At 34.4% G+C, this 106,617-nt stretch overlaps 12 protein-coding genes and 2 pseudogenes across 13 annotated transcripts; 7 read left to right on the top strand and 7 right to left on the bottom strand.

Moving 5' to 3' along the window:
• Positions 1 to 13,966: 13,966 nt before the first annotated feature.
• LOC147944045 (uncharacterized) lies at positions 13,967 to 14,362 on the bottom strand (annotated as a pseudogene).
• Positions 14,363 to 15,754: 1,392 nt separating this feature from the next.
• On the bottom strand, positions 15,755 to 17,266 carry LOC104786987 (senescence-specific cysteine protease SAG12). The gene is made up of 2 exons (XM_010512475.3): positions 16,579 to 17,266; positions 15,755 to 16,439 (listed from the first exon to the last, which is right to left on the bottom strand). Exons 1-2 carry the CDS (start codon positions 17,030 to 17,032, stop codon positions 15,841 to 15,843), a joined length of 1,053 nt encoding a protein of 350 aa, XP_010510777.2. The 5' UTR covers positions 17,033 to 17,266; the 3' UTR covers positions 15,755 to 15,840.
• Positions 17,267 to 24,059: 6,793 nt separating this feature from the next.
• On the bottom strand, positions 24,060 to 29,307 carry LOC104786986 (U-box domain-containing protein 45-like). Its single transcript, XM_010512474.3, has 2 exons — positions 28,733 to 29,307; positions 24,060 to 25,080 (listed from the first exon to the last, which is right to left on the bottom strand). Exons 1-2 carry the CDS (start codon positions 29,200 to 29,202, stop codon positions 24,219 to 24,221), a joined length of 1,332 nt encoding a protein of 443 aa, XP_010510776.1. The 5' UTR covers positions 29,203 to 29,307; the 3' UTR covers positions 24,060 to 24,218.
• Positions 29,308 to 31,557: 2,250 nt separating this feature from the next.
• On the top strand, positions 31,558 to 33,462 carry LOC104786985 (rho GTPase-activating protein 5-like). The gene is made up of 3 exons (XM_010512473.2): positions 31,558 to 31,977; positions 32,377 to 32,848; positions 32,990 to 33,462. Exons 1-3 carry the CDS (start codon positions 31,841 to 31,843, stop codon positions 33,317 to 33,319), a joined length of 939 nt encoding a protein of 312 aa, XP_010510775.2. The 5' UTR covers positions 31,558 to 31,840; the 3' UTR covers positions 33,320 to 33,462.
• LOC104786984 (N-carbamoylputrescine amidase) lies at positions 33,457 to 35,773 on the bottom strand. The gene is made up of 9 exons (XM_010512472.3): positions 35,431 to 35,773; positions 35,207 to 35,255; positions 35,013 to 35,104; positions 34,759 to 34,910; positions 34,635 to 34,681; positions 34,501 to 34,534; positions 34,245 to 34,411; positions 33,962 to 34,058; positions 33,457 to 33,847 (listed from the first exon to the last, which is right to left on the bottom strand). Exons 1-9 carry the CDS (start codon positions 35,523 to 35,525, stop codon positions 33,681 to 33,683), a joined length of 900 nt encoding a protein of 299 aa, XP_010510774.1. The 5' UTR covers positions 35,526 to 35,773; the 3' UTR covers positions 33,457 to 33,680.
• An 11,880-nt stretch (positions 35,774 to 47,653) lies between these two features.
• Positions 47,654 to 49,037, top strand: LOC104786983 (geranylgeranyl pyrophosphate synthase 11, chloroplastic-like). Its single transcript, XM_010512471.2, has 2 exons — positions 47,654 to 48,165; positions 48,232 to 49,037. Exons 1-2 carry the CDS (start codon positions 47,674 to 47,676, stop codon positions 48,823 to 48,825), a joined length of 1,086 nt encoding a protein of 361 aa, XP_010510773.1. The 5' UTR covers positions 47,654 to 47,673; the 3' UTR covers positions 48,826 to 49,037.
• A 3,436-nt stretch (positions 49,038 to 52,473) lies between these two features.
• LOC104789277 (terpenoid synthase 25-like) lies at positions 52,474 to 55,668 on the top strand (annotated as a pseudogene). Its single transcript, XR_015557205.1, has 9 exons — positions 52,474 to 52,610; positions 52,689 to 52,774; positions 53,047 to 53,326; positions 53,411 to 53,684; positions 53,794 to 54,180; positions 54,287 to 54,505; positions 54,599 to 54,731; positions 54,819 to 55,067; positions 55,158 to 55,668. The product of XR_015557205.1 is annotated as a terpenoid synthase 25-like (transcript).
• Positions 55,669 to 57,549: 1,881 nt separating this feature from the next.
• On the top strand, positions 57,550 to 62,513 carry LOC104786981 (protein transport protein SEC23 D). Its single transcript, XM_087450444.1, has 14 exons — positions 57,550 to 58,175; positions 58,265 to 58,330; positions 59,026 to 59,079; positions 59,177 to 59,349; positions 59,475 to 59,661; positions 59,750 to 59,895; positions 59,974 to 60,128; positions 60,253 to 60,334; positions 60,425 to 60,540; positions 60,864 to 60,962; positions 61,233 to 61,356; positions 61,456 to 61,736; positions 61,840 to 62,054; positions 62,139 to 62,513. The coding sequence occupies exons 1-14, from the start codon at positions 57,848 to 57,850 to the stop codon at positions 62,348 to 62,350; spliced, it is 2,238 nt and encodes a 745-aa protein (XP_087306570.1). The 5' UTR covers positions 57,550 to 57,847; the 3' UTR covers positions 62,351 to 62,513.
• Positions 62,503 to 63,842, bottom strand: LOC104786982 (uncharacterized). The gene is made up of 3 exons (XM_010512469.3): positions 63,591 to 63,842; positions 63,324 to 63,442; positions 62,503 to 63,190 (listed from the first exon to the last, which is right to left on the bottom strand). The coding sequence occupies exons 1-3, from the start codon at positions 63,758 to 63,760 to the stop codon at positions 62,691 to 62,693; spliced, it is 789 nt and encodes a 262-aa protein (XP_010510771.2). The 5' UTR covers positions 63,761 to 63,842; the 3' UTR covers positions 62,503 to 62,690.
• Positions 63,843 to 64,105: 263 nt separating this feature from the next.
• LOC104786980 (putative calcium-binding protein CML48) lies at positions 64,106 to 65,688 on the top strand. The gene is made up of 5 exons (XM_010512467.3): positions 64,106 to 64,503; positions 64,807 to 64,853; positions 64,969 to 65,144; positions 65,258 to 65,276; positions 65,370 to 65,688. The coding sequence occupies exons 1-5, from the start codon at positions 64,179 to 64,181 to the stop codon at positions 65,478 to 65,480; spliced, it is 678 nt and encodes a 225-aa protein (XP_010510769.1). The 5' UTR covers positions 64,106 to 64,178; the 3' UTR covers positions 65,481 to 65,688.
• On the bottom strand, positions 65,600 to 68,504 carry LOC104786978 (dephospho-CoA kinase). The gene is made up of 4 exons (XM_010512466.3): positions 67,995 to 68,504; positions 66,505 to 66,668; positions 66,239 to 66,384; positions 65,600 to 66,150 (listed from the first exon to the last, which is right to left on the bottom strand). The coding sequence occupies exons 2-4, from the start codon at positions 66,610 to 66,612 to the stop codon at positions 65,775 to 65,777; spliced, it is 630 nt and encodes a 209-aa protein (XP_010510768.2). The 5' UTR covers positions 66,613 to 66,668; positions 67,995 to 68,504; the 3' UTR covers positions 65,600 to 65,774.
• A 7,099-nt stretch (positions 68,505 to 75,603) lies between these two features.
• Positions 75,604 to 78,165, bottom strand: LOC104786977 (glucan endo-1,3-beta-glucosidase 14). The gene is made up of 3 exons (XM_087450443.1): positions 77,773 to 78,165; positions 76,612 to 77,642; positions 75,604 to 75,849 (listed from the first exon to the last, which is right to left on the bottom strand). Exons 1-3 carry the CDS (start codon positions 77,837 to 77,839, stop codon positions 75,769 to 75,771), a joined length of 1,179 nt encoding a protein of 392 aa, XP_087306569.1. The 5' UTR covers positions 77,840 to 78,165; the 3' UTR covers positions 75,604 to 75,768.
• A 12,292-nt stretch (positions 78,166 to 90,457) lies between these two features.
• On the top strand, positions 90,458 to 93,575 carry LOC147944044 (uncharacterized). Its single transcript, XM_087512562.1, has 3 exons — positions 90,458 to 92,602; positions 92,682 to 93,009; positions 93,088 to 93,575. The coding sequence occupies exons 1-3, from the start codon at positions 90,459 to 90,461 to the stop codon at positions 93,409 to 93,411; spliced, it is 2,796 nt and encodes a 931-aa protein (XP_087368688.1). The 5' UTR covers position 90,458; the 3' UTR covers positions 93,412 to 93,575.
• Positions 93,576 to 93,661: 86 nt separating this feature from the next.
• Positions 93,662 to 96,605, top strand: LOC147944043 (uncharacterized). The gene is made up of 4 exons (XM_087512431.1): positions 93,662 to 93,707; positions 94,749 to 94,984; positions 95,957 to 96,117; positions 96,236 to 96,605. Exons 1-4 carry the CDS (start codon positions 93,662 to 93,664, stop codon positions 96,603 to 96,605), a joined length of 813 nt encoding a protein of 270 aa, XP_087368557.1.
• The last annotated feature ends 10,012 nt before the right edge of the window (positions 96,606 to 106,617 follow it).

Here is a 106,617-nt window from a genome sequence, read left to right as displayed (position 1 = left end):
TTGAGATTAAACAAAATATAAGATTTGGCAAAAAAAATCACCTCAAACAAGCTTCAATGGTGGAGGCATGGGTTGTACGAATGGTTTATTGGAGAAGGGAGAGATGAATTGTGATAGGTTTATTTTTATTTTTTTTTGGGGGGGGGGGGGGGGGGGGCGGGGGGGCGGGGGAAGGGGGTTATTGGTTCATTTTATTTGGTTCATTTTATTGGTTCATTTTATTTGGTAAATTTGAAATTGAGTATTATTATAAAGGTACAAGGGTATGTTGAAATAAATGGGGATAGTGTAGAAATGATTTAGGTGCACAGTAGAATAACATCCATAAATTTAATCATTTTTATTCTTAAACTACTTAAGCTACCCTTAAAAAAACTAAGGACCATCTCCAACTATGGGAGACTCATTTTAGTTTCTTAAGATTACTATATTTAATGTTTTATTAATAAAAGAAAATGGACCAATAAGAAAGAGACAAAAGAGGAAGAGAGTTTCTTAGAGAATTTCCAAACTATCTAAACAAGATACGTTTTTTTTTCTTTTTCTTTCTTCAGTTCAACTTTTCTATTATTTTTTTAATTTTTTATATTTAGAAAATCCTCCAACATACTAGCATTGGAGGTGCTCTTATATACCGGAAGCTAACATATACTATATGAAAATCATGAGAAAATAAAACATTTGTAATAGAGAGAAAGCAAAAGGCAATAATTTCGAGTTGAAGTGTTATGACAATTATTTTAATCTACAAAAACGACACATAAAACTTGATAACTCGAGTTTTGAATTCGAATATGTATCTACATATGAAACCTCACATCTCACACCGTCCATACCTTACCGGACCGTACGTACCACACCATCCGTACAACATGTGAATGGGCCGTCCGTACAGTCTCATGTATAACCAGGCCCAGCTCGTGTATGAAGCCTCTCCAATTGTCACAAGTTCTCTAGAACCTTTCCAAGTAGCCGTTGGAAATGAGAAAGCAAGTGGGAGCCTAAGTCAAAGTCACATGTTGTGTTAAGAGAAGACATGTCGCTTTCATAGTCTTAATTGTCTATATAATCTTGTATAGGGTATTCTTTTTGTCACATGTGTCTATATTTAGTGTGTAACTAGGAACCAAATCAAGTAAGAAGTTGAATTCTTCTTCTACATTTTTCTTATTCTCTCTACACTCTCAAACACTCATACACTCGCTTACACTCTCTCTCTCTCTTGTTACACACACTCGACCTTCTTCTTGTTCTAAAACTTACATGGTATCAGAGCCTTGTTGTTCCATAGTCTAAATCTAATTTCCACCAAACACTTCCGCTCTATCTTCTTCTCTCATTTATGTTTCGATCTCAAAAGTCTTTTCTCTTTAACTGTTGGATAATAATATTACCCGGTGGACAATTAATAACAATTCACCATGGAAGGCACCAAGACCTTGATTGTTCTAGTTACTCTCAAGGGAGAGAATTACTTGCTATGGGCAAGAACAACAAAAACGGCACTATGTGGCCGAGGGCTTTGGGCTCACATCACTTCGAGTGAAGGGCCAAAGGAGGAGGCGGCTCAAGAAGGAAAATAAGCTGCTAAGAGGGGTGAAGACAAGTGGTTCCAAGAAGACCAAAGGGTTCTAGCCATCATTCAGAACTCTCTTGATGCTCCAATACTCGAGGCCTACTCTTAGCGAAACGGCCAAAGATCTATGGGACACATTACAAAATGTGTTCGACAACACCACCAACTTAAACCGAGTATTTGAGATCAAGAGTGCCATCAACAACCTCAGTCAAGAAGATATGGAGTTCACCAAACATTTTGGGAAATTTATGTCCCTGTGGGCAGAGCTTGAGATGCTTTGACCGGCCAGCCTCGACCCGGCCATCTTGAATGAGTGGCGAGAACAAGATAAGGTGTTCGGTATACTCTTGACTTTGAACCCCTCCTACAATGACCTCATAAAACACATCTTGAGGTCAGACAAGCTTCCAAGCCTAGATGATGTGTGTAGCCAGATCCAAAAGGAACATGGCTCTATTGGGTTGTTTGGAAGCAAAGGAGAGCTTGTAACCGCTAACAAGGTGGAGGTAGCGGCTGCGAACAAGGGGTACTATCGACATGAAGACAAGAACCCTCTGGTTTGTGACCATTGTAAGAAGCCTGGTCACTTCAAGAGCCGGTGTTGGATACTCCATCCACACCTTCAAGTTTACCGACCTATGACCACACTTCAAGAGCGCATCAAGCGACCGTGGAACCATCAACCGTTGAACCAAACCAGCGAACCTTCAAAGGAAATGGAACTGCACTAGCTGCCAATTCAGACCTGGTGAGGAAGTCTGACCTTGATACACTCATCAAAGCCCTCAAGGAAGCCTCCGGTAACTCTTATCTTGCTTTAAATCAAATTAAACCGCTTATAGTTGATTCCGGTGCATCACACTATATGATTAGTGACTCTAAGCTAATTAGTGAAATTAAAATGGCCATTGGAAACGTAATTATAGCTAATGGTGAGAAGGTGCCAGTTGAGGGAATCGGTAACTTAAAACTATTTGATAAGACAACTAAAGCGTTTTACATGCCTAGTTTTACCTCAAATTTATTATCGGTTAAGAAAGCTACTACCGACTTGAATTTTTATGCTATATTCGGTCCTAACAATGTGCATTTTCAGGATATTGAGACCAGTCAAGTACTTGGACAAGGCGTCTGTAGAGATGACTTATATGTACTTGAAGACTTAAATTTATCTTCTTCTAATGCCTCTTGTTTTAGTTCAATCTCTATTAAATCAAACAATGCTATTTGGCATGCTTGATTAGGACATCCTCATTATCGTGCTTTAGAACTTATATTTCCAAGTATTTCTTTTAACAACAATGAACGTGAGGCTTGTATTCTTGGTAAACATTGCAAAACAGTTTTTTCTAAGTCCTTAACTATTTATGAAAATTCTTTTGACTTGGTTCATTCGGATGTTTGGACATCCCCATGTTTGTCTAGAGAAAACCAAAAGTATTTTGTCACATTTATTGATGAAAAATCTAAATATACTTGGTTAACTCTTTTACCTACTAAGGATAGGGCCCTTGAAGCATTCATTAGTTTTCAAAATTATGTGACTAACCATTATAATGCTAAGATTAAAATCTTAAGGTTGGATAATGGTGGCGAGTACACGAGTCATGCCTTCAAACAACACTTGACCGATCACGGCATCATTCACCAAACCAGCTGTCCGTATACCCCACAACAAAATGGTGTGGCTGAACGAAAGAATAGACATCTCATGGAAGTAGCACGGTCCATGATGTTTCATACCAACGTTCCAAGGCGTTTTTGGGGAGATGCGGTCCTTGTAGCATGCTATCTCATTAATCGCATCCCTACCAAGATTTTACACGATGTCTCTCCATTTGAGGTACTAAACAAAGAAAAACCGACCTTTGATCACTTAGGTGTGTTCGTTGTACTTGTTTTGTCTTGAGACCAGGTGAACTACGAGACAAACTTGAGGCTAAAAGCACCAAAGAAATGTTCATTGGGTACTCTACCACACAAAAAGGCTACAAGTGTTATGATCATGAGGCCAGACGGGTCCTAATCTCTCGTGATGTGAAGTTTGTTGAATCTCAAGGGTACTACAGCAAGAAAAATTGGGAAGACCTTCGCGACCTATCTACCTCCTCTTTCGATCGTACAAAGAACCTCCGTATCATCCTTGAGCGGCTAGTGGTAGAAAACGATCGGGACAAAGACAATCCAGCCGGGCCAAACTCACCAGGAGACTCTGTTCCACTTGTTGACCTCGACCCCAATGGTTCAACGGCAGTCCCGACTCAGTCAATCTCCGGTGACCCGTCCGAGTCCTATGAAGAGCAACCCCAAGCTCTCGAGGAGGCGAGTCAACCTGATGAGCCACTTACACACGACGATGATGATAATGAAGCACATGATCCTAGGGAGGTTATCCCCTTACGACGAAGTCAGCGACTACAACATGTTCCCCGTGTGTACTACAACAATGTTGCAGTTGCCCATCCGATTCAAGCTGTATGTACTCTTGCTCATTTTCTTCTGGACCACCAAACCTTTCTCGGTGAAATAGACAAACATTGGATTCCACAAACCTATGATGAAGCCAAAGAACATAAAGTGTGGCGTGATGCAGTCAGCAATGAAAAGACGGCCATGGAACGCAACCACACATGGAATGAGGCAGATTTACCAAAGGGCAAGAAGGCAGTCACATCACGATGGATCTTCACTATCAAATACAAAAGTAATGGGGAGATTGAGCATTATAAGGCTAGACTTGTGGCTTGAGGATTTACACAAACATATGGGGAGGACTATCGAGATACGTTTGCTCCGGTGGCCAAACTACACACGGTTCGAGTTGTTCTCTCGTTGGCCACTAACTTGGACTGGGAACTATGGCAAATGGACGTGAAGAATGCGTTCTTACAAGGCGAGCTTGAAGATGAAGTCTACATGAGGCCTCCACCCGGTTTAGAAGACACCATCGGGCCGAGAAAAGTGTTTAAGCTTAACAAGGCCATCTATGGTTTAAAACAGTCACAAAGGGCATGGTATCACAAACTAAGCACTACCTTGCTTGGGAGAGGCTTTCGTAAATCAGAAGCTGATCATACTCTTTTCACACTACCAAGCGACAACTGTATTGTAGTCATTCTAGTATATGTTGATGACATCATCATATCTGGAAATGACAAGGTAGGCATTCAAGATACTAAAGACTTCCTTAAATCAGTTTTTGACATTAAGGATCTTGGAGAGCTTGAGTATTTTCTTGGGATAGAGGTATATTGGTCTAATGAAGGGTTATTCTTATCACAAAGAAAATATGCTCTTGATCTCTTAAGTGAAGAAGGAAAACTTGGATCAAAGGCTGTGACAACTCCACTTGAGTAGAACTATAAGGCAGGAGGAAAGGGAGAGCTTGAGGCAGCTCCATTCGAAGATGTCACACGATAAAGGCGGCTAGTGGGTAAGCTTATATATCTTACCATTACTCGACCTGACATTTGTTTTGCTGTGAACCAGGCTAGCCAACACATGCAAAACCCTACTATACATCATTGGAATATGGTGAACCGGATCCTAAAGTACATCAAGGGTGCACCGGGGCAAGATATTTGGATGGGACGCAACAAAAACACGAAACTAGTGGGATATTGTGATGCTGACTATGTCGGCGACCGTGAAGACCGTCGATCCACCACCGGATACTGCACGTTCTTAGGAGGCAACCTGGTCACATGGAAAAGCAAGAAACAAAAGGTCGTCTCACTATCAAGCACAGATGCCGAGTATAGGGCCATGAGGAAGCTGACTACCGAACTGATGTGGCTTAAAGCTTTATTAAAGGATCTTAGAGTTGAGTCACCAAAACCCATCACAATGCACTGTGACAATGAGGCGGCCATTAACATAGATACTAACTCCGTGTTTCACGAAAGAACAAAACACATCGAGGTTGATTGCCACAAAGTCCGAGAACAAATTCAACTTGGTGTAACTCTCCCATGTCACACCAACAGGTCCGAACAGCTCGCTGACATTCTCACCAAGGTGGCCAGTCCACAAGTATGTGAGTATATTCATCCTAAACTTGGCCTTAAAGACCTTACTAGGCCATGAGTCTCCTTTCATGGCACCTACACTATTTTTCCCTTAAAGACCTTAAAGCTTTATTAAAGGATCTTGGAGTTGAGTCACCAAAACCCATCACAATGCACTGTGACAATGAGGCGGCCATTCACATAGCCACTAACTCCGTGTTTCACAAAAGAACAAAACACATCGAGGTTGATTGCCACAAAGTCCGAGAACAAATTCAACTTGGTGTAAATCTCCCATGTCACACTAACAGCTCCGAACAGCTCGCTGACATTCTCACCAAGGAGGCCAGTCCACAAGTATGTGAGTATATTCATCCTAAACTTGGCCTTAAAGACCTTACTCGGCCATGAGTCTCCTTTCATGGCACCTACACTCTTATTCCCTTAAGTATAGTTTTCCCAAGTGGTTTTCTGTACTAAGGTTTTTAATGAGGTAGGTGCTTGTGAAAATCCAAGCTTGATTGATTGAGTGTCAATTAAGCTTGAGGGGGAGTATGAAACCTCACATCGCACACCGTCCGTACAACATGTGAATGGGCCGTCCGTACAGTCTCATGTATAACCAGGCCCAGCTCGTGTACGAAGCCTCTCCAACGGTCACAAGTTCTCTAGAACTTTCCCAAGTAGCCATTGGAAATGAGAAAGCAAGTGGGAGGCTAAGTCAAAGTCACATGTTGTGTTAAGAGAAGACAAGTCACTTTCATAGTCTTAATTTTCTATAGAATCTTGTATAGGATATTCCTTGTGTCACATGTGTCTATATTTAGTTTGTAACTAGGAACCAAATCAAGTAAGAAGTTGAATTCTTCTTCTACACTTTTCTTATTCTCTCTACACTCTCAAACACTCATACACTCGCTTACACACTCTCTCTCTCTCATTACACACAATCGACCTTCTTCTTGTTCTAAAACTTACACTACATGTATGTGATTTTGATGTATTTGTGGTATTGTTGGTTTAAATCTATTGTACCCAAAAGATTACAACGCTAGACTTCAGTGATCCAAACAGTAACGCCCCAACCGCTACCTCTTAATAGTCTCCATGTCCACTCTTACCCATATCCGACGGCCAGTTTGCTACATCCGGAAGGCATTAAAGACTTGTTATCGTCCCTACATATCACCAAATGGTTTTTCTTTGTGTTTTGTCTTCACTCACACAGTTCTGACAATCACTTCCTGGAAGGTCACCCATCTTGAAACTACTCCAGCTCAACCACGCTTAACTCTAGAATTCTCTCAGGACCCTTGACCAAAAAAATAAGTGCACTTTGGTGACATAGGTAGTCAAATCAATTCTTTTAAAATTCGAAGCATGTTCCTGAAACTGGAGTGTCACAAGAAAGAGAAGTTCTTTTGATTCTTGTGAGTTCCTGGAGGTTCACTTGTTACCGTCAATACAAATTACCATATGATCTCTCTCTGTGTTTTGTCTTCACTTCATTAATTTCATATTACTGGTTGTGTTAGAGATGTGATGGGAGTGCCAAGGCATAATATCCTCTTTTTTTATAAAAACAATTTCCTTTAGAGAAAAGGATCTAAAATAATTAAAATCTTTGTAGAAAATAATCTAAATTTTGAATTTATGTCTAAAACTTGAATTTTTTTTTAAAACAAATGGGCACAAGGTCCTGATATTAAGCGTGTAGTTACTTCAAATATAGTGTAGTTACTAAAAATTTAGTTTCCACACAAATGTTGGTTTGTATTTTGGGAGATTTACTCAGATACCATACATTTTAGGTGATATTACTAGAACCAAAAAAAAAAAAATGCGTGCTCTTGTTTTATGTTACAAGAAAAAACGTAATTACAAAAATGTCATTGCCACGTCAGAAATCGCTGAAGTGTATTAAATAACTCAGCCGTATCGCGTTACAGAGGTAATGACGGCTGAGTTACAGTATGTTGCGGCTGATTTATGGAAAAATATTTGAGTTAGAGCGGGCGGTTGACTTAGAGCATAACTCAGCCAATCGTTACGGCTAAATTAATGAAATCTGGCTGAGCTATGCTATAACACAGCCGTCCTTACGGCTGAGTTTTCACCCGATGGTTGAGTTGTCGAAATTTTGGCTGAGTTATCACTATGACACGGCTAAATTAATTTTTTCCGGCTCGCTGAATTATGAACAACGGCTGACTTATGAGATGTCGTTACGGCTGAGTTATGGTTAATCACTATAACTCAGCCGTTATAAGCTGACTTAACAGACAACTCAGCCATTTTACGGCTGACTTAGTAACAAAAGATTAATTACTAGAATATCATTCAGTTACGGCTGACTTATTAAACGATACGGCTGAGTTACAAATTTTCAGTTGAGTTATGACATTAAGCAGCTGAATTTGGCAGCCATTTTTTTGCTTTTTAATTACTGTAATAGTATTCATGTTGCGGCTGAGTTATAATCTTGTTTTATGGCTGATTTAATTAGGCTGATTTACATGTTCGTTTGGTGGCTGACTTGCCACTTTAGATGCATCATCCATGTCATCATCTTCTCTGGAAATACGAAACCTCGTTTTTTCGACTTCCATCTTCTTCACCTGGTTCAAAAGTGAAGTTCTTTACCATCTTCTTCACCTTGTTCTTTACCTTGTTCTTCACTTCTTAATTTTCCTCATTCTTATTAATTTTTCTCATTCTTCTTCACTTTCTTTCATGGATCCAGTTCCGGTAATTGTTGTTTTTGGTAATTGGGTAAAGAAACACAACTATGTATTTAACACCGATGATAGAGGGTGTAGAGTTGTGCAAATAGATGCAGAAACAACGCAGGACAAGCTTGTGAAGGTTGTTCTCGATGATTACGTATTGAACGCAAGGAAGGATGAAACGGCTAATAAGTCAGCCACGAAACATTATGACTCAGCTGTCATATGAATCTAAGAGACATTTCGTTTTCCCTTAAGTATTAGAACTCAGCCGTCAAGTAATAAAATTCAGCTGTTTACTTTTATTTTTTGTTATAAGTCAGCCACAAAACATTTTAACTCAGCCGTCATATGAATCTATGAGACCTTTCGGTTTCCTTTAAGTATTATAACTCAATCATGAATTAATATAAATCGGACGTTCACTTTCAGCTTATTTATTGTTATAGGTCAGCCACCAAACATTATAACTCAGTCGTCATATGAATCTACGAGACCTTTCATTTTTCCTTAAGTATTATAACTCAGCCGTGAAATAATATAAATCAGACGTTCACTGTCAATTATAACGTGGAATCATTTGCTGATGTGTATTTTTTAATATTTTCGAAATTAACTCAGGGTGTTAATTGTAATTACACCCAGTACACTAAATATCTGAGCAATTTTTAGAAAATGTATACCTATAAAAAATAAATTAACTTTTGGATAATATCTGAGTAATTATTTTTGTACTTTTAGTGTAAATATGTTTGGTAAGATTTTTAGTTTTATCTTTATTGTTTTAATGCATCGACCAATAAACAATTGTACAATATACTGATAAGAGATAAAACTAAAACTATAATTATTTTTTTAATTAGTGTGTTAAATCTTTAAATTGTATTTAATATGAAACCAGAGGGAATATAAGTATGGACTGATCCACATTTCATACTGGTAAAACGACATTGCCACACAGTTTTTAATAGTCACATGCTCTTAGCCTCTTACCTGAGTAAAACGCCATTGCCACACAGTTTTAAGTTTTAACTGTCACATGCTCTTACCTACAGGTAGGTCTGGGCATTCGGGTATCCGTTCGGGTTTGGGTTCGGATCTTTGGATGTTCGGATGTTTGGATGTATACATATAAAATCTGATCGAGTATTTTATAGAATCGGGTCAGATTCGGGTATTTTCAGATTTACCCGAAATCCGAACTTGGCGTTGGATATCCGAAATGGTTCGGGTATTTTCATCCGAAGTTGGTAAAAATACCCGAAATTAACTGAAATTAATCGAAATTAAGTAAAAACCCCGAAATCAAAAGTCTTATATGAATTGAAATACTGAACTGAGAGTTAAAGTTTTAAAGAGATAAAAAAGTAAAACCTAAAGTAAGTTTAAAGTCTTAAAGAGATGAGTAAGTAGAGAAGTAAAAAAACAATCATATCATCTCATCTTCTTCATCCAGACATCCATCCCAAGTGCTGACTTACTTCTTCTTCATCCAAACATTCGAACCCCTCTTCTTCTTTAACCACTTAAAGAGTTAGAGTTTCAAACTCTGAAAAGAAAATGACAAACAAAAAAAGTATTAGAGATTGTATCTTAGTAATCAAGATCAAACAGATAGACAAAAAAAAAAAACAATACCTCTTTCAAGCTCATCTTCAAACTCAACTTCTGCAAGAATCTGTGCATTTGTAAGAACCTTTTCTTCAAAATGAATATCTTGTTTTAACCACTGTTCAGTACACATCAAAACCTCCACCATGTAATGTGTAAGACAGCTTCTATATGGTTCTATTATCCTTCCACTAGTGCTAAAAGCACTTTCAGAAGCAACAGAAGACACCTGCATAGCAAATAAATCTCTAGCCATCTTAGATAAAATGGGATACCTTGCACTGTTGACTTTCCACCAAGAGAGAATATCATACTCAATGCCCATAATCAATTCAGGATTCTCAACTTCTTCTCTCAAATAAGTTTCCAATTCATTAGTATCTCTAACTCCTATCTTTCTAAGCAATGTATCATACTTCTGCTGCATTGGGTTATAACCATCGAATTCATCTTCCATTGAGTCAAATAACCCATCTGTTTCCCTCACTTCAGTAGCATGAGATGATGATTGAGACTGACTGGATGCTTGAGATGTTGAATCAGCATATCTTTCACTATACTCTGCATACATCGCACGCATGACAATCAAAGTCGAATCAGTCAACCCCTTAGCAGTTGTACTATTTTCTCCATACAGCTCCGCAAAACACAAATTTGCAAACTCCATCTTCTTTCTCGGATCAAAAACACTAGCAATTACCAACATACTGTTTATGTTCTTGATGCCATCCCAGTATTTGTCAAATTTCTTATACATCTTCTCGGCATTAACCTTCACGTCAGCATCGCTATTAAGACAGAGTAACTGAAGCTTCATTGCAATGTTTACTATCTAACCATAGCACTTATGTGAATTCAAAGTAGTGGAGGCAGAAACTACCAATGTAGCCTGATAGAAAACATTAAGAAACTTCACAAACCTTTCTATTTTACGCCAATCATTCGTCAAAGGAGGTCCTATCCTTTTTTCTCCATTATCATACTCTAAGAAATAATCATTGTAGAGCTTATCTTCGAACTCCATCCTATCAAACGCTCCTCTGAACTTAATTGCTCTTGTCAACATCAAATATATCGAATTTCATCTAGTGGTTACATCTAGAGGCAAACTACCCTTCGTGAATCTACTAGTTTTCACTCACAGCTCAAATGCCTTTCTCCTATTTGGTCCTGATCTGACATAAGATATGGCATTGCGGACTGAACTAACACTAGCATCCTTAACTATCAAGTTTATAATATGCCCAGCACATCTCATATGCATGTAATCTCCATTCAACACTAGAGAATCTGTCCTAATTTGAGAGAAGGCAGACTGAAACTCATCCAGAGCATTGCTATTAGCAGTTGCATTATCCACAGTCACAGTAAACACCTTCTCTATCCCCCAGTCAGCAAGACATTGTAGAAGAGTGCTAGCAATTATCTTACCTTTGTGATCTGACACATACTTGAATCCAATTATTAACTTCTTCAATCGCCAATGTTTATCAATGTAGTGTGCTGTTATAACCATATAACTTGAACCTGTTGATAGAAAAAAAAAAGAAAAAAGAATGAGCTCATATTAGAGAAGAGAACATGATCGAGAATAAGAATGATCATAATATACTTGAAAAAAATATACCTGTTACCAAGGATACCCAAATATCAGTTGTGAGTGACACTCTTTGCTTACTCTCAATAAACCATTGTCTAAGTGTGGCCTTCCTCTCATGATACATTTTCACTATGTCTCTTGTTGATGTCCTTCTTGAGTGAGGCTTATACAAGTTTACCTAAACAGATTATACAAGATAAATTTTGATTAGTAAAAACATATATAATAAAGAAGTTGCTAAGAGAATGTTAATCATGTTACGAGAAGACTAACCTTGTTGCAAAAGAATCTTAATGCCATGGATTCTACAAACGACAATGGTAGCTCTGCTATCACCACCATTTGGTTAAGTGCTTCTCTGAAAACATGCTCAGGCACTCTTGCACTTTGTATGTTTCCTTCTTGATTAATAACTTGCTGTCCTTGTGTAGCATCTTGAGCTTCTTCCCACGCCTTGAATGCCTTACATATATTGTTATGATTCCACAAGTTTTTTGTCCCTGACTTTGTAGCACATCCTAACTCCTTCCCACAATAGTTGCAGGTACATCTGTCTCGGCTTTCAGGTACTCTTGTGAAGTGGCACCATACACCGGATCTTGGCGTAAGTATCCTTGGAGTCTTATTTTGCTCAGCAGCAGTTCCTCCACCACCTGATTGACCATGAGTTTGTTTTCTTTTACCCCTTAAATTAGATTCTGGTGTCAGATACTCTTCTTCCTCTTCATGTTCATATCTCTCTCTGTCTCTGTTATCATGAGTTGGAGATGATGAATCCATCTGTAAATAAAAAAATACTATAAGTTGGAGATGATGAATCCTATAAACTGAATCAATGATAAGTCGAAAAGTTAATAAGGAACAGAGATATCAAAACCAATGAACATCATCAACGATCAACGAACATCATCAACAATCATCAATGAACAGAGATATCAGACAAGCAAGAACATCATCAACGAATATCATCAACAATCATCATCAAAACTCAGCAAAAACAGAGATATCGAAACCAATGAACAGAGATATCAGACAAGAACATCATCAAAACTCAGCAAAAATAGAGATATCGAAAATAAAACCAACATACAAACATAAAAACACTCAAACATCTGCAATTGATTTCGTCTCACTCATGCTCTGTCTAATACTCTTAAGTGTGTATCCGTTCAGGTCGAAGTTTCAAGAGGACAACTAAAAAGAGAATAAGATGTACATGTGATGGCCTCCGTGAAGTCGCAGAGGGAGGAGCCAAGCAGGTCGAAGTTTCTAGATTTTCCAGGTTGAACAATTGAGGATTTTACACCTTTATCTCGATTTTGTCTTGATTTTGAAAACAAGAAGCCGAACAGGCTATCATAGGTTAGTTCAATAATAAAATTAGGGATTGTATATTGTATAGATAGATGTATATTGTATAGATAGGTTAGATTGGTTCAGGTATCCGAGCCTTGTGAGAACTAAACCCGATCGGGTATTAAACACCATCCGTATCCGAACCAAACTGCCTACTTCGGGTCGGATTCAAGTTTGGGTTTTGGATCCGGTTAATTTGCCCAGCCTACTTGCAGGTGCTCTAAAACCGTATATGCATGGCTCCAACCAAAAAGTTACAAAAAAATATATAGATGAAAAAGTATATTACTTTATTTACAAAATTCCGAATTGTCTGTTTTATTTATTTAGCACGTTATTTACAGACAGAATTTTTCGAATCTTAATAACCAAAGAGCTATTAAGAAGTACATGCATGCCGTACATGAGAAACATTACGATACTTATTATCGAATGTGTTACTTTATCACATGTGTTTGAAACCAGATTCTGTTTGACGTAGAATAATAGATCGTAAATTTAAAATAGGAAAATAGGAAACCTCATGGTCATGTTGTCAACTGTCATCCTATATAAAACGAGTTAATTATAACATTATCATAATCTATTGTGTAATTTACGCGAAAATTTACTGGTCAAACGAGTTGACAAAGTCTATTGTCACAATATCACCTTAAGCTCTATATGAAAACGTTCTTTTTAAAAGCGACGATTTAAGTCTAAAACGACAAAACAGAAATAGAATCTTCTGTGAAAAGAACAAAACCAAATTATAGACGCAAGAGAAAAAGTCAAGTTTTATCCTAATTAGTAAAAGTTCAATCAGAGCAAGGAAGCTTAAACTTTTGAAAGTCGCTTGCGAAATATTCAACGAGCGGGTCAAGTTATAAACGATTTACTACACACAGACGCGGTTACTCAAAATCGTATAAATAGAGGCGTAGCATAACGTTTGAAGTGTAAGATTTTTTAAATACAAAATGGAAGTCCAAAGGCGTAACATAATGTTTCTTCTATTCCTCCTATCCCTCCTCATTCATACGCAAATCCAAACCGTTGGTTCAACTGATCAAGCCTCTCTCGCATCTATTGATCTAAAACGTCATGATCACTTTACTGTAGAAACGATGTCGTTTCCTACTGATTTTGTGCGAAGACAGCTAGCCGGTGGAGGTGGTAGCAGCGGCGGTGGTGGTGGCACTCGAGGTGGTTCTTCAGGTGGAGGCAGTAGTGGTGGAGGAAGTCGCGGAAGTGGAAGCAGTGGAGCAAGTGGAGGAGGAAGCTCAAACCGTGGTGGCGGTGGTGGATCCGGAGGAAATAAGGGTGGCAAAGGTGGAGGGGGTGGCGGAGGCCGTGGCGGTCGCGGTAATGGTGATGTAGAGGATGGTGATAGTGGAGGCGGTAGCGGAAATAGTAGAGGTGGAGGACAACAAGTTCCCGTAGTTCCAGGTGGCACATTTCCAAGCGATGGTGTCCGACTTCAATATTCTTTAGTATTGTTCATCTTCACGGCGTGTTTAATTAGTTATCATTTATTAGACTCAAAATTTTACATTTTTTTCTTTAGTTGAAATCTCTTGTTTAATATAATAATTGTGTTAGGTTACGTACTTGTACAATGTACATCTGTTGATCGGTTTTTTTTTTGTTAAAGCATTGTTGATCGGTTTTTGTTAAGCTAAGTACTTTAGTAAACTGATAATAATGAAATGTTCATGCATACAGCTAGGGTCCTCAAAAGTTTAAGATCTAACAAATGTATAGCCCCTCACAAAGGTTGAGGTAAGTACAGAATGAAACTTTATCTAAATTATTTGAACTTCTAGTACAATTTTGATTAACATGGTTTTTTACTTTTTAGCGCATAATTAAATTTTAATGTCTTTCACGGACAATACTAATCTTTCATTGAAATTTTAGTGGCTGGTCATATTAAACTTTGGCTGGTCATATTAAATTTTAGTGGCTGGTCATATTAGCTTATCTTAAACTTTCTTTACGGTAAATATAACAAACTCATTATATTTGGATCCTCATCCCCCCAAAAAAAAAGACATCGTGTAATGTATGTCGTATATTCTCCACGCTACTTTTACATAACCGCATCAATCTATATTGTCTAGCGATCTCTTTGCACAACGTCCAACTGCGCGCGATATAACATCCTTCCGCCACCAAATTTGGTATTCCATATTTGTGGTATGCATAACTCGCTCATAAACCCGTACCACATCTCATTTTTTTCGTCGGTCATCATTTCATCCGAGAAACCCAACGAGCCTGCCAACCCATGTCTGCAACAATGACCCACAGCGCGGACCTTCTCACACAAAATCGCGGCTGAAAAAAAAAACCATTTTATTCTTAACAAAATCGGTTCGTCTTGGTTTACTGTAAAAACATTTCATGATTTTTGTGAGAGCTTTTTGTATGTTTGAAGTTTGGATTCCATTATCATATTTAAGCACTTTGAAATGAAAATTTTCACTTCTCCTATCAATTAAAGAAGATTTTTTCTATCATCCTCATTCCTAATTCCTTTGTTTTAGTCTATGTCCTTTGTTATCTTTTGTTTATGTCTTTATACATTCTGTGTGAGTAGTATTATTGGAATATATATAGGTATAATAGATTAGTGATGTATTGAAGATTATCAGCGTTATATCTTGTTGTATCCTTTTCGTGATCTAAATTATTGGATTTTCGATGCCCACAAGTGTTTGAATATATTCCGAACCATTTTCTTTTATGATTGTTTTTTATTCATTGTAGTTGTTTGTTAAAGTTTTTTTGTGAACTGGTTTGCATTGCTAGTTAGAACTCTTGAGTGTTTTCTTCGGCGCTTACGTAAGTTCAAAAAAAAAGGTCAATCCATTTGCATATGAAAACATGGGGATTGGGGACCATAATGTTTTATAAGAATTTATATTTTAATCTGAGTTTTTGCAATTATTTCAAGCACACAAACCAATCTACATGTATTCAAGCAAGAGGATAGAAAGCAAGCATCGCCAAACCACACATTCCTTGGGGTGCATCAACGTCTCTCTTGATCCTCATGAAACCATCTTCTCCCCAAGTTTCTCCCCATGAATTCTTCAGCACCCAATACTTAATCCCTTCTTCACTCATTCCATAACCAACAATAGTGACCGCATGATGCAAATCCGTCCCACACTCTCCATCGAATACCCCACCCGAATAGTGCCTAAACGCGGCCCCCGACCCTTCTATCCCCACGGAAACAGGCTGTTGAGACACCGCTTGTAACAACGCCTCTTCATTATTCATTGGAACTGTCTCGTATCCGCTGATTGCAGCGGCACGGAAAGACGATGACTGGGTAGTTGCTGAGCTGCAAGTTTGTTCTGATTCTTGATATGGATAGTTATCCTCGGTGGTGATGCCTTGGTTTTTGATTATATACTCGAATGCCTTCGACATTATCCCTCCACGACATCCTTGATTGTAGTCTCTATCGCAGTCTAAGAGTTGTTGCTCGGATAGCGATACGAGCTGCCCTTTAGTAATCTTTGTAATACCTTCCACTGCCGCCACCGCTGAAAACGCCCAGCATCCTCCTGTTCCGTTTTCAACAAATTTATGCGTTACTAAAAAATTACATTTTCGTAAAATAACTAAAGTAATGATGTCAAGAACTAATAATACATGTAGCTAAAAAACAAATTAAAAAAAAAAAAAAAACACTTAAACAATTACCACATCGGCCTTGATACTTAACGGGTGTAACAGCCCCCGCTTGTCTCCAGTCCATGCTCTCGCCGGTATCACTAACATTACCATATCTAAACGGCACCCTTTTCTCGGAATTTGATGCTGAAATTTCGGTAATGCTCTTTGGTACAACTAGTCCTGTGTGTGTTGCCCTGAATTCGTCGTCCGTAAGATCAGAAAACTCGTTGACATCCAACTTGTACGTGATGTTCTTGTTCATGTTGAAGCTCTGAACAAAATCCAAATTCTTCTTGAAAATAGCAAACCTATTTCTTTTTTCGGACTCATCGGTGTAAACACGATGGAATCGAGCCATCCATTGCTCATGTTTCTCCACGGCAGAAGCTTCAAAAAGGCCACCACGAGATGTCGCTACCGAAGTATTGTAACTGAAAAAAATAGTTAGAATGAAGATGAATATAGTTGACGCCATATCCATGAATGAAGGTAATATGTATGGAATGTATGGGCGCAAATTTTAAAGATAGTATCAATAAAATACTCTTTTTATTACAAATGTTGTGGTTATGTTACTTGGTTTGCCAAGAAGCGTGAATGACAAAATGGTCTTATATAAGAAATTGTGAAGAGTGTGGTGGAAGATGTTGAGTGTGTGGTTTGAATGTTCTAACGAAGTGGGACCAAATGACATGGGACAACAAATTGCGATCCCTCTTTATAATTTCTGTTAGATTCTGTTTTTATATGCAGACTGACGACTCAAAGTAAACGGTCAACGACTCAGTAAAAAAAGTTGGTCTATAACCCCATTCTTATGGAACAAAACAATTAACAGAAAGATTAAAAATTTTAAAACCAAAATTTTATTTTGTTGAAAGATATATATATATATATATATATATATATATATATGTGTGTATTTTTATATCAATATATAGAAATATAAATATGCATATTGCTACCGCATATATCTTATATATATATATATATATATATATATATCTTATATAAGAGAATGTTTTTCTCAACTTTTGCTAAGAAGATGACACTTGGCCTATTATTTATCTGACACCTGTACATTTTTGTTGTTTGGACCTAATTAACTAAATTCATTTATACTTTGGACCTAATTCACTAAAGACCCATAAAACAAAACAAAACTCTTAACATTTCCTTCTCCCTTTCTTCAGTTAGGCCCCTTCCAATTAATCTAAACCCACCATTTATCAGTTTGTGGTTTCATCATAGGAACAATCTGATTATAGGTTATTTTGAAATTATAAAAATATGCTTCAATCTTATGTATGATTCACGGGCAAGAACATATTCTAAATTATGTTAAAAAATTATTTATGGGTTTCAATCTTATAAATGATTCATAAGCAAGAAAGGAATCTAAATTATGTTAGATTGTAGATGTTTATGTGTTCTCAAAATTCTCTTATAAATTCATAAATTTTTGACTCAAATTTTAATTTCTAGGTTTCTATTACTAGGTTTAGTTTCTGGCCTTTAATCTTATATAATCTAATGGTGGGATGTTTTATGTATGTAATTTGATAATTGCTTACTCATTTATTTCCCATTAGATATTACCAATTCGTTTTCCATAATATTAGAATTCAATTCGTTTTCCATAAAATTAAATTTCAGTCCCTAATTACTCTCATTTTAAGAGAATTTTTTCAGTCATGATTATTTAATTTCAGTCATTAGGTTCCTATGAAGAATTATATTATTTTTATATATCTTTCCATATTTCAATAGGTATTCTTGAATAATTTTAAATATTTTTTTTGCAGGTTATCATGTTTGTTGTTTGCATTAAAACTACATCAGAAAAATATAATGTGAGAATGTTTGACAAATTTACTTATTCATTAGAGTGTTTATATATGTATTTCCTAATTTCCATGGAATGGTCCGGCAATTTTGGATGACCTATGCCAATTTGTTTTTAAAAACCCATTTTCATTATCGTAAATAAAATTATAAGAACAGTAATATAAAAAATTATTTTCATAAGATAGTTTCTAAGTCCATAAATCGAAATATGTTCGTTTTGCTTGCTCACATTTTTTTGTCTTTTCAAATTTTTCATATTCATTTAAATATTTATACAAAAATAAAAATTATATTGCCTAATAACTTATTATTGTTTTAAAACTCTTCAAATATAGAAACTTTTTTTATTAGAGTTTCAAATTTTTTTTCCTAAATTAAATTTTACTTTAAAATTCATCAGCAACAAGTTTAATTAACATTAATCTAATGTTCATTCAACAACAATTCAAAAGACGAAATAGTTTTTACATAAACCTAACAAAACTTCATCCGTAAATTGGATATATCTACATGAAAAATATATGTTTCTCTTATATAAAACTTGAACTTATAAAAAAAATATAATAATAACTGAACTTATAATTTTGTTTTTTTCTATACAAAAAAAAAAAAAACTTTTGGTCTAAAGTATGCTCCAAAAAATGTGATGCCCTAATGCTTGGCTTCATTTGCTTACCCTATGGGTTGGGCCTCAGTCCGGACCTTGAACCATATTTTATATTTACTCTAGGGTTGTCGTGTTTGTTGGTTATGGTAATACTACTACATAATGAAAAAATGAACTATCATGATTTAATATGTTCAACATTACTACAAGAAATATGCGTATTTTTAGCACACGAAAAATGCTATCATTTCGTTTTGATAGCGATTTTGTAAACGCTGTCTTTGCCGGTGCCATCTTAGAGGGGACACATACAATAGAGTTTTTTCCTTTGCTATTATTTGTCTCGCTATAATAGTGCATTTATATTAAGATTATTGGTAGCATTATAAATTTGCTATATTATAATTAACAGTGTGTAAAGTAGACTAAAACTTTTTCTTATTAGACGATGCATATGAGTCTCTCCATTATAAATTTAGTTTATGATGTTATTATCATATGCTTAAAAAATCATGTTGTTAAGATTGTGATGTTTTTTATATCATAGCATGATATGAGTTGCATTATTCTATACTAATTAATTTGACTTCTATAGTTTTGAGTAATATATGCTAATTGTATATTGGTATCATATATATTTAGGAATCTTAGTATCAAATAGCATTAGAATTAACCATCTTAAAAAGAAAAGATCAACAAAAATTCTCATAACATTTTCCACTTTCACATATAATATTTTACTTCCTAAGAAACTTTTTTATTATGACATTTGATATTATAATATTCTGCGGTTTTTCTTCTAAGTAGCTACGACAAAAGAAATATTTGTTTTATTCAATTGCATTTATGATAAAGCTAAATAGACATATCTAAAAATTCATTTCGGTGATGGAACAAAACTATTGCATTTTTATACTCAACCAAAACTTAGAGTAATTTTTTTATAACTTTATTTACTTGGATTCATTTTCATTATTAAAATTTCGTAAAAACAATTTTAATTTTTATTAGAATGTATAAAGAATAAATTATATTGAGGGATGTGATTGCATTTTTTACCTCACCAAAAATTAGCTGGTACAATATATTTATTAAGTTCATTGTTGTTTACCTAAATTTCATATTTAGATTGTATTCATGTAAGTTATATTCCAAAATTTCATGTTTTTGTAGATGTCAGTGGTAATATAATTTGTGCAAACGCAAGAGAGAAAATAAAAAGATGGAGAATGCTTAATATGTCTTGAAAGTCTAAAGGGAGAAAAAACCATAAACACACTACTATGTAATCAAAAATTTCTCCACATATTGAAATACTCTATTACTATATATAAAAGGAAAATTCAAGTAACACCAAACAAAAGAACCCAAAAAAAAATTGAAATGATCAGTATATTTTAAAAACCATTAAAAGAACAATTACTGAGTAAACAAATAAAAGAACTATAATATCCAAATTACTTTTTTTTTTTTTTTGTTCAAATAATATCCAAATTACTAAAATTCAAAAACAATGTAAACTAAATCCGTGCGTAGCACGGGATGACTTCTAGTATGATTATATCGTACAAATTTTTAAAAATATTTCTTCATACAATTAAGAATAAGAAACTTTTAAAACTAAAACGAAAAAATTACTAATATTTATCAAAACATCAAATATATTAGATGTCTAAATAGTTTGAAACTAAATATGGACTAAAAAAATAAAATTCTTCATAAGACCACTATATATTTGTTTCATATTCCATAAATACATTAAAACTTTTGGTTTTTCAAAAATATCACAAACATAAAAATTAATTTACAAAAGTTTATAGATTTAATTTTTTGACTTTGGATTAACTATTTTAGATTTAAAGTACAACTTTTAGTGTTTAAGATTTATGATTTAGTTATGAAGATTAAATAGTTAATTTCAGTTTTGTGGTAGTTTTGAAAAACCAAATCTTAAATGATATTTTTGGAGCCTTATGGTATTATGTGGAATAAATACAATAAAACTTAATGTTTCTCTCGTGGTGTGACATTTCAACTTTTTTGTTTAATCAGGAGCGGACACATCACTAAGAAAAATAAACCAGTTAGAACATTTCAATTAATACACATCAGAACTACAGTTTGCCACATGATATCTTGTAATTTTACGTGATTTTAAAGCTTAATTCTTCATTGTTTTATGCATATTCATAAGCATTTAGGTTGTTTAGGTTGCATTTTGCATCATTGTCTATTATCCTCAGGTATTGGAGTGTAAATGTGCAAAGTAGGATGATTTGGAGCTGAGTGGATCAAGAATTGGCAAAAAGATGCAAGAGGAAGGAAGAAGAGCAAACGAACCGGTCGATCGTGTGGTCAGTCAAGGCACGATCAGATCCATCGATCGGCTACAGGGCAAAACGACCGACCATTTGGTCAATCATATGGTCGACCAAAACAAACTGGACTTCACCAAAACTCGGACTTCAGCGATCAACCAAGGAATCGACCAACTGATCGATCGACTCAAGGCCAAACTTAACAAAGATTTCAAATAATGACACATAGATTTCTAATATTTTCAAAGAAAAAAATCAAGTGATATATATAGAGATATATATATATATATATATATAATGAACATATTTTTCTAGATTTTATTCACAGTCTCATCGCTTTTCTGTTTTAGAATTCTAGAGTTGAGACCATTACTAATTTGAATTTTCTTATTATTTCACTTTTATTCTATTGTTGATTTCAAAAACTAAAATAGAAAAGAAAAGGCGAAAGTGAAATCGATGATAATAAAGATTATAATTCAGTCTCCACCATATGATTATTAATGTTTTCAATCTCGGATTTATAAAATTATTTATTTTGAAAGTTAAGAAATTATAGAAAACCAAGAGTTGGAATCATGATTGATAAATTTTGTGTGTTTGTGGTGATATGATATGATGTATAAAAATATTTGTAGCATGGTTTAAGAATTTACCAAAAACCGGAATATAGTAAATTTCTACTATTCAAAATTGTTTAATCTTATTTTCAATATCATAATCGAGAAATTTGTGTGTGTTATGATTTTAAATTACTAGAACATCGAGCCCTTATTTTTTCGTTTCTTCAATATTCATGAAAAATATTTTTTTAAGATCTTTATTTTTAGTGCATTGAAAAAAAAAGCATGCAAAAAAAATAAATCGCAGATGAACAGACTACGAAAGTTTTAAGTTTGATTTTTAAGAACATTTTATATCCTTCAGTGACCAAAAAAAAAAATTAGATGTAGTAAATGAATCACTTAGATTTTCACAAATTTTTTGCCTAAACTCGACATCATTTGGACACCTAAGTGCAATCATATCAAATTTAACAAATTTATATTCAAGTAGATTGAAAGATATAAAATATTTTTAAAAAATCAAATTTGGTCGTATGATTGCTTAATATATGCAAAAGTTTAGTTTAGATATTAAATTGGTTAGCTAGACACTATCAGTTTCAAAACAATTTTGAATTTAAATTTTATTAACGTAAAAGAGATATCAATATTAGAAAAAATAAAGAAATATTCCGCAGCTTAACGCGGGTGTTATTCTAATAAAGCTTAAAAATGTGAACCATTTTTAAAAAAAAATTCCCTTTACAAAATTAACATCCAAAAAAATTACAAGATATTCCGTTCGTGTTCGCTCCTTGTTAATGGTAAAAGAATGGAAGAAGGTAAGGATTCGTGTTTCATTGTTTCATAATTTTCATATTTTTGAATAATCTAAATATGCCGGTCTCACAAATCTTATCTCCCTAAACTTTTAGATATGATGTATGAGTGTCCAAGAAAATTCATATTATTGGGTCTTCGGATAGAACCAAAACAGCCGACAATAATACAGATATTGGAATCAAAAACTTTGTTTCTTCGACCAAATTTTTTTGCCAATGAATGGAAGGAAAGCCCTCTTACCGTTTCAACGTAGCATCATGACCCAAATATCTTTAGCCAATGAATGAAAGAGAACTTTTTTGTTTATTCTTTCTTTCCTTTCTTTTTCTTTTGAGGGGGTCAACGAGGCTTTCTCTTTTGGTCTTGCTTGACAATGAGAACAAGTAAACATCAACATTTCGTAATTGCGTCCAATGTAAAATGTGAAAATTGAGTGTTTTTGATAACCGAAATTTCATAGTAATATATCTAAAATCCTTTTTTTTCTTTTTGGTTATTCAAGTCGCATCATGTAACTCCATAATGCAATAACTGATGTTATCAAGTGGCTCTACTCTCTTATAATTTACAAGTTGCAATGTTATTGTTATGTAGATAATGTTAGTGGTGTAATTGGTTGAAGTAACTCCCTAAGGCAAGTGGCCTTACTCTCGCAAGAGTTTTATTTTGCTAATTCTTTCTCTCGAGTCTTGATATTAAAATAAGGTTGTATTTTCTTTTGATTGATTTTTAATTCCCGCTTTGTTAATTTGCATACCTTTAGGAATTATGAGTTCTCTGTTTTTGTTGTTATAAGTAGAAATTATAAAGACTTGTGGTTTTCTCACGTTTGATTCAAGAAAACCAAGGCATACCGTCTTGAATTCCATTGCAAACTCTACTACAAAGGCACAATCATGCACTATATTTTTTTTAAACAAATGTAAAATTTATTTAAACAATAAAAAGCTTTTACATCGAGTGCAACTTAGATATGAAAGTTCGTAAACAAATCTAACTATTTATACTTCTAGAGGCGAATCAATTTATACTGAAATGAACCATCCAATCTGCGATCCTTGATTGAAGAAATTCTATTTCGAACATGTTTATCTGATGAGTTTGATGAGAGTTGTCGGGGCAGTAGAGATTTCTCCATGACGTCGCGAGTTCCTCTCTCACCAAAGGTAATGAGTGGTAGCTTAAAAAAAATATTTTCGTAAAAACAGGATTTGTCGAGGTTAACTTTTTGTCCACGATGAGAAGCAAAAGTTGATCCCAAAGAGAAATGAATCGTGTTTGTAGCAGACCATGCACTAGCCTTTTCCAGATTTCAGCTGAATAATGACAAGAGAAGAAAAGGTGATGTCTCGTCTCCAATGGATCTCTAAAAGCGTTTCATATTTTGTCATTTGCACTTCTCTCTTCTCCCTTTTTAATTCCCCTTGTATAAGTAAATCTGTGTTTAGCTAGAGCAAGACACTCCCTAACCACTTTATATAGCAATATGAAAACACAAAATAAAGATCAATAAGTCAAGCTTTTAGAGCTTGTGCTGATGATCAAAGACTTAAGCCTACAACATTCACTCTCCATATCAACATTCCCACGTCGAGTTATCATCTCCATGTTCTTGTACAAACTCTGTTTCACAAGATTCTTCATCATCTTCTTACCTTCTTCTCCTGACCTCGGACTCATTGGAGATCCCATCCCAGGACTCGCCCAACCTGTTTGTGGACCCGAATGAGGACCCACCCGTACATTTCTCTCATCCTTAAACCACTGCAAAAGTTTCACCGCCCTCTTTTGAACCAAAGGACTCCCAAGTAAGCTCACTTCAAGAAGAACCGGCACAATACCTGACTTGGCCATTTTCTCCCGCTGGCTCCAACTCTGATGAGCTAATACCATCAAGATATACGCCGAGTATTCTTGGCATTTTGGTTTATCTTCCCATGTTAAAATCTCTATCAAATCTTTGGGCACAGCCAAACAATCCTCCATTGCCTTTTTACCCATTTGAGTCACTACCAATTGCCCTAAACTCGCTAGTGCCTTCTCTGACAAGTCTTTAGCTGACATTAGGCTTAGGAGTGTCTGCACTGCCCCGCTCAAGACCAATGGCCCTGCGTTTTCCAACACGAGACAGAGATTGTTTATGGTGGCTAGACATATCTCTTTGGTCTTCATGTCTGTTGAATTTGAGTTCATTGTGTCCATTAAAAACGGTAGAATCTTTGATGAAGCTACTGGTAATTGTGTGATTGTTAGAGACGAAAGTGAAAGCAGAAGCTCCGCGAAGCCATGTCTTGTTGATTGGTCGAGAACTTCAACGTCATTGGGTAGCTTTGAGCATATTCCGGCGCTCACCATCAGTGCCTTGTTCCTGAAGTAAAAGTAGAAAAATAAGATGCTCAGACTTTTATATTGTGATTTTTAATCAAGGTTCATTTGTTAAACGGAAGTATCAAAAAATTCTTCTAATTTCTCCAGTTAAATCTTCTCTGCAACATCATATAAAAAGAACAATCAAACTTTTAAATCGATTAATGCAAAAGTATTCTCTTACACCTCTTGTAATTTCTAAAAGAAGTGTGATAATCATTTGTGAAGCAAGAAGAAATAAAGTATTGAGAAACTCAAGTAACATTGATTAAGTTATAAAAGTTTTCTTAACAAGTACATTTTAATCAATTTCAGTTCAAGTACAAGTGACTTTTACTTTCCACCGTTTCAACTTTTTGCTAACTTCTCTAGTTTTTGTTATAGATCTCGTATTATATAAACATAACAATATGTATATTATATGTATGAGTTAGTTAGACACATATAGATTAGGCAGAAGTTAGTGGAATATGATCTTCAACTTTTCTAATAGATGAATGGTCAGAAAAATTAATGGCCAATTAGAGATAATACATATACTAATGGGCTGTCAACTAACGTGATTTGTCTCTCGACTCTTCCGAGTTCCGACGCACTCGGAAATAATATTCCTTAAATTTTTATTTTAACATTCATTATTAGACTATAATGTCACATTTATTGTTTGTTTATTAGTATTAAGAAATACTGATGAATACTGTATATTGCAATACTGACCAATAGATAGTCATCCATTTCTTAGTGGTGGATTGCCACCAAAGCTTTCCAAACTCTTCTAATTAATGTCTATATTCTTTGTATTTTTTTCTAAGTTATATAGGTACATGTATAATGTATTTTTTCAGATACTAAAGTTTGACACGAAAATGATTTGCAGATAAACTATAAGAAAAAGAAAAGTCACTTTTAGAGTTTTAGAGCTAGTGATGTTGTACACACATGCACAATATCTAAATTTAATTATTACTAGGATAGTATCCGCGCTACGCCGCGGGATTATTTATATTTTATTTTTATTTTTATTATTTTTGAATAATTTTATATGTGTTTGTAATTCAAAAATCATTATTAATATAGTTTTGACAATGTTCATTGGTAATATTTTGGTTTTAGGTTTTTGTTATTATGTATTTCTAGTTTTATTATTGTAATGAAATTGTAAATTAAAAATAAAATCAATTCTTTTCTTGTATTAGGATGTATTGGAGGACCATTATTATTGTTAGTTGTTTTGTTTTATTTAATCAATTTTGGCATTTAATATTTCATGTTTTTATCAACACGGAGGAGATTTTTAAGAACTTTTTGTTTTAAAAAAAATGTTTGATTGTGTTAATTATATCAACTCTACTTCCTTACATGTTTATGAGATTAGTTAATTAATTATTAAACATATAATGAAAAAATGTTTTTCTTGTTTTAGAAAAATTAACTCATATGAGTTAAACTTGTGTTCAAAATTGTAACCATTTTTTTTTTCGGATATGAAACTTTATTGAATGTTTTTAATCAAAAAAGAAATCCATCAAAACATTCTTTTGTCATTGACATCTCCTTTTTGGGGTTTATGATTGGGCTTTTGATATGATGATGGGTTAATGTCAATGAATTTATTGCCCTCATTTTTATGAATATTTACACATAATTGTTATTGAATGATTAAGGAATATTTATTTTCTATTAATTAAAAAACAAACATTTCAATTTTAAAATTTATTTTAATCATTTTTATAACATACTTAATTATTAAAATATAATATTATTAGATCTAAAACATTTTCAAAACTCTAATTTTTTCACCTATTAAAAAAACTGATTACTATTCACATATTTAATTTTTTCTAAATAATTATTATTATAGGCAATTGACTTACTTAATACCAATGGTATAATATTTAACGGGTGAAACATATTCTTACACAAAAAAATAACAAAAAAAAAATCTTGCATAGATTAAAGAAAAAGCAGACTATATATTTAGTTGATACATAGTAGTTTGATCTAAACATATATTTCTTACGTATTATATATTTTTTTTATTACACAAACAAATTTTAGATCCTCGAAAATAACTTTACTCATAACATTAATTTTATCTGCAAAAATTTGTTACATAATGTAAAAGTAAAACTCATTCTGGTTATATATACTGAAATCAGTCGTCAATCATAAATACTACTGGTGTCTACTGAAGAAAGTTCTCGATGAAACAAAGTTTAAACCAGTTCGGTTTATATATTACGGTCAATTTGGTTTAGTTTCATTTAGGCGATGTTTATTTCACGTGGCAAAACAATATGCCCGGTGCTTCATTTAAAAAAAAAATTCTATTAATAATTGACAAACATAAATGGGTAGAGGAGTTTACAAACATAAATGGGCTAATAGTCGTCTAAGTCAAACATAAATGATCATTGAATAGAAGAAACCAAAACATAAATGTCATACAGTATTTCATAAATTTAGATGCACGTATCCATTATTCTAAGAAATAGCTTATAATAAGATCATTTGTTTTAAAAACTTTAAGCCCACTTATTTTTAAAACTAAGCCCAACAAAATAAGATCAAATTTAGGAGAAAATATGACATGGAAAAAACAAGACTTATTATAGGTTAAGACATGTTGAGTTGTATTATTTGAAATGTTTCTATTGGCTAACAATTTTTCTGAGATGTCAAGCTGAGAAGAGCCTAAAATGCTGAGTTGTCAGTTAAGGAGAGCAACACATTCTAGTTTTATTGTATTGGTACCTACATCTGTATGTGTATAAGCCATAAGGTGATAGTGTTACCTTTATGTAACACTCAATATTGACCAAATTAAATCAGAGAGAGAAAGAAAGGCACGTGAGGGAAACGTCGTGCGTACTTCATAAAGGCAAATTTAGACGCTACGGTATAGGATCCACTATTTTTGGTTATAATTATCGATCGCATTAGTTTCAAAATCAAAACTATGACCAAACAAGAAAAACAAAAAAACCAAAAGAAAGAATTGTTGACAAAAAGAAATTGAACTTTTAGTGAATGAAGAAAATTAGGCATAACATCAACTTTAGTCAAAAGAATTAGTTTCGGGTATAAAATCACTCTAGTTGATAAATTTTGTCAACCTATGATGACTTATGACCTTATGTTCTTCGATATTCGAAAACTTCATTATATATTTTCGAAATATTTATGTTTCTTAATAGTTTCCTGATTTAAATATGATATATTGGAAGTTGTAACCACCACTAACCTCTAATATTAATCATCTTCGAAAATTCACATATAGCCAAGGACATTAATCCAAAAAAAAAAAGGTGAATCCAATATATAATTTGGTATAAAGTATAAACCTAAGTCCAATAATCCAGTCACCATTGGATAAAGCTAAAAATGCAAGTTGATTAAAAATCAAATGCAAGTCTAATCTAAATGATTGTAAAGCAAGACACAAGAAGGTATAATTTGACAAGTACCATACATACACATCAAACAAAAACCAAGACTAAACAATAATACTAAAAATTCTTTAACATTTAACATATACTGTATTTAATTCTCCTAAATTAGACGCATATTGACAATATATATACACATGCATCAAAGGTAATAATTTGATTAAATTAGTAAAATTCCAAATTGAAAAAATTAAAAGAACTTACGTGTAGGTTCCATGAGAAAGCTGAATAAGAGCATTGACGGCAGCTCTCTGATGGCCGGAGACATTAGAAGCCACCATAGAAACAAGAACCTGAATAACACCGAGCTCAGCCATCAGCTTCCGATTCTTCCTGTCTTCTCGGGCAAGTTTCTCGATCTCGATGGCAGCTTTCTCCTTCTCTTCCCAGCTTCCGAAGTGAAGCTTCTTCACCGTTTTCTGCAACACAACCTCCTCATTCTCATCTTCTGGTTGCTTAAATACTACTGCTTCCGGTAGCGCCGCCACCTTCTCTGAATCTTGATGGTTTCTTGATTTTTCAGGTGAGGCTTGAACGTTCCGTTTGCGGGTGGATGCTTTGGATTTCAAAAGGCAACGAATCTTGGTGAAGAAGTGTACCTTCATGTATTGGAGTTGCCATACTGAAGAAGAAGTACTGGAAGAAGAAGAGGGTTGTGTTCGAGAGGAAGACATGATGAGATGTTCTGTTTCTTTTAGTGGACTTCGCTCGTCATATATATATCTACATATTGATATTTGTCCTACTTTTAGGTATTTGGGCCAATAGGGTATATGCCTAATGCCGGTAAGATTTTTGGAAAAGTATTATTGTAAAGAAAAGAAATGGATGTAAGTTTTGTATTGCATAACTAATAATGTTTTACTATTATACTTTACGTGTCCTAAAAAAATGATGTAATTTTTCTCTTTTCAGTCACCACAAAAAAATAATAACAATAATAATCGAAACGTAGTTTAAGTTTAACAACATCCTGATGAAACCCATTATAGTAAATTGGTAGTCAGTGACTATTATCCATCAAAGAAGAGTCGGTAATTTCCAACTGCTTTACCGATGAGAGTTCGTTGGTAACACGTCAAATATATTTTACTCGATAGTCTAAACTGATGTCCAATTGTTAATTATACTCCTTTCAATTTAAATAAAATGTCGTTTTATAACCTAAATTTTGATTTCAAATAAATAATGTTTCATATTTATAATAAATATTTTAGAAAAGTTTTATCTTCACTTATTTAATGTATGACCAATGATGATATTTTCATAATATATTAATGAAGGATAAAATGGAAAATTTTATTTGTTTTTCAATATGTGCATCTAAATCTTTAATGACGCTTAATTTATAACAGAAAGAGTATGAGATATCCTAAATTAAGTGTAACGTTATTAACCGTTGCATATATACTACAAACCCAAAAGTGTGTTTTGTGAAAATTATTTTTTAATTTAACCTAATTCCATCTGAAACTCGTTAGTAAATATCGATTACATACTTTATACACTTGATTATGGGTGAAAATGCGATAAATTTGTAGAGCCAAAAACCATGATATATGAACTAGTTTTCAAATTTACTGTTATATTTATTTTAATTTTCTTTCAAAAATATTTATTGCTTTTAGAAACAAAGCTAGTATAGTTAAATGTAATTTCATTTTAAATTAATATAAATGTAAGTGTGTATACTATTTAATTTGATTATATACTAATATGTTTACAGTCGATTATGTGTCGACTATATGTTATAGATGCACGACATTTGATCATCGTCTGACTAACGCATCTACCACTTTAAAATGTTGTAAAGAATTCTAGTTTTCAACGAAAGATTCCAAGAAAATGAATTAAAAGAAACCACCTTTCATTGGCCCTCGTGGTCATTTGAAAAGAGAGTACCAGAGAATAGATCCAGATATATATAAAATGGGTGTAACAATGAATTATCATCTAATTTAAATGATCACTAATTATATAGGATTAAATTAAGCAAAGAAGGAATATTGTGGAGGAGAAGAAGGGGACAAGCGAGGAGGCAGCATAGTGCACATGCACAAGTACAGTTTTGTCTCTTCTAAATCTCACCCCTCAGGTTACAGCAAATATCATTGAAACACTAAAACTAATACTACTCTCTTCTTAATTTCTCTTGTTTCATTAATTAACACGTTCATGCGTGTCAGATCCAACTTAACCTCGGTACGACCAAAGATGGCCACACATACTTGTTTAGAATACCACATTCAAAAACCTCATTAACTAAAATATGATTCTGAAATTTCCATTTTTATATTTTTGAAATTGCCAAAGATTACCATTAAAATGGTTTTGGCCACGAGGAACAGACTTAATTGGCTTGGACTGATCTAACATCTTTGTGGCTTTTTAAATACATGTTGGTTTGGGAGTCGAGTTATAAATCAACTATGGACTAGATCATGAATGGACCAAAAAATCTAGTTTATCCACTTAATCTGAATGGACTTTGGAATGGTCAGATAGCCTAGGTCCTAGGAAATGGATGATTGAATCATATTAATGTGGATCTCCACTCTAAAGAAGTCCAAAGAAATGACTGAACGACTTGTTCAGATCAAGTGAATGATCGGAGAACGAGTCATGATCAATTAAAATATCATAAATTAAGTTATGATCACGGGAATGCAACGAGAAACTTAGCCATAATAGGATGATGGATGGCTAAGTAGTTTAAGCCAAGGAGGCAATGTGATACGATTCAATGTTTAGATGAGAATTTTCGTATAAGAAATTTCATGCGATTAAAAATGTCTTCGAAATTTTGAAGAAACAAACTGCATACATATGTACTTATATATTATTGTAAATCAAATAAAGATCTAATTCTAGTCCACACATAAACTTCCCAATCGTGGTTTAGAACAGTGTTGTTTGTATCGTATTATAAGAAGAAGAAAAAATATAGACATATTAAGTAGTCTTTCAAAGTAGTGATTCCCACGTTCTACCTTACTCTTAACCATTTCTCTTGACCGCCACTTCAATCTGTCCGCAACATTTTGTGTACGTGTAAGCCCGTTTCGTCGCTGGCCATGACAATCACATTCCAATATCACCCTTGCTTATGGCGCATTGACATTGCCAAGTAAAAACCCCAATCATAGAAGAAGAACAACAAGAAACCGTGCGCACAATTTTTTTTAACGTGGCTTTGAAGGAGAGATAGCGCGAGTAAGAAGACGCGGCAAGCCCGAACTCTCGCGGTTCGGCAGCTCCGCGTCAGTTGGTCGAGTCGTCTTCGAGCTATCCCGTTGCTTCTCCAGAGATATAATGGCGGAGGAAATGGACATTGGTCGCCCAACCAATATCTGTCACGTGGCTCACGTAACATACGATCGCTTCGATGGTTTTCTCGGTCTTCCTTCTGAATTCGAGCCCGACGTGCCCAAGAAGCCGCCTAGTGCAAGGTTCAGCTTCTTCTTCTTCATTCTAATGTAAACCGTGAATTATGTTCAAATCTATGACATTATCATTTTTGATTCATGTCTTTGCATTTAAAATTTACCGAAGATTTAACCATATATAACATGTCAAACGCAAGAGAAAATGTAATGTTCGTTTTGACGTTTGAAACAGTTAGATTTCTATCACAATATACAGGGACAAGAATTGACCCAGTCATTATCATGGCCTGAAAAGGATTAAAAATGTGTCTTAAATCCATTTCACATTTACTATATAAATGTAATGTAATCTAATGTAGTCTAAGAGACCTGATCATGAATCTTTGAGAACAATGTGATGGAAATCCATTTCCAAGTGATGTTCTTGTTTCATGATTTGTTTATCTATTTGCGGGTTTGCAGTGCAACAGTGTTTGGGGTTTCTACAGAGTCAATGCAGTTATCATACGACTCGAGAGGGAATTGTGTTCCAACTATACTCACGCTATTACAAAGCCGGCTATACGATCAAGGAGGTTTGCAGGTGGAAGGAATTTTCAGAATCACAGGAGATAACAGTGAGGAAGAGTTTATTAGAGAAGAGTTAAACAAAGGAGTCCTACCAGAACGTATTGATATCCACTGTCTCGCCGGACTTATAAAGGCATGGTTCAGAGAATTACCGAGAGGGGTACTTGATCCTCTGCCATCTCAACAAGTGATGCAGTGTGAGTCAGAGGAGGATTTTGTGAAGGTTGTGAGACTCTTGCCGCAAACGGAAGCTTCTCTTTTGAATTGGGCAATCAATCTGATGGCTGATTTTGTGGAGTTCGAAGATGTTAACAAGATGACCTCACGTAACCTTGCTTTAGTATTCGCACCCAACATGTCCCAGGTCACTTTGCATTCCTATTTTCTCTACTCACATTGATCTTAAGAAAATAATGGGAGTTCAATCTTACTGCTTATACCAAAATGCATCAATGCTACTTTTAGCCTCTGATCCACAAACTGGGTCTGTTTGGTTTTATTGCAGATGGCAGATCCTTTAACAGCATTAATGTATGCTGTGCAAGTGATGAACTTGCTGAGAATCCTCATAGACAAAACACTCAGAGAGAGGAAAATTGCATCTTCCCATGTCGACCCTTGTGATAACATAAGTGAGGCTCAAGATGGTGATGTGGAAGAATATAATCAAGAAGAAGAAATGTATATTTTTGAAGAAGACGAAGATGAAGATATTGATGAAAAGGACAAGGAAGACGAGACAATTGAAGAATCCGGGATAAAAACATTGCTTGCTGATGAACACATACCATCAACTGAAGTGAATACTAATGACCAAAAGAAACAGGAAACATGAATACAGGTGTTGAAGTTGGAAAGGTCATTAGCAGTATTGTGTGTTTTGATTGAATTCTCTTCTTGTGTTATTTTCTTCGTTATCGAAGGTGCAGGTAACTTAGGCTAATTGTTCCAAATACAACTTATGCATTTGTGTTTACATGAAAACGTATCCATTTTTTTCATCAAATAGTTTTGGAAAGCAAAAATGACAGCCTAGAAAGATGAAAGAGCCACAGCAAAATTTGAGATGTATTTAACCACATATTCTGGTCTTTTATTTTTGGGCTTACCCTTTAAGATTAAGCCAGTAATGGTTGTCAATGGATTTCCCCAGTGCTATCTTAAACAAAAGTTCGAAGGTTCCAACAGCAAAAGATTTAGATATTACCATCCATAGTAAGAAGCACCTTGTACAGATCTGGACGACGGTCACGGAACACTCCCCAGCTTTGCCTTTTCGACTTGATCTTCTCAAGATCAAACTGTGCCACGAGAACGGCTTCCGATTTATCATCTGCCTCAGCCACTATTTCACCTGTTGGTCCTGTCATATTGTAACAACAATATAGGTAAAAAAATTTAAGAAAATGCTTATTGTTAAATTTGCATCTAAACTTCAAAATTACTGATATAATCTGAATCAGTTATAAATCGTTACCGGCAATGAAAGAAGTTCCATAGAAAGTGATCTGACTGGGTCCATGCTCTGTTTCAATTGTTTCCTTCCCTATGCGGTTCGAAGCTACAAGAGGTACCTGAAACCCAAAGTATAGCCTCACTCATTAGCAAAAACCATTACAGAAAAAACGGTTAATTAACAATTGAAGCACATTTTGGCAAATTAGAATCAGAAGAAAAAAAGAGGAACAAACTAGGAACATGTAATCTTATTGCTCATGTCACTATAAAAATTGAAGAGTTATAACCTAATAATAGCTTACCACATTAGCTCCAGCATGCCCTTGCATAACTCTCCTCCAATGATCACGTGAATCCAATCCCTGGTCTTGAGGTTCAGAACCAATAGCAGTGGGATAAAACAGTATTTCAGCACCCTGTAGAACCATAGCTCGAGCTGCCTCAGGAAACCACTGATCCCAGCATATAGCTGAACAAGACATTTCATTAAAACTTCAGTTAACACGAAGTAACAAAGGAAAGGACATAAGAAACAGAGTTCTGCATAAAACATCTTACCCACTCCAATTTTTGCAAACTTTGTCTGGAAAACCTATTCACACCAAAGGGGGAAGAGATCAAACTTGTGAACCATATATAACATGACAGAGAAGAAATATGTTTTAATTGGAGATTATTATTGTCATAACTACCTTAAAGCCAGTGTCACCAGGATTGAAATAAAACTTCTCTTGATAACCTGAAGACAAGAAGAGGTCTCAGCAACAAAAAAGGTAGTAAGAACTCAAGCTAATTCCAGCTCAAAACATAACTCACCAGGTCCATCAGGAATATGTGACTTCCTATAAATTCCCAAGTCAGTACCATCAGCATCAATAATGGCTATTGAATTGTAATGTGCATTGTTTGCCTCCTCAAAGAAGCTAACAGGTATCACTACACCCAATTCCTTTGCCAGATTCTGCATCCTGTGTCAAAAAAAAAAAAAAAAACTATCCAACCATTAAAACACCAAATACAACGAGATTCCACTTTTACTGCAGTAGACAAATCGAAGAACCGATCACAACCTGGCAATGGTTGGATGGTTCTTGTAAGGCTTGGATCGCTGAAAGAAGTCCTCTCTTTGCGCTTGACAGAAGTAATATCCCTCAAAAAGTTCCTGAAAAAGTGATATCCATAAAATATAAGAAACTAAACTATTGGAAAATCAAATCAAATCAATGTTGTCCAACAACATAGCACTATAAGAACAAAGAATGACCTGAATAAGAACGATGTTTGCTCCTTTAGCGTGAGCTTCCCTGACCAACCTGCACAAAATGTAAAACAATTCAATTCTCAGATACCGAAATCGAAATTCAAACGGAGGAACCTTCCTATATCAGAGATCCAAATTTGAAAACATCCCTAAATTACGAACAGGAAGATGAGAGAGAGAGAGAGAGAGAGAGAGAGAGAGAGAGAGAGAGAGAGAGGGAGACGAACCGCTCAGCGGTGGCGACATTGGTGGAGATATCGTCGGAGCAAGCGAATTGCAGAGATGAAACAACCACTTCTCGTCTTCTTCCTTCCATTTCCATGGTCTCTCTCTCTCTACCTCAAAAGTCAAAATCGAATAAGGTAGCTTAATTTGACTGTGACTAGCAGAGAGAAGAAAAAAAAAAAAGGATAAAGAAGAAGAGAACATTTCTCTTTTCAGAAATCGAATCAAGGGTCAACAAACGCAAACGCAAACGCCAAATTCAGTTCAGAAATATTGATTTAGTGTTTACATGCTTCAATAGTGTAGTTGACAATGAGACGCAACAATACGCATCGTTCGTTGTTTAAAAGGTTGTCCAAGTCATGGGATTCTCTTTTCATCAAGTATTGATCTTCATAGTACTACTGCTTCTTGAGACTCATATTAGGTTTAATTTACGCTTCTTGAGACTCATACTAGGTTTAATTTACATTAGCTGAGCCTGAGATTTAATTAAGACGTAGCTTTCAATTTGATTATTTCTTCCTTCTTTCACATATCTAAGTGTTGTTTCTACAAAAGCTTAATTTGTTCCCAATATATATTTTCATTTGATTTTGTAAAACGTAACGTAAAACGACATAAGTTAGGTTTATATGAAATGATGAAAGCCTCTTTCCCAAAACAGAGGTTCTCTTTCTCTTTCTCCCTTAGTCGCTCTCAAGCACTTTGAGACAAACTCTTCCTCTCCCACACTCTGGCCGTTCTACCATTGGTTCTAGTCCTTCTTCCTCATGAATGCCATTGGAATCCTTAGTCTATATCAAACATTCTATAGATCAATAAGTAAACTAGAGATATATATACTTTTTCAAAAAAAAAAAAAAACTAGAGATATACAAACATCAGGTTAAAGTAACTGTCAACAGTCGAGAGAGAGAGCACAAATACATCAAGTCCACAGTGGTTTGATTGAATCAATAGTCAGTTCACAACACAACATAAAGACAACAGATGATAAAGATATTACCAAAGACAAGAGCATCTTTTGGCCTTTTGGGTCCGTTTCTTAGTGAAGTTAAAAATTTAAAAAGATCAAAAATGCATTCTTTAGAACAATTCATACTAATAGTTTAATAGAGATTCATAAATGTGAATAGATTGGTCAAGGAATCCAAATTCTAATCTCAACTAGTTTCTTCACTTAGCTAAACATAAAGAAAAAAATCAAATATTTAACATTCACATCCAAAAAAAAAAACAGAAAAAAAAAAGAGAGGAGGAACATCAGAGCTATTACTCAACTATTTACAGTTTTTTAGCCAATCAGACTCCATTTCATGCCCACTCTCAGCAAAGTCGCGTTGCGCGCATATCTAATATCAATGTTCAAGAAAGCGCTAGGCGTTAATTAGGCAGTGATGCAACGCCTAGCGCCTAGAACGCCTAATCGGAATTTAGACGGTTTTAGGCGGTTTAGGCGTTTATATTATAAACTATTATATATCTGATATTATATACAAAATATATATAAAAATAATAAAAATATTAAATCAAAAACAGAAAAATTAATAAAAACATTATTTTAATTCATTTTATATAACATATTAAACATTTATAATTATGTTTATAGAAGTAAACTTTAAATATTTTAAATTTGTGCAATTAAAATTTTAAAAATACACTAAAATGATGATACTACAATTTTAGGCGGTTAAAGCGGTCGTCTAGGCGGTGCTATAGCGCCTAGCGCCTAGCGCCTAGACGGGGCGGAGGCGGACGCCTAGAACGCTTTTTCGAACAGTGTCTAATATATGTGGGTTCTTCTAACCCACAAAATCGTTTGTTTTGGAATAAACACACTTATCTCTGAAGTGAACCAAAATTTAAGTTTGGAAAAAGGTTGGAACAACGTAAATCAAACCGAAATCAATTGTTCATCTATATTATTACATTTTGAAATACACAAAATGTCAGATATTACACAAATGTCACCATATTAAAGACAAAAAAAAACTAAACTCATTACAGGTTTAATAGGTAAAATCATGTGCGCGCTTGTGTAGCTAAGTGAAATCTAAAAAAGGAAACATCACTAAAATATTACTATAATAGAAATACTGAAAATATTAATTTTAATTAGATTAAAAATTAATATTTTTGTTTTAGATTTTAAAATTATTTTTATCTTGTAATAATGTTTTGAAAATCTATTGACTAAACCCATTTTCTCTTTATTAATATGAAAATAATATTTTAAAAAGAATCAATAAAAAGAAAAACTAAGTAAAAACCAGCAAAGAAGACTAAAACCCTAAATCAACTAATTTGAAGGTAGAGACATTTTCTTGATCTCGTTCTATATTCCTAAGAACTAAAAAATTTCATAGCAAAAACAATTCACATCGCTTATACTTCCATACATATATGGTTATACAAAATTTTCATACATGTGTGGCACATCAAATATCTAAAAAAATAACAAAAACTTTATATTTGATAATTTACACTTTAAAATTAGACTTGATTAATCACATATCTTTGTAGGAAATACCTAAAGTATGGATCTCAGTCTAAAATAAAATAATTTAAATTTCCATGATATCAAATATATAATATTCTCCATCTTAATAATCTATATATAATAGCAACCCGAATAAATGCCACAAAAAAATTAAGTTTTTTCAATCGTACCTTTTGGATAATTTTCCAAAAAAAATCTGTAAAAAAATTAAATTTTGTGTTTTACAAAAAGTTGTGATTGTTCATTGTAATGGTTTTTCTGTAAAATTGCAATTGTTCATTGTAGAGTTGTGTTTATTCGAATATTCATATCTTTTGAAACTTATATATATTTGTCTGTTTGAACTGTTTTCATTTATTTGTTATGACACAAAATAATATAAAATTTTAATCTCTACGGTTTTTACAGTTTTCTAAATTATTCTCTAGCATTCCTTCTTTTGAAAGTAAAGAAATTCCTCCAATTTTTTATTTAACAAAGATTTTTAGAATGATGAATCTAATTTACAACTTTTAGTTAATTTAAAATATAAAAATTTAATGAAAATACCTAGAGTTTTTTTTCAAGAGTTAGATTGATTATATAATGAGTTTGTGAATTTGACTTTTCAATATGGTAATAAAGATGTCTTCTATTTAAAAGCAGTTTATATGAGTTATTAGGTATAAATATAATCAAGTGCAGACACAACAATTGTGATTTTCTGTAGTACCTTTTTGTAAAATTTTTGTTTTTATTTATTTTTTAAAAAAATCAAACGGTTGTATGATTGTATTTGTTCATTGTAAAGTTGTGTCTTTTCACTATATTTTATTTATATTTTTTCATCCCATCTTTTTGTTCTAATAAGTGTGTCTACTTAAATAGTCATATCATTTGAACTCTCTTTATATTTATCTCCTCGTTAGTAACTAATTAGTATATATAAAAGCAGTGCCGGTCCGGCATTTACTAGTGCCCTACGCAGAACTTAAAAACATGCCCTTTTATATATTACCAAAAAATTATAACCAAATAGTATATAAAACTTTATGTTTAATATTTTGAAATGTTATTAACACAAACCAAAGCCAAAGCATTAGATTTGATGAAAAGGTTTATCTAATAGTTTAACAAAGCAAACTATTAACCTCAAAAGGGAAAAAATCAAACCAAAACCAACAATTAATCTCAAAAACTATGATTTGCACTTATATTAAAGTCCACATTTTTGTAAAAGTCTTTAAATGTATATAAAAACTCTATAAAATTTTTACAAAAAATGCCTTAATTTTTTTATGCTCTAATCCTTTGCTTCAGTTGATTGATAAAAATGCAACAATAATGTTAAAAAAATAGTTGGACATCGAAAAGTAAATAACATACGTCATATACAAGGCAAACAAATAGTTCTTTTTCCAAGTATTATAAAACAGAAATTCAACATGGATGTATATACCTGCAGAAAAGAGACTTCTTAGACTTTTTCTCCTTGAAATAATTTGCACAATAATCAAAAGAAAAAAAATTGATCAAAATTAAGCAAAACTATGAAAATTATAAGAAAAAAATGAGTAAAACATATGTTAAATATGACAAAATTAAATATTAAAAGATCCAAAATATTGTGATATTAAAACAAAACTAAATGTTTAGTAAGTACTAACTACACAAAAAGAACATATAGTTCCCGGCAAGAACAACATCAGCTCTAAACGAGTCAAAGACCTCAGAAAGTTTTTCTACAAAATTAATATTTCGTCACCATTTCACAGTATCCAAGAAGATTGACTAAATTTTTGTGCCTCATACCGAATTTAATAAACTTGAGTACCTTCTTTTCTTGCTCTTTTGATCTCGGTTCGTTTGCCCAAAAAAATTCGGGTCATGTTTTAATTGCCTCTATCACTTTCGTCTCTGATTTTTTTGGTGTGGAGACGCTTCTTAGACAGATGAAGAGTATGGATCCTCGTATGAGGAAAGAAGGTTCTAAAGTTGTAGCTCTTGCTCTTAGCAAGGTATTATTCAGGATTCAATAACCTCATTTGGGTTTTTTTCTTTGTTTTCATACTTTGGTTTATGACTTTTTGGTGTGTGGTGTTGTTGAAGGTGTTCCAGTTAAAAGTTAATGGTGTGGCATTTAGGTTGATTCCTGAGTCTACTCAAGTGAAAATTTGCTTGCTTTTGACGATAATATTTTCTTTAGTAGAAAGTAGAAACGAAAGAGTCAATTAAAATCAAATATGTAATGATAATTTTTAAGAAGACATTTTATATAACTAAAACCAACCGAAAACATTTTATTTAGTCAAAAACCAATCACTAGTTTTGACTACATACTATAATCTCCTCACAGTCTTAACAATTGGATCAAATAATACATATGGATATGGTAAAGAGCTGATGAAATGAACCTAAGTCACCTTGGTCCAGTGGTAAAGGGAGAAAAGTCCCACCATCTGGGTTCGAGTAGCATTGGCCACGGGGGTTCAAAATTTAATATGGTTTTCCCCGGCCCCAGGAGATTAGTTTTTGGGTCTGGGAAGCCTTTAACATCACTCTTGAATTATCAAAAAAAAAAAAAAGAGATGATGAAATGTCTTTATATCTCTTAAGTCGTCTTATGCATATGCTCACCTGGAATTTTGTAAACTGAGACATCAAGAAAATTAGATAAATACAGTATAAGGAAGAAAACTGGTCAGCTACACCAACTATACCATAATACATGACCACACATGCCAACTTTAGAAATGTATACTCAACTACATGAAGTATATGTATTGCATGGTCACATATACCAACTATATGATGACATATGCTCAACATCACAACAATTTTATTCCGGTACACCGTTCATCGAAATCCGGTGTTGACTAATATTGACCGACGTTGACCAACAAAAAAATTCAAAAAAAAAGATTTAGAAATAAAAATAACAAAATTCTTTAGGAATCATCTAATAAGAAACCAAAATAAGAAATTTAATTAAATTATTTAGGAATCGTCTATGATATTTTATAATTAAAAATATATTTGTATCTAATATAAAGATATATTGTTATGTTTCACTCATTCAATTTTATAATAGTTACTTTTTTTCAATTTCAAAACTTAAATTAAATTGAAATAAAAATAATTCATAAGATATTAAAACTTAAACTCAAACCAAAAAATCTTGTTGTAGTGAATCAAATAAAAAACCTATTATTTTAACATTATTAATTAATAAACATCAACTTCTTACATAATTTATTTAAATACATATATAATATTATTTAATATTCTCAACCACAAAAATATTTTCTACAATAAAAAATACTTAGAACCAAACCAATACATGTCAAAATCATTAGAATTACTCCAAAGAAGTTATATACTCATGGTAAAATAAAAGTTTTATTATCTGAAAATATTATTAATGATTTTTTATTTCACTTTTATTAAGTTTTGCAATAAAAAAAACTAACTATTATAAGGCTGGATGAATATAATTAACATATACAAAACATAATTTTATAATGAATATAAACATTTTGTTAATTTTTGAACACATTAGATAATTCAATAAAAGAATTTTCTTATTTTTGTTTCTAAAATTAAAAATAAAAAATTTGAATATTTTTGTTGGTCAATATTGGTCAACGCCGGTCAATATTGGTCAACACCGAATTCCGACGAACGGTGTACCGGAGTAAAATGATCGTGATGTTGAGCACATGTCATCATATAGTTGGTATATGTGGCCATGCAATACATATACTTCATGTAGTTGAGTATACATTTTAAAAGTTCGCATGTGTGATCATGTATTGTGATATAGTTGATGTAGCTGACTATCTTTTTCCCTAAAAAGAAAAAGAAGAGAGATAATGTGACTCTGCAATATGACAATTTAAGACATCCTTTTGACACCCATTTGCCACCTGCCTCATTTTGATTGGTTTAATTTTAAAAAACAACTATAATTTAATTATTTTGCAAAAACAACTATTAAATTCATTTGACATTTATTAAGTGGGTATCACCAATGTAAATGCCCTAAAAACAGAGTATTTTAAAAATACAGAGATTTTCAGCAAACAAAAATTCTTATGTTTGTCTAGAATGTAACGTTTAGGTGTGTGTGTGACTATAATCTATATATATAAAGTTAACTTTATTCACTCATGGTGCTGCCACATCAGCTTCTTCTTCTTTAATTTTGTGGGCCTTACAGATTTTAATAAGCTCTTTAAACAATTACAAAAATGATAAACTGATCCATTAGATTTCATCCAAATTCTGTAGGCCCAACACTATTTGATCCAAAGTCTCTAGACCCAGCACTATATCTAAATCATATTGATTCAACCTGATAAAGCTTAGCGACGATAGTGTGAAGGACGGTCCACCTTCACTCGTTTCTCTCCTCCTTAATCCTCGATCCATGTCGTTTCACCATCCGATGTTATAATGCATACCATTCAATTTTAATTTCTTCACTCTTCTAAACTTTCACACATCCTTTCATGTCTTCCGTCACCAGTGCAACGGCTTCGTTTGTAATGGCTAATTATGTTGTTCCAAAATCAAATATTCTATCTATAGAGAACATCTACCCCTCGATCATAATTCGAAAAAGCATTAAGCAAGGAGCAAACAAAATAGGGATTAACGAGACTCTAATTTTATTATTCAACCAGAAAAAAAAAAGTAAAAAAGAAAGAAAAGAATAGAGCATTTACCCGATATATATATGAAGTAAAACACTGATTTGGAATAATATTATTATCTATTCGTACCTAACTTTCTTTCAAGTATCGTTTATGCTTAGTTCTTTTACATATATTTGCATCATATGGTTAAGACACATAATTATAAGAGACAAATAAAATATTTTCCTAGGTCAAGAAGACAAGAATTATGACTAGAATCTTCATTGATCTTGTAATTATATATCATCATTTCTAGCTACAAAAACATCCACCTAAGCAATATTTTGTTTTACTTATAAATTTAAAATATTTATTTAGTGCATATTTATGTTAATTATAATAAATAGAAAGTTTAAATAATAAATAAAATTATGTAAAATAAATAAAATGTTAAAATAAGAAAACTATACTATAAATTTTTATTAGCGGTAATAATATAATTAGAATTTTCTATTAAACTCATCATAATTTAAAATTTCAAATGTATTATTGAGTTTTAGTATGGAAGTAAATTTTAAATTTATGGTAGAATAAAAAAATTATGTAATTGTGTATTATTGAGTTTTAGAATAAAAGTAAATTTTAAATTTATGGGAGAATAATTTTTTAATGTAATTATATATTATTGAGTTTTAGAATGGAAGTAAAATTTAAAATCACGGTAGGATAAAAAAAATTCTGTAATTTTTTTTGTAAGATTTTAAACAGGAAAAATAAAATTAAAAGTGAAATATTATTTTATAACATGATCAAAAAGAAGAAAAAAAATTGATATTTCATAAATTGAATCAAATGCTTTTAATCCAAATTTAAGTATTGAAAGATAGTAATTAAAAAAATAGTTATAATTTATCTTGAAAATCATTTTACAGTCTAATACTCCCTCCGTTTCAAAATATAGGATGTTTTAAGCAAAGCACGCAGATTAAGAAGTCTTTACTTTTAATAACTTCAACCAATCAGAAACAATACTGCATAATATAAAATACTAAACTAATCTAAAAGTTGCATTGAAATTTGAAAGCATCCTATATTATGAAACAAACAATTTCTCCAAAACATCCTATATTTTGAAACGGAGGGAGTATGTGTTATATGTGAGTCAATAGAAGGTAGAAAAAAGTAGATTTCAAAAAGAGTGCATCATCAATAATGACGAAAGAATTATACTTAAAAGTGTTTGAAAATAAATTAATAAAACTTGGAAAGATAATAATACACAACTACACATGACTAAATTAAAATCTCTGATAACTCATTAATTGTGTGAAACAAATGAGTTTGTAAAAGAATAAATGACATACATTAATAAATAGATTATCATTCCAAGTTGGGTTTAACAGTTTAACCATATAATCATGAAAAGTGGGATAAGATAGATACATTCATGAATTGGTTGTTTATGGGACGTTACAATTACTTCGATGGGTAAAGCAAGCTTGGTAAAGATGTTATAACGATATGATATTATATTTTACCTTTACGCTAAGCAATATTCATGAGATTCCGTATATTTAAAAGTTATAATTATGCAAAAAACAAACAGGGCAAACTCAAAAAAAAATCCCAAAAAATGTAAAAAAAAAACCCCCAAAATGTATGGAAACAAAAAATTAGATGTAAAACAATCAACAACAAATAAAAACAAAACTACATTATTATAACTCAATAGTTTTGATGCAACTAAACGTGAAACAAATCCGCGCGTAGCGCGGCATAACACGAGAGTTATTGATACACACCATTCTGTTCAACAACCGATATACGGCAAAGAAGAAAAAACATAACTACGAGACACAGGCTAATTTCCAAAAGAACAAATACATCCTCAAATCAATAAGACCCAGAACACCACTACTTTTAAAGGCTTAAACAGATATTTGGGCCCAATCAATGTAACACAAATTAATATATATATATATAAAAACACCCGATTGTAAGTAAATTAAAAACCTTATTAAAAATTACAAACTTACAAACTTTGTAACACAATCACAAAAAAAATTGACAAACATTCTCATACATTTCATTTAATACGTACTCTAAAAAAAAACAAGGAAGTACAACCACATATAGAAAAATACAAAAAAAAGCAATCAAACAAATAACAGGTAAAAAAAAACAATGCAAAAAAACAATTACATCCAGAAATCAACTTATACATCACAATCTACAAATATGCAATTTAAATAACTGAAAAACAAAACCAAATTTTAAAATAAACATAACTAATATAAAATAAAAATGTAAAACTACACAATAGATTGTACTTAATGCAAAAAAAAAAAGCAAGAAAGAAAGTCAAAATCACCATTTTTTAAGAAAAACAAAACCAAAATAATTGCAACCAAGATATAAAGAGAAAAATAACAAAACACATTAAAAATATCCACCAAAAAAACACACATCACACCCTAATTAAACTCCCGCGCGAAGCACATACCAAATACTAAACAATGACAAAATGACAAATAATAATAAATTAATCACAACTAACAACTACAGCAAAACAACAATTTTAAGTACACAATATTAACTTCTCATCATAAGTATTTAAATAAACATTTAAAAAAACACAAAAGATGATCTCAAATTTTGAAAAGTAAACAGCACACTAAATTATACTTACTGCAAAACCTATTTTTTTAAAAAATATATCTAACAAACAACATAAGCACCCAAATCAAATACAAAAACAAACATAAAGATGAATTTACATAACCAAAAATTATTATACACAAAAAATCCAAAATACACCTTAATCTAACTCCGCGCGTAGCGCGGATCAATTGCTAGTATGTCATAAAAGTATTGGTTTCTGGCTTTCTGAAAAAGAAACTATCACCATATCTTTTCTGATAGCAGTGAAGACATATACCCGAATCATGTTTCCAAATCCAATATATTCCCTAATATATTTAAAAAAATATATTTATACTTAAAAAAAGATTAAAAGTTGACAATAAATATAAATACATCAATACTATATAATAACCCGCATTGGTAGCGCGGGAAATTTTTTTTTATTTTGTCATTTGTTAATATTATGTTTATGTAGTATAATTCATTTACATGTTATATAATATAGTACTATATGGTGAATTTTGATTCACATTAAACTACTAATAGGTAGGTCTGGAAACTACTACCGATACCCGTATTGGACCCATTTTTCGGTTTATATCCATCCCGAAAAAGGTACCCGCAGCTTTAGGGTCGAGTGAAGGATATAATAATTATATTATCCATGAATAATGATCAAGTATCGGATATTAATTTAATTTTTGAGCGTCTCGTTACCCGTCATTACCCATTTTATTACCCGACTCATAAATACACGTTAATATTTTGTAGAATAATGTTACCAGCGTCAGGAAATATTTATGTAAATTTGGATTTGTTTGTTACAAAATAATAGTAGAAAATTTATTAATTCTATACATTTTATAAAATTATATATTTAATTTACTTAAAGTCATACTCTGATTTTGACCCGTAGTTGGTACTACTATTTTGGTTTGGTGTAATACCAAATTCGTTAATTATACATTCGGTAAAGCCAAAAAATCCAACAAAACATGTATTGACCCGTGATTTGGTATTACAAATTGATGTGATCGTGTTTAGAGATCTTAATATACCAAATTTACAAATTGAAGTTATTGGTATAACATGTTGTATATTAATTTTATAGGTAAAAATTACAATTAGGTTATGTATATTATCAATATTATACACTTAGTATTGTTTATATAGTGAATATTGTGTATAAACAATTAAGTTTTAGCCAATTAAATAGTTTGTTATTATTTCCTAAGATTTATGAAACAATAAATAGATTTTATTATTTTGTAAACAATTCTAAACTTTTCTTTTGTTAGTTATTAGAATAATTAAAATATAATAGCATTTTCGTAATATGTCACATCAGAACTGGTTAATTTTTTAACAACATAGCTTAAATAAGTATATAGATATATTTTAAAAATATAAACATTGTTGTATCCTAATTTTAATATATATTTGTTATTATTAAATGATTTTAGATATGTAAATACTTAATCTTAGTTTTATAAATAAATTTAAGTTTTATAATTTTCTAAATAGTTTGTTATTATTCCTAAGATTTCTGAAACAATAAATAGAATCTGTTTAATTATTTTATTACATAATTTCGAAAAAAATTTATTATTATTTTATTAAATAATTTCGAAATTATTTTATTAATGATTTTTTGTAATCTAATGTGACAAGCCGTCCCGTTGACCCCACTAGCCCACTGCTAGCTTGCCCCCACAGGTCCGAAGTTGGCCCTGCAGGGCATCGATCCTAACTCCTCACTGGGCAAATAGAACTATTCATCCAAATCCACAATAGGTTATTGGTGCACCAGGCGTTCCTCGAACCCTGGTCCCCACCCTTTAACAACCTTCCCACAGGACAAGCTGTCACCAGTTGGTCTGCAGCTCAATTGTTGACAGCTTGTCCTGTGGGAAGATTGTTAAAGGGTGGGGACCAGGGTTCGAGGAACGCTTGGTGCACCAATAACCTACTGTGGATTTGGATGAATAATTTCATTTGCCCAGTGAGGGGTTAGGATCGATGCCCTGCAGGACCAGCTTTGGGCCTATGGAGGCAAGCTAGCGGTGGGCTAATGGGGTCAACGGGACGGGTTGTCACATCTAATAAATTAATAATTACTATTTTTTGGATAATTATTTTCAGGTTACAACAAATTAATATTAGGATTCTGTTATTATATTTTGTATTAAAATACAGTGGCATTTTGTGTAATATTTTATATGGAGTAGGGTTATTTGTTTAAAGGGTTGCTTAAATAAGTATATAGATTAATGATATATAATTTGTTACAATTATAAGGCAATAACATTAGATTCTAATTTTAAAAACTTATAAATCATCATTTATAATTATAACTAATAAAAAAAATCTATCTTTTTTAAACAACTTTTTATTTTTATTAATTAGAAAGAGAGAGAGTATCTATCTATTAAAAGACTTCCACATCCTCTTAAAAGCCCAATACAATTACTATTGGATCAGCGATGACTACTTCTATTCATCTCAGCTCATCCTTCCTCTTCATCCAATCCAGCGTAAGAAGATACAACTCCATATCCTCAGTAAACAATCTCCAAAAACGCACTGTTTTATCCCTCTCTTCTGCTCTCACCTCACAAGGCGACAAACACATGACTCCACTAGAGGGAAACGGCAATGATCCCAACTCTGCCTTTGACTTTAAGTCATATATGATTCGTAAGGCTGAATTCGTAAGTGCCGCTCTCAACGTTTCCGTACCACTTTCGAAACCCCTCACAATCCAAGAGGCGATGCGGTACTCTTTGCTAGCGGGTGGAAAACGTGTCAGGCCTCTACTTTGCATTGCAGCCTGCGAGCTTGTGGGTGGCGATGAGGCTACTGCCATGTCAGCCGCTTGCGCGGTCGAGATGATCCACACGAGCTCTCTCGTTCATGATGACCTTCCCTGCATGGACAATGCTGACCTCCGCCGAGGCAAGCTCACCAACCACAAGGTATGTTGTTAAATCGTTAGAGTTGAATCATCCATTGACGTTAACGTATGGATGATTTAAAACAAGGTATTTGGAGAAGACATGGCGGTTTTGGCGGGTGATGCACTATTTGCTTTAGCGTTTGAGCACATGACGGCCTTGTCAAGTGCGTTGGTTGTTTCCCCTAAGAGGAAGGTCCGTGCGGTTATTGAGCTGGCAAAGGCCATAGGGACAAAAGGGCTAGTGGCTGGGCAAGTGATCGACTTATGTAGCGAAGGGTTGGATCCAGACGATGTGGGATTGGAGCGTCTAGAGTTCATCCACCTTCACAAAACAGCCGCTTTGTTGGAGGCAGCAGTGGTTGTAGGAGCCATATTGGGAGGTGGAACAGAGGAAGAGATCGAAAAGCTAAGAAAGTATGCGAGATGTATTGGGCTGTTGTTTCAGGTGGTTGATGATATACTTGACGTAACAAAATCTACTGATGAACTGGGTAAGAGCGCCGGAAATGACGTTATTGCTGGCAAACTTACATATCCGAGGTTGATTGGTTTGGAGAAATCGAGGGAACTTGCGCAGAAATTAAGCAAAGAAGCAGAGGAACAGCTTATAGGGTTTGATCCGAATAAGGCGGTTCCTCTGGTGGCCCTTGCTAGTTACATTGCTGGAAGACACAACTGATCATAAATGCGCATCTAAATGTCCTAACAAGTCCGTTTAGTTAAATTTCTCTCCTCGTGTTGTTTCTTATGAACCAATTATGGTGTGGTCATTTGTATATGTTTCTTTAAAAAAAAAATATGATTACATGGGAAGGCCCATGAACAATTGAACATTGGTTTAACTCAAAAGTCAAAACCCAAAATTTTGTAAGCGTTGAGTGCTTTTTTATATATTTTTTGTTTGCATGACTAGTCTCCTTCAACGTACGTGTGCATATGACATAGCCAGCTTCGAGGTATTGTAACAAATGACAAAATATGATATATCAAGACTTAAAGAGTACTATTAATTATTCAAATTTCTTTGTTATATGGTGTGGTATTCATGAAGAAGAAGCAGAAAGAGATGTGGCAACATTGTATTACTATAAAGAAGAAGAATTGAGTAAGATGGCTTGACATAACTATAAGATAGTCATGGAAGAATTCGTGACGACTGATCAATGTGCCACACCCAGTTATTGTGCGGTGCCTCAAGATTTTACGGTCGATATATGTCTTTTGCAAGGATATGTAGTACTGATGAATACACCAATACGCATGAATAGCTCAAAGATCTCACCAGTACTCTTTTTTTTTACAAAAAATTGATAGCTCAAGCAATTTCTCATTAATGGTATATAAGTTATGTCAACAAAATAAGTTGTTTGATCTTTGAGCTATCCATGTTTATCCATACTAGTATAATTGCAGCAGTTTTTGCTCAAAAATATGTTTTTGGAAACATTTATCATTTAATGCCATTAAATGCTATATTCATATCCAAACAATTTAGATAGATATTGAGAAGATTTATTCCAGATTTAAAAAATTTATTCTCCTATCATCTCTTTTTTATTTTAAATTTTAAATGTAGTAAATTTTAAAATTTAAATGTAGTAATTTTAAGAAGCTTATAATTTATAACTGATATATTTTAACTTAATAAAAAGTAAAATTATGAATATTTAAACATCTTAAATTTTCAAAATAACACAAACGAGTTATATTATATGACGGGTTATATGACATGAGAGGATTAAATTGATAATACTAAAAAATAAAATATCATTAATACGGTACGTACTTCAATACGGAGTAAATCCTTATTTTACTATTTTAACAACACTTATATAAAATATATCAAATCAAATTGATTTAAATAAGATTGTATTAAACAAAAATTGATGTGCAATGTACTGCAGATTATACACTAAAATTAACAAAAGAGTACATTAAAAAAATTAATATTAATATAATACATTAACAAAAAATTACGTAAAAATTTGCCCTGCAGTATACCGCAAGTCATAATCTAGCTGTTATCTATAAAAAAACAAACAATTTTCATTGATGGTATGACAATATTTCATTAATGATAGCTCTAATAATTATTATACAATATGGGTAGCTCAAATAAACAAATTTTTATTAAATAAAAAATGAGGAAAGAGAACTAGAAATACAATAATTTTTTTTTTTTATAATAATGGTATCATTTGGCGTGAGTTTTATCTTAGCTATAGATATATATCCATGTTGTTCTGCTTCCCATTTTTCCCCATTTTAAATGGGTGAATTAGGTGAGTGACCAAAATAAAAAAAGTATAGAAGAATATAGCAGTATAATTTAAAAAATTAGAAAAACAAGATTAGGATAGAGTAAAATTACCAATTTAGTGTTTGTGGTAGTGGAGGGCAGTGGAAGCTGATCAAGAGGTGGTGGCTGGAGGCCGATGGCCGGAGAAGGTGTCCGGTGGCCGGAGGAGGTGGCCGGTGGCCAGAGGTCACCGGATGTCGCCGGAGTTCACTGGAAAATGTCGCCGGAAAATATCACCGGAAAATGTCGCCGGATGTCGCCGGAGGTCGGAGGTGGCCGGAGGTCTGAGGTCGGAGGTCGCCGGAGGTCGCCGGAGGTCGCCGGAGTTCGCCAGAGGCCGGAGGTCGCCGGTGGTCGGAAGTCGCCGGTGGTCGGAGGTCGCCGGAGTTCGCCGGAGTTCGCCGGTGGTCGGAGGTCGGAGGTGGCCGGCGGTGGTGGTGGCTAGAGGAAAACTAAACCCTAGAAGATTACATTGGGAACCCAAGTGGTAAGGGTTAGGCCTAGTGATGGTGATAAAGAGGTGGTGGCAAGGAAGTAAAAGGGATGGTGGTGACCTAGAGACAAAGGTTAAAATAGGATATATTATAGTTTATACAGGGTATATTAGTTTTGAATGGTTAGAGTAGTTAGTTCTTGAATTATAATTTTTTTGTTAGTCATACAATGCAATTCCCCATTTTAAATCCTTTAACGCATTTTTAATTTCAACCTGGCATATATAGAACATGCTGTCCTCCTTAACGATTTGTTAGGAATCTATATATATAAAGTTATCTTCTCTTTAATATATACATCATCTACCACATGTTTATTTATTTAAAGCTTTGATATATTTTAAGTATACTTCTAATATTATTCTTTTCATTTTATTTAAAGATGACATTATAAATCACAATGTCCATGAAACCCTGAATTATATTTTATCTTTGATCCAGTCAGAGCACGTTTCAGCCTCTCCGCAAGATTCCGGGTTTATTTAAAACATTTTTTATCCTATAAAGCACAAGTCACCTGTCCAATAAACATTTTGATAAATCAGCAAAACAAAATTAATTTTACAAAAACTATTCTAATTTGGACAGAAAAAATGTCTAAAAAAAAATAACTTTCCAGTAACTTCTTCTTTCTCATAACCTCAGATCATTCATCCTTTCGTATAAATCCACCATTAAAAGTTAAACTGACCAACAAAAAAAAAGGGAAATTATTCTCTCGATGATTCCAATATCGAAATTTACAGCAATAACCAGAAACCTCCCTGGTTTGGTTTGTTCTTCTTGATATAGCAAATGCAAATCAGGAGCTGCACATGTAGGGCTAAGATAAGAAGCAGAGGAGGAGAGCACATGCAATATAACAGCTGAAGGAGTAACGGATCAAAGTTGTCAACGTCACGGAAGAGGAATAAAATGGGTTAACGCTGTTTGTCAGTTTGTTAGCCTTCTATAAGAGCACATGTTAGCTCAACCTTTTCTATTATGCAAAATCTGATTGTTGTTTTCTATTCTGGGTTTGGTGGTCTTTGTTCCTCATCGTTGTTACTGGAGATTTTCTCTTTGAGACTCTTGCAGATGAGATGATGTTTCTGCGTTTCTTGTGAACGTTGTTTCATTTTGTTATTTTGTTGCTTATTAATAAAAATTCTGTTTCGTTCTCTGTTCTTATTTGAGTTTCTCATTTTACGTCATCACTTCTCTACATGTCTTTTCTAGATGAGTGAATCTCTTTCTTTTATTCTTTTTCTCTACTCAACTAAACAATTATTTTCATTCTAACTTCTCGATGTGTGTCAGGATGGTGAGTCCTTCACAGCGTGAGCGCCTAATGTGAGGGAGTTCGCCAAGATGATGTTAAATTCTCATGTAATGGATCTGAAACGGTGAGTTTGGTCCCACTAAACTTTCGGCTTCGTTTTCTGGAATTGTTGCGTTTTACATTCTCACACTTTCCACGTACACCAGGTACTCTACAAATTGATTATGGGAGTTTTTTGAAAATCGTTTGGGAAACAAAATGGAGGCAAACTAAACAAGATTAATCAATTGTGTAACTCTCTGCAAACTAAAAAAAAAAAGAAAAGAAGAAAACCAATCTCAGAGATGGATGGCAATGGCATGACGTGGCTTCAAAAATGTTTTGAGTGACATGCATATATAAGATTCAAGGTAAAACATTTGTCCATCATTGTTACTGCTTTCAAACGTTAGGGACCTGGAAGTTCTAACAAGACATTCTAAAAGAAGTGAACAGTAATTTTGGGAAAACAACATGTCATTGGAAGTAGTAAGTTATTTGAAGATGCACCAAGTCACCGACGCGGAAATACAAGGTAACAATATAGCTTAATTATTTGTTTAGAGAATTAAATTGTTATGAAATTCTATTGCTTTTGGTTAACATCCATAAATTATAAACTTTTATGTTCAAATTTTGTTTTTGTCGATCATCATGTTAATATAAATTATAATCATTCCAAAAAAAAATGACCCGTACGGGCTATAATACTAGTAGTGGAGATAATTAAGAAAGCAAAGTAATGTATACATCCTAGCTAGTAGCTACCAAAAAACAGCAGTGACTTTCTCGTGTCTTATCTTTTAGTAACAGGCGACTAAAAATGGAAGCATCAAGCATGACTTTTGGCCCTAAAGCTCTCCCTAGCGATCACAACGCCGTCCCTCTCTGTCTTAAGACTAGCCTCTCTACCTTTCCTTGCCATTTGCTTAAAAACCAAACTATGTCCTCCAAGAAACCCAAAAAACACGGCCTGTTCTGTGTTAAAGCTGAGAATAGTGGTGATCTTGAGAATACTCGTCCATTGACGTCCTTTTCTCCATCTTTTTGGGGAGATCACTTCCTCTATGTTCCCGTCGCTGACTCTGTAAGTACACTCCTGATCCCCATGGTAAGTCTTGTTTCAGAAAAAAGATTTCTTTGACTAAGCTATATTATTATATTAACGTAGGAATTTGAAGCACTTGAGCAAGAAATTGAATCCGTAATGAAGCCTAAAGTAAGAGACATGCTCATGTCTCCTCACAGCAGTGACACGGTGAGGATTCGTCTCATCCATTTGCCTATCAGCCTCGGTACCGCTCATTATTTCGAGAGCGAAATCGAAGAGATACTACACAAGGCTTTTGGGAAGTTGGACGGTTTAATTTCGAAAGAAGATGATTTGGAAACAATCGCAATCATGTTTGAAGTTTTCAGGCTATATGGACACAAAATGTCGTGCGGTAAATCAACAACGTAAACGTGTTTTATAAGCTTTCTTTTTTCACACATATATATATATATATATATATATATATATATATATATAACATGACATATGGTCTGGTACAGATGTTTTCGAGAGATTCAAAGGTGAAGATGGGAAGTTTAAGGAAAGTCTAGCCAAGGATATTAGAGGTATGCTGCAGCTGTACGAAGCAGCACATCTTGGGACAGTTGGACACTATGTGAAGATATAATGGACGAAGCGTTGACTTTTACGCAGTACCACTTGGAGTCGTTGACAAACCAATTAGGAACAAGCTCCAATCTCTTAAAGCATGTAGAAAACGCATTGTATAGAGCTCGATATCATAGCATAGAGATATTAGTCGCTAGACAATATATCTCTTTCTACGACAATGAAGAAGCCCATGACGAGACACTCCTCAAGTTTGCTAAGCTCAACTTCAACTTTTGCCGGCTTCATTACATCAAAGAGCTAAAAGCTCTCACCAAGTAATGTCGCGGTAGCTATTTCTCAATATTCACGTCAAATATATTCAATATATCTTCTTATAACTATTGCATTTTTGTATTTTTTTTTTTCAATTTTGGTTCGCAGATGGTGGAACGGCTTTGACTTTGTACCTAAGCTCCCTTACATCAGGAATAGAACTGTGGAGATCTTTTTGGGATCAGTGGCATTGTTTTTCGAACCAAGATATTCACTAGGGAGAATGATAACCGCAAAGCTTACTATGATATTGACGGTTATTGATGATACATATGATGCCTATGCCACTCTTCCTGAAGCTATAAGTCTTACTGACGCTTTGCAAAAGTATGGTCTTAATTAAGTTGTCTTGTTCGATTGTCAATTTTAATTAACTTAACTCTTTAGTCATTTAGTCTTAAGCATAGACTTAATGGGCAGGTGGGATCGTGGAGCCATTGAAAATCTACCAGACTATCTTAAAACCTATTTCCAAAATTTGTTAGAAACCGTGGAAGAGATTGAACGGGAGATGCGCAGTAGAGGAAGATCTTGTAGTGTGATAATCGATCAGGTACGTATGTAGCTAATCAAACATTCAAGATGTAGTTTCATTGAAAATATATATATATAATGTTGCTTTTGGATATTGAAACCATAGATCAAGAGTGTGGGGATAGCGTACAATACCTTAGCAACATGGTCACGCACAGGTCACATGCCAAGCTTTGACGAGTTCATGGAGGTTGTGATTGAAACTGCGGCAATGGATGACTATGCATCCTACAGCTTGGTGGTAATGGAAGAATGTGAAGAGAGACAATTGTACGAGTGGTTCGAATCCAAACCCAAAATTATCCATGCTTTGAGCGTCGTGTTTCGTCTCAGAAATGACATAGCCACTTTCGACGTACGTATAAATTTAACAAATGGTACAATCCTTTACTAATAAGGATCATTGTTGTTATTGACATCTTTCTGGATTTATAAAAATGGGCAGCAAGAGATGAGTAGAGGAGAGGTGGCGAATGGCATCAACTGTTACATGAAGCAATATGGTGTTACCAAAGAAGCAGCGGTTAAAGAATTGAGTAAGATGATTAAAGAGAATTATAAGATGATGATGGAGGAGTTGATGACGTCGAAAGATGTGCCACGTCATATTCTGGTTCGAATAGTCAAATTGAACGCGTGATAGACTTGTATTACAAGGAAGGTGATAAGTTTGGAGATCCCGATCAAAGAGGCAAGAAGTTCTTTCATCTTTTATTCTTATGGAGTCGTCAAATTCCATCGTGCTTTGACGTTCATTGTATATGTATTTCACAAATAATATGTTAACTAGATTAGGACCCGTGCTAGAGCACGAGTTAAAATTTCTTTTATTTATATTATAATTTTAGAATAAAATATAATTTATATGATTTTTTAAAAAAGTTTTTTTGGATAAAACATTATGCAAGAAAATCATATGCTAAATATGATGGCTTGAAAAAATATCTATTTTGTAAGTTTTATATTGTTAATTATATAATTTTATGTATGAGAAATGATTATGTTTGTTGTTTGTTTTTATTTTAATTTTTGAACATGTTTGGTGAAAGTGTTTTAATATGATCCGTGCTTAGATAAGATTTTATTTTTAACTGCACAATAAGATCTCAGAAATCACGATTAAGTGTGATAAATTACCAAAATTTTAATCCTTTTTATGCCTAACATTATATATTTTGTAACAATACATGGAATACTAAAGATTTTATTTTGAAAATTGCATAAATCATTGGAATATTCTCTTTAAGAGGATTCTTTGGAATATTCTTAAGTGTATTAATATAACCCACAAATTGACCAACATATATTTAACCTATAACCTATTTTGTAATCAACTTATAAAAATTATATAGTCTACAAAAAAAGTTGCGTACTTCCGTTTTATTATATAGGGAATGTTTATCTTCTACAAAATCTTTATTATTACGATATTTTTAATAGGAAAATATCTATTATACTATTTATTATTTTACACGAATATTCTTACATTAAATTAACTAAATACATAAAAAGTTTAAATACAAAAAAAAAACCCGAAATATATGAAATTTAGAAAAATTTTCCACGCAATTTGAATTCTACACATTATTTATAAAGTTCAACTTATTTTATGCTAAAATAATATGATGGTATAAAAGAGAAGTAATTTGTAAACAGTCTTACTCTTAACTAATCAGGGGATCTCCATATCATCATCATCCATGGCTTCCCTGCACACAAAAAAATGTAAAGAAATCAAGTGAAGTTCGTATTGTCTATAGATTATGTATGTAACTGCGTGCTAACACTAAAAACCAAGGGAACATCCTTTTTAATAAAGAACCAAGGGATCATCTTTGTCTATAGATATGAAAGAGATCTCATCAGATTCACAATGTCTAGTAGAAAGGAATGGACAAGTTCGTATTGCGGATTAGAAATCCAGCATTCACTTTATCAGAGAAGGAAAGCACAAGTCAGTGAGTCACCATTTGTCTAATTAATTAGTGACAAATGACGACTCTGTTACAATTTCCTTTTTCAAAGAAGATAATTCAAACTACCATCAAAATACATAAATGAGTTTTTTTTCCTCATAATTTTAATCAAATTCAGATACTCGTATTGAGGTGGTTGACAACCGGAAATTCCCACTCTACATGCATCTTAACCAACTTGGGTACCAATCCATCTATTAATTAGCTGATTAATTCTTATGTGAAAAAACCCTTAATCTATGGAACAATAATGAAATTGGTACAACAATTCTACTAGTCATAATAAAAACAATAATACAAATTTCCCTTTTTTGAGCTTTTGAATTTGTAATATTTATTGAGAAATACTCTAAAATAACACTAAAACAAGTTTTATGGACAGTTATAACATACATTGTATATTAACTTCCAAAAGTAGCACTATTTAATATAATATAATATTTAAAATTTAATTTTAAGATTTTTTTGGTTTAGGTCTGGGTTCCTTTAATATACCATAGTCATAGTGTGTCATCACCGTGTCACAATTCTTCTTACAAGTTACAATTAGCTATATCCGCTCGCAGCTCACTGATTCTTTGTCTGTTTTCAGCCGAGAATTGAAGTTTTAAATAATCCTATAATACTTGAGCTTATCCACCATTGATATTGACATACTTAGAGTAGACTCAAATTTTAAAAAGAAAACGACTTGGTGCTATTTTGAAAGAGCAATTGTTAGAAATACTATTGTGTAGATACACTTTTCATAGATATTCATAGTGTAAATTAATCTATATTATATGAACATATAGTCCCTAACAAAACTCTCCTAACGAACAAAATATAATGCATTCTCCCCGGATCTTCAATCTTTGCGATGGTCTTAGACTTCGGTTGTTTTATGAGTCCATGTTTGTGTGTGGTACCATCATCACTTCTTTCCACCTTTTAAAAACTTCATTAGAAATAAGTTCACATCAATACTCTAACGTGCGCAGAATACGAATATACAATAGAAGGCTAACGTGCGCAGAATACGAATATAACATAGAAGGCTAGCGTGCGCCACATTGTCGCTGTGGTCATCCAATTTCACCGACCCACACCAATTCTCCAAAAACCTCAAAAACCAAAATCAAAAATTCACCTATCGGAAAGATCTGAGAACACATCACACATGGCCGTGAGAGCAACGGTGTCGCGTTTTCCGATCGATGTAGACGCTCAAGAGGCGTCAGGACTCCCTTGGGGACTGACAGTAACACCATTCGCGGCTAAAGACGAGAACGGAATCGGACCAGCGTACGGATCTAACGGTCACCTTCTTCCTCGTTGCGAAAACTGCTACGCTTACTTCAACACCTACTGTGAGCTTGATCAATGGGCTTGGAGTTGCTCGCTTTGCGGAACTCTCAATGGATTGCCTTCAGATGCTATTGCTCGTTACTCGAATCCTCAGTCTATACCTGAAATGTCTTCTTCCTTCATTGATCTTGAGTTGCCTCGTATGTATATTATCACGTCGCCTTTGTACCGATCCCTTTGGTTTTTGTTGGAAGTGGTTTTGATTCTTGCTTAATTGTTTGTTTTCTAGTGGATGGATCGGAAGAAGAGATAACTCAAGCGCGGCCTGTGTATGTCGCGGCGATTGATATCTCGTGTAAGTCTTCTTTCGTCTCTCTTGTCTTGTGTGTGAAGCTCATTGTGATCAGTGTTGATTGTAGTTGAATTGTACTTTGGATTGTAATTTTCAAAAGCAATGTGAGTATCATTTTGCTATGAGTTGGTGTAGATTGTGAATCTAGCTTGGTTTTGTTTGTTTCTCTGTTGTATATATCGAGTTTTGGATTGCATTATATTGTGATTTTGCCATGACTTTGGAAATAGGGCATGGTAGCTGTAGATTTACCTCGAATTGTTCCGAACGTTGAATTGTATGATCTTTCAGCTCTGGTTCTCATGAAGTTTCTGTTTGGATGGTCTTTATATATAATGTGGTGTACTTTGTGAATGTCCAAGTCTCTTATGTTGTGATTTTGCCATGACTATGAGATATTATGGTATGGTACAGTAGATTTCCTACGAATTGTACTGAAAAGTGAGTTTAATTATCATTCAGCTGGTCTTTATCAATTTTTTTTCTGTTTGAATGGTCTTGTGACAGAATGTCTTGTGTACTTCATGTACGTCCTAGTCTCTCATTCTTGTAAATATTATTTTGATGTCCGCAAGAACAATCCATATATGATTGCTTTTATAGCGTCAAACTGCTCTTTTGAATTGTATTACTGTCATCTACTTGTTGAAATGTTTCTTCGATTTCGTGTTGCTCATGCTTACTTTTTCTATCTACAGCTTCTGAGGAATTTTTGGAGCTTACAAAAAGTGCATTGCTAGCCGCTCTGGAAGGTCATTTCATACAAAATTTAAAGACAAAGATTCATTCTTCTTCTGTGTGAATGTGTTCTGAGGGTGAAACTTTCTCTCTTGTTTTTCTATATTGCAGCTCTAAGTCCAGGGGCTCTTTTTGGTCTTGTTACTTTCAGCCACAAAATAGGACTGTATGATGTTCAAGGACCTATACCAGTTGTAAAGAATGTATTTATTCCCCCTGATGCAGAGGGCAGTTTATCACTAGAACTTGAGGATGTTATGCCCTTGTTACAATTTTTGGCTCCGGTATGGTCTTTTTTTAACATCTCCTTACATGTTTCCTACGTCCTTGGTGATTCGTGGTGATTGTTGGATCACATGGCTAGGAACACCAGTAAACAGACTAAGTTCCCTTAGTATACTTAATGCAGGTAGAAACTTGCAAGGATCGTATTGCTGCTGCCCTTGAGACACTCAGACCAATAACTTCCTGGGAGAGATCATCTGGAGCAGCTCAAGGACTGGATAGTGTGTTGATGGGTGGTAGAGGCTTTGGTACAGCTATGGAAGCTCTTTTCAACTATCTAGGATCTGAATTTGGGAATACATTTGCATTAGGTATGTAAAAATATATAGCATGCCTATACTCTATATGTTTCGACATAGTCGTAGTGGGTAATGTTTTATTGACTTGATATAAGTGCAGCTAGGGTGTTTGCTTTCCTATCTGGTCCTCCTGATTATGGACGTGGGCAACTGGATACAAGTAGATATGGTGAACAGTATGCAAGTAAAAGGGTAGATGCTGATCGTGCTTTGCTTCCTGAGCAAACACCATTCTACAAAGACCTAGTAAGACTCTTATTTCAAGATATTCTATCTCCAAGATGGATATATACTGTGAGCTTAGATCTAACGGCTCTTTTATAGGCCACCATTGCTGTCCAGTCAGGTGTATGCGTAGATTTATTTGCAGTTACAAATGAGTACACAGATTTAGCATCCCTGAAGTTCCTTAGCATCGAAAGTGGCGGTTCGTTGTTTTTGTATTCAAGCACAGATGATTCAACTCTTCCCCAAGACATGTTAGTTGTGATGCTTGGCTACTCTTTTTTTTATTGTCTTACTTCAACAGAAAGAAAGGCAGATGTGCTTTCTTCACGTGTTAGCAAACTAATTATAACAAAATTGCAAGATGTTCTTTTGCAGGTTTCGGATGCTTAACCGGCCATATGCTTTCAACTGCGTCTTGAGATTGAGAACGTCAACTGAGTTCAAACCTGGCAACTCTGTATGTGGTTTAGAGAGAAACGAAAATTCAAATATGATCTTTTCTGTTTCTTTATTTTGCTTCACCTAACAGTTTAGCCGTACTTTGCAGTTTGGTCACTTCTTTCCTGATCCACAGTACGAGAACCTTCAACACATCATATGCTGTGATTCATATGCAACATATGCTTATGACTTTGATTTTGCAGATAATACTGGATTTTCCAGGTAAGCTTAACAGTAATTGCGTTTTCCTATAAATTTTCATGATTGGGTGGAAGTGATGAAATAGATGCAAATTGTTCCCATGAACTCACAGACTTTTGTTAAGCGGCTGGTCCTTGATTTTTTGCACTTCTATTTTGAATTTCGATGGATCTGTAATTAGTCATTGTCATGCTTTTCCTGACATGCAGTCAGATATTATTATTTTTAGAATTATCAAACTTGAACTAAATTGTTGGATCCAAGAAGAATAAAAGCTAAGCATTTTAGAAAACAGACATGGCACTCAAAGATGCTAACTTCTTATTGCTCATTAACTTTTCCAGACATTCTGGAGAGCAACCAGTGGTGCAAATTGCATTTCAGTACACAGTCGTTGTCCCTCCCGAGGGATTGTCAAATTCAGAAATGTCATCGTCAAGTAGGTATGATGATATCCATGCTGTTGATTGGTTAGCCAGTGGTAAAAATCGGGGGCTAAGCTTTGATTGAATTTTTGATGAATCGAGTACTAGTACGCTGGTCCACGCCAAAGCATAGAGTTGATAGTTAACCTCAAACCTCCCTTACGTTTTATATCCTGTTAATGAACTTTGTACAGTCTATCCCAGAGCCCAGAATCGCAATGCATCCTAATCAATACTGTCGACCTTATAGAGTTTCCTTATAGATTTGATCTGTTCTATGTTTTACAGAGGCAAACACACACTTCAGAGACGACTAAGGATCAGAACCATGCAATTTGGAACTGCCCGCAACATCAATGAAATTTACGACAGTGTGGATCATGAAGTTGTTCTCTCATTGCTTGTTCACAAGGTAAAAGTCATTTCATGTTTTTATCCCAGCTCCAGTGAAAGAAATGAATCCGTTATTAATCTGCTATTTATTTATGCATTTTTATAATTATTTCTGCAGGTAATTTTAGCCTCTCTGGAAGATGGAGTCCGAGAAGGGAGGGCATTGCTTCACGATTGGCTAGTAATCCTGACAGCACAATACAACGATGCCTTCAATCTCGTCCAATACAAAAACGGAAACAAGTCGATGAGTTCTCAGATTGATATCACGTTTTCACAATGTCCTCAACTTGAGCCTTTGCCTCGCTTAGTCTTTGCCTTACTGCGTAATCCCCTTCTCCGGTTTCATGAAGAAGGTGTTCATCCTGACTACAGAATCTACTTGCAATGCCTTTTCAGGTAATCACCCTAATAAGATAATGACTAGTTGTGAGTTTTATTGTATATAAGGCTACGATTGTTACAAATGTCAACTTCTGCATTTGTTTTCTGAAAATTGCAGTGTGTTGGACCCGAGCTCTCTCCACTGCGGGATTTACCCAGCGCTAATGTCATATTCAACACCGGATACACTGGCATATCCGCGTCATTCATTGAGCCGTGCAGCATTGATAACAAGTGGTAGTCCGATATTTTTCCTAGATGCATATACCACTTTGATAGTTTTCTACTCATCAACAGCAGACCCGTCAATACCTTTTCCTCCTCCTCAAGACTGTAAGTTTGCTCGCCAAATGAAATCCACTTCAACCACCTTTACCATCTGTCAGGTTATGTTGATTTGGAAACTTGATCGTACAGGTTTATTGAGGAAGACCATAAACAAGGTTAAACAAGAAAGGAGCATCACACCAAAGCTGATGTTTATCCGAGGAGGACAAGATGATGCTACTACCTTTGAGAACTATCTTATAGAAGAACAAGATGTGGACGGTAACGGTTTTGCTAGTGCCATGGGTTTTGTGTCTTTCCTCGATGATATTTCGCAGCGTGTCACTGAGTACATGAAGTGAAAAGCCAAGTGACCCTTTAGTTTTGTTATACACCCGAACTCAAAAAATTTAAACGTGTCAAACGTTTCCCATTTAGAGTTTTTGCTCTTGTTGTAAAATTTGCTCTTAGACTAGCATCCCAACTTTTTTGCTCTCTAAATCCGAATGAATAATTAAGCAAAAATTGGTTCTTCACTCTTTCATAAAACTTTCACTTACATGTCTGTTAACCTGTTAACAGTAGAGCGGCAAAACAATTTGATATGAGTCTATGACATTCTCATGGCCACAAACACTGCTTCAAGCTTACAACCTAATCCAACATAAACTTGAAAGCATTTTCCTTGCAAGAACCTTGAGCTCAATCATCTTCTTCATCACCCTCTACCTCTTCACCACTACTGTTGCTGCCGTTGTTGTTGTCATTATCTTCACCATCTTCACTCCCAATTTCTTCCATGCTAATGTCCTCATTGCCGCTCTCGTCGTTCTCATTCCCATTATCTTCCATGCTGTTTCCCTCATCCTCCTTCTCATTCTCCTCGTGCTCCATCTCGCTCTCCTCATCATTCCCATTTTCATTCTCGCTCTCCTCATCATTCCCATTTTCTTCGGTATTTTCATCATCATTCTCGTTTTCCTCATCGTTTCCATTCTCTTCTTCTGTGTTGTCATTCTCATTCTCCTCATCATTCTTGTTACCTCCCTCATCTCTTTTGCTTTTCCTCGCATTCTTCTGCGTTGATGGTCCTTCCTGTTTCCTCTTTTTCGTCTCTGTGGGCTTCGCAGCAGCTCCACCAGCAGGCTTCGAAGCTGCTGCTCCACCACCTGCTCTTTTCCCCGCGTTCTTCTTCTTAAAATCTGAAAACCAGTCATGTGGACTACAACATTAGGAGGAGACATAAGCTCAAAAACGGACACACCTAGGTCAGAGTGTCCAAACATAATTCACTTACAAAAGACAATATAATCTTCATCAAGAACAAACACTCACCTTCAAGAGAAGCTTTAAGCGGCTCCAAGAACTCTGAAAAATCCATTTCGTCTAAAGCCTTAAACACATCATCAGCCTTCATCGTTTGTCTCCTTGCATCTTTACAAAAATCATTTGCCCTATCATTCACACCCCAAAATTAAACGAAATTAACAACAGCAAACTCAACAATCAAACCACATAAACAATAACCCAACCTTGGAACTGCTCAATTGGAACCCAAACGACGAAATTTCAGAAACTTAGGGTTTTATAAGGCGTACGTACGTGGAGGAGAGGTAGTGGATGAAGATCCTCGCACTCTCGGAGAATGCGAGCAACGCTTCCTTGTGAATACTGACGTCATAATCCGGCGAACACTCCGACAGCTTCTCCTTCACTACCCGGCGCACGATAGCTAGCGGCAGCTCGTCCACCACCACTTTTTCCGACTCCATCTTCACTCTCTCTCCCCTCTCGCCGTCTTTCCCGCCCTTTATCTTAATAAAAGAAAACAGATCGGCCCACCAAACTCAGCCCATTAGTATAAAAGCCCGTGTTAAACTAATAAGCAATAAAGAGTTATGACCACGCGCTCAAATATTGACCGTTGGATTAGTTTTACTAAATCATCACCGTCAAATAGCCGTACTAGTATATTGGCCCATTAATTATAAAAGCCCATATCCCAATTGATTAGCACTAAAGAGTTAAGAGCACGCTCTCAATCTCACCGTTGGATTAATTCGGTTAAATCTCCACCGTCCAATTGTTACACTATTAAAACATTTATCAGACACGCGGAATCAGAAACAGTCGTCTTCAACCTCTAGAGAATTTGAGAATCTTAAAGGCCATCTCTAACCTTCTAATTAAATGGCGTACTCAAACGCCTACGCACCGTCGGCACCGGAGCTACCAGAATCGTACGTTCATCAGCAGCACGACGGTGAAAACAGGTACCGTTACGCGTATCAACCAACTCAACAATTCAGCTCCTCCTCTGGGTTGTTTTCACCGGAAACGCATCCGGAGATTGTAAAGAGCTTTGAGTCGGCGGATAGAGACTGGAGTGGATTCCTCGAGGAGTCGGAGCTCCGGCAAGCGTTGTTGTGTTCTGGCTACCAAGGGATTAGTAACAGAACGATTAGGTTTCTTATGTTCATCTATAAGAGTCCTGGAGATTCTCTGCTTCGTCTTGGTAAATTTTATTGTTAGTTATGAATCGATTTTGTTCAGTTTATTTTGTATGATTGAAGTTTTTGAAATTGGTGTTACATTCAAATAAGTATGAATTGAATCACTTCTTTGGTGGTGGTATTGGTACTACAAAGTGTTACATGATTCATTATAATTATAAATCAGACCATTATGAACATTGAACTTGAATCGATCCTTTCTTCGATTCTGATGTGTTTTGATTAGTGAAGAGCTTTGAGAATAGTTATGATGATCTCTGTTTAGTGATGAATAAAATTAAACCATGTTTTTTACCTATTTGCAGGTCCTAAGGAGTATGTTGAGTTGTGGAATTGTCTTGCGCAATGGCGTGTAAGTTTTTTCCAACCGTGTGGATCATTTCTTCTGTGGATCAATCTCATTAGCTTTGCTAAGTGTGTTCTTTAATTCCTCAAATGGATTATTATTGTATGTTTTTCTTTTGTAGGCAATATTTGACAGCTACGATAGGGATAGGAACGGAAAGATGAATTCTACTGAGCTAAGAGACGCTTTCTATCATCTCGGGTACATGCTTCCAACCTCGGTTCTCCAGCTAATCCAAACTCAGTTTGATGATGGGACTGGCAAAACTGTTGAGCTCTGTTTCGACAGTTTCCTCGAGTAAGTTTTCATCAATTCTTGCGGTTTTGACACTCTTCCTAGTATGATTTCACTCTCCTATTCTCTAAACATCATCGAGTCCTTTCTCTCATTTTGTTCTGCTGGATTTGCAGGTGTGGGATGATTGTCAAGGTAAGGAACTATGATCTTGTAACTTCCATTCCGGATTTTGAATCTAAACCACTTGGAATCGTTTAAAACATGTGCCATATGCTTTATTATCAGGGATTGACAGAGAAGTTCAAAGAGAATGACCCTGGTTACACAGGCTATGCAACAATCCCTTACGATGTCTTTATGTTGATGGTCATTCCGTTCATTGCCTCCTATGATTAATTGTCACTTGCTGCTTCTTTCTTTTTTTTTGGACTCATCTTCAAGTTGCACATAGATAATGGATGTCTGAGTACTGAATAGGAGAGTGAAATCAAACTAGTGAATAGTGTAGCTTGAGATGTTGTCAGAGAGAGATTAATAAATGAAAGTTGTAAGATTACAACAATGATTTTTTTTTAACAGTTACAAAAGTGATGACTTTGCACCACAGAAATTTTCAAAATGCTAAGAGCCAATGTTGAGCTGTTTGCAAGCAAAGACTCCTAATATTACTGAACCAAGGACTGAGAAGGCTCATTGCCTTGAACGCCAAAACTCAGTCCATGTCAATGGTCTTCTGATTTCAGACAAAACCTTATCGAACTGTTGGTGGAGGTCGTCGAGACTACCATTATTATCAATCACAATATCAGCTTTGCTCCTTTTTAAATCCAACGGCATCTGAGCCATCACTCTGTTCCTTGCATCTTCTTCACTCAATCCATCTCTCTCCATCAGTCTCTTAAGTTGTGTTTCTTCACTAACCCACACAACTACTGTGGGTTTGGTCCACTTATCCATCTTCACCTCGAACAACAAAGGGATATCAACAACTATCACTTTAGCGCCACTCGCCCATTGTTTCAAGATTTCCAAAAAGATACCAGTTGATATGTACGGAGCCATCAGCCTGTAGATTGAAGAAAGACACAAAACCCCAATTTCAGGGATCTCATACAATAGAGAAAATAAAAGGGACACTCTCTCAAACCCCTTACTTGTTTAGAAGTTGACGCTTGGAATCAGACGAGAAGACAATCTGACCGAGTTTTGGCCGATCCACTTCTCTACTAGGGAGCAGAATCTCATCCCCAAAAGCTGCAACTACTTTTTTCCATCCACCACTTCCTTTCTTCAATACATCCTATACAGCAAAACAAAACATTTCTGATTTCCCCACACTTTACACTAAACTTATCTTGAGTTAAATTGCATCTCTCTTTCTTCGAAATGGTGACACAATAAAAGAGAGATGTTTACTTACTCGAGCAACAACATCAGCGTCAACAACAGGAATGCCACTAGCCTTGAAGAGGTTGGATACAGTACTCTTCCCAGACGCAATCCCTCCAGTTAGTCCGACTATTCTCATTCTCCTATTTCCTTTTTCACTCCTCCACAATACATATGTCTTCTCACTGTGATTGCCTGAGAAACACCAAAAACAAAAATCATTTTTAAAATGTTGCATAAACAAAAAGCAATAATAACAGAGTCACACATCTTCAACTTTGTTTTAGCAATTCCATACAAGAAGTGATCTGTCACAGCAATACAAGATAAGAGTAGATGCTATTGTAGGAGAACCTAAGACAGGATTTTACTGAAGCTAATGAAATAGAAAAGAGATTAAATTGCGCAAAGGACCTTTATTGTGCAAGAATGTAAAGAGAGGGGAAAGAATCAAATAACTTAGATTGTCACCAAGAACAAAGTGATTGTCTCAAAACAACTCTCAAGGTTACATCTCTTGCTCACATTACAACTCTATTTATATCAATTCCTAAGGAAACCCTATGACACATGGGCTTGTGTTTGGCTTCTCCCTTGAATGGTCTTATACTCCCCCGCAAACTTAGCAGCGGGTGTGAAAACAACAATGCTAAGTTTGTATGCACAAAGGAAGACCACTATTATAGCTTTAGCGAGTATTAGGCATGTCATAAGTGAAGGTAACCACCTAGTAGACTGGACAGAAACATAATCAGACCCTAAGGAGATGTTGAAGAACGTCATCGTAGAGACTTAATTTTCATTCTTCAAAGCCATATGAAGTCTATGAACTCTGTCAGACCATTCTCTAACTTCTTGGGGTTTCTTTACCCACTTTACTCTTGATTATGTACTTGTAGAGCTAACAATGCTCTCTCAGAAGTCCATGAATGCACATTATCTCAGTCACACTCCTATCCTATCTTCTAGAATCAGTCTCAATCTTGTTTATTGAACCAAGGAAATCTGAACAAATATTCGCAGCAAGACGAGACCGATAAACGTGTGCTTCACAAACTCCATTATTCACCAAGCGTAAGTGCAGCGGATTGAGAAAGGAAAGAGACCTCTAAAAGCAGTCATTAGTGTGAGATATATTCAGGTCTATATTTGTAGCCTATCTGAGTTGGGGTTTCTTTACCTCGTCTAACTCCCCTAAGTTGTCTTACAAGGAAGGTGAGAAGAACTCTTCCATATCTACTCACTCTCAGTTTCTTTTTCAACAAACACAGATTTCTAACCTTTCTGCTTTTCTCTCTAAGGATAAAAATTGCAAAAAAGACCAACTTCCAGAACGTAAAAGAACCAAAAGCAGTGCTCATCAAAATGCCAAATCATACCCCCAACTTAAAAGGATCTCACAAAACAGCGCTTAAGAAACAGATGTGATCATAACAAATTCATTTCTTTCTCATGAATCAGCAGTATCGTATCTGTAAACTCAAAATGTGTGGAGAAGGATTAAAACTACTCTAAGCTCACCTGGAAATCGATGGAGGAGAGCACGGGTGAGTCAATTTTTTTTTTGCAGAATTCGCGAGATTCTCAAACGATGATGGCTGAATTAGTCAAAACAAAAATATGAATCTATCATAAATAAGAAAATCGAATCCTCGACGAGAAATCGCTGAGAAGATCGGACAAATCAAAGTACAAGAGTTATGTTCGTGTTTTCAATAAGATTTGATAGAGTTCTGTCTCTGTGTTTTGATTTTTCTTTTGGGAGGTGAAACGTGAAAGGTAGGAACGCCGTCGTTTGGTTAAGTCAACCGAACTAACCAGACTGATTTGGTTAAGTCAACTCATCTATTTTCATTCCCTTGCCATGAGCATGAGGCCATATGGTCAAGTGTAATATTTAACCAAAGAGACGAACAAAAGTAAGAAAACATTAAAGCCATCAAAAGGAAGGACATCCGTGTGGCGGTGTGGGTATTAACGTCGTTAATGCATATGCCACTCATCAATGCTACAGTTTGACTTCACATCCCTAAATTTTTTTCGAATAAAATGGTAAATTATACTCTTCTGTATTATAATAGATAATGTTTTAGAATTTTCACATAAATTAAAAAAAAAATTAATGTATAGTTATAAATGTATTTTTTATTTATCATAACATATTTTTATAATTATTAACCAATAGTAATCCATCAAACTTTTAAATTTTCATTTGTTGATTTTTGAAATTCACAATTTCTTAGCATTAATTGATTAAAGTATACCGAAAATCAATCTTTGTGATACAAGAAAAAATCATCAAAAATCATCTTTTATGAGACAGAGGGAGTAGTACTCAAAATGAAAAATAACATTTTTATCTCATGTGCTTGATTTTGCCAACCGTTTTTAATCTGGCAAGGAAAAAAAATGCAGACAGGAACTAAATGTTTGAAGGTGAAAAGAGAGACTAGAGCCTGGACTGCAGCCAAAGCTAAAAACAATCATCAAGGGAAAAGAGAGACTAGAGCCTGAACTAAGTGTTTTCACATCCCTAAAATTAAAGTTTGATACAAGGGAAAAAATGTATGTACTTTTTGTTAATAAGTCGTCGAGATAAAATAACATGTGTCCCAAAAGATAAACTACGATCGACAGCTTGAGATCACTTCACCAAGAAGCGCATTGATAGTGTGACACCTCGAAAGTATCAGATTCGCATCAATAGAATGGAAAAGCATGTATAATAATGGCAGATCTCGAGCAAGAAGTTTCATGGAAGCATATAATTGGAAGTGTGTAATATATTATATTATATGTACTTTTTGTTACATGTTTACACATGCATAGTTAGGAACCCATCAACCTATTTTCTTAAAAATAAGACGCATGCATGTATATCACAAAAACTAGTCTTAGTTGCCCTTTATCTCAAATGTCATCCAACGTAAGACTCTGCACATATCAAAATTATGGGAAGATAGAACAAAACAGACTACCAATCTTTTCTTTCACTTTTGTGTAGAATGCTGGATATGGGCTTTGCCCCCAACATTTGGTGAGGCCCAAACTGAAGATAACCAGATTTTAGTGTTTTAAGTCAACAAATCAGCTCATTTAGGCGCAGGGGCAAAATCGTCATTTGCAGAGGAGATAGAGGGGGCCCTAGGTCAGTGGCCCACTATAGATACTAGAGGTCATTGTCTAAGCTCTGGATCCACTTTTTGGGCAATTAGAGAGAGAAGAGCTATTATTTTCGTATTAACTGCGTTTAGCTCTTTAATTGTCATTTTCTGTAAACTCTTCCTTAAATTCTACGTTAATAAAAGGACCAGTTCTGATTTATTACCATTAAAATCTGTATTATTTATATTGTCGATTTTATACATCAACAATTTGGCACCCACCGTGGGGCTGAACGGAATCCTTTCATTTTGACGAAAAGAATTTGAAGACAAGGCGTTTTCGGAAAACCATAAGCATGTCTCACACCGATCTCTCAAGCAACGAAGGCGCTGACTTTTCCGCAGCCTGTGTCGTGTCTCCCCGACGCATCATATGGGGGTGCACCTGTGCGAGGACAAACCAAACCCAAGACGTCAACAGGACCAAAGCAGCTGCGGTGGAGAACGTAACACTCACTGACCGCGCAGCCGTAAGCGCTACACGTGTCGCTCAAACCAATAGCGTAGCCATAGGCGCTACATCCCCTGTTCGTATAACCACTGGCGTCAATCCAACCGATCGCGAAGTCGTAGGCACTACGCGCGTCGCTCCGACAAATGGCGTAGCCAATGGCGTTATCCCTCCTAATCGTATAGCTGCTGGCGACACTCCAAACAACCGCGGAGCTATTGGCACTACGCGCGACACTCAACCCCGTCAATCATCCGGACGTGTGACCATCGATCAAGCCACGATCTCGACCTCATCAGCCCTTAAACACGACAAGTATCAAATGCAACACCTTTGACAGCATCTCGCGAACCCTCAAGCAGGTCACCTCGCAGCTCGCTAACTTCTCGATCTCGCCGACAATCGGCCTGTCTGTGAATGACGCAAGTCACACCATCTCGCCAATGATTCCATACGGAGAAGTGTTGAGCTCGCCAATGATCTCATACGGAAAAGTGTTGAGCTCGCCAATGATTCCATACGCAGAAGTGTTGAGCTCGCCAATGATCCCATATGAAGAAGTGTTGAGCTCGCCAATGATCCCATATGGAGAAGTGTTGAGCAAACCAATGATCCCATACGGAGAGGTGTTGAGCTCGTCAATGATTTCATACGGAGAAGTGTTGAGCTCGCCAATGATTCCATATGCAGAAGTGTTAAGCTCGCCAATGATTCCATATGGAGAAGTGTTGAGCTCGCCAATGATTCCATACGGAGAAGTGTTGAGCTCGTCAATGATTCCATACGGAGAAGTGTTGAGCTCGCCAATGATCCCATACGGAAAAGTGTTGAGCTCGCCAATGATTCCATACGGAGAAGTGTTGAGCTCGCCAATGATTCCATACGGAGAAGTGTTGAGCTCGCCAATGATTCCATACACAGAAGTGTTGAGCTCGTCAAGGTCTCGTACGCAGAAGTATTGAGTGCGCCAACGCAACACGGTCTTGCAATATCGCAACAACAAACACAGCAATCCCGTATACAAGATTCAAGCTCGCCACTCTGTAGTTCAGCAACCCTCGAGCTTGACGCTTCCGAATCCGCAATACGGAGCTTGTCGATCTCTAACCCGCAATATAGATCTTGCTAGGCCTGAGCTCGCCGACTTCGAACTCGCAACATCAATCTCGCTAAGCCTTGGCCTCACAAACACACCAATTTCTGAAGCACGACCTTGATCTCGCCAAGTCAGGCACGCCATAGTCTCGTACGCAAACCTCTAATCTCGCCATAAGTCTCGTACGCAAAGTCTTGATCTCGCCGCAGAGATCATCGTCCGCTACCGCACCATCTCGCATACCGCAACAGCCAACACGCCAAAGCCATCACAACAAGGCCACTGCGCTATCTCGTACCCATCAACCTTGCAAACGAACAGCTATCTAACAAACAAACCAAACAAGCATCTCGCTAATAGCGCAGCCACCTCGCCACCGAGAATCTTAACCTTGCAACATCGCCATTGAGAAACTTGACCTCGCTACCTTGCCACCACGCCGAGTATCAAACCATCTCGCCCCCGCATGACTTTTTCGCCATCTCGCAGATACGAATACACCAATGAGCTGGACCAAGCTACGTACCGTCGCAACTCTCACTCGAGCTCACCACTTACAATCTCGCACTCTCGATCTCGCAGTCACGATCTTGTAACTCGTGCTCGATCTAGCCCTCTCGATCTCGCCACTCTCTATCTCGCACTCTCTCCATTGCAACACGCGACGTCTACTAACACGCCAATCGAACACGCATTAGAGTCGACAAATTGTCACACGAGCCATGTTGCCTCCGCGTCAACTACCATACCATCACGCCGAGATCGTACGCGCACCCACCAGACAACGCCGCCGGTAAACCACTGCACATTCACCAGCACGCATCAAGAAGCAATACTTGCCATATTTGGCGCAACGAGGACTTCCTAAGCCAAAAAAAAAAAAAGAAAAAAAAAAAGACACGCTCGACAATATTGAGCTCTAAGTACTCACGGGATAAGTCGGACGCAAAAGCCGCACCCAATGAGTTTTCGGGCAATACTGCCTTGCTAACGATTAGCTTGCACATCGTCGCCCTGGCCAGCTGTACGATTTTAAACGCGCTCCGCATGGGTGCAGTGGTGAAATAATCCACAAACTTTACTTTTGTAAAGAATAAAAACCGAGTCCATACTCGGAAGCGCTCCGCATGGGTGCAGTGGTGAAATAATTCACGTCATTACTTTGGTAAGGACGTATAAGCTGAGTCCAGACTCGCAAAAGCTAGCAGAGAGCAGAGTGAATAAGCCGAAGACCCCGACTCGCACACTCTCGCTACTCTCGCAGCACCTACAGGGTAAGCCGGTCACGACTGAACGCACCTAACTAGTATGACAAGTCCGTCTTGTCTGCTCTCAGCGTTACGGGCAATAATATATCCAGGTTAAGCCAGGAGACGTCCTGCACCGCAAAATATGCCCCGCAACGACAAAATAGAAAAATTCAAAGCAACTTTATTATGAAGAAATCAAACAAATCAGTAATAATCAACCTTTGCGCGAAAATCATCAATAAAGTATGAATGACCAAGTTCATAAAGCAATCAAGTTTGCAATACAATAAAAGAAAAATACAAAAGCAATCAGCAATCAAGTTCACAATGACAAAAAAAAAAGGGGAACAAAAGCAATAAACGAAAACACGAAGATCATCTTCACACCGTGGCTTCGCATCAAGGTGCAACTACGGAGATCATCTTCACGACAGACTTCACGTCTAGGCGCAATCACAAAAGTCATCTAACCATTTTCGTATGTGCGCCTCGACACCACGGCGTCCCGTATGCTCCTAGCCACGTCAAGCCATATCATCGCACCGTCCTACTACATGCGCATGTCTCGACTCGTATGAGCTCGTCAATTTCTCCGCAAACGGTGATCTCATCAAATGGTGACCCCGCCAACTTGATCTCACCAAGACACGACAACGTCACAAACTTGAGCTCGTCAAGGTCTCGTACGCAGAAGTTTCGAGCTCGCTGCAATCTCGTATACAAGCTTCGAGCTCGCCACTCTCTAGCTCGGCAACTCCCGAGCTTGACGCTTTGTAGCTCGACAATCTCGAATCCGCAACACGGACCTCGTCAATCTCAAACCCGCAAGATCGATCTTGCTAACCCTCGTACTCTTCATCTTGAGCTTGCCACCGAGAATCACGATCTCATCTTTGTCATCTCGCCACTTGAAATACACATTCCCGTACGATATCCATTGCGTCACCTCGTCGGCAAAAGCCTCTATCTCGCATAGTCTCGACGGCATAAGCCTTGACCACGACCAAAAAACCAAGGCACCAGGACAAGTACTTGAGCACGCTATCTCGCACGCCAACCCTCAAGCTTGTCACCTCACGGCTCACTATCTCCTCGATATCACCGATAATCAGCTTGCCCATGAACAACGCGTATCACACCATAATGCCCACACGCATGCTCGAGCACACTTATCACACGCAACAAGCTATCTCGCGGACGACATCGTCTCCACCACGACACTGCGCACCGCAAAGAATACGCAGTTGGTTCCTACGCGCCATCATCCTCCACCGCAAACCCGTTGGCTCCCCCAAACATCGCTCCAGCTGCATCCCGCAACGGTGAACACGCCACGATTTCGACCACACCTCGTCTCAAGCAGCTCTGCGACTCATGTCAAGCAGCTCTGCATCTCGTATCAAGTCGTTCCACGCCTCGTATCAAGTTACTTCACGCCCCGTATCAAGTCGCTCCATGCTTCGTATCAAGCCGCTCAATGCCAATACTCGTTACAAGCTCAACAAATCCAAGGCTCCTACAAGAACAGACAACGAGACGAGGCACCGAGACCAGCGTGCCTTTGGATTCCGTGCGTCAATGCTCCATCGTGCTGAGACCAACACGCCTTCGGACTCTGTGCACCACCTCTCTATATATGCCAAAACCTTGAATGTTTCACAAGTCTCCAATTTAATAAGCCATCGCGCAACGACCATAATCACGGCGAGACCTCCGTCTCTTCAACCATCTTCACACCGTGTGACCATGGCGCCACGGGATCCGATCGACGGATACGGCTACGCATAAAACCCTCAAAACTCCCGTTCAAAATCCACCACATTTAGGAAAACGTGTGCAACGCACTATTCATCCTGGAACCTTTCGGAAGGTCTGCAAGCTCCTAAAAATTTTTGTCCCTTCTGCAAGACGGACTCAGAGACGCGGAACTTTACCCGACGAGCTCAAGCAAGCCATCGCTCATCGGACTAGGGGGGACCATTGTTGGATATGAGCTTTGCCCCCAACATTTGGTGAGGCCCAAACTGAAGATCCACCAAATTTTAGGGTTTTAAGTCAACAAATCAGCTCATTTGCTCGCAGGGGCAAAATCGTCAGTTGCAGAAGAGACAGAGGGGACCCTAGGTCAGTGACCCACTATAAATACCAGAGGTCATTGTCTGAGCTCTGGATCCACTTTTTGGACAATTAGAGAGAGAAAAACAATTAGAGAGAGAAAAACAATTAGAGAGAAAAAAACTATTATTTTCATATTAACTGCGTTTAGCTCTTTAATTGTCATTTTTTATAAATTTTTTCTTAAATTTTATATTAATAAAAGAATCAGTTCCGATTTATTTCTATTAAAATTCGTATTATTTATATTGTTGATTTTACACATCAACATTGAAGGATTATATTATTGGGATTTGAGGGGAGCGTAAAAATAGTGTGGTGAGACCCTGTCGCGTGGAAATGCCGTAAGGGAAATGAATAGACATTTGAAAGGAAACGTTTTTGATGCAACAAACCGACTTTTTGACAATATCATCATTAAACTATTGATTATTAATGCAAACTTTTGTGTAACTGAAGTTGTGAGGAACTTTTTAAAATATTACGAGATATGATTCACATCCATTATTGCAAGTTAAAGATAACCCGAAGTGGTAGACCCACGTTTAGTGGCATACTAATTTTGTAATTTTAATTAGAGACCAAAAAATTAGCATACATTATAAAAAACTGGCTTACGGTATAACAAATTGAGCTAAAAGAAAACAGGGATATTTAAATTGATTGGTTGAACTGTGGATCACTAGATGAATACATTTGGTATTTTAATTTTTAATTATGTATCATTAAAGAACTTATATAGAAATTCACATTCACTTTTAGCATCATCATAAACAATTGAGCTAAAAGTAAACAGGGATATTTATTGATTGGTTGAATTGTGGATCACTAGATGGATACATTTAGTATTTAATTATCAAAGAAACATAAATAAATAAATAAAAATCATAATTACTTTTGAACACAACTACATAAACTGGCTTAACAATGTTTTTTTAAAAAAATGTTAAAATGTAAAGAGAGATACTTATTGATTGGTTGAATTGTGGATCACTTAGAAGGATATATTTAGTTTTAATTGTTTATGTATTCACATACTCCATATTTTAGCATATACAGTAACAATTTTTCCAGTTAAGGAATAAATTAATTTGCTTATTGTGAATCCAATACATGACAAAGAATGGTATACCTCACCTATAATCAACTAGGACATTAAAACAAAACAAAAAAACCTATAAGGACAGACAAAGACACAAGCAAAGCTTATAAATCATCCTCATCTTGTCGCCCATATCGACTTATCGAGTATCAACCAAGCCACAGCCAAACCCATCACGGCTCTCCACAATTTCAAAATCTGCACAATTTTTTCAACATCCACATGATCAATATCTTATCACTTGTCTATCATATGCTTAAACTTTTTAATCATGACACAGATTAAATGAATTTTCATTAGATTACAACTTTTTATGCTTTTCTACCAAATTCACAACCAAAATTTTAAACAACCACTGAAAATTTTTGCATACATAATTTTATTAAACAACCACTGAAAATTTTTGCATACATAATTTTATATGTTTTAAAAATTGAACTTTTTTTTTTGTTTAATTAGTCATTGTATAGACGTTTCTTTCGTATTTTGTCACTTTTATTGCGTACACTACATATTCAACTTACATAAACAATAAATATTGTTAGATATTTTAGTTTTTGATACGTACGTGCGTAGTATACAATAAATACATGGATATTCTGTATATCAACGTAATCTCACTTTGACTATGACCAAAATTATAAATGTCTATTACTCCTTTTTTTGGCAAATAAAAAGGTTAAACATATATGTACTGTCCTATTTTTAGAAGATTTTTTTTAAAATTATGTATTTTGAAGCTGGATTTTTAAATTAATAACTAAAAAATGGAAAATAGGTGAAGCTGGATTTTGAAAACAAACCTTTTCGCCAAAACAATGTCGAATTAATTTTAGGAAAAAATCAATCAGAGTGAGGAAAATAATTTAGATACTGTAAATCTGAATTTCAAAACCAAAAAATAAAGATCTAAAAATAACTAGAAATGCTAATATTAAAAAGGAAAAAACAGGAGTTTACCTTGGTTGTAGTTGCCTTTGAAGTGTAGATAATATCAGGTAAATAACCCTGCATACCGACATTGTAAACCGGTTTACCATCCGGGTAAAAAAGTCCATAATTCCTCTCAGAAACCGGACCCGGTTTAAGATTCTCATTGAACAGAGCAAAGACATAAACATCAATAGGAACAGATTGCTTCGCCGGAGTTCCTTTCCTCTGCTGTATTAACTTCAACAAGTTGCCATTATACAACGCCGCGTTCTCCGGCGAAGCCCCGATCTCGTTCTCATCTCCTTTCGAAGGCCAACCGGTCTCCGATATCCGAACCTCGACATCGGTATGTCCCAAAGTCTTAATGGCGGAGTAGAGCGCATCAACTTGAGCAAACAACATGTTATCATAATGAAGATTAGTGTTTGGATCAACCATACCTGGATTAGGTTCGAACAGAACATACTCTAATGGAACCTCTTTAGGACTATCTTTATAAGCAAAGAAAGGGTAAGCGTTAATCAAGAAAGGTGATTTGATCTGAGAATGGAAATCAAGAAGTGGTTCAAGATATTGTATGAACTCTTCTTTGAATGATCCTGAGGAAGGAGGGTAAGATGTTTGAAGAATGTCTAGAGAATGAGCTGACGTTACGGCTACTTGTTTCTCTAAACCGAGATTGGTTAAAGCAGTGTAAACCGATTTCATAGCCGGTAGTAAGTTCCCGATGAGGACATGATCGTTGGTTTTGAAGATTTCGTTTCCGACAACGATTGAGGTGATTCGTGTTTTGGAGATGTGTGGTTCGAGTCTTTGTTGTAGCCAAGCTTGAGCTTTGGTTGGATCTGTTGACATGTTTTGTAGATACTCGTTGCCTAAACCGATCATGAAGTCGACTTGTGAGTTCGAGAAGGAGAAGAGGACGTTTGGATCTGCGTCGTAGAGTTTTACTCTTGTAATGTTAAGTGACCGGAGGAGTACGGCGACTCTCGCCGGAGATGGGAGGTTGTTAGCGATTTGGCCATAATTGATTCCCACACCTTGCCCCTTAATTCTCTCTGTATGAACCAAACACACAAAATCAAGAATCAAGAATCAAGAATTGCTCTGGTCCAATATAAAATGCTCTGGTGCTCGACCTAAAACGCCACTGTCGTAAAAAAAAAAAGTGAAGGAGGAGAAGGGAACCTGAGAGAGTAGTAAGAAAGAGGAGGAGAAGAACTCTGAAGAAGAAGGAGAGACTATGCGAGGCCATGGCAAGAATCTCCCTCGACGACGTCGTTTTAGCTCCTCTGCTTATTCTTTTTTTCCTAGTGACTTGGTTGGTTATGGTGTTAATATAAAAGTTTACAACACACGGTGGTATATGGAAAGATCCAACTGTTCTTTCTTCGTCCTTGCTTTCCGCGTACGTCTAAAAGTTCGCACCAGGTGCCTCACATTAATACATTTCTATCTACACTTATATACAATATATTTTTATTCCTTTTAAGTTTTAATAGTGTTGTATATATGTCTAGGTTCGTATGTTAAATGGGGTAAATCGTACATGTATATATATACCTATGTTTTCTTTTCTTCTCTATCTTTGGTAACAAGTTTGACATTGTATATTGAGTTGAACCGCGGTTACATCAAAACGCCCTCCATAAAAGGTCAAGAGAATCCAACTGACCAGAAAAGTAATTATATTTCGATTACTTTTATGGCCTTTACAGCTCAAGAATACGAACGAATTTGGCTAGTTTCCCTTACATGCATGTAAAATCAAGGAGGAATAAGTAAAGGTTTGGATTTATCTGACACAAATAATGTAATTCCAAGCTGTTCTTGAATATTCTAATGTCAAATAGTTTATAAACTATTTAATTACCTACAACGTAACGTCACTTGTAAATTGTAATGATTGTTTTCCTTGGGTTAATGTTACGTTACAATTTGACCTCTCTTTTGGAAAAATAAACTGATATACGAGATAGTAATACATCAGTTGATACTTCGTCATCGATATTAATGTATCAGTTCTTGCCGTCATTAATATTCAAGTGGGGTGATATTATAATCTCAAATCCTACGAGACATTAGATATTTTATTTTTCTAAAAATATCAGGAGATTTAACCGACACTGAAAGTGATGTTTCCTAATAATACCCTTTGAGTTCACATGTGGATGTGTGGGAAGAGCATTATTAAAATATGAACAGCGATGGTTAAATTGGGATTGAGGATGGTCAACTTTTTAACTCTTTCTCCAAATAATGGTCTTCAATTCAAACACTCTTTAAACCACTGGCGGCTTCAACAAAATGCAACTTTCAGGAATCACGATTCACACGTACAAATTATCTACTAGTTATTTAATTATGTTTAACAAGTTGTATTTAATTTGCATATTAGTTAGATCGAAGACAGAAAGAGACAAGTAATGAAATTTTTTTTTTTCTTGATGAACAATTAGAAAAGAAACAATTGATTTTAGAATAATCATGTATTTAACTATATGTACAATGATTAGGATTCTGCATTTTAAGAAGTATAAAAGATTACACACGTACGTCTCTTTAGAACTCGATCGAGTTGTCATTTGTCAAGCGTGTGGACCCTCTCCACCATATTTTTTTACGTGTATGGTGTTTTGCATGTTGGACGATCAATTATATTTATAGAGTTCACGGATTGTATAATTCTTCTTCAACTCTAATTTCCATAAGTCTAATTAAAACTCCAATTTAGGCGTACAATTTTTAACATCTTTTAACTATTTCTAAAGTTATAATTCAAAACGTAATTTCTAAACGAATGTTTATGTGTTATAATGATTACTAGCATTTAAATCTCTATTAGGGTTATCTCTTTTTTCATTTTGAAAAATATATTACTAATTTCAATTATCTATTTTTAAAATTTATGCATTTTATGTCGACATACCAACTCTAAATGAAGAAAAATATTTTTGTGGTTGTCTTGTAGTTGTAGCAACTCTTATGTTTTTTTATTAGTCAAAAATTTTCGGTACCATGCCAACTTCTAATGTGCTCACCAACAAATTCGATCATTAGTTATCATTAAAAAAGAGCAAACAGTTTTTGTGGTTTGATAAAATCATTAAATTAAAAATGATGAGTGTTGTAAAACACTTAGTGGACTCTATCTGACCGGCCCGTCTATTAGCTCTATAGTTACAGCCCATTGTACTAAGGCCCATTCGGCCATGTCCTTAGTTATGTCGGTTTGTACTTAGTCTCTTATGGGACTCTATATATATGTTGTAACCTCGAGTTTGATCAATAATAAGAACAAGATTTCGTTCCCTAAATCCTCTAATTTACAACACGTTATCAGCACGATAGCCTCTAAGGCCAGCTGAGAAAACCCTAACCACAAAACCCTAAAGCCGCCGTCCACAAAACCCTAAAACCGCCTTTGATCTTCTTCCTTCTTCGAGACTCATCTTCTTTGTCTCGGAGATCTCTTGTTGATTCACGAGCATACTTAGCTCGTGATCAAGTTCTATTCAAAACCCGATCGAGGTTCATTGGTTCGCGGTTCGGGGGTGAGTTCGCGAGAAGCTGATCGAGAGAATCTGTTCGCGGTTCCGGGAAGCATCCGAGAACGGGACGAGAGCAGTACGTGATCCGGACGAGAGCAGTACGTGATCCGGACGAGAGCAGTACGTGGTCCGAGGTTCATGATCAGAAATCAAAGGTAAATCTGAGGTCTTTAGCTCCCAGATCATATCCAGTCAGACCCTAATTGGTGAAAGGTAAACAAGATCAAAACTCTCTTAGAACCATATAATCGAATCTGGAACTAAAGCTATAAGAACCCTAAAATATCCAAGTAAACAACAAACAAACTTAAGATCTATAATCCTGTAAAACTTAAAAACTGATTCGCATAGGATTGATAGATTGCTTGTTAAATTGCACCAAAAGATATCAAGTTTAATTTGGTTTGATTGCTTGATTGATTGTTGCATAAGAACCTAGAACTAATTTAGATTCATAAGGATCAAATTAAAACAGATTGTTCTAGGAAATTAAAATTTGGATCATTCATGCATAGCAATTAAAATCGGACCATGTATAGGTTGTTTAAAAATCGGCTGCATGAATTAATCTTAGGATTCCTTAAGCTAAAACTTTAGCATAGATTTCCTGTAATTTTCGGCCATGAAAGCCATAGAACTCGAGCATGAACTTGTCTAGGATCAATTAGGATAATTTCCAAAACCTTGAATCATTATCCTAAACTTTAAGTAAAATTTACTTTAATATTCTAAGAGTATATCCGATTAAAATAAAAAATTTGTTAAGTTTCTATAAATTAAAACATAAAATCGGAAATTAAAATATTGGTTAGGATAAGTTCCTAATTAATTATGGTAATTATCTAAAACTCTTAAGAAAATAATTACTAAATCCTAGACTGAATAGGAAAACATAGAAAAGGAAATCCTATCTAGAAATAAGGAAATTGTTGCATGCATTATCTATTTGATTTTGTTGTCCTTGCATGCATAAATATAAGCCACGAAAATATGAGTAAGGCAAGGCATGTTTCGGTCTTAAATACCGCATGGCCTAAGGCATGGTTCGGTCTCAAATACCGTATGACCTGAATTAATATTTGTGGCATGGTTCGGTCTCAAACACCGCATAGCCTAGACTAAAAACAGTTCCATGGTTTGGTCTTAAATACCACATGGCATGATCCAAATTAATTACATGGTTCGGTCTTAAAAACCGCATGATATAATCGGGTGCATGTTCTGTATTAACCTAAAAAAAAATCAAAGGACCTATGTGAGTGTATTAAGGATGATAATGATTGCATTTAGAAAAATATATATAAGGTGATTATGCATATGCACACCTTGTTGAGAGTCTCAAGAATCAGTACCTCACCATAGAAAATCCTATTGACCTTTGGACAGAGTTGAAAAACAAATATGGACACCAACAGATGGTGCTCCTACCAAAGGCTCAATTCGATTAGAAAACCCTAAGGATCCAGGACTTCAAATCCTTGGATGAGTATAACTCAGAGCTTTTAAGATTGTCTCTATCCTAAGGTGGTGTGGTACTGAGATTACTAAGGATTTGCTAGAGAAGACATTCTCGGCTTATCACACTAAGGGGTTTAAGACCTATGCAGACCTCATCTCTTGTTTACTGCTTGCTGAGCAAAACAATGAGCAATTATAAATGAAAAAGTGCAATGAAGCTCACAAGGTTAACATTACAAAGAAAAAAATCCTCAAGAGCCTAAAGAACCTAATGAGACCAACTACGTCCACAGAGAAAGACACTACGGCCGCGGCCGTGGTGGCAGAGGACGTGGTGGTCGAGTAGGCCAGGCTAGCCGAGGAGGCTGTGGACATGTTGGTCCAGGTCGTGTGGACTTACCAAGGAAATAATTATGGTGGTCAAGGCCATAGAAACCGATAAGGCTTCGGCCTTGGTTGGTGTAGAGGCCGCGGGTTATCTAAACCCGCAACATAAGACCAAGTCCACTTGTAATAATAATTATGGTATAGAAAACCATTAGATAAAAACATGCAGAACTCCTAAAGCACCTTGTTGATCTCTACTAAGAGAATTTGAAATAAAGAAAATAAATCCAGAAATCTAACCTGGTTCATCTCGATGGTGAAGGAAATTTCAACCATGAGAATGATGACTAAATTGGATTATGAGATTTGTAATTGCCTAAAGAAAAAATATTTAAACTCATGTGGTGTATTAACTTAGTTTCTATGCTTTGAATTTGATTGAATTACTATTTCCTTCATTATATATTTGCAAGTTTAAAACATAAAATTATTGTCCTATTTATAGAAATGGCCAAGGACATATAATAAAAAGTGCCAATGTTAGTACAATTGCGGGTATAGCAATTTTATGTGAAGGCTACGGCCAGGCTCACATTTTGTTGCCTAATGGCACACATATGGAATTAAGTGATGCCTTATACTCACCCAGCTCTAAGAAAAGCTTATTGAGCTTTAAAGACATAAGGTCAAATGGTTATCATATTGAAACCAAGGGTGAAGGATCTAAAGAGTTCCTCTACATTACAGAACATGTGAAAGGACAAAAGAAGATCCTAGAGACTATACCTGCACTAGCCTCTGGTTTATACCATGCCAAGATTAATATGATAGAAGCTAACTTGGCAAAGCAAAGAAAGAAAATGTTCAACGAATAATTCACTATGGCATGACCGGCTTGGCCGGCCGGGTTGGAACATGATGCGTAAACTAGATAAGAGTTCGAAAGAGCACATCCTCAAAGAAAGAAAAGTTTTCCCTAAAATCTCACTTGTGTAGCATGTGCACAAGGGAAACTTATTATAAGACCATCACAAGTAAAAGTTAGCAAAGAAATTTTTCTGGAAAGGATACAAGGTGACATATGTGGGCCAATACACCCACCTAGTGGGACATTCCGATATTTCATGGTGATGATAGATGCATCAACCAGATGGTCCCACGTATGCTTGTTATCCACGAGAAACCTTAGCATTTGCTAGGCTCTTAGCTCAAATCATTCGATTAAGAGCACATTTTCTGGACTTTCCACTTAAGACTTCACATCCCAAGCGTTTAATGATTTCTGTATGTCCATGGGGGTGAGTGTGGAACATCCTGTGGTACATGTTCATACACAAAACGGATTAGCTGATTAGCTGAATCCTTCATTAAACAAATACAATTAATAGCTCGACCATTGTTAATGCGTGAGAAGCTTTCTGTGTCGACTTGGGGACACACGGTCTTACATGCATCAGAACTTATACGCATCAGGCCATCTAGTGAGAATAGATATTCCCAACGGGTCATTAGCCAGACATATCCCATCTAAAACAATATTCGGGTGTGCCGTTTATATTGCATCCATTAAGATGGGATCTCAAAGAAGAATGGGAATATACGTTGGATATGAGTCTCCCACCATTATAAAGTATCTTGAGCCAACCACATGTGATTTATTTGTGGCCAGATACGCGGACTGTAAGTTTACAGAATCCGAATTCCCTATGTTAGGTGGAGAGAGACTAGCAAGCTGGTCAAAGAATTAATATGGAATCAAACATCCTTAAATTGGCAAGATCCTCGAACTATAGCATGTGATGCAGAAGTTCAGAAGATTATACATCTTCAAAGCTAGCTAATAAATTGCCAGATTCCATTTGACCCAAAGAGAGTAATAAAATCGTACATACCAGCTTGCAATGCACCAGTACGTATTGATGTTCACAAGGAACACAATAATCAAGTTGCTACAGAAAGGTTCCAAAGATAAGATTCCTCGGAAAAGTAAAAAGAGGTGCATATCAGACCGAGGTTGAATTACAGAAAATACAGACATAGCCATGGCAAGACCTAAGGTACCAAAAATGAGGTTTGGGACGCTAAACCTCAAGGACCTAAAGGTATTAATAATAATGAGATCTCAATAAACTATATCATGTCTGGAATATAATGGAACCACAAAGATGTCGACATTAAAAGAAATATTATACAAGGTAGCACTTGAGACAAATGAGGATCTAGAGCCCACGTCTATATTAGAGTGCACTCAAAGCAAAGAAAGAAGCTATTGACGTGGAGCTTAACTCTTACAAGAAGAGTAGTGTGTTTGGTCCGACCTTAAGGATAACACCTGAAATTAAAGCCAGTTGGACATAAATGGGTCTTTGTAAGAAAGAGAAATGAGAGTAATGAAATCGTGAGATGTAAACACGGCTTGTAGCACAAGGATTCTCTCAAAGACCTGGCAAAGATTATGAGGAGACATGCTCCCCTGTGATGGATGCAACGACTTATTAGATATCTAAAAGTCTGGTTGAAATTTGTGGTTAATGGATGTTGTAACCACATACTTATATAGTCCACTGGATAATAAAATGAGATTACCAGAGGGTATAGAACTCAAAGATAAGAGTAGTTCTCGAGAACAATACTGCATAAGGCTAGACAAATCCCTTACTGGACTGAAACAAAATGGGTGTATATGGTACAATAGATTCAGTAAGTACCAAGTCAAAGAGGGCTATAAAATGATCCCATCAGTCCATGTATTTATAAAGAAAGTTTGCAAACAAAGGATTTGTAATCATAGCAGTATATGAGGATAATTTGAATATCCTAAGAACCTCTGGGAAATCGCCCAAACAGTAGAATATCTCAAGAGAGAATTCTAAATGAAAGACCTAGGCAAGACAAAATTCTGTTTGGGGTTACAACTTGAGTACATAAAATCCTTGTGCATCAAATGGCATATACAGAAAAGGTACTCAAGAGATTTAATATGGAGCAAGCTCACTCATTGACTAGCCCAATGGTTGTGAGAAGTGTAGAAGTGGATAAAAGATCCATTTGCTCCTAAGAAGGACAATGAAGAAATTCTTGATCCTAATATGCCATACCTCAGTGCTATAGGAGGGTTAATGTTCTTGGCTAGCCACACTAGACCAGAGATAAGTTTTGCCGTGAACCTCCTAGCAAGAATAAGTTCTTGACTAACCCAAAGGCACTAGAGTGAAATTAAGTATTAATTACGTTGCCTACAAGGAACATTTAAATTTGGGTTTATATTATACTAACTATAACAAATATGTTTTAGTTGGTTTTGTTAATGCAGGTTATAGCAAAGAAATTTTAGTGTGTTTGGTCAATATTGATGATAAGGAGCCAACAGCACTATATGAAGACAATACAACCTCCATCGCACAACTCAAGGAAGGTTACATCAAGGGAGATCGGACAAAACACATCTTGCCGAAGTTCTTCTACAAAAGGCCGGAGAAGTTCAAGTGGTGCAAGTTCAGTCATGCGACAACTCAATCGATCTCTTCACCAAGGCATTACCGACAACAACATTCAAGAAGCTCACGCACCAGATTGGAATGCGGAGACTCAAGGACTTAGAGTGATGTTTGGAACAGGGGGAGCAATGTGTGCTGTACTCTTTTTCCTTCACCAAGGTTTTGTCCCAATGGGTTTTCCTGGTAAGGTTTTAATGAGGCAGCATCCCCTAAGCACATTGCAGCGATCCCGTCCAAGCATAGGCACGGTCATCTCGTCCAAGGGGGAGTGTTGTAAAACACTTAGTGGACTCTATCTGACCGGCCCGTCTATTAGCTCTATAGTTACGGCCCATTGTACTAAGGCCCATTCGGCCATGTCCTTAGTTATGTTGGTTTGTACTTAGTCTCTTATGGGACTCTATATATATGTTGTAACCTCGAGTTTGATCAATAATAAGAACAAGATTTCGTTCCCTAAATCCTCTAATTTACAACAATGAGGAATTTAAAAATATATGTACGTAGCGTCGTCGTAATATATAATATGGTGAAGGAAGCGTGAATCTCAGGGACCGGCCACGTCTAGATCACCGCCTTTCTCTGTTATTGTCACCTGCCCTTCCTTAGCTAACCTCGCCGCCTTCAACGCCTGACCCCCTCACGTGCTTGGTTTTACACAAATGACACATAAATAGTTTTGCTACAAAACAACCGTTGACTAATAATACATATAGCTCTCTAGTAAAAGTGCAAATCTATGGATAACAAACCACTATTTTCAAAAATCTTATTATATAAAGTCGGATTTTGAAAGTTAGCAATTAACAAGATTTTGATATGTGTCAAGTTATTAATCTCAGATTTTGATATGTGTAAAAGTTAATATTTAATACGAAAAAATTTATTACAAAAAAATAAAATTTTTTGTTTTTAAAAATATTAATAATATAAAATGATAATTTTATTATATAAAGTTGGGTTTTGAAAGTTAGCCATTAATAAGATTTTGACATGTATCAAATTATCAATCTCAAATTTTGACATGTGTAAAAGTTAATATTTAATACGAAGAATTTGATTACAAAAAATAAAATATTTTGTTTTTGAAAATATTAATAATGTAAAAAGATAATTATCAAAAATTACAGAATTTTTTAAAAAACACAAAGTTTTTTAAAAAAAATTATAAGGAGATTATATATATATATATATATCATAAAATTCGAAATTATAATATTATTTACTTATTTTTAATTTTAAGTTATTAATTCTATAAAAAATATAGAAAAAGAGATTAAGGAAAATATACAGTTAATTATTAATTCTAAATTTTGTAAATACTCACTTCTATATAAACATCGTCTCATATTTAAATAATTTATTAAAAACATTGCTTTCAACTTTGTTTAATTAAGGAAATTTTTTTTAATGGGAAGAATTTTTTTTCTTATTTTTTTAAACCAAAAATTTCTCATACTTTCACCTTTTTGAGTTGGAAATAGGTAAGGTTAATATGTTGATCCAAAAAAAAGATTAATATATGCGTCTTCTTTTTCTAATACTGTATTTTAAAATTTATTGTAGTATTTTTAGATTATTTTATTTAATTTATATTTTCATCTTTGCATTATCTGGGATTCATATACTACCGTGCTTATAATTTTCTATTATTTATTTAATTATGTCAAATTAATTTTCTTCTAATTTCTCAACCTTGATAGATTGGTCATAACCCCTCCTTTTTTTTGCAAACATAATTATTACCATTATTCATTCAATCCCAAAGGGACATAACGAGTAGAAGCTTATCAACCTAATAGATGGATAAAATAGGCTAATTAAACAAAAGCTTACAACAAACATAGATAGATAGATTGGAAAAACATTAATCATTGTTGATAGATCCATATGAGCTTAAATACTATGACACCCTGGTTTAAGGAAAAGTTTAAAAGAATTGATTTGGCCACATATGTCATCAAAATGCACTTATTTTTTAAGTCAAGGATCCTAAGAGAACTTCATGATGGGTGACCTTCCTGGAAATAATTGTCGGAACTGTGCGAGTGAGGACAAAACACATGAAAAGATGATTTGTTGATTTGTAGAGTCGGTAAACAAATTTTTTAAGCCTCCCAAGCGTAACAAACCGGCCATCGAATATGGGTGGGTCCACAGGCAGGAAATAGATGTAGGGCTCACTTAGGAAGGTGGGCTCATGGACTGAGAGTGGACATTGGTTCACCAAGCAAGGTGGCGGTTGAGGCGTTACAGATATGCTACATCATGGTGTGTCAAAGACACTTCCACGAATACTTTTTGAAATTTAACATTAGTTACTATCAAAAGATTTTGTGACGTTAGAAAAACGTTTATACTTTCATTGGTTGTTGGAGCAAACAATTTTGAGATAGCAAAAAGACGTGAACATGTTCTCTCCACACAGGAGGAGGGCAGAGCCGAGGTTGTCTCTATGGTGGAGAAGATTGGAAAGAAGGTTATCTCCCCAAGAGATGTAAAGGATGTTGGATGCAAGGTTATCTCCCCAAGGGAGGAAGGCAGAACCAAGGTTCTCTCTATGATGGAGGAGGTTGGACGCAAGGTTTTCTCCATAAGGGATGAGGGAAGAGCCGAGGTTTTCTCCATGGTGGTCATACATTATTGTGATGATACATTATTGATAAGTATATTATGTAATATATTTTTTATTCAAAATGTTTTTCAAGCCAACAATTTTAGTAATTAAAAAACTAAGAAGTGAAAGTAAAATAGATGACTTAATATGTTCATATAGACATTTTCTAGGTGGTCATAAAGAATATATTTGTAACATAGAGTATATTAGGGTGTAAAAAATATACTTTTAATAGTAACATATATAAAAGATTTGTAAATGGATATAAATCAGTGTATTATAACAAAAAAAAATTTTTATAAATAACATATAACAAATTTTAATATATTTTTGTTAAATTTAATTTAATTTATAAAACTTTAAATCTGTACATCGGATAGTCCTAATCTAGTAAATATATAAAATCTAGAAATATTTATGATTATGATGGAGATAATAAGATGTGTGGTGAACTATTATGAGTAAGAAGGAATCGTCTAGTCACCTCCACGCGTTCCACTGAAAATAACCAACAAGAGCTCCACTTAAATTTGCTTAAATGATTTACAATTTTGGTGAAGAGAAAAAGATCTGGTAATTCCTATTTTTTTAAAAGGGCTTTTGCTACATTTTTCAACATGTAAATTGTATTTCTCAACATATACTGAATTACTGATATACATTAAGCAACGCCTCCTATGAATTTTGTCATATGAAGTCACCAACTATTTCGTTACATATAGAAAAATGAAAATCCAAAAACCTTACAAAGTAGATATTAAAAAAAAACACAATTTAACACACAAAAACAAAATTCTTGTTCATGTATTGCACAGTCCAAACAACTTATGCCTCCTATGAAGTCACCTACACCCTGTCACGTGCCTATAGTCTCCAATCAATTCCAGCAGTCTTGCAAGCACTTACGCTACCCTCTCCATGACAAAGATTCTCTTGAAAACAAAACATGGATCATTTCCTCTCAATCCATCGCTGCTTTTAAACAACACAATGGAGTTTATCTACTTTTGTCGAATTGCAAAGAATGATGAGTTTAGCATCTACACAGTTGGGGCTTTGGGGGCTTTGGTTCGTGAGGCGTGCAAACAACACGATAGTTCAATGTTACTCTTTTTTGAATCAAGAATCTTTCCGAGAATCGAAGAGCTCATGAAGGATTGATTGACTTATGAGCTTCTCCTTCCATGTTTGTCTGATTTGGTGACCCAAATGGTTGAATTGCAGAGATCGCCTCTATCGAGAAACTCATCAACTAACGATTCTTCAATCTATATATACATTTTTGAAGTATATTTTGGGTTTTACTCTTTCTGTTTGCTTATTTACAAAGTCAATCCGTAGAAAATTAAACAACATAATAACTAAAATATGGCAATTCAAAATCGAGTACTCAATAAATATGTCTATAAAATTGTTAAACTAATTTGATTCCTTAAATATCTCTTCTAAATTAATTTCTATTTTTTTAATTCAATTTTATTTAAGCTTATACAATCTTTACATTTAATATCATATTCCTAAATTAATATCTTGAATCAGGTATTATCATTATAATCTATCTCCACTTCATTACTATTTTCCTTTATCAATTAAAATTTTACAATTATTGCTTATAAATAATTTAAAATACTATATAATGTGGTTATATGGCGAGACAAGTATAATATGGGTTTGAATAACATTTGTATAAAATTTAAAATATTATTAGCTCGATGTTAAAATATGGATTCAATTCTCATTAATTATTTGGTCAACACTAAAAAGGGAAAATTCCCAAAAAAAACATGAACTAATTAATATTTGCCAGAAAAAAACACGATCTTTTTAGGTTGCCAGAAAAAAACATAGACTAATTTATATTGGATTTAAAATACATGAACTAACTCGACTTGTCGATTTCCCACTGTCCGTTAATTCCTCTGTTACCGGCGTTAACCCAATCGTAAACTCTGTTAAATGAGATTACTAAAATACGATTTTACCCTGTTCTTTTTCTAAACCCTTATCGATTCATTTTCCTCCAAATCAAAATTCCCCCAAATCAAAATTAGGGTTCTAACCCGATTTGGGCGTTTTCAATGTTGGTGATGTTTAGAGTTTGAACTGCTTGTTTGTGCTGGATAAGAGACATAATAACATTGGAGAAGATGAGGTATGTGTTCAATTATGCGATTAGGGGTCTTTTTCTTTTTATGTGAAACCGATTTACGAATTGGATTTGGGTTTCGAAATCGAGTTGGGTAGGTTTCGAGATTGGATTAGAACTCGATTTAAGGTTTTATTTGTGTAGAATTATGGTTTGATTTGTTTCGATTTAGGGAATACAAAATTGAGAAGTCGTTTGGGTTTTGTTGTTTTGTCATTTTGGATTTGGGGAAATCGGAAAATCGACTAAATATGATTATCCTCTTATGCAGTGACATTATGAAAGTTAATATGCATTATGGTGGATATGGATCTGTCCAAGAAGATTTGTTCGATTACAAAGGAGGGTTAGTGAAGGAAGACATGATCATGGACCCTGATTATGTCACATGGTCCATCTTCGACGAGCTTTGTGAAGGAAATGAGATATCTGGAGTGGTTGAGAAAGTATGGTATAAGCTTCGACATGAAGAAATTAGTTTAGCAAGAGTAATCTATGACGACAAAGATAACCAGATTCGGCAAATGTGTATGGAAGCAATGACAACAACTGGTGAGATTGACATATATATTCATCTAATGGGTTGTGGAGGACATGATGAGTCTGATGGTGAGGAACCAGTTGAGGCAGAAGTTGAGGATAAGGGTGAGGAACCAGTTGAGGATAAGGGTGAAGATCCAGTTGAAGAAGTAGGTGGTGATGACCCTAGGTTTGAAACTTTATTTAATGAAGTTCACTCAGGTCATGGGGATGAAACTGATGGACAATGTGCATTTGGTGGTGGTGGACAATGTGCATTTGGTGTTATTGAGGGTGAAGTTGTAGTTGATGATCAAGAATATGAGAAAGAGTTTGAAAGACAGTGTGTTGATGATGAGCATCCTGATCCTGCACTTGACACTGACGATGAATGGGAAGCTTTCAACAGAGAGGAAAGAGCAGTTTCGATTAAGAATTACGTGAAGGATCAGCCTCCATACTTGTGGTTAGAACAGACGTTTCAAAGTGGAGAAGAGTTCAAGGATCAACTGTTGAGGTATGTTTTGAAAGCCAATTACGATGTGAAGTTAAGTCGATGGGGAAGTACACAGCTGGCAGCTATATGCACAAACAAGAAATGCAAGTGGGCCATCTTCTGTTCTCTTGAGAAGCCTAAACATAAGTGGATAATGAAACGTTATTATGATGTGCATAATCATAACATAAATTCAAAAGCAAGGATGTTGAAGCAAACGGTTGTTGCAAGATTATTTAGGGAGGAAGCAAGAAGAAGGCCTGCAATTAGATGGACTGATATAAAAGATGAGATAATGATGAGGTACAATCTATCAGTATCTAAGTGGATATGTCAGAAAGCAAGAAGAATAGCCTTGAACATGGTTATCGAAACTCAAGCAGAACAATTTTCAAAGCTTTGGGATTATGAAGCTGAACTGAAGCGCTCCAATGAGGGAATACATTCAGAGATTGTCACAATTCCTCAAGCTGATGGTAAGCAACGGTTTGATAAGTTTTATATCAGTTTTGAGGTATTGAGAAGGACTTGGAAAAAATGTTGTAGACCTATTATTGGTCTTGATGGAGCATTTCTGAAGTGGGAGTTAAAGGGTGAGATATTAGCAGCTGTTGGAAGAGATGCGGATAACAGGATATATCCTATAGCTTGGGCTATAGTGAGAGTAGAGGATAATGATTCATGGGGTTGGTTTGTGGATAAGCTGAAGCAAGATCTGGGTTTAGGGTTTGGTAATGGTTATACCATCATTTCTGACAAGCAAAAAGGGCTGATAAATGCTGTGGCAGAGAAACTTCCAAATGCCGAGCATAGGCATTATGCTAGACATATATTTGCGAATTGGAGTAAGGTGTATGGTGTGCACGATTATGAAAATTTGTTCTGGTCTGTTGCATTCAGTGGTAATGAGGGGGATTACAACTTCAACATGAGAGCTCTGAAAAATTATAATACAGAAGCACATGAAGATTTGCTCAAAACAGAACCTATGACTTGGTGCAGAGCTTTCTTCAGCAGCAATGCAGTTTGTGAGGATGTAAACAACAACTTGTCAGAGAGTTTCAACAAAACAATCAAGGAGTCGCGAAAGATGCCAGTTATTGACATGCTTGAAGATGTCAGAAGACAAACAATGAAGCGAATATCAAAGAGGTATGAGAAAACAATGAAGTGTCAAACCAAGTTTACACCACATATAATGCAGATGTATGAGGCAAACCGCCAAGCAGCCAAGTTATGCCAAGTTTTAAAGAGCAGTGAGTCTTTATATGAAGTTAAAGAGGGCAAAGCAAGTTTTGAAGTGAACATTAGTCAGCGACATTGTGGCTGTAACCAGTGGAACATCACAGGAATTCCTTGTCCTCATACCATAACTATCATCACTGAACATAACCGTGATCCAGATGAGTAAGTGTTTTTCATTTCCTTTAATATATGAGTTGTTATTGATATGAATATGAGTTAACTCAACTCTTATATGTTGCAGCTATGTGGACAAGCATTTTTTGACTAGTTGGTGGCAAGAGACTTACTCAGACAACATTAAACCCGTGAGAGGTGAAAGGATGTGGAAAGCGCAAGAAAAAGGACCTATTGAGGTGCCTGAAAAAAGGAAGCAAAGAGGAAGGCCAAAGAAGTATGCTAGGATAAAAGAGGCTCATGAGTCATCGAAAAATCCAAACAAGGTAACAAGAGATGGAAGAACTATGACATGCTCCAATTGTAAGGGAAGTGGACATAACAAAAGTACTTGTGATAAACCAACTGCTCCCTTATATCCTCCAAGAAAGAGGGGCAGACCAAGGAAAAGGCCAGTAAGTATCCCCACTTTGAATTGAGTTTTGTTGTATTAGTTGTGTTATGATTTGGTAATGAGTTTTTGTTTAATATAGATTGGTGATCATGATCCATGGAGTATACAGAATGCACCTAAACGTTTGAGGACAGTTCAAAGCCAATCCACACCAACCGTTTCTTTAAGCCAATCCACACCAACTGATCCAAGTCCATCAACAACTCCACCTTCTACTACTGGAAGAGGTCGTGGGTCAGATACACCAAAACCTCGTCGTGGTCATCCTCCTGGCAGTCGGGGCAAAGGTCGTGGTCGTGGAAAGGGGCTTGGTCGTGGGTCAGATGCACCAAAACCTCCTGTTTTCTTCATGTCACCTTGGACTAACACTGTTTTTGATGCTTGGCGCCCTCAAGACCCATAGGCGATCATCAAGTCTATCTAATATGTCTTATTTTGTATCCCTTTTGTATGAAAATCCTTAGGTGGCATTATGTTAAGTTCTTGTTAGGTGTACTTCTATCACTTGGTCTGTTTTGAATCTTGGTTAAGTATTTATCATTAATTATAACATCATCTTCAAACAAAGACCATAACTACTAACATCACAAAAACAAAGAACATAAAAAAAAGAGAAACACCACAACTACTTCAAAATTGTTATGATTATGGCAATGGCAATAATGAAACCTCCCCAAGAGATTGCAATGAACTGGCTAAGTAACTTCTCCCTCTCTTTGAAGACCTTAACTTCATCTTCAAGATTTTTCTTCTCCTGCTCGAGCTTCTTCTTCTCCTCTTCTACATTTTTCTTATCTTCTTCAATCTTTTGATTCTCTATCACTATGACAGAATCCTTTAACAGCTTAAGTTCTTGTTTGTAATTGCGAATCTCATCACGTGCCTCCAATAAACTCAACTTCTGCCAACTGCATTGTTTCTCAGCATCAACCCATGAAACAAAGCCATGAATATCACATTTGTAAAATCTTCTTCCCGGATTTTCATCGGTCCATGACTTCAACTTGATTGTAGATCTACCACAGTTGCAAGAACATCCCCAGCTCGATTGGCCATGAATCGCATGCTCTAAACTCATTTTGCTGTTGTTGGCATCAGATCTAGAACTCTGACCAGACATACTTTTTTTTTGTATCGAAGTGTTTTTTTTTTTCTTTTTGATTTGGGGAAAAATTATTCAGTTGAGAATTATAAAGGAAGAAGAACAGGGTAAAATCGTATTTTAGTAATCTCATTTAACAGAGTTTACGATTTGGTTAACGCCGGTAACAGAGGAATTAACGGACAGTGGGAAATCGGCAAATCGAGTTAGTTCATGTATTTTAAATCCAATATAAATTAGTCTATATTTTTTTCTGGCAACCTAAAAAAATCGTGTTTTTTTCTGGCAAATATTAATTAGTTCGTGTTTTTTTTCGAGTTAGTTCGTGTTTTTTTCTGGCAAATATTAATTAGTTCATATTAATTAGTTCATATTAATTAGAATATTAGATAGATTAAATCAAGATAATTTAACTAAATTCTGTAAAACAGTTAAATCATTATGAAAATTGTGTTTTAATCAGAAAATACTTATAAATTACTTTTTATGTATTTTATTATTTATACTAATGAACCATCTAAATACTACTTAACTAAATATAACAAATAAATAGAAGTTAAAATTATATTATATAAAAAAATTGTCATGGGGCAGGTTGAACTCTAGTTCTTTTTCATCTAGGAAATGGAGTGCGACAGGACCATATTGTTTGATAGCTCTGATACTCTCAAAGCTTCCTACTAGCGATTTGGTTCAAACGAGCGTTTTATCGAAGATATGGCGATTTCTCTGGCTAGAGGTTTCAAGAGTGGACGTAGACGCCATCAACCTCTCTCGTGACGAATCTTTTCCTTATGGAGAAGCCTTGGATAGGTTCTTGCAAAGATGTCTTCAGTTAAAACCATGGATTATGCCTACGAAATTTCAAGATCAAGTATGCCCATTGTCCTAATCCAAAACTTTTCTCGATCTTTTGATATCTTTTTGGATTCTTTAGCCATGCATCATCTCATGTGTGTACTTCAAAGGTTAAGATTTTACAACATTTTTGCTTTGAGAATAAGCTCGTTCTCAATCTGTTTATTTCAATAAAACAGATGACTTGTGTAAAACCCTTATAAAACAACAAGAACTCTTACAAAAACTGCACAAAAACATTTACAGCATAATCTTCTCTTCTCTTGGATGATGATGTCTTATTTTTCACACTAGGATCTTCATGGACTCAATATTAATCTACTAGTTATGTGAGAGCGTACTAATCATTGCTCTAGTGATGGAATGCAATAGAATCAGCGCATTGCCAGATTCTCTGTTAAGTCAGATAATATCGATCAGGAGAGATAAGTGTGAGAGATATGAAATACTTAAAAATTGTTAGGATTATGTTTGTTCATGTTTTGGATGTAAAATACATTAAAATCTAAAGTGAAACAAAATCCATTGGAAATAGAATAACATCGATTTTACAAGTGATTTAAAATCATCCAACAAATGTTAAATCCAATAACAGCAGATTTTAATGTACTTTTTCCAATACCGAATTGAATAACGCTTCCAAAATACATCAAACTCTTTTAAAATCCATTATTCAATAACACTCCCTTAGTTTTTTTTTTAATAGATTTTAAAAAGCTTGTACTAGAACCCTAAATTTTATCTCGTAGCTTTCTTTGTACGTTTACTCCTCCCTTAAATTTTGCAAACCAATCTGAGAAACACAACGCCCTGACGATATTTCCGGCGTCAGCAAACTATAACCACGGTTAGTTCTTCAGCCCTAGATTTTTTTTCTCCATTGTACTTATAGATTTTGATCGACTTAAAACCCTAGATTCTGAGATAGAATTGAGAAACTCATCTCCTAATTAAGATTCAGTCTTTATCTAGGAATGAATTGCGATAGAATCAGCGAATTGCCGGATTGTTTGATAGCTCTGATACTCTTAAAACGAGCGTTTTATCAAAGAGATGGCGATTTCTCTGGCTAGAGGTTACAAGAGTGGACGTAGACGCCATCAACCTCTCTCGTGACGAATGTCTTCCTTACGGAGAAGCCTTGGAGAGGTTCTTGCAAAGATGTCTTTAGTTAAACCTTGGTTAGTCATTTCGATTGATGATAACAAGTCCGTCTCAGACTCTGAACATATCTGTTTGTTTAAACTGATCTTCTTGTATTTTCAAGGATTTTCCCGATTCGACGGAGCCAAATGAAATCGTTTTTTTGGCAGAAACGTTCTGTTCCAACAAAGCCAAAGCGAAAACATTTGTTGAAGAGCTTTTCTTTTACATCGGAGCAAGAGAAAATCGAACTTACTAATGTGCCTCGGTGTATGAAATCGACGCTCGAGTATGTTAAGATTAACAAACTGATATTGAAGAAGGAAAGCCGTATTAAAGTAGTGAATTACTTTCTTGAGAACTCAGCAGTCCTCAAGAAACTGACTCTGTTTTTCACACATTCTTCTTCTAAGAAGATTCAAAAGCCTGAGAGCTACGAGAAGCTTCTTACACCCATAAAGCTTTCTCCCAACTGTCAATTTTTCATTCACTGACATGCAGCTGATGATGATGGTGTGAACACAAAGCTTGTTTCATTGAACATTAATGTTGAAGTATCTATTCTCATGAAAGTTTCAGCTGTATCATATTATAGACGTGGTTTAATTAGCATTGCTCTTTTTACGTCTTTTTGGATTGTTTAACCATGGATCATCTAATATGTTTTAAAGGTCAAGATTTTACAACTCTTTTGCATTGATTTTGATAGATGACTTGTATAAAACCCTTATAAAACAACAAGAACTCTTACAAAAACATTAACAGTAAAAAAACTTGCATTAATCGTCTCTTGGATGATAATGTCTTCTTTTTAACATTTGATTTATTAGGTTTAGCTTATGAAATTTATCTGCAATTAGTCTTAGCTTATTAGACACACTAGGGGGGTGTATTCAAACCATGATTTTAGAGAATTTGATGGGATTTAGGAAATTTAGAATTTTGATAGATTTTAGGGAAGTTCATATGATTTTCTGTAAAATTCTTTCAAATCCCACCTAAAACCATGAGATTTGGATTTCTGTATTTTTAACTAAACAAATCCTCCAGAATCCTAAAAATTATTAAAATCCTAATCTACAAAACTGTTTTGAATAACAGTGGATTTTAAAGTAGATTTTTAAATCATCAGTTTAATAACCAGAGATTTTAATGGATTTTAAAGTAGACTTTTAAATCATCAGTTCAATAACAGTAGATTTTAATTGATTTTTTAAAATCCATGATTGAATAACATAAAATTTGTAAATTTCACACAAATCACTTAAAATGTCAAGTTGAATACACCCCCCTAGGATCTTCATAGTCTCAATATTTAATCTACCAGTAATGTGAGACAGTGAGAGCGTACTTAATCATTGCTCTAGTGATCATGGAATGCAATAGAATCAGCGCATTGCAAAACCTTCCTACCAAGGATTGAATCAAGAAGAGCTTTTGATCGACTTGATGGAGGAACCTTTAGTTAAATAATAATATGGCTCAACAGCGGTGGAATCTATAGATCACTGTTTTGTGTGGCTATTCTCCACTAGATGATGGTGGCAACCGCCAAACATAGAAAATTTGGCTTTTGGTGAAATCTTCCGAGAAGAAATGAGGGATGTGTGAGATTCTAAAAACAATGAGTAACGTGACCCTTTTTTTATATCCCTTTGAACCATTTTTTTTTTCATTTTAATATAATCGAATTGGTATAATTGTAGTTATTAGTTTAAAACAGGGTTTTGGTCTTTAATTTTTAAAAAGGTGGGTTAGTCTAGTTGTCCAATTCGATAATGTGTTGTTCTACTTATTTTAGCAAAGAATTTTGTCAAACTAGGTTATATATATTTACTTAAGGGAGATTGACACAATGACACACTTTCTATGAAACTTTTTTCATTTTAGACACTTTATGATATTGAGTCACTTTTTCTATTGTTCACTATTTTTATGACAAATTTACCCTTACTCAAATATAAATAAAGAAAACAAACTAAAAAGTAACCAAACCAAATATCTTTTTGTTTCTATCTCATTCTTCTTTCTTACTTTGTTACTTGCTTTTTCTCTCTCAAACAAATAAAAAAGTAAGATTTAAGACAACTCTCTCTTCATTTCTTGTCTTTTCTCGTATTTTACTTTTCTCTTTTTCATTGCATGTTTTTTTATTCTCTATATCCTAAACTTTAGATCATAAACCATAATCAGAAATTTAATTTCATAGCAATTTTAACAAATGTAGCCAAGTCTGAAGAATTTTTACTAGAAAACCTGAAACTGAATAATTTTTGACTCCTTGTATTAGATTCTTTATAAATTTCCAAATTCATTGATGTTGTTCTTAATTGATAAAGAAAGATTTGAGAATTATATCACTGGTTTTTGTGCTAGAAACATCTGGAAAATCATAAAGATTAAAACTCTCTAACCAAGTGTTAACTAGAATTGTCCACTTTTTTCTATTCTTCACTTTTTTCTTTATCTTTTTCTTTTCTTGTTTATCTCTTTCTCTCTTTGTAATCATTTTATTTAATTATTATGACATATATTTTCAATTTTGTTTTTATGATTAATTATAATTTTATTTTTTCTACATTTTAAGATCCATTTTACTATATTTAAAAATAAATAATTGTATTATATATAATCCAATTATAGTTGAATATTTGTAAATTATTATGTGGATACTTATTTGTAGATACTTTTTTATGGATACTTATTTGTGGATACGTTTTTGTGAATATTTATTTTGTGGATACTTTTTTGTGGATACATAAGAATGCCTAATTAACATAATAATACATTGTTTCCAAGAAGAATGTTTCTCTACTAGTGTCCATTATGTATTGTTTATGTTGACAACATTCTTTACAAAATTGGTGTCCATTAATTTGTATGGAGCGGATTGTATTTGTATCTTAAAAACTAGGTTTGTATAATGAAAATTTGATGTCATCATGTGGATGAGGTGCTATGGATACTGATTAGTTATACATTATCTATTTATATTTGAATAATTGTTCGCTATAATGCGGATGGTTAACATATCTAGATGAATACTTACTTTTGGATGATCAGAGAAAAATATATGAATACCTAATTATCCAATTATAGTTGAATATTTGTTAATTGTTATGTGGATGCTAAAAATGTCTTATTATGTGGATACGTATTTGTGGATACTAATGTCTTATTTGTGGATATTTATGTGGATACTTATTCTAAAATCAAATCCACATGGATGATGAGTTATACACGTCCACTAAAACCTACTTGTATTTTGGTGAAACAATCGTTGTTAACTATCAAACAATTTTAACCTCATCATATCCCCTAAAAAACTAAGTATGAGACCGTTCATTATATCCTATACTAAACTCTAAGCCCTAAACCCTAAAACCCTAAACCCTAAATCCTAAATCCTAAATTTTAGATCATAAACCATAATCATAAATTTAATTTCATAGTAATTGTAACAAATGTAGCCAAATCTGAAGATTTTTTACTAGAAAACATAAAACTGATGATCAATAACATATGAAAAAGATTTGATGGATGATAATATATACAAGGTAGTAGGTACCAACCTGCACTATGTGCGGGATATAAATCAATTTAAATAAATTATTATGAATAAAATTATTATTTGAGATTTAAAATTTGTTTGTATAAAACAAAATATGTAAGTAAAGTTTTTTTCGTTTATTCAAATTTACATTTGTATTCTGTAAAATATGTTTCACCCGTGAAATATTTGAACTTAGAAAAGAATTTCAAGGTGGTGTAGAAAGTTTTGATGTATTTTTGTGTTTCTAAAAATCAAATTTACATATTTTATGTTTCACATTATTATCTATATCACTATACCATTAAATAGATAAAACAATATTCTAAAACTAATTGATTTAATTTAAACTAATCTTAAGTTTAAAAATGCGATGAGAAAAATGATAAAAGTGATAAATAAATGAATTTTTTTTTCTTGTTTGTGAAATGTAATTTACTTTTAATAAGTAAATAGGTTATGAAAATGATAATTAAATACATTTTTGGATTTAGTAGTTTATGAAATTTTTCATTTTTAAAAACTAATAGAAAAAACATTGGCTCATAATATTTTAGTGGCATATTTATGTAAATAACTATGAGAAGTAAGGGTATTTATTAGAAAATGTACAGGAGCTCTGTGAGCACGATACCTCGGTTTTTTTGTGAGAGTGTTTCTCTATTAATATATAGGAGATATGGAACATGAAACTAAATAATCATAAACATATAAGCATCTGGATTTGATTTTGTAGATGATAAATATATCAAAATATAAAAATTTAAAAAGATATAAATGTGGCTAAGGAATATATATATTGTTATCCAATACTCAAGATTATTTAAACACATATATCAAAAAAATGGAGTAAGATAAACAAATAAAATAAAAAGTATTTGAAAAGAGAGAAAGAGTTAGAGAGGGTGAGAAAGAAAGATAAAAGAAAGAAAATAGAGTAAAAAATAAAAATAAAAGAAAGATGTGTGTTGAGAAGTAATGTGTTTGGAGAGAAAGAGTTAAAGGGTAAGAAAGTAAAACACTATAAGAAAAGTGTGTGGTGGTCGAAAAATGTGTTAGAATGCAATTTTTTTATATAAAAGTGTGTTAGAATGCAAATATTCCTTTACTTAAACTAATAGTGATATCTCTTGAAACTATAATTGAAGGGCAAACTTCGGCTAACCTTATTGCTAAGATGATAACATCGACGAGAGACAGAAGGTTCTATTCTTATATGGCAATTTATCCACTTGAATACTGAACTTTTAAGTAGAAGTTTTTCTTTTTGCTGTGTCTTTTGTCTTCCTCTCCCTCTCTCTTTCATTATCTCTCTCCAACTGCAAAACAAGTTTGTAACATCACCTCAGAAAAAAAAATAACTCTCTCTCAGATTCTGTCAACAATGCTACAAAGGACGTAGTAGTTTTCTCCATATCTCTCTCACACTTTGTATCTGGTTTTTTGTTCTTCTCCATCTCTCTCTATTCTTCTCCATATCTCTCTCTCAAGACCTCGTCATTATCTTCTATCAATGTTTAATGGAGTCATGGAGAGGCATACCTGACTTGGAATGTCTTATTCGATGTAAAGGAATTAATTGTAGGGAAAAAAACTAACTCATATTAAGAGATTAATTACTAAACTAACTCATAAAATGTGAAAGTTAAATGAGGTATTTTCTTGCATAAAATACCTTTTTTGCTTTGTTAGAAAAAAATTAAAGTCAAATTTACCCTCTCAGCATTTAAAAATAAAATAAAATAAAAATTTCGAAAGTCTGTCGGATTTATAGATTTTGAAAATCTGTTGTGACAGATTTGTTTGTGTACGACAGATTTCTTTTAAAGATAGTTACGACAGATTTATAGATATTGGCAGATTTATTTTTCACGACATACACTTATTTATAATGACACCATAGACTTTTATAATATATGGCAAGTTTGATATAATGTCTGGCAGATTTATTTTTCACAGTTATTTCAGATTTTTTTTAATTAAAAATCTGTCATAATGTGAGAGATTTTTTAATTGAAAAATAATTATTAGTTTGACGTCTAGTGATAACAGATTTGTTTTACGTTACGACAAATTTGTTATTTTAACCAAAAATCAGTCATTTGATAACAGATTTATAAACGTTTTAAAAAATCCCTAAGTTGACCTACGTGAAGACTATATGTTATGGTAGATTTGTTTACGTTGTGATAGATTTTTTTTTTTTTGTATTTCAAAAATCTGGTGTTTGATAGCAGATTTATTAGATGTAGAAATAGTGATAACAGAGTTGTTTTATGTTATGACAGTTTTTTTCTTCCAAAAGTCATATTTTTGTACATCATCAAAGATATATATTTAAACCATATTCTTATAGTATATATCATATTTATAAATATTTTTTTAAACATCATATTTTTATAAATCAAAATTTTAAATCCTATTTTTATACATCATTTATCTTTTTTACCAATTAAATTTCATTAATTTTTTATACATTATGTTTTCTAACTATATTTTTATATATTATATTTTTAAAAATATTAAATATTTTTAAAACCTCATAATTTATACATTATATATATTTTTAAAGCATCACTTTTAAAAAAATTTATTTTTCTAAATCATATTTTTTTTTGAAGTTTTAAATATCATATTTTTTTTACATTACATTATATTTTTCATAAATCATATTTTAACAATATTTTTATACATTATATTTTTGTTATGTTTTTATAAAACTTATTTAAAAATAAAATTTTAAACATCATATTTTGAATATTTTTTTACATTATATTTGTAAATCATACTTTTATATATTTTTATTTCAATAAATCATATTTAAAATATATATTTTTAAACATTATATTTTTTAATCATGTTTTCATCGTTATATTTTTTTATTAATCATAGTTTTAAATTATATTTGTATAATCTATTTTTTTATTAATCATATTCAAATTATATTTGCATACATTATATATATATATATATATATTTTTTTTAAGTTTGAAAGAAAAATTTGGTGGGTTTTTAGTCTTTCTACCTAAAAATTGTGTCATTCTAGTAATGAGATATGATGGAATGTTAATCTAGCAATTGATTGCTAAATTTGGGTCAAACTGGTCTATTTTTACTTAATTCAAAGAAAAAAGACTCAAAAAATAATCAGACAAAAAAAAAACACAAAGTATGAAATGGTGGTGGTCCAACATGTATGGCAAACATTCCTATTTTGACAAAGGACATAGTGGTATTGTACAGCTCAGATTCTTGCCCACAATACAAAAAAAATGGTTGATTACATCAATTAATTAGTATCACAAAACTAAATGATATCAATTTAAATGATTTATTAATAAATGATGCATAATTATGTGTTTTAGCTTGATTTGTTATTATTGATGTTCTAATAGAATAATTCGACATCAGTTCAATAAAAGTGACACAATTTTATTTTAATTTGCATCAATTCAAAAATATTTAATTGAAAATATAATTTACATCACTCAATATAATATGTGATATACAAATTAAATATACGTGAGCTGATTAAATATCATTTTATCATAAACCAACATACACACCCGTGATACTAACATTCGTATACGTGATGAATATACGAATATTCATTTCACAATATACGAAAAATGTAAAAAAATGAATATATGTGTTTTAGCAATATATATATAAAAGGGAATATATATTCATACCAATATATGAATATATGTGTTATAGCATGAGTTGTTATTCATTAGTTTGTGTAGATATATATAAAAGGGAAAATATATTCATACCAATATATGAATATATGTGTGTTTCGCATGAGTTGTTATCATTTCACAATATTTAATTAAATATAATAAATATACATGATATAATAAAACCGTGATGAATATCATTCGTACAATACGTGATACTAATAAAATATCAATTAAATAAATGATACAAAACTGATATCAATAATAAAATGATGCTAATTCATACATATTTGATATAAATTAAATAAATATATGTATTTCAAAATTTTATTGATATCGGTTGGCCATGTATTGCACAGATCAATATGAAGTCACCTACACCCTCTCACGTGCCTATAGTCTCCAACCAATAGTTTCAGTGTATATTATTATTAGGGAATTATTATCAGTCTCCAAACACTTATATTATTATTATAAGTGTTTTGTTTTGCATAAAGTTACCTTTTTAATATATTTTCCTGTAAATGGCTACTACTGTCCACCATTAAAACTTTTGTTTTTGTTTTTGAACACCAACCCACCATTAAAACTTTTGTTTTTTTTTCCACCTTTGACCTCTCCTTTTTATTGATTTAGTAACGTCTGATTGCTCTCACAAACAAACCAAAAATTTTCAAACCGAACCAAAATAAAACTTGGTTCATGTCACTCTTGTTGAAAGTCTGATTGCGGCTACGGTTCTTTCGTATTACTTCTACCCAGCCAAGTGGAACCGAGAACTGACTTAATAATAATTTTCTATACCATCTAATTGATTGTAAGACTAAAAACATAATAAACAAACTAAATAAATTAATATTGGGCTGTATCATAGAATATATTGTATATTTTCATATTCTAGATAACTATAACAAGAATAGGAAACTGAATAACTTAACCCCCAAAGTTTACTTGGTACACAAGTTAGATTCTCTTGTATAAATATAGGGCTGTAATTGTATTCTGTTTAATAAGAAAGTGAGAGAGAAGTTTATTCTAAACCTAGCCGTTTCTAGTTTTACAATGTACAAAATATTATAGTTTTAGGGGTTCACTACTATTTCGTTACATATAGAAAATATGAAAATCCATTAACCTTACTACACCTAGTAGAGACTGTTGGGATACAATCCAAGTCTCACATCTGAAGTTTGAAGGGACTATCATTAATATATAAAGGGTTAGGGTCAATCTACTAATTGCCAATTGGTTTTTAGTTAGAAGCCCATGATAAGCCCAAATTTAACATGGTATCAGAGCTCAAGGTTAAAATTCTGGTGGACCTAGAAGAGTGGATACGGATATGCCTCTTGTTAACCCGAGTAATGGGGGCCCAAGAAGGGGTTTATTATCGATCCAAGTGGGATCGGTTCAAGATGGAGTTATCATCTCGAGGAGGCGAGTTAATATCCCACATGTGGTCCTTGGTTTGAAGGGAAGATTGTTGGGATACAATCCAAGTCCCACATCTGAAGTTTGAAGGGACTATCATTAATATATAAAGGGTTAGGGTCAATCTACTAATTGCCAATTGGTTTTTAGTTAGAAGCCCATGATAAGCCCAAATTTAACAGAGACCCTATGAGAACGATTTGTAACATCACCTCTCTCCCTACACCTATTAGAACGTGGAACCGGAGAACGATTTGGTGTATCAGTAGTCTTTTGTCTTCTTGTCCCTCTGACCCTCCCTCCCTTTCCCTTTGAACAAAATGGTTGCTTTTTTTTTTTTTTGTGCACCCAAATGGTTGCTTAAAATTAAAAAACTTAAAAATATTAAGTTGAACAAAATTGGGTTGAATATTATTCAATCCAGTTATCTCCAAAATAGTGGTTGAACAAGTTGAATATTTTTGTTGTATGATCAGTATATTTTTTCAATTTTTTAAGTTGAATGAATTGAATAGTTTTTTAAAAAAACTTCTTCCACTACAACAAATATCTACATTGATAGCAGTAAACGTTATAATAAGGCATTCATAGTTTTTTCACAAACGCTATGTTAGGCCCCTGTTATCGTAAGTACCACACATACCGACTATAGCAGTACTGCAATGCTTTGTTATCATGCTTTTCTAATTTTTTAAAATAATGTAATAAGTCATTTTTCATACTATCATAGAAGCTTCTACCATAGATCTATAAAAACTATGTAGTTTATTTTACAAAATTTATTTAAATTTATTTATATATAGATATCATATTTCATAAATCATCTATATATAATATAAATATTTTAACCAAAAAAATGTCATACATAAGATCATACCAAGTTTTATCTTAAGTGCAGCCAAGTATATCTTAAGTGCAGCAAGTATTGAAACAAAATAAAACAAACATCCTAAGTGCCACCAACTAGATCTTCCGTTGAACTCGTAACACCAACAACTGGATCTTCACGGCTCTAGTCACACCATCCTCGTCCTTCATCGCCTTAACTAACGATTGTACCTGTGTTCAAGGAAAAGCAAAGCTCTTTCATATTAACTTAATTAAGTCCTTAACTCAAGGCTAAAAAACTAAGAGAAATTCCAGATTATTAGACATTACTACAACTTTGTATAATTCAACTTCTTCCATTCAAATGGTGAAGTTGGTTGAATAATTTTTTACAACATTTTCAATTGTGCAACCATTTGCACCCATAGTATTATTGTTTTAAGGGTATATTGTTTGGTGCACAAAAAAAAAAAAAAAAAAAGGGTATATTGTTTTAAGATTAAGACATAGTCAGTTTCATTACATATATTGTTTTAAGATTAACAAACTGATATTGAAGAAGGAAAGTGGGATTAAAGTAGTGAATTACTTTCTTGAGAACTCAGCAGCCCTCAAGAAACTGACTATGTCTTTCACACATTCTTCTAAGGTGATTCAAGAGCCAGAGAGCTACAAGAAGCCTCTTACACCCAAAAAGCTTTCTCCCAACTGTCAAGTTTTCATTCACTGAATGCAGCTGATAATGATGGTGTGAACATAAAACTTGTTTACATTGAACATTAAATGTAGAAGTATCAATTCTCATGAAAGTTTCAGTTAGCTTATGCTTATCATTTTATAGACAGTTGGTGGCACTTAGGATGTTTGTTTTATTTTGTTTCATACTAGTTATGTGAGAGCGTACTTATTCATTGCTCTAGTGATGGAATTCAATAGAATCAGCGCATTGCCAGATTCTCTGTTAACTCAGATAATCTTAAACCTTCCTACCAAAAGATTGGATTAAGAAGAGCATTT

Source organism: Camelina sativa, chromosome 5, assembly GCF_030686135.1.
Source record: "Camelina sativa cultivar CO46 ecotype springtype chromosome 5, ASM3068613v1".
In the NCBI taxonomy this organism is placed as follows: Eukaryota; Viridiplantae; Streptophyta; class Magnoliopsida; order Brassicales; family Brassicaceae; genus Camelina; species Camelina sativa.
The sequence above is the reverse complement of the archived record's forward strand: the minus strand, read 5'-3'. Positions and strand labels throughout refer to the sequence as shown.

What these genes read in the sequence shown, in the direction of transcription:
- LOC104786987 (XM_010512475.3), bottom strand. Translation starts at nt 17,032, where the DNA reads ATGGATATGGCGTCAACTATATTCATCTTCATTCTAACTATTTTTTTC. An exon ending in TAAGTATCAAGGCCGATGTG is followed by an intron (nt 16,440 to 16,578) that starts GTAATTGTTTAA and finishes AAAACGGAACAG; the next exon opens with GAGGATGCTGGGCGTTTTCA.
- LOC104786986 (XM_010512474.3), bottom strand. Translation starts at nt 29,202, where the DNA reads ATGTCTTCCTCTCGAACACAACCCTCTTCTTCTTCCAGTACTTCTTCT. An exon ending in CTTTCTCATGGAACCTACAC is followed by an intron (nt 25,081 to 28,732) that starts GTAAGTTCTTTT and finishes CTTTTACTTCAG; the next exon opens with GAACAAGGCACTGATGGTGA.
- LOC104786985 (XM_010512473.2), top strand. Translation starts at nt 31,841, where the DNA reads ATGGCGGAGGAAATGGACATTGGTCGCCCAACCAATATCTGTCACGTG. An exon ending in AAGAAGCCGCCTAGTGCAAG is followed by an intron (nt 31,978 to 32,376) that starts GTTCAGCTTCTT and finishes GCGGGTTTGCAG; the next exon opens with TGCAACAGTGTTTGGGGTTT. An exon ending in TCGCACCCAACATGTCCCAG is followed by an intron (nt 32,849 to 32,989) that starts GTCACTTTGCAT and finishes GTTTTATTGCAG; the next exon opens with ATGGCAGATCCTTTAACAGC.
- LOC104786984 (XM_010512472.3), bottom strand. Translation starts at nt 35,525, where the DNA reads ATGGAAATGGAAGGAAGAAGACGAGAAGTGGTTGTTTCATCTCTGCAA. An exon ending in CAAACATCGTTCTTATTCAG is followed by an intron (nt 35,105 to 35,206) that starts GTCATTCTTTGT and finishes TCACTTTTTCAG; the next exon opens with GAACTTTTTGAGGGATATTA. An exon ending in GGCATGCTGGAGCTAATGTG is followed by an intron (nt 34,059 to 34,244) that starts GTAAGCTATTAT and finishes TTTGGGTTTCAG; the next exon opens with GTACCTCTTGTAGCTTCGAA.
- LOC104786983 (XM_010512471.2), top strand. Translation starts at nt 47,674, where the DNA reads ATGACTACTTCTATTCATCTCAGCTCATCCTTCCTCTTCATCCAATCC. An exon ending in GCAAGCTCACCAACCACAAG is followed by an intron (nt 48,166 to 48,231) that starts GTATGTTGTTAA and finishes ATTTAAAACAAG; the next exon opens with GTATTTGGAGAAGACATGGC.
- LOC104786981 (XM_087450444.1), top strand. Translation starts at nt 57,848, where the DNA reads ATGGCCGTGAGAGCAACGGTGTCGCGTTTTCCGATCGATGTAGACGCT. An exon ending in AGTTCAAACCTGGCAACTCT is followed by an intron (nt 60,335 to 60,424) that starts GTATGTGGTTTA and finishes CGTACTTTGCAG; the next exon opens with TTTGGTCACTTCTTTCCTGA. An exon ending in GAAATGTCATCGTCAAGTAG is followed by an intron (nt 60,963 to 61,232) that starts GTATGATGATAT and finishes TATGTTTTACAG; the next exon opens with AGGCAAACACACACTTCAGA.
- LOC104786982 (XM_010512469.3), bottom strand. Translation starts at nt 63,760, where the DNA reads ATGGAGTCGGAAAAAGTGGTGGTGGACGAGCTGCCGCTAGCTATCGTG. An exon ending in ATCCACTACCTCTCCTCCAC is followed by an intron (nt 63,443 to 63,590) that starts GTACGTACGCCT and finishes TGTGAATGATAG; the next exon opens with GGCAAATGATTTTTGTAAAG. An exon ending in GCTTAAAGCTTCTCTTGAAG is followed by an intron (nt 63,191 to 63,323) that starts GTGAGTGTTTGT and finishes ACTGGTTTTCAG; the next exon opens with ATTTTAAGAAGAAGAACGCG.
- LOC104786980 (XM_010512467.3), top strand. Translation starts at nt 64,179, where the DNA reads ATGGCGTACTCAAACGCCTACGCACCGTCGGCACCGGAGCTACCAGAA. An exon ending in AGATTCTCTGCTTCGTCTTG is followed by an intron (nt 64,504 to 64,806) that starts GTAAATTTTATT and finishes ACCTATTTGCAG; the next exon opens with GTCCTAAGGAGTATGTTGAG. An exon ending in ATTGTCTTGCGCAATGGCGT is followed by an intron (nt 64,854 to 64,968) that starts GTAAGTTTTTTC and finishes TTTCTTTTGTAG; the next exon opens with GCAATATTTGACAGCTACGA.
- LOC104786978 (XM_010512466.3), bottom strand. Translation starts at nt 66,612, where the DNA reads ATGAGAATAGTCGGACTAACTGGAGGGATTGCGTCTGGGAAGAGTACT. An exon ending in ACGCTGATGTTGTTGCTCGA is followed by an intron (nt 66,385 to 66,504) that starts GTAAGTAAACAT and finishes TTTGCTGTATAG; the next exon opens with GATGTATTGAAGAAAGGAAG. An exon ending in AAGCGTCAACTTCTAAACAA is followed by an intron (nt 66,151 to 66,238) that starts GTAAGGGGTTTG and finishes TTCAATCTACAG; the next exon opens with GCTGATGGCTCCGTACATAT.
- LOC104786977 (XM_087450443.1), bottom strand. Translation starts at nt 77,839, where the DNA reads ATGGCCTCGCATAGTCTCTCCTTCTTCTTCAGAGTTCTTCTCCTCCTC. An exon ending in CTTTCTTACTACTCTCTCAG is followed by an intron (nt 77,643 to 77,772) that starts GTTCCCTTCTCC and finishes TGGTTCATACAG; the next exon opens with AGAGAATTAAGGGGCAAGGT. An exon ending in CAAAGGCAACTACAACCAAG is followed by an intron (nt 75,850 to 76,611) that starts GTAAACTCCTGT and finishes AAAATTGTGCAG; the next exon opens with ATTTTGAAATTGTGGAGAGC.
- LOC147944044 (XM_087512562.1), top strand. Translation starts at nt 90,459, where the DNA reads ATGAAAGTTAATATGCATTATGGTGGATATGGATCTGTCCAAGAAGAT. An exon ending in CATAACCGTGATCCAGATGA is followed by an intron (nt 92,603 to 92,681) that starts GTAAGTGTTTTT and finishes TATATGTTGCAG; the next exon opens with CTATGTGGACAAGCATTTTT. An exon ending in GCAGACCAAGGAAAAGGCCA is followed by an intron (nt 93,010 to 93,087) that starts GTAAGTATCCCC and finishes TGTTTAATATAG; the next exon opens with ATTGGTGATCATGATCCATG.
- LOC147944043 (XM_087512431.1), top strand. Translation starts at nt 93,662, where the DNA reads ATGGCAATAATGAAACCTCCCCAAGAGATTGCAATGAACTGGCTAA. An exon ending in CTACGAAATTTCAAGATCAA is followed by an intron (nt 94,985 to 95,956) that starts GTATGCCCATTG and finishes GAATTGCGATAG; the next exon opens with AATCAGCGAATTGCCGGATT. An exon ending in TACGGAGAAGCCTTGGAGAG is followed by an intron (nt 96,118 to 96,235) that starts GTTCTTGCAAAG and finishes TGTATTTTCAAG; the next exon opens with GATTTTCCCGATTCGACGGA.